The sequence below is a fragment of the Pteronotus mesoamericanus genome, unplaced genomic scaffold (genome assembly GCF_021234165.1).
Source record: "Pteronotus mesoamericanus isolate MK-2021 breed Mesoamerican mustached bat unplaced genomic scaffold, CSHL_Meso_final contig_41, whole genome shotgun sequence".
Taxonomy (NCBI): Eukaryota; Metazoa; Chordata; class Mammalia; order Chiroptera; family Mormoopidae; genus Pteronotus; species Pteronotus mesoamericanus.
Genome location: NW_026555152.1, coordinates 1,222,388 through 1,335,050, shown reverse-complemented (window position 1 = coordinate 1,335,050; position 112,663 = coordinate 1,222,388). Strand labels below are relative to the sequence as shown.

At 40.3% G+C, this 112,663-nt stretch overlaps 1 protein-coding gene across 1 annotated transcript; it reads left to right on the top strand.

Moving 5' to 3' along the window:
- Positions 1-21,385: 21,385 nt before the first annotated feature.
- B3GLCT (beta 3-glucosyltransferase) lies at positions 21,386-110,778 on the top strand. The gene is made up of 15 exons (XM_054577089.1): positions 21,386-21,413; positions 22,426-22,475; positions 30,271-30,310; positions 36,336-36,445; positions 54,874-54,950; positions 55,452-55,563; positions 68,457-68,593; positions 79,395-79,458; positions 80,526-80,645; positions 82,221-82,290; positions 88,484-88,597; positions 90,918-91,017; positions 94,558-94,677; positions 101,125-101,269; positions 109,772-110,778. The coding sequence occupies exons 1-15, from the start codon at positions 21,386-21,388 to the stop codon at positions 109,937-109,939; spliced, it is 1,455 nt and encodes a 484-aa protein (XP_054433064.1). The 3' UTR covers positions 109,940-110,778.
- The last annotated feature ends 1,885 nt before the right edge of the window (positions 110,779-112,663 follow it).

The following is a 112,663-nucleotide window of genomic DNA, read 5'->3' as shown; positions in this document are numbered from 1 at the left end:
ATGAGTGAATGGAGTCAACTTTTGGGCCAAAAGTGTAGCTACTATAAGATCACAAACCATATGTTTGGAACTTGTTTATTAGAATATTTACTATTTACGGTTTTATGCAGCTGTCTTTATGTTCTCCTTTAGTGTTTAGAAAACTTTTAAAAATGACCAGTGTTTTAATCATGTTGCAATAGGGCCCCTTAAAAAGAGGTGACTCCTTGCTCTACCCCAGTACAGGGTAAGGGCATCCTTTCCAGGGCCAGCATGCAGTGGGGGAACCCCAGCAAGAAAGAGCTATGGCCTGCTCTTTTTCTCATTTCATATGAATTTACGGGATTTTTTTTCCTAATGAAAGTTTTCCCCTGACCATTGGTGTTTCAGGTGGCAAGCAGGCACTTCCACACATCTGTTAGTGTCCTCACAAGCATATTTTATTCCAGGGAACTCTCAACTTGTGATGGGGAGAGAGAACTCCCAGCAAGTCCATTTGTCATAGGACTGGAGTAAGTGAAAGGTAATTCTTTTTACAATGTGAGTTATGGAGCTTTGTAATGTGCCATTTATCTATGTCTGTGTGGAAAGAATGCCAGGGCAAGTTTATTACTTAAACAGACTGTGCTCTCTATTGTGTTTAGGGCCCCATTCCCCGCACAGCACACAGTAATACCCTGACATGACAAATTTTGATGAGAACATTGATTAAGCACCCAGAATTGCTTGTTATCAAATGTGGAGTAGGTATTTGAAAACATAACTTGGCAAGCAAGCTGTTTAATTATTAGGCTTCTGTGTCTATTTAAACATCTTGCTTTAATGTTTAATATCTAATATATGTGAGGCATATTTTTTTGGAAGAAAGCTGAACAGCTTTGGAAATTGGACACTTTCTAGAACTCTCAACCAGGCCAGTAAGTTTTAGAAGAAGGATAAAAGGGATCAACAGTACATTTGAAAGCCCACAATAAAAACATGAAAGGAAGGATTCTTACATTTCTTTTCCCTCCCCCAAAAATGGTATTGATGTGTAGCCACAAACCCTGGCTGACTGGAACAAAGTGGCACTATGTGCATTTGCACAAAATGGGTAACGCACACAATACTTAGCTCCTCATTTTAAGAAGTCGATATAAACCAGAGAGAGAGAGAACCCATTGTCTCTGGACTTTCTCTTTTTAAAAAACTTACAGCAGCTATTGCACAGACAAATGAGAAGGCTGTCCTAATGTATTTGAGGTTATACCCTTTAATGGCATTCACATTTCTAGGGCTAAAGACAACGAAGGTCTATTCAGCATCTCCCCTCTAGTTCCCCACATTTCACATGTATTCTAGGGCCTGGCACTAGTCTTCCTTTGATGTTCAGCAACTGGGTGAGTGTTACATGTCCACGTGGAAGAGACTGGTATTTGCAGAGTTCTTTGCATAGTCCCAGGTTCATAGTAGGCATCCAAACCATATGACCAAGAATAAAGGGAAACATGGACAGGACCTTCAGGAGGTTGCAGTCTAAACTCAGGTAGGTGATGAGCACTTGGTCCCAACTACTTCCTAAGACATAAATGAGTCAAGGCTTGGGAGAGGCACAGAGGTACAGACTCATGAGAGGGGTTTTCAGCCCTTCCTTTGTAATTGCTATCCTCTTCAGCCACCACACCACCTAAGGGTGACAGCCACTGCTGTCACTCTTCCTAGCAGCTGGGGGAAAGGTTGGACAGTCACTGGTTTCCACAGTAACTTCTCTGTATTCCGATTTAATTAATTTTTTATCAGATATCTTGAATTACACCCTTCCTCTTCCATTATGGTGAATGCTTAAAATTACATTTATATGAAATTACATTTACACAAACTTCTGTAAAAAGCCAAATTTCAGGCTTAAGCTGTTGGCCAAATCCACTAACAATGGATATTAATTAGTTGAGCTGATTAAAAACACCTTCATCAAAGTAGAACACTGGTGCCAAGAGTATTAAGAGTTGAATTACTGACTTTGAAAGAGCAGATTGTACAATGATAGGGAGGAAAAGTGATTTCCTTTTCTTCACCTGCCTCCATCACTTTGGGGGTCGGTAGGAGTACTGCTCACCTATTGTTGGAGACCCAGGACAGACAGGTAACGGGATGAGGGCAGACGATGGACCTTGGTAAGGGAGAGGGAGGAAAAGAAGGAGAGGAGACCACTGTCGGAAAAGACGAGGTCAGACACCTGGAAGAAGGGCTCACAGCGGTCACCTCTCTGCTCACAGAGGGCCAGGCAAGCGCTGCGAGCGCGCACACGGGCGCTCCCGCTGCCGGCCGCCAGGGGGCGCAGGCGGAGACGGTGGAGGGAGGAGGGAGCCGCGAAAAAGGGTTAGCCGGCCTGCAGGGGCGGTGGCGGCGGCGACGGCGCAGCTCTGCTCCCCGCGCGTCTTCGTCCCCGCGCCTACGCAGGGCGCGGAGCCCTGCCGCCCAGATGCGGCCGCCCGCCCGCCGCCGCCGCGCGCTCCCGGCGCTGCTTTCGCTCTTCACCTGCTCGCTGGGTAAGTAGCAGCGGCCAGGCGAGCACGGGCGGGGCGCGGGCTTTCCGCGCGCGAAGGGCAGAGCCTGGCGATCAGCCCTGCTCCCGGGCGACCGCGGCCCGCTGTCGGGCGCCCTGTAGCAGCGCCCCCTCGCGGCGCCCAGTGAACCCAGCTCCACGGCCTCGGACAAACTGCACCGGTCCTTTTCGGCTGCCCGGTCCCCGCCACGGCCGGTCCTCCTCGCGTCTTCCGCCTCCTTCCGCTCGGAGCCAGCCGCCGGCCGAGCCGCTAGCGTTAGGCGTCACTCCCACAGGAAGCGCGAGTAGCTGTGCGACTGCAAGAAACTTTGGAAGGAGGGACGTGGGCCCGCCCCCCCCACTCCCCGTCTGCTGTCCCCGCGCCCCGCACTTCGCGTCTTGCCGCACCTCCTAGCATTTCTTCGCGCCTCTTCGCGTGTCCTGCACCTCTCTGCCCTTCCTGCCTGCACCGCCCGCGGGGCTGTGAGAAGGCGCCAATGTGTCCGCTGACCCCTCTGGGGCTCCCTATGTGGACTGACGGACTTGCTGTGGTCTTTGAGGTTACGATGCCAACTTGGCCCCAGTCCTTCCCATCCCATGATTCCTTGACGAGGGAGGACGGAGATCCCCGGCTCAGCGTGGGCGTCCGGCGCCAGGAAGGCCCTGCAAAGGGCCCCCTCCCGTCCCCTCTTCTGTCCCCTCTCCCCAAATATTGGGATTTTATGGGGGAAAAGTAGAGAACACTCCTGGAAACAATGCCTGCTGGGCCTGCTGCTGTTGTAAAGCCCCCTTTTTTTCTTCAGTGCTCTCCCCTTTATCATAAAATGATGCCGATAGTTTTTCTTTAAAAACTGATTGTAATTAACTTTCATGATGAGATTTGTTCCAGTTTGAAAGGGTAGGGGAAAATGATTCTCTTCTCAATGTTCTTTCAGGGTTATTGTCGTCTAACAGACTTGTGTGTGTCCAGCCTAAGAAGCAGTAATTTCAGATTTTTAGAAATGGCAGGATGGTGCAATTTAGGAAAGACGTCGTGTTGTCTGTTGCAAGCAAGTCGCTCTTTGGTAGCCCGCCAGAACCTTTGCTGCCGTGTTTTTGGATTTAAGCTCTTAAACACCCCTGGCATTTTTGTACGTGTTTAGTGTAGGACAATTGAGTGGGATTAATTAGTAGTTAATTGCCTAGACGCACGATTAAGTAAGCAACGATGTAATTAAAAATGTACGGACACTTTGGGCAGAGAAGGCTGTTAGGGACTGCGGGGAGCCACTGCGTTTGGTCAAGGTCTGCTTCAGGGGAAGGAAGTGCACTGTTGGGGCAGCTCTGGGAGAACGGAGGCTGGACGGGAGTGAAGAGGTGACTGCTAGCTGCATTATTTGGCCAGCTGCCTGGAAGTTTTGCATCTAACCAGAATGGGTGGGTGGTAGCTGAAATTGGAATTCTATTTATAGCCCTGCACTTTATAATGCTGTCCTGGGAATATAAGGTTTGTATGTAATATAGTCAACATATGGGCTGAAAGGCACATTTGTATTGCTATGTGTATCTATTTTTTATTGCCCTTGGGGGAATATCTGCACCTTCCAAAGTTGATACTAGGTTAAAGGACAGACAGAATGAACTAAAATGTCAACACATTTTTGGAGATCTATTAACATTGCAAATTTGTCAGAGAAGCACAATAAATAAGACATAGAATCTATGGAAAGTTCTCTGAGAACTGCCTTTGTGAATATCTTTCATAGGTTGGTACAGACAGGAGGCTATATTCTTGGAGGTCTGAAATAAATCGTGAATTCATTTTATTGAGCTCTGCTTTGATGTTGGGTGAGGGGGCACTCTATAATTTTGAAATATAGCCAAAACAGAGAATGATAGAAGTTCTGATGCATTTGGACATTCCTTACAGTTTAAAAATAACTTAAACATTTCCTTATAAATTTGGCCTGGCTGTATATGGTTTATTTTCTCCATAAACTAGCATATTCATTAGAGAAAAGTCCACATAGAATATTTATTTTAAACCTTTATGATTATACAGACAAAATTCACTGCAATTTCAGTTTTCAAGTCTGGTGCCAGTTCTAGAATCAGAGATTTATTCACACTTTTGGGTCAGCCACTGTGTGGTTTCCCGTGGTTTCTCTATAAAAAGAGAGCTATACACTAGATAAAACACTGGAACTTTGCCATCTTTTCAGTTTTAACATACTTTTATAACAGAGGCCACTATCTGCCTACTCAATAACCCTTAGTTCCTTCTTTTTCTGACTAAAAAAAATCTGTGAGATAATCAGGAGTGTTATGGACTGAGTTGAGTCCCTCAAAATCCCACTGTGACTGTATTTGGAGATAGGGCCGTAAGGTTAAATGAGGTCATAGAGGAAGGTTCTAATCCGTAGGACTGATGTCCTTATAAGAAGAGGAAGAGATACCAGGGATGCATGCAAATGGAGAAAAGGCCATGTGAGGATACAGCTAGAAGATGGTCATCTACAAGCCAAGGAAAGAGGTCTCAGCAGAGGCCAACCCTACTGACACTTGATCTTGGATTTCCAGCCTCCAGAAATGTGAAAAATAAATTTCTGTTGTTGAAGTCAACCAGTCTAAGTTTTCTGTTATGACAGCCCTAGCAGACCAATAATACAGCGGGTGACGGGAATGGTGGAGGAATGCTGGTGGTGGTAGTGCCAGTGTGTCCAGTGACAAAACCTTTCTCAGTGGCCTTTGCAAATAGGGGTAGACAAGGAGCTCTCTGTAGAGATTTTGGGGTGGGTCTTGGTAAATCTTATTAAAGATGGCTGACTTAGCTGGATACAGGTTATTTTTGTTGTTGTTTTTCTTTTTTTTTTTTTTCTTTTATTCTTTTTTTTTTGCCACTGTTTCATTCTTCTTCCCATCGCCTATTATGTAAATTTGATGACTGGAGCCAGGGTGGCCATCTTGTGACCATGAGGTGATTTTGATGGAAGCCAGTAATAAGGATGGTAGAGCAGAAAGGATAGCAACTACCTGCTTGCTGGACAGATGTGGAGTACCATGCTAGCCCTGTAACACCTATTATCAGACTTGTATTACCTGAGATTAAAAATAAACCTCTGTTTTATTTAAGCATCAATTGTTTGAATTTTCTACTGATGCAGCCACACCTAATCCTAACTGATACATCTATAAAGAAGCTTATTTGAACCAATGTTAAAATAATAGATAATTCAGTTTTATCTTTCTTTTCCTGATTCTATTCTGTATGGGTCAGATTGTATGTCTTAGCACCTGCCAAATTAGGGATGGTTTTCATTCTGAGCCAGGTTTTTTTCAGGATCTTTGTACTACAGTGAGTCAGACATGTCAAGACACCAAGACCTGAGTCCAGATTTTTTTTTTTGTTTTTTGATTTTTAAACCCTCTTTTTATTTCTTAGGCAGTAGACAGATATTACTGGCACAGATTTTAACCATCTGGATGGATTCTTTGTCGTCTGGGTAGCTCAGGACCCCCAAGTTGGCCTGGCCCCCTTGGTCATAAATTTGACCCAAAGGAGTTTATTTGTAGCCAGTCATCAAGCTTTTTGGACTTGGGGCGCAGTGGAATGGGAGATGAAACAGTCTCTATTTCTAATGGGCATGGGGTGGGGAGGAAATGTTGGGACTACTTTGTTAACTTCCTCTTGGGCAAACGTGTGGACCTATATTCCTTGAGCAAGTCCCAACAACTGACCTCATTCAGAACATGAAGGGCCAGGTTTATACCTCTAATTAGAAATATTATGAAGCAAGGATAACTAATAGGCACGAAAGGATTACATAGGGGGAATTTGCAAATGTTACATATTTTGCCTCCTTGTAGCATTACTGTAATTTGCCGTGCATAAAGCACACTCACATTTTGTGTGCATTATACAGGGGATTATTATACCCCATTATTATACCCATGGTATGTAATCATTATACCCATGTATAATGAGTATCCTTATTTTTCCCTCAAAACTTTGGGCAAAAAACTGTGCATTATACACGGCAAAATACAATATGTGTGATCTGCCTTTGGTGTGCAGATTCTTGCTTAGGATAACATACAGGAGTGTCAATTCCATCCCTCCCAATAGAAAGGAAAAATTACAATGAATGTCAGGGGTTCATCAGACCCATTATTGATCCAAAGGCTCCCTTAATACCCTGTTTCAAAGCTCTGTTCACTAAGCCATTCCCAAAGAAACCCAATTGCGTGTAGGTGCTGATTTGGATTACTAGAAAAGGTTAACAATTTAAAAATAGTATTAAAATAGTAGGAAAAACTGTACTCAAATTTTCTTCCATTTATTCAGAAAGGGTTGAGTATATACTATATGTTAACGATTGGGTATATTGCAGAAAGAAAGCAGATCTAGTTCCCCTCCAGCCTCATGGAACTTGGAGTCTTGAAGGGAAGTGAGGTTAAATACTAATTGCAGCTGAGCCCAGTGCTGTGGCAGGAGTTCGTTCAGGGAGATATGTGGTTTTAGGCTGTATTCTGGAGCAAGGTTCTCAACAGGGGGTGATCTTGCTGCCCCTTCCCCCCTAGAATGTGTGCCCTTGTCTGGAGGCTTCTTGGTTGGCAGAGAATGCTATTAACATGTGGAGTCAGAGGTGTTGCTCAACATACTGTGATACACAGGACACCCCTCCCCTAAAGAATCAGTGATCTGGTCCAAAGTGTCAGGAGTCCCATTGAGAAACCCTGGTGAAGGGGCTCATGAAAGGCTTCCTAGAGGGAGGAACATAAGAGCTCAGACCTGAGGGGAAGCAGAAGTCAGTGGAGGGAGGGTATAAGGGAGCAGGCAGGGCAGGGGGAGAGCACGTGCTGGAGGGATGGAGTGAGAAGGGTCTGGGCTGGAGAGAGGGCTGGGAAGACGAATAGGGCCCGGTTATGCAGGGCCTTGGAGACCAGGGCAAGGACTTTGGAGTTTTTCTGTAGAACAGAAGGTAACTATTGAAGGGCTGTCAAAGGAGAGTGACGTGATTTGACTTCTCTGGTAAGTCCCACTGGTTGTCCGATAGAACAGGATTGGAGGGGGCTAATGTGGATGTGGGGACCAGTGAGGAGCTGCTAGACTCAGCTAGGTGAGAGATGATTAAGAACAGCTAAGCTATGGTGATTGATAGGTGCAGTGGGTGCAGGGACAGCTACCTATAGAAAGAGTGGGGTCAGGGAGGAGTCATGTTCCTGTCCTGAGCTGAGGGCAATGGTGGTGCTGCCTACTATCTGGGCACCAATGGAGGACTGGATTTAAACAAAACAAAAAATTATTATAGTTATATATATAAATAAAATTTATCACTTTAATCACTTTTAAGTGTACAGCTCTGTGGCATTAAGTACTCAGACATTTTTCTACAATTTAGGGGGTGGTGAGGAGGATGAACTGAGCTTGGACAAGTTGAATGGGAAGTGTGTGAGATGCTGAGGTACGATGTCAGGTGGGCAATTGGATCTGTGGGTCTGGAGCTCAGAGAACAGGTCAGCTGGAGAGAGATTTGGGGGCAGTTTGAGTAGATTTTATTTTTATTTTTTTACAGTGGCCTTGTAGTATAGTTTGATGTCAGATATTGTGATCCCTCCTACTTTATTTTTCTTTCTCAAAATTGCTGCAGCTATTCGGGGTCATGTATGGTTCCATATAAATTATTGAAATGTTTGTTCTATGTCTGTGAAATACTCCGTTGGTATTTTAATAGGGATTGTGTTGAATCTATAAAATTGCTTTGGGTAGTATGGACAGTTGATGATGTTAATTCTTCCAATCCATGAACATGGTATAGGCTTCCATTTATTTGTGTCTTCCTTAATGTCTTTCTTCAGTGTTGTATAGTTTTCTGCATACAGGTCTTTTACCTCTTTGGTTAAGTTTATTCCTAGGTACTTTATTTTTCTTGTTGCTATAGCAAAGGGGACTTTTTTTCCTGACTTATGATTCTGATATTTCATTTTTGGTATACAAATATGCCTTTGATTTCTGAATGTTGACTTTGTATCCTGCTCTTTTGCCAAATTCACTTATTAGGTCGAGTAGTTTTTTGGAGGAGTCTCTGGGGTTTTCCATGTACACTATCATGTCATCTGCAAACAGTGATAGGTTTACTTCCTCCTTTCCAAGGCAGATGCCTTTTATTTCTTTTTCTTGTCTGATCACTGTAGCTGGGACTTCGAATACTATGTTGAATAGAAGTTGTGAAAGTGGACATCCTTGTCTCGTTCCTGATCTTGGTGGGAAGATTTTAGTTTTTGCCCATTGAGTATGATGTTGGCTGTAGCTATTTCATATAAGGCCTTTGTTAGGTTGAGGTATGCCCTCTTTTTTTCCACTTTGCTGATTGTTTTGATCATAAATGGGTGCTGTACCTTAGCAAATGTTTTTTCTGCATCTATTGATATGATCATGTGGTTTTTGTCTTTCCTTTTGATTGTGTGATGTATTACGTTTATTGATTTGCGAATATTGCACCATCCCTGCATCCCTAGGATGAATCCCACTTATCATTGTGGATGATCTTTTTAATGTATTGCTGGATGTGGTTTGCCAATATTCTGTTGAGGATTTTAGCATCTACATTCATGAGCGACATTGGCCTGTAGTTTTCTTTCTTTGTTGTATCTTTATCTGGTTTTGGAATTAGGATGATGCTGGCTTCATAAAAAGAGTTTGGGAGTCTTCCCTCTTTTTGGACTTTTTGGAATATTTTGAGAAGGAGAGTGGTTAGCTCTTCCTTAAATGTTTTATAAAATTCTCCTGTGAAACAGTCGGGTCCAGGGCTTTTATGTGCTGGAAGTGTTTTGATTACTGCTTCAATTTCAACAACTGTTATTGGTCTGTTCAGGCTTTCTGCTTCTTCTTCATTCAGTACTGGAAGGTTATATTTTTCTAGAAATGTGTCCATTCCATTGAGTTTTTCAAATTTCTTGGCATATAATTGTTCATAGTAGTTTCTGAAAATCCTTTGTATTTCTGTGGTATCAGTTGTTATTTCTCCCCTTTCATTTCTCATATTATTTATTTGGGTGCTCTCCCTTTTTTTCTTGATGAGTCTGGTTAAAGGCTTGTCGATTTTGTTTATCTTTTTAAAGAACCAACTCCTGGATTGGTTGATCCTTTGAATTGTTCTTTTGGTCTCTATGTCATTCATTTCTGCTCTGATCTTGATTATTTCCTTTCTTCTACTCATTCTGGGCTTTGTTTGTTGTTGTTTCTCCAGTTCTTGAAACTGGAGGGTTAGGTTGTTTATTTGAAATGTTTCTGTCTTCTTGAGGTAGACCTGTATTGCTATGAACTTCTCTCTCAGAACTGCCTTCACCGTGTCCCATAGGTTTTGGAGTGTTGTGTGTTCATTTTCATTTATTTCCAGAAGATTTTTTTCTTTTTTAAAGAAAGCCTTGATTGACAAAATCATTTCACTTAAGACTTTATTCAAAATGTATGTGTACCAAAGATTTGGTAGAAGTTGAGGGGGAAAATCTTTATCTGTTTACTGGTTTAGGAAAAAAAGTGCGTAAAGATATCATCAGATACGATTTGAATGTACTCAAGTGTAGTGGTGCTATTTTTTTTTTATAAGGCTGTTACTTATTTTTGCTTCTAAAAGAATGTTTTATGATCCAAAAAGGTGGTATGTTTTAGTTTACATCATTGCCCTCCGTGTGGAGCTCAAGGCCCTTTACACATTATGCTTCATTTATCTTCTCCAGATCCTTGAGAGTATTGATGTAGGAGCCTTGTTTTTTTGGTTATGCGATGAAGGGAGAAAGGCAAGGAAAGAAATGACCAACGCTTGTTGTGAAAATAGCCCTTGTCATTTCTCTTGAGGGCCTGTCCAGCTGTTCATCAGAGTGTGTGTCGATCTTTCGCACACACAAGAATCACCTCAGTGTCCTAAAGAGCCTCCTTCAGGGTCCCCTGTGAAAGTACAGATTCCTAGGTTCCAGATTTTTCTGATTCAAAAGATCAGAGATGAGGCCTATGGATCTGCATTTCTAACAAGGCCCCAGGTGAATTGTACATGCTGTCAGATGCAGGAACCAGGCCACCCTGGGCCCAGGTATAGAGACTGGATGATTGCTAGTGGCTTTGTCTTGAAAATGATATTAGTGGCTTTTCTGGAGAGAACGACATGTGGATTGAGGCCCACAAGTATTCAGCAGTCAGGCCTTTTGTCTACTGGGGAAAGGACCCAGAATTTCTGGGATTCAAACTAAGAAGTCTTTCTCTGGTTCCAGCATTATTTGGCAGATTTTCATATGCTTCTGGAGGGACTGTTGTGTGTGGGGCATAAGTCTCTAAAACTAGGACTGCTTCGGCAAAGGTGTTTGGACACCAGACGAATAAGTTCTATAGGCATTAGAATGTCACAGACTGTGGTCGCTGTGGCGTTGGTGGTCCTGACAGGGGTGGTTTTAAAATCCACGTTTTGTATGTCAAAAATAAGACACCCAAAAGTTAAGCATAAGTTGTGTTTTTATAAGTTAGCCTTATAGTTAATGGTTCATTAATACTCTTGCAATGTGAAGGAATTATTTGAAGTGCAGCTGTCCTTGTGTTTTGATGTTTGTTCTCTTGGAATTGTTCTGTGTGTTCTGTAGGAGGTTGTGTGACCAGGAACTCCTCTGCCCCTTACCCATGACTCAGCCTGTGCAACATGTTTACAAGGGTGCTATTTTGAATTTCTCTCCTAACACTCTGTTTGAGTTGGAATTTTCTTCTTTTCATATTCTGAGTGTCATATGGGTTCTCATAACATTTGTTTAAATGACATATGATTCAAAGAAGCAAATGACCTTTTTGTTTCTTATATGATTATTTTTTACTTATTTCTCCTCCATTTCTGTTCTTCCTGTAAATATGTTTGCCCTATGGCATATAGACTGTATTGATCCTGGCAAACTGTTTTTGCCAAGTGAGGGGAAGTCTCTATGCCAGACTCCATTTTCCCACTGACTTTGACAAAACAGGAGATGTGTTTCAAATGTATTTCAAGTTGAGGTAGGTGATGGGCTCTAAAGAGGAGATGTCCTGCCTCTTCGCCATCCTTGGGTGGGAGGCTGAATCACTATAGTGTGGTAGAACCTGTGGGACAGGCGAAGGGGTTCCCTGACCCTAACTGCTGACCAGCTCTCTTCTTGCCCTGGTAGCAAAATTGTGCTGGTGTTTTCCCAATGCAGCCTAGCCCTTTCCTAAGAGTTTGCTGTTGGCACCTGAGCAAATGGCTCTGGCTTTTCTCAAAGACCAGATCCTGTCCTGAACCTGAAGATGTAATGACTTATTTCATTCTTGTTTGATTTCCCCTTTTAGGGGAAGGGCAGCAGAGGCTTCGAGAGGCCAACTCACTAGTCCCACGTTGCTTAGCTACTAAGCAGCAGAGCCTGGATAGGATCCCAGGTGGTGAGACTCTAGACTCTGTGTCCCTAGCAGTGACCTCATGGTTCAGTGGCCCTGGAGCTAAGGTCTCCTGTACCTTGGTGCCTCCCCGTGTACTGTGAGCGTTAAGGAGAGAGCTCTTTAAGTGAACATCTTAGAAACTCCTTAAACAATGGCCTTCTCCCTTGCTGCTTCTCTCTGGCTGTTCCTTTTTGTTTTTGTAATTTTGTCCCTGAAATGTGGGGATTCCCTTTGTACTGTCTCCCATGCACTTTGGTGGCTTCAGCTCCACTATACTGTGGAGATACTAAGTTGGTGACTTTCCTCACACACTTCTGTGTTGAGCACCATACCTGGAGACCAGGCTGCTCCTGGATGTTGGCTCCTCAGAGTACTGGGAATCAAACTGAGTTTTCCCACACATCTGCCCACCCTCCTTTATTCTTTAGCTTGTGATGGCAGCCCAGTCTGCCCTGTCCCTTCCATCCAAAATCTGGATTCACCTACACTCAGCTTGCTCTCTCTCTCTCTCTCTCTCTCTCTCTCTCTCTTTTTCTCTCACTCACTCACTCACCAACTCTCTGGGCTCCTCCTTCCATGCTCACATCCACCCCTAGGATCTCATCCAAGCCTGCCCATGCTGCTTTAGTATCCCCAGTACTGCTCTTGCTCATGACCCTGCTGTGCTGAGGCCCTGACTCACCTTAAGTCAGTCCCTTAACTCTCATCACATGGCTCTATTAGCTTCCTAGATGGAGTGCTTGTGGTTTATTAATGTCCTCCCCATAGCCCATCCACATACTACCTCTAGAAAGTTGTCTAAGGCACACATTTCAACACAGCATTTGCCTTCTTCAAAAGATTTCATAGCGCTCAGAATAAAAGTAGACTTACCAACACTGAGCCCTTTCATGATATGGCCCCTGCTTTCTCCAGCCTCATCTTGCCCCAGTCATGCCCTCCCCTCAGGTGGCCATGCTTTGGAAACACTGGACTGTTTACAGGGCTCTGTGTGCAGAAGTCTATTTCCGGGCTTCATTGCTCTTGTCCTTGAAGTCTCTTCTGCCTGGAATTTACTTTCTCAAGCTCTGAGCTTCCCTGTCTGGGAGCCTCTTTACCGTCCACTGCCCTGCTTGGGTGAGGTACCCTCACTCCACCCCCAGGTCTCCCCTAGTGACTGCCATCAGGAGGCCTGCTGTCAGAGCCATGTGTCTTTGCTTGGCATTCATTGACTGAGGGATGTGTCTCCTGTTAAACCATGAGCTCCATGGGGAGCTGCTCATCTCTCCCTTTCCCCACTCCCAGCTGCATGTGTGGCTCAGAATGCCCACATGGCCACTTTTTGATTTTCTGTTGATCAGGTGAAATATAAATTAATAATGATAATGACCATAGTTGCTAGTACCCAGAGCACTTAGCAAGTTCCAGACCCTGTTCCAGGAACAGTAGATGTGCTAAACAATGTGATCCCTAGCCACTGCCTGCAGTAGTTCTGTCCCAGCCTGTGGAGAGTAACAGGGCTCTCATTCTGTGCTTGGGCAGTGTCCCCCTCAGAGGATGGTGGAGCTGCTGCTACTCAGCGTGTCCATGACCACAAGCTCAGGGACAGTAGATTTGTCTAAGGATGAGGGAAGGGCAGAATCCGCTCCCTTTTGCTGAGCCAGAGTTTGTTTCTGCTCCATCTGCTGCCATGGCTATCTTCAAGCAGGCAATTGGAACCATGTAAATTGGCTGCGGACTGTGCTTACTGGAGCTGAACGCCCCTCCGGAGGACCTGGAATGACACCTGGAGAGCTCCAGGGAGCAGAGCTATGGGGGTGGAGCTGTGTTGGGTGGGATGTTTTGAAAGTAGGTCTCAGGAAAGGAAGTGAAGCCTGGAAGGCTACCTCTCACAGTGTGTCAAGTGTATGACCCTGGGCCCTGCAGGGGCACCTGCTGCCAGCTCCCAGTGTGCGCTGTGAGCGGGGCCTGATGGACGAGTCAGGGCCACGTGCTTTTTTTCCTCCTCTTGGCTGGTGTGCAGGTCATACTCGCACCTAGACATTATGTGACCATATTCACTACCAGCAGCAAGGTCATAATCACTCTCTGGGTTTGTCATCAATGCCCAGCCCTGCCTTAACTCCTGTAATCCTGGTGGCACCCCTCAAGGTGGGGTTATTTAGGATCTTAGGGTTTTTTAAAAAAAAATTTCATTTGGTTTTGTGATAGAAGTTACTGGGACGATGGATAGGGGAATAGGAAAAAAAACAGAGTGAGGAGTTAGAGGTACACTCATCTTTTTTTGTGTGGGCAGGGGGTCTTATGCTCCCTCCCAGGATTGATTAGTGTTGGTTAAATGCAGTGCAATTAATTCCTCTCCAGTTTTCTTGTACTCCAGGGCTTAGTGGAGCCCATAAATCTTTGTCCCAGGATGATTGTAAAATCTTGATTTATTTCTCAGGATGGATGTGCTAACATATTTATTGGCTTAAATTATTTAAAGTTATCAGAAAAGGGTCTTATTGCTGTTGTCTGCCTTGATTTTTACTTTACATATAGTTCCCTGTAGCAATTCACAAGAATTCATGTTGAAAATAGAAAAGGGAAAATTACTTTTAAACAGCATTTTGACATACAAGATCATGAGTTACCTTGCAGTATTCCTCCTGCTGTACTGTGCTTCCAGCCAAGCTTTCCAGAATATATTTTCACCCCTGAATCTAGAAATTTGTGGGAGGCCAAACAGCGCGCGCGCGCGCGCACACACACGGAGCCCCGCGGGCCCCTCCCTTTCTTTGGGTGGGGCCACTTCCCTCTCCCTGCTCCTCCTAACCCAGGTAGAGGCTGGTAAACTGCCACTTTGAGCTCTTGTTAAAGTTTTCTGAGGTGCCATGTGATTTCTTAGCTCCCTTGCTACTTTTTTTCATTTTCCTCTTCTGTTTCTCCTTGTTTTTGTCCAGATGTAGATTTCATGATAGTAATTCCGTAAATGATTTGTTATCTTAAGACCAGTCGTAATAATGGTATAGTGTATTCTGTGTCTTCCAAATGCATTTGGCTCCTTGATGAGTTCTTTGTTTTATTTAAAGTATGGAAGCAAAGATAAGACCAACTAGTATTTTTTTTTCATGTTCATCTAATGGGGATGAACTTGCCATATGATTGCTCTGTGCCTAAAAGTAAGTCTGATGACTTATTTATGATATTGCTTTAAATATTATGTGATACCATCCAGACTGGTAGGAGAGGCACAGACACAGAATGGGCTGGTCCCTCACCCACGTGTGGTAGGTAAAAATTTGGGAGGGATATCTTGGAAGCAAGGAGACCCAGCCCCACACCAGGCCTCCCAGCCCAGGGTTCCAGTGCCAGGAAAATAAGTCCCCACAACTTCTGGCTACAAAAACCATTGGTGATTGAGTCAGTGAAAGAAACTTCTAGATCCCCAAGCAGTTCCTCTTAAAAAACACACACATGGACTAAGACTCACTACATCTGAGCTCCAGCACCAACATAGCAGCTTGAAAGGGACCAGTGGCATACATGGAGAAATTAAAGTGTCTGGCATCAAGGCAAACAGAGGACATTGTTCCTTTTCTAAATCCTCCTTGCACAGAGCCAGCAAGATTGTGTCATATCTGAGATTCCATCAACCTGGCTAACACTATTTGACCCACTTTGGAGATCCCCAGAGACTCCTCCCCACCCAACTCACAGACCCACCCAAGCTGCTTTTCCATAAGAATGGCTGGTCTTAGCTCATGTGTCACAATTTCCTAAATCCTCTCAAACAAGCAACAGCTGGCCTCAGTGAGACCGAGACCCAGACCCAGCACTAGCAGCAGCCAGCCTAGATTCACAGGTCGGCTTTGCCTGGGATCTCCAAGCCCAGCACAATAGCAGATATCTCAGACTGCTCTATACCTCATGTTGGGTGGCCCCAGGCAGAATGCAGGTGGGGGCTGAACTTGGCCTGCACCACTTGGGAAATCCCAGAGCCTGCGCACCCAGTGGACAACTACAGACCACATTGGAGCACCACTGCCCTTCCCCTGCACAGCTGATCCTCCATGGAGAGTAGAGGTTAGTGGTAAGTGGTCATAGCCAATCCTTGCAGCTGACTGGCCTGGGTAAATCCCTCCCCTTTATCTGTCAACAGAAATCAAGGCTCAGCTACAAGAGGAGCGTGTACTCAGTCCATACAAAGGGCACACTTTGAGTACCCAGATTGGGTGACAGGGGAGCCTGTGCCACTGGACTCTACAGGACACCACTACATTAGGCCACACTACCAAGCAGCTCTATCTAATACATAGAAATACACACAGGGAGGCTGCCAAAGTGAGGAGAAAAAGAGACATGGCCCAAATGAAAGAACAGATCAAAATTCCAAAAAAAGAGCTAAATGAAGTGGAGATAAATAATCAATCAGATGCAGAGTTCAAAACACTGATTATAAGGATGCTCACAGCACTTATTGAGGAATTCAACAGCTTAAAAAAGATCCAGTCAGAAACGAAGGATACACTAATTAAAATAAAGAACAATTTACAGGGAAACAACAGTAAAGTGGATGAAGCTGAGAATCAAATCAATGATTTGGAACACAAGCAAAAAACGCCCAAAAAACAAACAAAAAAAAAAAAAAGAGAAAAACCACTCAGAACAACAAGACGAAAAAATAATCCAAAAAAATGAGGATCGTATAAGCAGCCTCTGGGATAACTTCAGGCTTCCAACATTTGCATCATAGGGGTACCAGAAAGAGAAGATAAAGAAATTGGAGATCTATTTGAAAAAATAATGGAAGGAAACCTCCCTAATTTGGTGAAGGAAATAGACATTCAAGCCCAGGAAGCATAGAGAATCCCAAACAAGATAGATGCAAAGAGGCCCACTCCAAGACACATAATTAAAATGCCAAAGGTTAAAGAAAAAGAGAGAATCTTAAAAGCAGCAAGAGAGAAGTTAGTTACCTACAGAGAAGTTCCCATAAGACTTTCAGCTAGAAGAGATTGGCAAGAAATATTCAAGGTTATGAAAAGCAGGGACCTACAGCCAAGATTGCTCTACCCAGCAGAGCTATCATTTAGAATCGAAGGGCAGATAAAGAGCTTCCTAGACAGGAAGCAACTAAAGGAGTTATCACCACCAAACCATTGTTATATGAAATGTTAAAGAGACTTATTTAAGAAAAAGAAGAAGATCAAAACTATGAACAATAGGGCTTCTGGCCAAGATGGAGGCTTAGGTAGATATACTTTGCTTCTTCACACAACCTAAAGAAGAATAACAACCAATTTAAAAACAAAATATAACAAGAACTGCCAGAAAATCGAACTGTATCGCAGTCTGACAACCAAGTAGTTAAAGAAGAAACATTCATTCAGATTGATAGGAGGGATGGAGGGGGGCAGCTGGGGCAGAGAGGACACATGGCAAGGTGGCGGCTGGTGGACCTGGTGGTCCCACATTTGCATGCATATAAACTGGGAGGAACATATGGGGAGAAGACAAACTGCACAACCTAGAGTTACAGCATGGGAAAAGAAAGCCTCAAAAACCTCTGGCTGTAAAAATCTGTAGTGGTTGGGGTCGTGGGAAAAACTGCCAGTCTCACAAGAGAGTCCATTGGAGGGGCCTGGAGGGGTCCACAGGGTCTTCGAATGTACACTAGCCCACTCACGTGGGAATCAGCACCAGGGAAGCACCTCAAAGGGCACAACTTGCTTACGGGTAGCAAAGGAAGTGACTGAAAGAAGGACGAGAGCCCAGCCAGTGGCACTGTCCCATCTCTGACCCCTCCCCCACATACAGCACCACAACGCAGCGAAGTGGGTCACCCAGCCGTGTTGAATACCTAAGGCTCCACCCCTTACAACATAACAGGTGCGCTGAGACAAAGAAATATGACCCAAGTGAAAGAACAGATCAAAATTCCTAAGTGACAAGGAGATAGCCAATTTATCAGATGCATAGTTCAAACACTGGTAATCAGGATGGTCACAGAAATGACTGAGTATGGTTGCTAAATAAAGAAGTGAAGGCTATACAAAGAGGAATAAAGGAAAATATACAGGGATCAAAGTGAAAGGAAAAGGAAATTGGGATTCAAATCAGTGATTTGGAGGAGAAGGAAGAAATAAACATTTAACTGAAACAGAATGAAGAAACAAGAGTTCAAAAAAAGTGAGGAGAGGCTTAGGAACCTCTGGGACAACTTTGAATGTGCCAACATCTGAATCATAGGGATGCCAGAAGGAGAAGAGGAAGAACAAGAAATTGAAAACTTAATTTGAGAAAATAATGAAGGAAAGCTTCCCCAATCTGGCAAATGAATTGACCTGCAAGTCTGGGAAGCACAGAGAGTCCCAAGTAAGTTCGACCCTAGGAAGCATACACCAAGGCATGTCATAATTACATTACCCAAGATTAAAGATAATGAGAGTATCTTAAGAGCAGCAAGAGAAAAGAAGACAGTTACCTACAAAGGAGTTCCTATAAGACCATCAGCTGATTTCTCTAAAGAAACTTTATAGGCAAGAAGGGGCTGGCAAGAAGTATTCAAAGTCATGAAAGGCAAGGACCTACATCCAGGATTACTCTTTCCAGGAAAGCTATCATTTAGAATGGATAAAGTGCTTCCTAGATAAGGTAGAGCTAAAGGAGTTCATCATCACCAAGCCATTGTTATATGAAATGTTAAAGGACTTATCTAAGAAAAACAAGATCAAAACTACAAACAGTAAACTGACAAAAAACTCACAACTATCAACAACTGAACCTAAAAAACAAAAACAAAAACTAAGAAAACTGAGGAACAGAATCACAGAAATGGAGATCACATGGAGGGTTACCCGTGGGGAAGGAGAAGGGAAAATGGGGGAAAGGTGCAGGGAATAAGACGTGTAATTGGTAGGTACAAAATAGGCAGGAGGAGGTTAAGAATAGTATAGGAAATGGAGAAGCCAAAGAACTTATGTGATGACCCATGGACATGAACTAAGGGGGGGAGGGATGCTGGCAGGAGGGGGATAAAGGGGGAAAAAAACATGGGACAACTGTACTAGCATGATCAATAAAATATACTTTTAAAAACTATGAACAATAAAATGGCAAAAAAATACATATCAGTCAACAATTGAGTCTATAAAACAAACTCAGCAGATACAAAGAACAGAGAGAGAATCATGGATATGAAGGTAGTTTTGATGGCTGTCAGGTGGCAGAGAGGTCTAGGGGAATGGGTGAAGAGGTGAGAGGATTAAGAAGTACAAATAGGTAGTAACAGAATAGCCACAGGGATACAAAGTACAGTATAGGAAATGGAGTAGCCAAAGAACTTAAATGCATGACCCATGGACATAAACAATCGTGGGGGGACTGCCTGAAGTAGAGGGGGGTGCTGGGTGGAGGGGACAAAGGGGGAAAATCTGGACAACTGTCATAGCATTATCAATAAAATATAACTTTAAAAAATAAATAAACATTATGTAATGTATTTCTCTCAGGGGAAAAGGAGTTCTGAATTTCACAGCAGAGTGATGAGGAGAAAGGATGAGTTTTCAGCAGCCTGTGTATTTTTGCAGAGAATGAAAATGTTTGCCTTCTCCTAAGCTTTGCCTGAACAAAGGCATGAAGGATGGGGTCTTGAATATGACAGGCAAGATTTATGGAATTCTCTTGATTTATTGGGAACATCTTCTCTCTATGTAATTCCTACTTGAAACAGTAACATTGTCAAATAATGCTAGCTGCTTACTTATGAAAGGTGATGTATTAGTCATTTTCAGAACTAGTACCACCAAATAAAGACAGGTTTTCTTTGGTAGAGAGTCTGCATTCTAAGGGCCAGGGGCTCCGTGTTGACATAGCCATCTGATCTTGCAAAACTGACATAAGACTAAGTGCTGGTTATTAGGTGGCGAGTCACTGAACATGTTTGACTGAGGTTATTTTTCTTAATAGAAGAGTAAACTTTAATCCAGAGAGCTCTGACTGTCCATGTTTGGCATTAGGAATTGATGGGGTTGGCGGATATGTATTTTGTCATCGATATTAGATTGACCACAGTTTTTATAGCCTGCAAGTTGTTGGAATATCCTATTTTCTGAAATTCTGTGGTGCCTGGCCAGGTTAACATGTTGTGACCTCCTTGTATGTTTGTGAATAATTCTGTATTTGATAGAGGGTTGTAAATGTTAACAACCCTCTTACTAGGTTGGAGGTAAATAATCCCATATTAACCACTCCCCCCCCAAAATTAAGTACCTATAAGCAAAATTTAAATGGTTATAAGATGTTTTGTGTTAAATCTCTCCTATCTTCTTAGAACTCAATGAGTGATTTCAGTTTTGTATGTGTATATCTGTGTAAAAGTGAGAAAGTAGGTCAGATCCTAGTGAAAATAAACTAAGGTGGGGGCACTAAACTGGATCATTCTACTGGGTTGATGCTGCCTAGTATAAGGAACAGACAGTCCTTAAGTGATGTGACCCCAGTGCCATCATGGAGGCTTGCATTCATTCATTCATTCATTCATTCATTCATATTTATCACTCAATAAATATTTATTGATTTTCTTGTGTGTGTGATGGCTGTATTCTAGATTTGTTGGCAAACAGTAAATAAAACAACATTTTGGCCTTCATGGAACTTATGATGAACAAATATGTAATATAAGAAATAAACAAATAAATACATATTGTGTCAGTGGTAGTGCATGCTCTGTAGAAAAACGGGAGTGGGAAGAGGAGGGTGTGGAGTTGGGGATTTGCTATTTATAAGCAGTGGTCTCAGGGAGGCCTCCTGTAAAAGCTGCTGTTATCTAAATTCCACATGTAGGGGTTCATTTGGCTTACATTTCAATTTCATTCTGCCTTTTGAACTGTCATCTGGGAATGGAAATGATTAAACCACCTTAGTGATTGGCTTCTTAGTGCAACTATGTTTTAGATGATTTCCCTTGAGCAGATGTCAATGGAGAGTTGAAGTCTGTCTGGGAATGGGGCTGGGCAGTACCCTAGTGGGTAAGGTTCTCTCCCTCTCTGTCACCTGGAGCCCAGCATCTTCAGGCTTTGTGCTGAATTACTGCCCCATGTACTTGCCTGTCCTGCCTTGAAGTACGTCCTTGCTGGATGGCATTGTCCGTTTTTCCTGGGAATGCTAGTTGGAGAAAACAAACTGTGAAATACTTTTGAGAATGGCACTGTAAAATTAACATTGTTTTCTTTGTCCAGTTTACCTTCCTGTTTGGTTTATTATGTTGCTTTACATTTTCCAAGTGTTCCTGTCTCCTCCTCCTCCTTCGATCATCATCATCATCATCATCATCATCATCATCATCATCATCATTTACTTATTTTATGTAAATGCAGAGCCTAGATGTGTTTCTAGGGATATCTTTACTTATGGGCTCTGACTCAAAACATGAAATTGTCTAAATGGGGAATGATTTTTAACCCTTCCCACTCACTGCACACCATGGCTTCATTAAGGTCTTCTCAGTCTCCCGCATGCGGTGGAGATCTACGACCCCAACAGGTAAAGCCGGTGCCAGATTTAGTTATTGCAGCCAGGCTCAGGCAGTAATTGCCAGAGTGGGGATTTATATTTCTTCCCTCCAGATGCTCAGGAATTCCCCTTTGCTGAAGAAATGACCAAAAAAAAAAAAAAAAATGGCTATGGTGTCCTAATAATTTGACAGTGACAAGTGAGAGACAGACAGTGATGAGAGTTATTTAACTAATTAGATGCGGGCCAACTAACAACAGACTCCTCCCCTTCCTGAATGTCTGTTGGTGCTGTGATTCAACCTCCACGCTCTATGAGTGACCAGCAGACACCACTGCATCCTGCTTGTACATGAACTTTCAGGACTGTGCTCACCACCAATCAAAAATAGTAAATATTTCTTCCTTACAGACTGTACACCAATCCTAAAACTGTCCCCCTTCACCCTTTCCCACGCCCTATCGTAACCAATGTAAATTCTCTTCAGAACAACTTAGATCTTTCTTCCCCGAAACATAACATATAAAAACTCCCCTCAGCCCCAGGATAGCAGAATTGTCCCCTTCTCCACCCAGTCCTGCTGCTGGTGGCTTAGACTGCACATCCCAGGATCTGTTCCTTTTCTAGCTAGCCTGTGGTTCAATAAAACCTTTTTTTCATAAGAGCTTTTGGCCATGAAAGTTTTTTTGTTCACCATATGGTACCAAAATTGAGGTTTTTTAAGAAGCAGTGTTCTGTGTGCATCTATTTTATGGTTTATGTCTATAGACCCCAATGATGTACACAGCTTCTAAGTTCTCTGATGGAGTATTTCTTTAGCTTGGTAGCCTAAACATGTTGGCTTTACACTGATAAATGATTTTAGGTCCAGAGATTAATGTGGCCAGTGTTTCTAGTTTGTGGCAATGGAGCTGCTTTTAAAAATGAGCAAAATATGTCTTGTTAAAGTATTATTATTTTTTCTCATTTTGAACAAAACTGTTCAATGTGAGAATAAATTTTAATTTGCTTATTTTAATATAAAAATGTTTCCTTTTTCCAGCTTTTGTGTTGGCTTCTAAGGATGTGAAGAAAGTGGTCACACCATCTAAGGTACTGATTCTAATGATCCAATCTATTCTTCTCATCTGAGATTTGTTTGTGATTTCTTTAATGGGAGTTGTCATGATTTCTTCTTTCAATGGTTTTTAAGTTTATTTGTTTATTTTTACAAATTTATGAATGTTGATCAACATAGATTTTGAATCCCTAGCAACAACCAACAGATAGGCTGGCTTTTAAAAACATTCTTCAGTATAGTTAAAGCATGCCCACTAGGTTTCAAATTTTATTCTAAGCAAAAAGATGTTCTGATGTGGAGTTAGACATTTTAGAAGCCTTGCTTGGACACAAGCAAGTTTTATCCAGTTGTACTACATCTTAACCTTAGGTTTAACTTTCCCAGCCTGTGAAAGGATTATACTGTTTCCAGAATCACAAGAGCCTGAGTACCCCTCACCTTGAGGGTGGCCCCTTGAGAGGGCATCCTGGGGACTGGCCAAGAGACCCAGACTCTGTACAGTCAGAACTAGAAACTGGGACTTGGGGCCCCAATTGAGAGGGGACAGCACTTGCCCAGAACTCTGAGCTGCTGCTTTGTCATCATTGCATCATTAACGTCATTCCAGAAACTCATCAGAATTTTACCACGTGGGCTTTGTGCAAAATGAGTTTAGCATATGAGAAGGAGAAACGATATTTTAAAATATGAGTTATTTTTGTCATATTAAGGCTCAGTTGACTATTTTTTTACCCCACAATTAGTATAAAAGCATTTTTAAGTAGAATGTTTCTTTTATCTGTGCTAAGTATACTATGGGATTCCTACACAGGGAAAATAATAACAATAATTCCTTAAGGTTTTAAGATCCTTTATGGTTAATTAAACATTTTCAGACATTTAATTTAATCTTCTCAATGATTCTGTTACTGCTTAGCAAAGCAAATGTTCTTGTAAAAAGCTGAGAAAATTTATCCTCAGAGAAGCTAAGTGATTCCACTGAGGTCACATGACTATTCAAAGGTGAAGTCAGAATCCAAAATTTCTGAAATTTTTAGTTTTCCAAACTGTAATTTTCTATTACACAGCCATGTGCACTTTAAAATATGTGTGTGTGTGTTTGTGTGTGTGTGTGTGTTTGGCAATAATGAGGCTCATTTATAATAAATTTAAAGTGCTACCCAAGGTTTATTAATAGGGAACTAAAATTTTACATAATAAATTTAGAAATTATAGCACATACTTTCAAATACAGGTTTTTGCCTAATTTTTTCAAATGAAGAAATATATGTCTCCTTTGTCTTAAAAATATATATATACACACATACATACATATGTGTGTGTGTGTATATATGTGTGTGTGTGTATATATATGTGTGTATATATATGTATATGTGTGTGTGTGTGTGTGTGTGTGTGTGTGTATATATATATATATATATATATATATATATATAAATCTAAATATAGAGATAAGGGGAGTCCTATATCTTACTGTCATTTTTCAGGCAAAGATATTAAAGCCCTTGAAGAATATCATTAAACCCATCCGTGCCTGGGCTACAGAACCAAAACAGCCATTAATCCCATGAGAAGAGGCAGTGATGAAATGTCTCCTGTAGACCATACATGACACTGCGAGACAGAAAAGGAGTTACGGCTCTTAAAAATGACCATGTTAGTGTGGGGTTCTCCTTGGTTTATCTACCCTGTCATTGCTGCTTAGAGCAGCCGCCTGTGCTCCCCTCACCTCCCTGCTCACTTGGGTACATGCCAGAATATAGCCCAGCCGAACAGAGCTAGGGGCCTTCCCCAAACATGGTTCAGGGTTACTGGCTGGTGGCTTCTCCTCAAAATCCTGAGTGCTGCCAGTGCCCTGTGGTCCTGACTGGGCCCAGCCTCTTGTCTCAGGATTCTTTCCTGGGTCCCTGTCCTGGGGCTGTCCTGGGTTCTGACCCTCCCACTTTCAGGAAACCTGCCCTCCCAGGCTCATGCTTCAGGCCCCGCGTGCTGTCTCAGCCATGGCCCTGTACCTGGGCAACCTGCAGTTGGGCCTGGCCCTGTGTCCTGTGGTGGCTTGTGGCATTATGTCCTGTGTGACAAGGATAGAGCTGGACACTAGAACCACACTGCTGCAGGTCATGGCCCTTCTCTAACACTAATCTGCTGTGGAACTTACCAAACCTTTCTGTGTCTCAGCATCTTCAAGAAGATGGTATAATAGGGTTTATCTCAGAGAGCCATTTTGAAGATTGTGTGTGTGTGTGTGTGTGTGTGTGTGTGTGTGTCCACCATGTAGCACAGTGCCAGGCCCTGTTTCAATGTTCACCTGATATGACAGCAGGAAATGTCCCATGCAGACTTTTAAGAGGAACCTAAACAAATCAGAAGACAACTATAGGCCTTACAGCTTTTATCAGTTAAATTTCTTGTATGGTGATAGTTGATGTTATCTGAAGGAGGTGATGACGATGGAAAGAATGGCAGGTAACAGCTATTGAGCATTTGCTTTGGGCAGACACTTGTGCTCAGCATAATATGATCTAATTAAGCCCTATGCAGTGGGCCTTGTAGTTATGTTCCTCTTGTCCATACGAGGAGCCGAGGCCTGAGCCAGAGACTGGTGGATGCAGTAAATACGCAGGCCCACCTTACAGTGGGGTCTTTAATGACCGCATTTTGCTGACCTAATTTCACTCAGAATCTCAGGGGTGCTGGTGGCTGGTGGCAAGTGGCTAGAAGATGCCATTTTATCACTTCTTCCTTCTTGAAGGATTTCATATTACGTTCTTTTGAGGATTTTTTTTTAATGAAGAATGTACGTACAAACTAAGCCTCACCTAGATAGATAGCAAGTGCTCAAATCTATGGTGCCTCAAAAAATCGAACTGCACAAGGGTGACTTGGATTAGTCTTTTCTTGATGAGGGTAGGTGCTGTTTGTGGGTTAGAGGTATAAGGTATAGACCTTTTTAACTGAGTAGCACTTCAGATGACTTAGGAAACTTTAGCAGTAAGCACATTTTGACTGATATTGATAGTGGGAGAAACATACAGCAGCAGAGATAATAAAACAAACCATGTGTTTCATTTTTTTCTGGGGGAGAACTAAGCCTTTCCATGAAGGAAGCTGGAGACATAATTCTGAATGTTCTGTCAGTTCGTTTATTTAGTCTAATTTTCTTTCTCAAAGAAGATCATATTCAAGACTGTTTTGGTTCTATTTCAGTTCACCTAATCCAACCGTTTCTTGGATATTTTATTTTTACTGTTTACAAATTGAGCCATTGGCAATGGCTGATCATTTCCTAGCTGTTGTGTCAGCTTGTCAGCGCTGTGGTGATTGAAGACAAAGGGAAGGAGTTATAGTTCTGGTTGCTTTCCTTTGCTTTCACAAAGACCTCTGGTGGAGAGTCCAGTGGGGTGCCAGCTTACTCAGGCTGCTGAGTCTGCAGTCTCTGAGTTTGGGATATAGTTTATCTTTCAACTTGTTGATGAAGGTGACTGTTGTTGTAGGTGTTATTTCTAGCTTACTCTTTAAATTTTTCCACATCTAATGATGCATGTTTTCTGAAGAATACATCTGGAGGAAGGCTGGACATGCATTTTTCATGGGGGGAGGGTGTAAGAAAGGAACATTGGAAAGGAATCAAAAGACCTAGATTTTAATCCTAGTTCTGTGGCTAGAATGACTATTGGACAATGGGTGAATCCTTCATCTTTTCTGAACCTCTGTTATCTCATTTGTAAAGGGGAGTGTTGGATTGGATCATCTTTAATGTCAGTTTTTAAAAGTGTGGTAAAATACCCATGACATAAAATTTACCATCCTAATCATTTTTAAGTGTACAGTTCAGTACTATTATGCACATATATATTGCTGTGCAAGCAATCTCCAGAATTTTTTTCATCTTGCAGAACTGAAACTCTGTCCCCATTAAACAATAATGCCCCATTCCTCTCCCCCAGCCTCTAGTCTCTACTTATTTAACTATTCTAGGTGTCTCATATAAGTGAAATCTTACAGTGTTTGTCTTTTTGTGACTGGTTTATTAATGTTAATCTAAAAATAAAAGGCAAAGTAAGAGGTAAGAAACTTGAAACCCAAAAGAATAAGCTATTGGGGAAGCAATGATTTAGGCATAAACCCAAATAATGTTTCAACTACAAGACAAATTACAAGGGGTATTTGTGAGAAGGGGAAGGGGAACAATTACTTAATAGAAGGAAGGTGTTTCTGTTAGTGCAGGTAAGCTAACATAGTGATGTTAATTCCAAACAATGTTTTTAAGTTTCAGTCCAGTAGCCACCAGTCCTGTAGTTATAAGATCTGCTTTCTTGTTATCTCTGCAAACATTTTTTTTTTTTTGGAACATAATGTTGCTTTAGGCCAGTCCAAAAGTTATTTTGCCCTGTTTTGACATTCCAGGGTTTGAGGCATAAGATGTGCAAGGCAGTTCCTCTGGGATGGCAGCTCTGGCTCCATTTAAAGTGGCTCCATTTATATATTTAACATAATAGTGTTGTCAACTTAAGAATGTTGAAACCTATAAGAATTTTTATGAGCCAAACTGATGACAGTGACTGGGAAGCAAAATCTCAGTGGACTAAGAAAATTCTCCAGAGAATGGTAAAAATTAGTTTTACCACTTATTTTATACATCAGAATCAGGGCAAGATGTAAGGGGGTTACATTAAATCCATTGGTGATAAATTAGGGAGACATTAAGGGGACAAGAGAAGGCAAAGTGGGGGAATCTATGGAACTGGATAAAAAGTAAAATGATAGACACATACTTCTTTTACATTGGTGGGTATAGGGTAGTAAAAAGTCAACAATTAACACGATAACAATAACAGTGAAGGGATCCCTGATCTTATGCTCTGGTGGGAGATTGTGCCCTGAGGGGTCAGGAAAAAGGGTATTACTCTGATATTCCAAAGACATGTTATTGTAGATGGGGAAAGACAATAGACACGCTCAGTTAAGGTAAAGATTGACCTTTGTCAAGGAAGATATTGGCCTAGGATGTGACTACCCATCACAGCCCACTTTTAATTAGGAATTTTAACGTCCATACCATCCTATATGGTTACGTTCAGTCTCTGAGCATGTACGGCCACCACGCATGCCTCCCCTGAGCTTGTCAGGTTTAGTTTGTGGCCCCTTCTTTGTCCACAGTGTCCTCCAGGTTCATCCATATTGTAGCATGTGTCAGAATTTTTTTTTTTTAAGGATAAACAGTATTCTCTTATATGTATATACCACATTTTCTTTACCCATTCCAATACTTCCGTTAGGTCTAAAATTTCTAACTTTCTATGAGCTTTATCTGGCAGCCAAAGCTGTGGCTTCCCAAGGAGAGGGCATCTTGACCCAGGGGTGGCAAGTTAGGGCTGGAGGCAAAGAGACCCCTCTGAATCCAAGGCCAGTGCTTTTTCTCTGAGGGCAAGCTGTTCTCCTGGCCACAAGTGGCATTTAGAGTAGGGAAGACACAACGAGTCCACACATTCTAACTTATGATGGTACCTGGCTTTGGTTCACACATTTACAGAAGTGGGTTGAGCATTCTAGCGTCTCTCTCTTTCCTTTGGCTCTTCCAAAAACTATGTGTTTTATCAGGAGTAAGTAGAATGTCACTTGATTCTGAGGTGTAACAAATAAATACATAACTGTAGGATCTTCTCATTTTGAAACTGGGAAAGTCGGCATTAGTGCTGCCTGTCACTACCAGAATCAATAAATAGAGACAAGGATTAAATCTATATGGGCGTTTTATTCAGATGCCAGTGATTTGAGAAGACAGTGATTTATGTACCCTCAAAAAATGTCTTAACATCTCATCTCAAGCTGATCTTTTTATAAGGAGAAGGAATGGGTAGGTAAGGGGTTTGGAAAAAGGTTAATCAGATAAGAATTGCAGTCCCACAGTGATTTTTTCCTAGTACTTCTTTATCTACTGATCAGCAATTCTTTATCTGTGTTTCAGAGTTCTCTCTCTGGGACATGATGGCTCAGATACCATCTCCATTGCTTGCAGACCCCTTGGGGCACAAAAGTTGAATTGCTTGTTGACCTGCTGGAGTTCATGTAGGTCGTGCATTCCAGTTCCTGGAATAACAGCTTTCCACATGCATTAAAAACTTAAGCCTATCAACTATAACTGAAGCTAAAATCTTTAACTCTTGAATTCCCCTATCAGTCTCTGTTATTTCTATTCTTGACACAAAGATAATTTAGGAAAATACTACTAAAGATAGACATTCCCCCATGTTTTGCTCTCTCCTCCCTGTCTGTTGTCATGGTCCCTTTGGCATTCTAAGAGAATTCATCTCTGTGTATCTTACCTTTTAAGCTGCTCCCAGTTTTGTAGGTAATTTCTTGTTGCTGTCAGTGAAGAAAATGGAATGATATTTGCCATTGTCTGATTGTCATAATTATAGCATGTGGTGGTTGAAAGCAGAAAAGGACTATTAGAGAGAAAATTCCTTTGTCTGCTGGAGAGGACAATAAAATGGCAGATTTAGCCACTGCCACTTGGCACTTTGTCAGAGAAATCTTTTCAGAGCTCCTTCCCTGATCTTTTCAAGATTAGGGTCAGGTGTTTCTCTGCCCACATCCAGATTTCTGTCAGGAGCTCTGCAACTGTCAGATACCCCTTCTGTGCCCATGAATTCTCGTGAAATGCAAGCCAACAACCTGCAGGGTCCCAGCATAGCTTCTCAGGTAGGAGAGAACATTGTGGTAACGTTCTTGACAGCACATCCAAGCCAAATGATGATAAATACACTCATTAGCAGGGTTCATCTTCATGGGGAACACATTGCCAGAACTGATACTATTTGTGATGTTTGTAGTGCTTAGAGTTTACATGTGTAAAAAAAAAATCCCAAAACAAACATAGCTACTTTAAAATGGAGCTGGAGCTGCCTTTCCAGAGGAACTGCCTTGTACGTCTTATGTCTCAAACCTTGGAATCTAAAAACAGGGCAGAGTTACCTTTGGACTGGGCCTAAGGCAGTATTGTATTCCAAACAACTGTTTGCAGAGATAACAAGAGAACAATTATGACTACTGAACTGAAAATTCAAAACCTTGTTTAGAATAAACATCACTATGTTAGGTTATCTGCACCAAAAGCAATGCCTTCCTTCTATTAATGTAATTGTTCCCCTTCCCTTTTTCATAAATACCCATTGGCCTTATCTTGTAATCAGAACACTATTTGGGCTTCTGCCTGAATTAGTCAGTGCTTCCCGAATAGCCATTCTTATTGATCTCAAATAAATGCTGTTGCCTCTCACTTTGAAAGCCTTTTTATTTTTAGGTTATTATAAGGTTTTTAAATTAACCCTTCAGAAAACTGAACTAGTTACGTTTTAGCTCCATGTTAAACAGGAGGAAAGAGCCTCAGCTCAATGAAGTGACTGCCCAAGATCACATATAAGACACAAGGCTGTGGGTTTGATCCCCAGTCAGGGCACATACAAGATTCAACCAATGAATGCATAAATAAGTAGAACAACAAATTGATGTTTTCCTGAATTAGTTTCTCTCCCTCTTTCTCTCTGCCCTACCTATCTCTCTCTCAAAATCAGTTTGAAAAAAAACCACATGTGAAAGGGAGAGCCCATGGGAGGCTACTGCCTTGACATAGAAGGACATCATTTTTACTTTTCCCTCTACATATTGGTCAGTGTTTGTAAGGAAACATTTCCAAACTCTCATCTTCATTTCCTTTCCCCCCAGATTTTTAGTGTGTATCATATGTATTCATTCAGCACATTATTAACTTTGTTGTGTGATGAGATTTATCTTTTGCTCTCTCTTTTTTTTTTTTCAATACAGAATTTGGAGAAAAATGGTATGTCAAGGAAAAAAGACATAGGTATGTAATTTTGTTTAAAGTTAAGAATATGTACCCAGGTATATTTCTTGTAAATTATGAGTCAGTGAAATGCATTTTTTCCTGAATTTATTTATGGGGTAAATATTGTTGAGTTTTCAATAAGGGCAGTTGCTGTGCCAGATGATGACAGAAGTGAGTCAGATATCATCTCTGTGACTAGGGGTCCACACTTAGTGGGAGAAACAGGCACACTGTGGCCTTTGCTTGTGCTTTCCTCTGCCTTCAGCCAGGTCCCCCACTGTGGACCCACAGACACAAATTGCCCTTCAGGTTAGCTCACGGACACATCTCCTGTCAGACTCCTCCTGATCACTGGTGTGGAAGGGATGGCTTGCTCCTTTGCAAACACACTGCACTTCTGTTACAGCCCACATACACCTTCTCCCTCAGCATATTGTGTCTTCAGGGCTGTGGCTATGAGTGAGGATATTTTTTTGTGTGTTCTGTGGAAAACACGCCCCAGGGTGTTAACTGGAAGGTAACCATCATCCAGGGTGGGCCTTGGAGACCTGGAAGTCGGGCTGGGACAGGAAGGAAAAGGTATGTCTTCCTTTCTAGGCCTTCTTTCCTGGGCCTGGATTCTAAGGAGTTGGTAAGACAGGAGAGAGCACCTGGGTAGCAGGTGGGGTGGGGTGGGGAGGATGGCCTGTGCTGGGGAGGCGCATCTAAGGCCCTGCACACAGGGGAACATCGGGGCATGGGTGAGGGTCTGCTGGCTCTGAGAACAGCCTTATTTAAGGAGCCACATTGCTTTATTGGGAGCTGATGGGTCTCGTAGTAAATGGTTATTAAATGAACTAATGAACATCGTTGGGAACATGGCTTTGAAAGGACCAAGGGGAAGTTACCGGGAACTGAAATCTACATTCTTGCAAGTATGGATGGCCAGTCTGATGATATTTATCTTGGTATCTGGTCATCCTAAAAGGACCCTGGGGATTTATTGGCTGCAATCTTAGTGAGTCCACAGGACCAGGGGCTCCTAAGGCAGCTGCCCAGAGGAGCCAGGGTGCTTAGATCATGGTCTCAACGATACTCAGGGATGGGTGGCAATCTCCAAAGCGGGCAGTCTCTTTTTCTCTTCTGGCTTATTACCTAATCTGTAGATTCATTAGTGACATTGTTCTTACCAAGTGACACATAACTGGAGAGTGGCTCTTCATGTGTGAGTGCATGTGTGCATACTTATCCCTGAGCCTTAAATCATGAGCCTCCTTGTTGTACTATCTGAAGAAGCCACATTGATTTCTCATCAGGAAAACACCAGCCTTGTGAAATTTGTATGTCTAGATAATTTTTGACCAGGAAGGATCAGTGCTTAGTAGAGTGTTTGGCACATGACAGGTGATCAGCACCTGCAGAAATAGAAGACCTTTGATTTCTTCTGCCTTCACAGAAGAGTTATTTCTCCTGCAGGGACCTTTTCTAACCACCTCTGGTTCTGTTGCCTGTACTTAGTACTCCCTGCAGCTCTCCACTGGCTTCAACTCTTTATCTTCTTGTCACACTCATTATTTTCAGGCACTTAGTGTACTGCCCATTTGTTACACATTCCTGGAGGAGAAACAATGACAATCTGTCTTGAGTGGTGACAGTGTTGGCTGAAAACAAATTGCACTGAGTTTAGAGATGTGCAGCCAAAGTGAGAGGAAGTGGTGGAGTTGTCTTGTTAGCTCCAGGGACTGGTCAGTGGGAGCCTGAGAATCACAAGGTCAGAAGGTGTCAGCAGAGAAGACTCTGTTGGGCGATTTAGACACCACCAGGATTTGGCTCATTGGGGGAGGCTTGAGAACACGTGTCAGAAAATATTTCATGGTGCTGATATAAAGAGCAGCAGGAATTAAAGCACATAAGTTGTTTTTGGCACTAAACTGTACTCACCTGGTTGTCTTCTGGAAGGGGCTAGGGCTGAATAGGAGGAGATGAGTTTCTGTCTCTATTACCAGGTTTTAAGAAGTGGGAGCACCCTTCCTTTTTTGCCTCATTGCCTATAACTCCCCCATGAGCATCCTATTCCTTAGCCATACCTGCCGTGTCCTAAATTCCCAGAGGAAGAAATGAGGACACTGTGTCCTATGGACCCCCAGAAAAGAGAGTGGAGGACAGTGGGAGCAGTGAAGATTTGGACCCCATTGTCTGGGGTCCCAGGTGGCTCCTGAGCTCATCCCCAGTTTGAAAGCTATTAATTTGGAGTCCCAGCCTCTGAGTGAGGCCTGTAAATCCTTGCTGACTGATTTGGCTGAGCCAGTCTCCCACTCTAACTTTATCACTGACTGTTCCCTGCATCTTGTTTTCAGAAATGCCTGATACACTCCCTGTTCACCCTCTCAGGGATGCTGCAGAGATAAGGCCACTGTGGTCTCAGTGATAATCCTACTTGTCTCTGCTGCTGCTGCTTGGCAACCCTCCGAGCCTGAGCCTGAAGGAATGGTTGCTTCTTAAAGGAAACTCAGGAAACAGCTCCTCCCAGACACTCTTCTTGCACTGGCTCCCTCTCCTATGTGTCCTCACAGTTTCCCCTTGTGAGCTCTGGCTTTGTATTTTTGCCTTTGTGGTAGGATGGCCTACCTTCTTTCTAACAAAAATTATTTTATTTTTATTTTTTTAAGTATAGATAGCATACAATATTATATTATATTACTTTCAGGTATACAATACAGCATCAACATTTAGATACCTTACAATGTGAACCCCACACAAATTCTGGCAATCATCTGTCACAGTGCAAACTATCAAAATATTTTTGACTACATTCCCTTCACCTTTTTTGCCCATCCCCTACCCATGCCCTTTGCCAACCATTCTTTTGGTCTCTGTTTCTACAAGCCTGTTTTTGTTTTGTGTTGTTTTGTTCTTTAGATTTCATATAAAAGCAAAAGCATATGGTATTTGTCTTTCTCTGACTGATTTATTTCACTTAGCTTAATACTCTCCTAGTCCACCCATGCTGTCACAAATAATAAGATTTTATTCTTTTTATGGCCGAGTAGTATTCCATTGTGTGCATATGTGAGTGTGTGTGTGCGTGTGTGTGTGCGCGCGCATGCATATGAGTGACATATCTTCTTTATCCACTCATCTACTGGTGGACACCTAGGTTGCATCCATCTCTTTGCTATTGTAGATAACACTGTAATGAACATAGGGATGCATAAATCTCTTCAAATTAGTTTTGGGTTTCTTCAGGTAAATACCCAGAGTGGAATTGCTGGGTGCTATGGTAGTTCTATTTTTAGTTTTTTTGAGGAAACTTCATACTGTTTTCTGTGGTGGCTGTACCAGCTTGCAGTCCTGCCAACGGTACACTAGAATCAGGTGCTGATGTGCGTGGACTGCTCAGTCACCTTTGTGTCCCAGATCCTGGCACTTGGTAGAGACTCAGCAATGCTTGCTGAGTAAGTGCACACAGCATGCATGGTCAAAGCATGTGGAACAGGAAGGGAGTGATTCCTTAATAGCAGGAGAAACACATACAGCTAACAGCACATGACCCGAATATATGAAAAGGGGGAGAGTTTGCTTTATTTCTTCTTACAAAGTCTCTCCCCTGCGTTGGATGATCTGCAGACGGTGGGAGTTCTGCTGACAGGAGTGGCGGGAGCTGGTTACTGTGGCGAGAGCAGGATTAGCCTTTGACGCATGGATCTGCTCTTTTAAAAATTTCATTACGAATTATTTTGAACATACAAAAAGCCACAAAGAGATAATGTAATGACATCCTACATGTTCGTTACATGCTATTACACAGCTGAAGCCTTTGAACCATTATCCAGATTTGCTGTTTATCATTCTCAAATAATCTTACACTCATATCAGATACATGGACAATGTCTGCTTACATACATAGCACATATCCACTTTATGCTTATGTTTTTGTAAACTACTGATTTATATAATTATTCCTTGGCAGCTTACTTTTTTCAGCATTCCACCTGTACAGTTCATCTCCAGCATCCATTGAGGTTGATACACGTAGGACTAGTTAATTTTTATTATTGAGTAGTATTTTGATTTGTGCCTCTTGTTAGTGAGTATTTGAGTTGCTTCCAGTTTTTCCTTTTGCATATGCTGTGGGGAGTGTACTTGTCATAGACCCTTTTATACACACAGGAACATTTCTCAGTGACTGTTAATAGCAGTAGAATTTCTGGGTCATTGGGAATGTGCAACCTCAACTTTATTAAATTTGGAAAAATTATTCTCTGAAGTTTTACTTCATTTTTCACAAAAGTAAGTCCTTATAACTCCTCTTTTCATATGTTGGTTTGTATTAATGTTTCAGATGTAGTAGATGGAAGGTTATGTTTTAGTTGAAATAGAAGACACAATGTAAGTCCTTCTGGGTGTCTGATTTATAGAGCCAGGAGCTGATTTAGAGTAGAGATAAATATGTAGAATCTGCACATGTATATATTCTCTAATGGAAAGCAAAGAGGTCATATTCAGTAGGTTGTTCAGCATTTCCTTTTATGGTACATTTTTAATTGCATTTTAACGAAAAAGCATTTGGGATTATTTTAGGATCTAGGTGGCTCACTGTGGAGCTATTTGTTGTATGAATGGTTGAGTGAGTGAATAAATGAATGGCACTATAGAACTGAACATCAGAACAATAAAATATAATTGAATAAAATTAAAACCAAATTAGTGTCCCTGAGTCAAGGTATTGCAGGGAAAGGCTCATGGTGGGGGGATAGTCCCCTCATCCATTTGCTCTAAACCTTGCCGGAGGCTATAGTTTTTTGACAACTGCCTTCTCCCAACACCCCATCTGGTGGCAGGGTGCTGATGTGATGGAGGTTTCAATCTGCTTCCTTATTACAGGTTCAGAAAGGGGGGAGGCTAATGTGCTTCTCCACATGGGGCCTGAGCAACCATCTCTGCTCAGGGCTGCCTCTGATAGTCCTCCTGGTCAGGTGGGCGTGTTACAGCAGGATTCCACCCAGTCGGTCATTGTAGAAAAGCCACCAGCCTTTCAGTGAGTCTTCAGGGGGCCGGCAAGTTCTGCCCGTGTGGCCTGTGTTGTCATAGATGAGCTGTTAAGCAACAGTTCTTGCTGAACCCTGCTTCTGTGGGATTGTGGCTGTTTTCCTGAAGAGAATGCTCATTTCTGGCTGGATGCTATGAGGTAGGGCATGGGTAATTGAGTTATTTATTTGTAGACTCATGGGACATACGCAGTCACTGTTAAATGTCACTTTGAAGGGCCATCCAGAAGAGTCTTGAGGTAGTGTGTTAGTTTGCTGGGGCTGCAGCAATGAAGTGCCACAAATTGTGTGGCACAAATAACAGAACTTTTTTTCAATGTTCTGGAGCCTGGAAGTGTAAAATCAAGGCATTTGCAAGGTTGGTGTCTTCTAAGGTCTCTTTCCTTGGCTTGTAGACAGCATATTTCTTACCATGTCTTCACATCATCTTCTCTCTGTGTGTCTGTATCCACATTTCCTCCTTCTCTAAAGACACCGAATATATTGGATTAGGGCCCACAGTAGTGATCTTACTTTAACTTGATGACAAGACCAAGTTTAAACTAAGGTTACATTCTGAGATCCTGGGGATTAGGACTTCAATCTGAATTTGGGGGACATAATTCAACTTATAGCAAGTAACAGCACAATTTAGGATTATGTATGAATTGTTAAAAGCCTACTTGCAAACAAGATTTTCTGCTTCTAGGGGGGGTTAGTGTTCTAGACATTTTCATACTTTATTTACAGTCATTCTTTTTGACAGGCAAGAGAAAATACATAATTTGTTACTATAAACTTGGTCTCGTACATTGAGTTTATTTATTTGCTAGTCTCTAGGAAAGAAATTTTGCGGATCAATTTCAAAAGACAGATTTTATCACTAGAATTACATGTAAATTGTTTTTTTTCCCTAAGAGTTTATTTCCTGAAGGCTTATCTTGTAGCGTGTTTTCTTTTTAAAACTTGTTTTCAAGTTTATTTCAGTTGTTGTGAAAAAGCAAATACCTGAAAACTTTTTTCTTTTTTGGTTCTAGATTTAAAAGGAATTGTATTTGTCATCCAGAGTCAAAGTAATTCTTTTCATGCAAAGAGAGCAGAAGACTTAAGGAAAAGCATCTTAAAGCAAGCTGCAGATCTCACGCAGGTATGTAGCAATGGCTTGGGATGCCTGCTAAATATCCATGTATTGATACATGTGTATTTTGCAGAGCTCTTGGTCTGTAGAGAATCAATTTTATGTAGATGACAATAGCTCTTCTGACTTGTTTTGCTTTTTAGTATTGACTATTTGTGATTTAAAATGTGCTAGTTAATTGCTACTGCTCAAAGCATCATAGTCTAAATTACTACATATATTGAGTTTTTAATTTAAGAGACTCATATAATAGTGTAGGACTACGGTGATTTTGTTATAAAATATGATATAAAGAAGAAATTTTTTTAAAGTAGGGCTTAAAATAGCAGAGATAATTAATGTTTACAATTTGGTAACAAGTTCTAAGGCAGTTTTCATGTTGAAATAACATTTTCATTAACCTCAGTGTGATATTTCCTCTGTGAGTTCCTTAATCTGTGATTTAATTGGACATTAGTAATTGAACTTTTGATTTGATTTATAATGTATTTCCAAGAAGGATCATGGAGAAAAAGATCGATACATACAGACGCATTTTGATACAGTTTAAAATAGGCATGAGCTGAATTTAGTGTTGGAGCTTTGGGACAGAAGAAGGTCTACTTTCTTGCGCTGCCACATCAGTACTTTCTTCTTTGGCCAAGCAGAAACAAGTTCCTCCGCGCTTGCTGCTCCACACTGCTGTGGCTTTCAAGACACAGTGCTTGTCTGTAGGTAAATGCCATCCCGTGGTCATCTCTGAGAGAACTCTGACAGGAGATGTGTATGTGTGATGGATTGTTGTCCCTCTCTTGGTGGAGACTGGGAAACAGAGGGTTGGAAAATTAGCCACCTTAGTAAAAGTGAAGGCTAAGGTAACCACTGAGATTAAGGTTTATTGTGCTTTATCTTGAAATTATTCACATATAAAATTTACACAAGCCTCCTCGTGTCCTTGCAAGGACAGGTTCTTGGCTCCCCTGCTTAGAGCATCACACCTTCTAAGGAGGAGGAAACAATTACCTGCATTTATTTATTTATTTGTTTGTTTGTTTATTTATTTATTTGTGATTGGTGCTAGGAACAACTTGATGAGTTTGAAATTCTTTCTCTGGACACCCAGCTTTTAGAGTTTTTCTTCTATAAAGTCGTTCTGAATTCATCAGAGAGGCAGACATGCCACCCCCTTGACTGCCTGGGCTCCTTCCTCTTGGTCTGTGGAGGCCCTATTGGAGTGGACAGGGGAGGCTTCTGTGGGGAGGAGGGTAGCCAGTAGCCCCCGTAACCCCTCCTTTGGATCCTGGCAAGCATTAAAGAGTGTAGCTCTATTGGGCTGTGACAATTACTCCAAACTAAGCAATCAGATGAGTTTGTGCTAGGAAGATATGATCGTATGATTAAGTGAATCTTGAGAAACAATATGGAAAAGATGAGAAAAGTCATTCATCTGCTTTCACACAGACACTGTTAACAATGACTTAAGGAAGATGGAGATTTACATTCTCTCCCAAACAGTGCAGTTGCGGGCAGCCAGCAACAGGCAGCTCTGTACCAGGGTCCTCTGCCCTGCTACTTTACTGTGGGCTAAGGAGCCCTCATCTTCATGGTGGAAGCTGGCCACCACTCTTGCATTTGCATTCCAGTGTGTGGAGGGCAAGCAGCCTCCTGCTAAGGATGTACCTGCTAAGGATGTGACCTTAAAGTGGTACTCAGCATTTCCCCCAACATATGGTTATCCAGAACATAACCATATGGGCACAACTCAGCTGCGAAAGGTCATGTCTAGTTGGGTGGCCTTGGATCCAGCCAAACCTAAGGGGTTCTACTCACCGAAAGAAAGAAAATAGTGAAGACTCAGACAAATTGACATCTCTGCTAAAGTCAGGATTTTGTGTACATGTCAGGGACTCGTCTAGTCCATGAAAGAATTTATGTGTGAACCTCTTATTCACTCATTCAGTGTTGACAGAGTTACTGGGGGCAAAGTACTGGATGTTCAAGGATCAGCAAGCCATGGTCATTGCACTGGCAGAACCTACAGTCTCAGAGAGGAGATGGGCCTGTAAATGGGCACTTCTAAAGCACAGAGGAAGTGCAGACACAGGCAAGCATTGTGTGGTTCTGCTTGTAGGCAGCATTTGAAATAGTCAACTTCACAGAGTCAAAGACTAAGGGTTTTACCAGGGGCTATGGGGAGAGGGGCAGTAAGGAGTTATCAATAGTCATAAACTCTAGAGATATGAATTACAAAATTGTCCTTAGAGCCAAAAATCCTCTGTTGTACACCTAAATTTTTTTAAGAGGACAGAACTCATGTTAAGTGTTCTTACCACAATACAAGAAACAATATTAAATAAAAAATTCGGTACTAGGTAGGTTGGGAAGGGGTAGGAGTGGGAGAGGGCTTTCCAGGTGGACAGCCAGGTAAAGGCAGCCAGGTGAGAAGCAGGAGTACAGTGTGTGCGGGCCCTGCCTGCCCTCCTGAGGTGGGTATAGAGTGGGAGGCAGGCAGAGTAGGTGGCTGGCCCAGACAGTTGTTGGGGACCTGACCGCAGGCAAGCTGTGTGTTCCGATGAGGACTCAGACTGTTCGCAGGGGCATTACTGGCACTTGGAGAGAGATTTCCTTTATGTCCAAGACACTTAGTGTCCCTGCCCCCTGGAAGGAGGTACAGGAGCAACCCCTCCTCCCTGTACTAACAGTGTTCCCTGTTGAGAATTACTGCTAGGGAGAGTGGTTAGAGCATTGACCTGCTCAGATTTTCATTTTAAGAACCTCGCTCTGGTGGCAGCATTACGACTGTCAAGAGTGCAGCAGGGATCCTAATTCTAAGGCCCTTGGATTCGTCCAGGGCAATGCTGCCCAAAGTAGATGGAGACCCCACTTTGTTGCAGACAGTTTCAGAATCATTGGACTGAGGTGAGAGGTGCAGCTGGCCAGGCTCCTGGTGGCTGGGGTGACACTGGGCCAGAATTGGGGAAGGTTGGGCCCACATGAGGTAGGGTGGGGTGGGGCCACCATCTGATGCTGATGAATTTGCAGGTTTGTGGGGTGTGGATAGATGACTGAGGTTTCTGTAAATGAAGTCTGAGGTGGAGTTATCAGTGGCTAGGGGCTGAAAACATGAAGCTCAGGAGAAAGGCTTGGGCAGCAGATGGAGGGTTTGGGAGTTCGCAGCCTTCATAGGTAGTGCCTGTATGCTGGAAGGTGCTGCTTCCAGTGGGGCAGTGGGACCCTCGGGGGACGTTGGGGAACCCCACATGCTGGGGCTGGACAGAGTATGAGCAGCCCTCTCTGGACAAAGAGAGAAGGTGCCTCATGGGCCATCAGGGAACCTGAGACTTGTACGCAGTTATCAGCTCTATTCTGTTCCCCAGAGAGGACTCATGAGAGGGCCTCAGCCTGTCCATGTGACCAGACTGCTGTGGACCCCTGCCTGTGCAGTTGCCTCAGGAGGTGGCCCACACAGGGTTTCCTTGTTGCTGGTGCCACTGCCACTGTCACTGTTATTATTTTTAATTGTGATAAAGAACATAACAACGTAAAATTTGCCATCATATTCATTTTTAAGTGTAGTTTTATAGTGAAGTACCTTTATATTGTATAACCCATTTCTAGAGCTTTTTCGTATTCTGAATGGAAACTCTGTCCCCATCCTTCAACCCAGGCCCTCCCTCCCCCATACTTTCTGTCTCTATGGACCTGACTTCTCTAGGGACCTCTGATAAGTGGAGTCATATAATATTTGTCTTTTGTGACTGACTTCTTTCACTCAGCATAAAGACCTCCAGGTTCATCCATCCCGTGGCTGCATGTTGTTATTGCTGTTATTTTGAAGAACTTTCCTTCATGCCCTTCTGGTAACCTCAATGCTTGTTTGGTGCCCTGTGTGGGCACCCTGCCTGTCGTTGGTCCTCTATGGTATCTGTCCCACCCTCAGAGTCAGAGGGAAGCCAAACCCCTCTGCCCCTCCCCACATCCCGCAGAATACCAGGAATAATGCCAAGCACAAAGTTAGCAACTGTAATGTCATTGATGCATTTTCTCGTCTTCTAAAGTGTAGAGAACAGCTCTATTGATCTAAAGTAGTTAACTTTTCTTGCACTTTATTCTGTGCTTATTTAGTCTGTGTGCATACACTTAATTTTTATTATCCTGGACATTTATGATTGGCACTTTGTACAACCTGTTTTGTAGGTGACTCAGATGACCACTAGGTGGCAATACGGGTTTTACATTTAAAGACACATAATTAAACAATCTCATTAAACAAACCCCTGTCCTCCAGCATTTGATTTCTGTGATAATAAATGGAATATGGACTAAAATAGTAAGGAAGCCTCCCTTTAATGATAAAATAGCATAGTTTTCTTATTCTGAAATTCTTTCCTAGCACAAAGCCAGCCATAAATACCCAAATACAGTCAGTCTTCATTGAACATTCTTGATAGGTTCTTGGGAACTGCAACTTTAAGAGAAACGATGCATAATGAAACCACTTTCGCTCTAGGCTAATTGGTAGAAACAAGCATTATGTTCCTAGGGCATATTCCTGATCACAAAAACATCATCGAACTTTTAAATAAAGACCCCTGACAATTCTAATAATAAACATTGAAATCAATGTGAGCTATACACCCATTTAAGAAAGATGAATAAAAACAAGTGAGATAGTGATTTTCTAACCTGCTTATTCTAGTCCTGGGTCACAGGTGTCTGGAGCCTGTCTTAGCAGCTTACTTCACCAGGAGGGTGCCCTTCCATTGCAGGGCTGTGCACACCCACCCACACTCACTTGGACTGAGACAGTGCAGACACATCAGCTAATCTAACATTCACATCTTTGGGATGTGGCAGGAAACCACAGGACAAGGAGAAAACCCATGCAGACATGGGGAGAATATGCCAACTCCGCACAGACAGTAGCCCCACTGGGAATCAGTTTTTTTAATCATCATTGTTATAACAAAATAATATTGAATGAACAATGTTATTTGAGGACGTGCTGTAGCTATGACAAAACTTTAATCCTTGGACTTAATTCACTCACAAGATTCAGAGTGTGTTGTTATGACTTAGATAATTCTGTTTGGATTAACAAGTCCTTTTGGTAGTTGAAGTGGCCAGAAAGATTTTACAGTGGGCAAATATACTTGATACTGGTTCCTTTTTTTCTCTTTATAGAGTTTTTTAATTCTACATATGTGATTAGAAGTTGAATTTATCCCATGAATAGCATTTTAGAGATTCAGAGATTGTTGATGGTTTGGACAACACTTTGGACAATGGTGAGATACCCAGACTTAGAACTGTCTGAAAATGGAGCTGATGAACTAACTACAGAGAACTAAACGCTGAGATGCACAAACATAGAGAGGCAAAGTCCCTCTGTGAGGCAGTTGTGTCTCCAATTAAAATTTCACTGGAACTTGTTTTAAGAAATTTACATATTTTTGAAAAAGAATGGACAGGTCATTCACCAGCCACCAAAACAGATTCTGGGGCTGAAGAAGTTAGGATATCCCCAGCATGGGGGTGGGGAGCGTCCTGGCCCCTTCAAGGAGGGGCCGTCCTGTGGGCTGGCAGGTGTGTGCTGGACCTTTGACAGAACAGGCTGTCCGGGGCCCACCTGTCCCTGTGACCTGAACTACAATGCTTCAGGTGGCAGTTTGGGTCTCCGCATTGATTAGCCCACCATGAGCAGCCAGAAAAGTGGCTTAGTGAGGGAGGGACCTGCATTAAGTTTTTCATTTGAATATTTATCTGATAGTCCCAAATATTTATTCCTTCCACAGGACCAGATGTCTAGAATTGTTGTTTATTTATTCATTACTTTTGTCGGGTTACCCTTGCCTACAGTACCTGCCAGAACAATTAAGGAGCAGAAATGGAATGGTCTTTATGATTATGCATCTGCTTCTAGTAGCTCTTTTGCTTTGGCAACTTGTTACCTGTGCCTGTTTGCCTCAGGGTGCTAATATGTGGACTTATTAAAAACACGAACATTTTTCATCCTTGTAATGAGTGAATATACAAATTTCAGTGTGAAATTTAATACTGCACTTAGAGTTGTGACTAGAGTGATGTAACTGTTTCCTTTGCTTTCTAAATAATAGGGGTCATCCCCATTTCCAGTTTTAAAGATTATAATGAAGTTTATAATGCCTTTGATGTTTACAATTATGTATTTCTTCTAATCAATAAGCCAGCAGACTTTGCCAAGTGCTGTTCTGTGTTGGAGTACCATTCTAGAGTGCTGTGGAGCAAAGTATTAGAAAGGAATTAGAAAAGATATTCTATTGTAGTTCTTTGAACTACTGATGAGGTAGATGGTAACTATTCCATAATAGAAATGACTGTATAATTAAGTAAAAATCAGAAATCCAAAATACGTAGTATATTAAAATATTTTATTCAACAAATATGAATTGGATACCTGTAGTTATACTAGCTACTTTCGAATATGAAAGGACATCTCTGGACAGCACATGGGGACCTAGAGAAAGATGATGCTCATTGAAAGCTGTTGAGGAAGTAGAGTGTAAAAATTATAAAGAGCATGAGTTAATAATGTGTTCATTGTGCATGTGAAACCTGGGAATAAGAAGGAAGACTTTTTTAAACTCAGATAGGAAAGATGAGACATTAGCTATGAGATGTAGCTATAGAACTTGGAACAGGGACTGGAAGACGATGACGGCATCTGTCTGGAGTTCCCCTTTGGGGTGCCAGGTGGGAACTGGTGTTTGTGGAAGCACAGTGTTGGGTGAGGAAAACATGGGTGAGCTGTGGAATGGTGATCTGTTTAGATTGGGTCAGAGGGTAAGCAAAGTTGGTGAGATGGGGGGTATGGTGGATGCATGTGGCTCCTAAGGGCAAATCTGCAGATATAAGGATACAGATTTTGAAGAAGTGCTATTTTTTCCCTGAGTTTTTTCCACTTACATGACAGACATTTTTAAGATTAACTATTTAAAGAGGTGTGTAAACAAAAACTCAAGTGGAGGTGGGCTCATAGAAGCCCACAGGAGTGTTTGAGCCACAACCTCTTAATTAGGTGCTTCAGTGCATTTCCTTTTAAATGCCTATTATGTGCATAGCATCTGTGTATTGATTATGATTTGACTTCTGTTTTTTGAACTTAAAAATTCCTTTTTCAGTGGATGTTTGAAGAATTGTGCAATTTTTTTTTTGTTACATGAAATGGGAGCAAACAGCTTAGAGTCCTCTGGAGTGTCCTGTGTTGATGTAGTGATGGACAGGTGGTCAGAGCGGTCTTTCTTCCCTTTAGATCTTGGGGTCCAGTAATCAGGGAGATCCTAGAATGAGAGAATTTATACCGTAGCTTCAGAAGTGCATTAACACTTGCCTAACATTATGGAAACTGTGTTTTCCAAAGGAATTTCAAAACATGATAAAATTGGAAACAGTGAAGGAAAAAAGATAAAGCATCATTGTGTGTAGGTTCCAATAAAACAAGCGTTCACACACCATTTTGAAGACTATAAAATATGACCTTTAACCTTAGGACAAGGCAAAAGTCATGCTAGGTTAGGTAACACTTTGCACAGGGGACAGGAAGTAAGTCACCAAAGGAGAGAGTGCCAGGAGAGACTAAGATGGAGTTTGGAATGAAGGCAAGACCTGAGAAGGGGCAGAACTGCAGATAAATTATGGTTCTATTTTTAAAGCATCCTGCAAATACAGAAAAACAAACTCAGAAATGGGATAGGCTTATAAGGTTTTATTTTGGGGGTTTGGTGCAGCTGTAAATTACATTTTATGGTAGATGTTGGATTACGTTTTTTGCTTCAGGCCAAATTGAGACAGTTGAACTGCTCAGAAATCTTCCTACTCTCACCACCCCCAAGAAAATAGCTTTTACAGGGAACAGACACTTCTAATTTTATTGCCTCTTTTGTGGTATGAACTTTATTTAAAACCTGGCAGACTCCGAACTTCACAAATAAATGATTATTTTTTGCTTGTTCAAAGAAAGTTTTGGAAATCATTTTCATGGGAAGAGTTAGTCAGGCCTTGGCTCATTAGTTTGAAAAAACCTCATTTCTATAAAATAAGCCAGGAAAGCCAGGGCAAAGCCTTTCATAGGTTATAGTGTGAAGAAGCTTTAGAAAGATGGCCTTGTGTTTTCTACTTTTTAGACATTTTTTAGTTGGCAAGGAGACAGCAGGAAGCACGTCATTAAAAGGTTAGCTTTGAGAGTTGTGTCTCTATCACTTGACTTTCCTTTTTAGGTGAGAGCAGTTGGATGCTTAATTATTAAATGTTTGGGTTTTTTGTAGTAACTGATATGTGTTAATGTAATAAGCAATCACATTAAGTTATTTGTTAAACTGGAGACTTGATTACAATGTTGTTGAATAAGAATTTATTCATCCAAGATATCTGGTCAAGATGGCAGCTGAGGTAAAGATGGTATTTGCCTCCTCCCACAACCACATCAAAATTACAACTAAACTATGGAATAACCATTGTTTAGAACCACCTGAAATCTGGCTGAATGGAGTCCTACTATTAGGGAATTAAAGAAGCCACATTGGGACTGGTAGGAGGGCTGGAGACGCCGAACAGGCTGGAGGCGCCGAACAGGCTAGTCCCACACCCATGCGTGGCAGATAAAAATTGGGAGGGACACCTTGGTTGCAGAGGTCCCTCCTAAAAAGTGAGGGGTCCAGGCCTACACCGTGACCCCCAGCCCAAGGTTCCAATGCCAGGAAGAGAAGTCCCCATAACTTCTTGCTTAAAAACCAGTGGGGACTGTAGCTGAGTGTGACAGAGGGCTTCTGGAATCCCGGGTAGTTCCTTTTAAAGGGCACACACAGGGACTTAGTCAAGCTCACTTGCTCTGAGCTGTAGCACTGAGGCAGCAGCTTGAAAGGCATCAGGAACATACAGGGAGGAACTGAATTGTCTGGCTTCAGTGTGAGAGCTGCGGCGTTAGCTTTTTCCCATAGAGAAGTGCGGGCAGAGTCCATTGTTCCTTTGATCAGCCCGCCCTCCACAGAGCCAGAAGGCAGGTGCCACTTCTGCGATTCCATCAACCTAGATCATACTGTTCATCCTACAGTGGTGATTCCCTGTCCTACCCAACCTTTGGGCCAATCCAAGCTATATCCAGTGGTTTTTCCATATGAATGGCCTGCCTTGGCTCATGCTCCAGATTTTCCTAAAATTTCTCAATCAAGCAGCATCTGGCCTCAGTGTGCCCTGTACCTCTTGCCCTGGGACTGGTACTATCAGTAGCTGGCCTTAGTTCACAGCTTGGCCTCACCTGGATACCTCCAAGCCCAGCACAAGAGCAGCCGTTTGAAAATCACTTTGCAGTTCATTCCGGGTAGCTCTAGGCAGAACATGGGCAGTGGCTGACCTTGGCCTGTACCTCCCAGGAGGCTCCAGAGCCAGCTTTCCCAGTAGGACCATGTTAAAGTAGCACCACCCAATCACCTCCACAAGTGACACACTCAAGGGGTGGAATCAGTGGGCTCCAGAGCCCTGCTGAAGTAAGTCGTGCTCTGTGGAGTAGACCTCTGCACAGCTGATCCTCCACAATTGTTGTAGGTCAGTGGTCAGTGGTTGCAGCCAGTCCTTGCAGCTAATATGCTTGGCGGTAAATTGCTCCCATAGTTGTGCCAATAGCAATCAAGGCTCAATGATAAGAGGAGGGTATATACAGCCCACATGGAGGGGCTCTTGCAGCTTGGGTGACCGGGGAAGCTGTTCCACTGGACCCTACAGGACACCTGCTACTTTAGGCCACACCACCAAGACAGGGAGCTGTAGCAGAATGCCAAAATGAGGAGATAAAGAAACACGTCCCAAGTGAAAGGATAGAACAAAACTCCACAAAAAGAACTAAACAAAATAGAGACAAGTAGTCCACTAGATGCAGAGTTCAAAACACAGATTTTAAGGATGCCCAATGAACTTAGTGAGAGTCTCAACAGCATAGAAAAGGATGAGTCATAAATGAAGGATACACTAGCTGAAATGAAGAATAATTTACCGAGAATGAACAGGAGAGTGGATGAAGCTGAGAATCGAATCAGCATTGTGGAATATAAGGAAGCAAAAAACACCCAATCAGAACAGCAAAAGGAAAAAAGAATCCCCCCAAAATGAGGATAGTATAAGGAGCCACTGGGGCAACTTCAAGTGTACCAACATTCACATCATTGGGGTGCTAGAAGGGGAAGAGAGAGAGCAAGAAATTGAAAACCTATTTGAAATAATGACAGAAGACTTGCCTAACTTGGTGAAGGAAAGAGACACACAAGTTCAGGGAGTGCAGAGTGTCCCATACAAGATGACCCCAGAGAGACCAACACCAAGACACATGATAATTAAAATGAAAAAGGTGAAAGGTGAGAGAATCTTAAAAGCAGCAAGAGAAAGGCATTTAGTTACCTTGCATGGGAGCTCCCATAAGACTGTCACTGATTTCTGAACAGAAACTTTGCAGGCTAGAAGGGATTGGCAGAGAATATTCAAAGTGATGAAAAGCAAGGACCTACAACCAAGATTACTCTATCAAGCAATGTTATCATTTAGAATCAAAGGATAGTTAAAGAGCTTCCCAGACAAGAAAAAACTAAAGGAGTTTATCATCACCAAGCCTTTGTTATATGAAATGTTAAAGGGACTTCTTTAAGAATAAGAGTAAAAAATATTAAAATTGTGAACAGTGAAATGGCAATAAATACATATCTATTTAAGAACTGAATCTAAAACACAAAATAAACAAGCAGTACAGAAACAGACTCATAGATACAGAGAACATTTTGACAATTGCCAGATGGGAGGGATTTTGAAGATTTGGGGTGAAAAAGGTGAAGGAATTAAGAAGTACAAACTGGTAGTTACAGAATAGTTACGGGAATGCAAAGCATTGGATAGGGAATATAGTCTGTAATATTCTATTAACTATATTTGCTGTCAAAAGGGTGCATTTATTGGGACAATCACTTAGTAAGTTATGTAATGTCTAATCACTGGGGTGTACACCTGAAACTAATATAATAATGCATGTCAACTGTGATTGAGAAAAGGTAGAATAAATTACTCTTTTTAAAAAAAAAGAAAGAAAAATACTGCCATAGATGGAGATGGATGTGGGCAGAATAATAGGATGAGATGGGCAAGCTGAGGAATTATTTGGAAGTGAGAAGAGATGGTTTATGTAGCATGCATGTGGGTTTTGAAATTTGAAGATCCAATTTCATAACCTGGTACTGCTTCCTTGCTATGTAGCCTTTGGCAAATCTGAGCTTGTTTTTTAGAAAATGAGCAACAATTTACTCTGTCATTTTCTTATGACCTGTTTCCTCATTGTGTATCATAGGATAAACCACGCCAAGAAATGGAGGCATGGTTTTTTGCCTTTTCAAAGTGAATCCCCCACCCAGCTATGGCATCTTCTAGTTCAGATCCACTAGGATTGATTTGACATTTAATCGAATCCTGGTTAAATATAGTGAGAGCATGTAGCATTTTCTATAATTCTATTATGGTTTCTCCTTCTCATCTCACCTTTTATAGGACAGAGGGACAGGGCTGGAGTCAAACACTTGTAATTTTGTCTCCTGCTGTTTGTTCTGAGTAAAATATTATAACCTTATTTCCGAATACCCTTTGATTGACAGTTAAACCTTCTCACTTGATAAGTTAATATACATAATCAGTAGACGCAGTGCATTTTCCACTGTGGCACTTCCTAAAAAAAATTAAAAAAGCACTTGTGATTCCTTCTCAAGGTAGTACATTAATGTCTTTTATCTTGCATATTTTTACATATTACATGTTTATTGAGTACTAACAATGTGCCAAACCCTGTAGATATTATAAAATTACTTACTTCAGTTTTATTTTTTACAGAAACCAAGGATTTGCTTCCATTTAATTTCAGCTCAGGATACTACGTATGGACTATAATTTGTATTTTTTTTCTATACTCCTATTTTAATTTCAACTCAATAATAATAAAAATTGCCACAATTTGTTTCTAACCCCTCCCCACAACGTTGGGAGTAAGTTTAATTGCCTCTGCTTTAACAGATGAGAAATCTGACTTTCAAACATGGCAAAATAAATTTAATTGTCCATTATAGAGCTGCTAAATAAAACTGTGATTAATGCTATCCTATAAAAAACTTGTTCATCCATTTATGTAATAAATCTTTATTGGTATTTAGTTTATGCAAGGGTCTGGGCAAGATGTCCCAATGAGACCAAGTCCACTTCCAGGGGGAGGGGGTGTTGCTCAGCAATAATTAATCCCTCATACCGCATGGAAGGCCATGTCATGAACATTTGTCTCTTTTTGGCTGCCTAGCATTTGAACCCTGTGTCCGTACTGCAGAACTCTATGCCATGTGATTGTGGTGTGAGCTGGGCCATGGCCCATTAAGAACAGAGGCAGACGCGGGTCTCCCTGAGCTCCCTGAGGGAGGGTACCTGTGATTGTGTGTGGCCACTTGCATGTGGCCATGCAAGATTCTGAGTCTGGAGCCAGGGACCCAAAGAAGCCAGTTGCTTTAGAACCCACTCCTGCAGTGGTGACATCAGTGTTCAGTGTCTAGTGTTCCATGTAGATGGTGCCCATGGTGGGTGGGTGGGCTCAGGATGATCTGCTCCCAGTGGGCCACTGTGGATGAGGGGAGCCCTGCCTGCCCTGTGTGCTGCTGCATGAAGTTGTGTCAGCACAGCAGACTGAGAGCACAGACAAGGACGTGGCCAACGCTGCCTGCCAGTGTCAGCGAAGGCTTCATTAGGACATCTGGAGAGCTTTCTCACTCCTGCGTGGGGCAACTGTGAGGACTCGCATGGATGGAGGTGGTCAGTTACAGATCCCCCTAGATGTTAGTGAATGGGTGAATGAAAGGAAGGTGATAGACTGTGAACTAACATGATGAACTCACTTTTGGAAAGGTGGGATTGGAGGGGCTAGTGAGATGTCAAGTAGATGGGGCCAGGGCCTGGAGTGAAGACGGACTTGGAATGACAGTAGTCATCCTAGCTGACTCTTGTGGAGTATGTGTCACTGTTACCATTTCCTTTGGTGCTCCTATCAATACACTGTACTGTGCTCTTTTTGTTTCAGCTTGTTTAAGCCTGTGAAGTGGTTACAGTCACTTTCCCCATTTTGCAGTGAGGAAACAGACTTGGAGAGGTTGAGTGACTTGCCCTTAGTCATATCACTAATAAGTAGTGTATCCAGGCCTATATCTCGGTTCACCTGGCTCCAAAACCTGTTCTTCTGCCTCCTGGCACACAGGTGGGGCTTAAGTCACCTGGCAGATTGGTGCAGCTGATGTGTGCAGACTTCCACGCCAGTTAGTCAACAGTGTCTTGTTCATGCCATCCCTTTAGCTAGCTTTGTTTTTTTAATACCATTTATTCCTGACATTGTCTTCTAGGTTTATGTGCTTACTGCCTGTCTCCTTCATTAGAATGTGAGCTGCCAGGGGGCAGGGACTCAGCCCTGTGTCTTTATAGCTGTTTACTGTGTTCTTAGAACTGTGTCTGGCACATACAGTTACTCAAATATTGTCAAATCAATAATAAAAATAAGAGGAGGCATGTAGTAACTCACTTGATCTCCAAGACTATGGTTATCCCTGTATTAGGTAGAAGACAACAGGGGCACAGACAGTTCAAGGAACTTGCTCAAGACTACACAGCCCAGATAGAAGGTTCAAGGATTCCCATGCAAGTACTTTGGCTCCAGAAATCAGGTCGTTAGATGCTAAGCTTTACTGCCTCTCATGAGTGAATGAATGATTAGTTAAAACAGATTTATATGAGCTATAAAAGTATACTTAATAATCTATTTCAAAGTAAATGGTTAATAAAAATAAATTTCATAAATAATGAGGTAATATTTTTCTCTTCCTAAGAAAGGACAGTTAATGATTAAGACAGGTATCTGGAAAAATCTTAAAAAAAAAACAGGCTCAGATTCCTGGAAGATACATTATTATAGCATCATATATCAACTACTGGTCCATAAATAATATTGGGTTTTTAAAAGCTAGTAAATCTGTCTGATACGTGTTTCAAACAGCATGTTACACAGCTCTGTTATTATCCTCACAAGATATGCCTACGTCTTATAGAAGACATTATAATAGTAAACAGATGTTTATTTTCATCACAATTTATTTGTTGGTCTAAAAGCTCAGTTCAGTGTCTAAGAACGATAAAATAGTTGGAATTTGGAAATATAGTTGAACTGGAATCAGTCTTTAACCAGGTTCAGCCTTTTAGAACATTTGCCTAATACTGAACAAATGTCTGGGCTTTTTCTTTCTAATTTAGTACTTGGTCTGAATAGTGAGACTGAATTAGACCATCAACTTGTTATTGCTAGGCTTATATTTTAAATCAAGGGATGGACAGGCTGCAAATATTGGGAAGCAGTCTGTGGACAGGGGAAAAGGCCAGCAGCATGGAGTTAAATGAGCTGAATTCTTTCCAGAGTCAGGAAAATTAAAGTGGTTTGAAACCAAATTTACCTAATAATGAAAGTAATTTGTGTATTTTAAATATTAATCTGTTTCATTCCTGTTCAAATGTTGGCTTTTTTTATTCATACTGTTAATATTTCTAGCTATAAATTTTTCACAGTTCCCTCTCCATAACCAGAATAATGGGCTTTCTCCACTTTCAGAGCATTTGTAGACTGCTTGGCCCTCTCTGCAGTCACATGCAATTCCTAGTGAAGATGACGAATGTTTGTGACAGCTACACAGGTGATGAGTTAGATGTTGATTTTGAACTTGTTTGTTTTCAATAATAGCACCTTTAAATGTGAATATTTATGCCTCGATAAGAAATATGTTCAAAGGAAGTACTGACTGGAAGTCCACTGGACTTTCTGAGATTGAAGTGCTTATTAGGACATCGGTAGATGCTGAGGATGGAAATAAAGGTTGACTTTGGTTCAATGAGACAGGTAGACAGAGGTGACATAAAAAGTTTAAGTTATTGTGATCAAGTTTTTTATTTTCTTTCCCTTTCCTATCATTTCCCCACATTTGATCATTTGTATTTTAAAATTTTTTATTGTATTTTTTTAATCCTTGCCCAAGGACATGTTTCTGTTGATTTTCAAGAGAGAGGAAGGTGGGTGGGGGGAGATAAAGAGAAACATTGATTTAAGAGAGAAACATCTATTAGTAGCCTCCCATACATACCACAACAGGGGAGCAAACCCACAGCCTAGGCATGTGCCCTTACCCAAAATTGAACCAGCAACCTTTCAGTGCACTGGATGATGCTCCAACCAACTGAGCCATGTGGCCAGGGCTGTCATTTGTATTTTATGCTTGCCTTTGCTGTGGTATCACCTCCTTTGTGACAGGACTGTGCCTTGCCTTTAGATTTGAAATAGCATGGCTTGGTGAATAGGCACGGTTTACATTGATGGTAGGCAGGGCTGCATGCACAAGTGTTTCTACTTTAGCTTTTATCCCAGATGTCTCTTCTGATGTAACATTTTCTTACTTTCCCCTTGACTTTTCATTTGAAAACTCTTTCTCAGTTATTCATCCAATTACATATTTAAAAACATGCTTTGCATCTCAGGTGCCTTAGGATGGTGACATGGCTCCTTAAGGAGTTGTAAGCCCCAGGGAGGTGTTAGACAGATAGAAAGAACAGAAATTATAATAATTCCAAGTGGTAAGACCTGAGGTAAAACCATTTGATAGAAAATTTTAATCTTTTAAACTATTTTATCTTAGAAATGCTAATACACATGAGGACGTGTGTATCTATTTGGGTCTTATATGTTCACACACAGAATATACACATACATGCACACATATACATATATAAAGAGTAAAAACTCTTGGGGCTGTTTGGATATTAGTAGATGAAAATTTATTTATAATGTGATCTTTGCTTAATGAAGAATTTATGAAGATCAGGTTTCTGAGTGTCAAGGTAGAGCTTTATATTTTTGAGTCAGAGGTACTCACATGCCTGTGGAGACAGTTATTGACACAGCATACCAGTTTTTGGAGTGTTTTTTTTTTTGAAGATATAGGGGTATAGAAAGCTTCCTTGCCATTTTTGTGTTCACCAGCTGAAGCAAATATGAAATCCAAGCATATGATTTAGTGCACAAAGAAATAATGGAGATAGAATTGATTATCATCCACCAGTAAGCCGTAGAGTTTATTTTAGTCTAAAATTTAGTTGCCCCTTTGTGCTGACTAAGCGTTTCTTTGCATACTGCACTTTTATTGTGACAGAAGTTGGTCATAAGTCTAACTTGGCATCTTGGCTAGGAAAGTGAGAGACTACCTTTCTTCTGACATTCCCTGACTAGGTGCAATACCTGGTGACGTCACTTACATACAAGGTGAGGCCAAAGTAGGATTACAGTTGTCTGTATGGAAAATAATACAATAATACAATAATTAATAAATAATAATACAAGAATAAACTCTGGGTGTCACATACAAGTTTAAACCTACCTTTGCCCACCCTGTATTTCCTATAACTTGTTTGGGAGGAAAATTTTGAGGTTCATTCATTTTTCCTCGAGACATTTTAAAACTAAGACATGTTCTAACTATGTTAAAGGGTTTTTAAAGCATGCAAGTAATAACTTTTGTCATCCTGGCATGAATATTTTCATTTTTCTGGTTCCTTTGTAGTCTCTCTTCATATATGAATTTGTTATACATCGTTGGAGTCATGTGTTTTCCCACTTAACATAAAGATCCTTCCATTATTATAAAGTCTTCATTATGATAATTTCAGTTGCTACATAATAGCTCATTTGCTACTTATTTTCTTACAAAACTTTTTTTAGTATTTGCTGTTTCTTTTCTATCTAGTTCATATTAGCATGTTCCCATAATTATTTGAAAAATTTATGCAAATGTTAATTTTTTGTTTTCTTCACAGAGTATTTGTTCTTAAACAGTCCCTCATGAATATATATAACATTTATAGCAATATTTTAAGCGACAGTGAAAACTACTGCATAATTTAGACCTAACAGTATGAAGGCCCTGGAGTATCTTGGGTCACTGTTAATTCAGCCATTAGGGTTTTTTTTTCCCCCTCTAACATGCTGTGTTGTTAGTCTGATTTAACCTTTGATTACTGGTTTTGCATTTCGTATTTGTACATGGAAGTTAAAATAAATGCTACATAACATAAAGAAATGAGGCTTATTTGATATCTAACTCCAAAGATTTATATTAAAACCATTTTTCTCTTCTTAAATAATAAACTTCTATGAACTTTATGTCTAATATGGAATATTACTGCACTGCATTAGAGTAGTGATATTTTAAATATTTAGACATTTATTTTATCTGTAATAGTTACCAGGAAATAGGATAAAACACAGAATATACTAAAGTTTGTTGGGGGAGGTGTTCAAGCATATTAGGTATCTGACTTTTGGCTTGTAATAACTTGAAATATAATGAATAGTGCTTTACTTCAAAGCTAACATTCATAGCCTTAAAAGTGTTAATGTTTTTCTGTGTATATGTGTGCATGTTTATTTAACCATAGTTGTGTCTCATTTCTGAGTTTTAGTTCCTCCTATGTTTATACATTTTGAAATCCCATTATTATGCTATAACTATTGTTGCTTGAATACATAAGGATTATATTTCTAGTATTTATATTCCAAACTCTTTGTTATCATGGTGTTTTGGGGTTTTTAGGGAACTTTAAAAAATGTTATTTTCATGTGAGGCAAACAGGATATTATATCTTCTTTTTTAGCCAAAGTGTTTTATTTTCCACATGCTACTTGTGGTATATATACAACAAAAACTATTTTTAAAAAAGTGGATTTGGGGCTCATTTATCTCTCTAGGTTACCTTTAATTTATTATTTAAAATGATTGCATTTATTCATTTTTAGAGAGAGGGGAAGGGAGAGAGAGAAATGTCAATAGGTTGCCTCTTGCACACCCACAGCTGGGGACCTGGCCTGTAACACAGGCATAAGCCCAGATCTAGAATCTAACTGGAATCCAGCTGGAATCAAACCAGTGACTCTGGTTTGTGGGACCACACTCAAACCACTGAGCCACACCAGCCAGGGCACAACAATAACTATTTTGATGCCTCTGAGTGCTCTCTGACTACTTCCCCTGGGCTGTTCCCTTCTAGTTACCTTTGCAAATAGGGAAATGTCAGGTCAGCTCCAGGTGTCACCAAAGACCCTTCATGGAGGTGTTCAGTGCTGTTCAGTGTCTGATGTCTGGGAGGTAGAGATGGTGTGTTGGATTCAGCCCAAATTCTTCATTTCTATTAGCTCCAGAAGAGAAGAAAAATGAGAATAATGCAAAGAGTAAAATGTCAGGTCTCTAAACATTCTTTCATTTTAAGATTGAGTCTTTTTAAAAAAAGAATTGGAATAATCATATATTTACTTATTTCTCTTCTCTGATATATTTCTTTAGGAACTTCCCAGAGTCCTTCTGCTTCACGAGCTGTCTGAGCAGGAAGGTGCATGGACAATACTCCCACTGTTACCTCAGTACGTTTCCCTAGAAATGTATACATTTCTGACATTTCTTTCTGGACACCCATAAACTCCCTAGTTTTTGAATCAAGAAGGTGTATATTTTTTCTCAAGCCAGTAAGTGAAATAAGATTGAACGCCTCTTTTTATGACTACTACAGTAACCATATTTCTTGCTGATTGATTCCTAACCATGAATGGCTTGTATTTTTAAATGTGCTTCTTTCTTAAAAGGCAAAATATTTATGTATTTGATATTTATATTTGAAAATTATCTGTCTTATAAATTGGTGTCGTTATGGAGAGAGTTAACTTTAGAAGCCTACCTGTTGTATAAACCAGTAGTATCTAGCTTTCCTATAAGCTGAAACGCTACGTTAAAGAAAAATATAAGGAAAAAAATTATATTTCTTGCCATTTTATATGTCCTTCATCCATTTCCTGCTTTTTGATTTTAAACCTTGTTAAAAACTCCCTTTATAGAAGTGATTACTATAGCCTATTTCCTTTTGTCAGCTTTTCTGTAACATTTAGCAGAAATTCATCATGGATTTTCTTCTGTGAAGAAGAGACAAGAATACAAGTTCCAGAACTCTTAGAAATGCTCAGAAGATATGACCCCTCAAAGGTGAATTCAGTTTCAATACCAGTATATATCTTTTGGGGAAAATATTTGAAAGAAAATTTTGACTAAGAGGTTTTTAAACCTAATAAAACACTTACTTTAAAATGAAAAAGAGTGGAATGGTAGTTGAATATCTGGAAGCAGTGTTAAATAATTCTCTTTAAGTTTTTTAGCTTTCAGAGGGATGGAACTAACAGTAAGCTGCTTTTAAAGGAAAAGAAAAATCTACTTACATGTGCTAGCAATTTCAGAGTTAACAACTATAACCTAGGGTTAAGGAATGTTTAAATTGGTTATATCTCTTTATGAACATGGAGCACATATTGTTTTAGATAAGGAATATTTTTGAGTACTGCTGTGACAGCAGGGCAGACAGACAAGTTCCTGACCACGTGCATGGTGCAGGCCCGCAGGGAGACAGGAGACCATGACAGAAGCAGGCACAGGTACACGTGAGACCCCTTTTAGTAAAGGGAAATGTGGGCTGCTGTTGAAGCACAAAGCTGGGCATCAGGTTTAATCTGGGAGGGCCATGAGTGGAAGTGACATTTTATCTGAGTTGTGTAGGATAAGTAGGAGTTAATAGAGAAAGAGTGTGTTCTAAGCAGTCATACTTACAAAGGTCTGGAGGTGAGAAGGGATGCATCTTAACATTAGAAATTCACTGTTACTTCATGTTTCTAATTTCATTTTGTGCAGCCAGGTTGTAGCCATTGGATCTTGTTTACCTCTAATCTAGCATGAGCAGCGTGTTGAACACTCAGTATGGTCAATACACACTTGTGAAATACTGGATAATCCTATGATGTCAGCTTTCCTGCTGGGCTGTGTTCAGTGCCTCTGAAGGTTTAGAGGGCTAACTCAGAGACATGTCAAGAAAAAACCAGGCTGCTCATTCTCTTGGAGAAGCCCTGTCATGTTACAGAATTCTTTAAACTTGGAATTAACAGAATGGGCCCTTTCTGATATCTCTGGATGCTGGCCCCACCCATGTTCTGATGTGCACTCAGAACTGGGTCAGGTTTCTTGAGGACAACAGGAAGGAAAAGGGGCTTCTGACTTTTGGTTTGTTGATGTAGACACCAAAAGTTGGGTGACAGTGAACATTAGACTTCTCAGGCGCTGGAATGTTTGTTACTGTCATAAAACCACCATTTTCTATGTTTTTTAAATGCTCGAAAGATCCATTGTAATTTCCCTTCATGCTTTTGCTTTATGGGCAGATACAGATACAATTGAATAAGAAAGTTTTTTGGTTAAAAACGTAATTCCTTCAAAGGAGAGAAGAATTATGACCATGTCTCAAATGAGGCTAACCAGCATCAATGTACCTTTTGTCATGCTCTATGTAAAACATGTGTTAGGCTTTTATGTTTCCTTTTGACTAGGAAAAACCTCCCATATCTTTTTCAGGATGTAGGAGTTTCAGTCTCCTCCTAGTGTTCATTTCACCTGGAGATTATTTTCCCATTATCCATAGCTTTAATTCTGTTCAGGAAATGGTGACTCACTGTGCTTTTTAATGAAAATTGGAACAAATTCAAAAGTTCAAAGCAAGTTCATGAAAAGCAAGAACAGAGGCAAAATAAGATGTTCCCCTCTTTTCTGAACTCTACTGTAGGGGGGAAATCTAGGGTGCTTTATTTCTTTTGAAACTAGCATTTGGAATAAAAATTACACAATGTTGAGGTTAGCTCAAACCAGTGGGTTTTGCCCTACCATTTGAAATTTTAGGGAAAAAAGTACAAAGCAATCCTGGCTTGCATATTGATACAAATAAACTACACAAAAATAATATGATGGAATATGTTAGAGTATAAGTTATTTTGTTTGCTTTTGACTTTTTTCCCTTTAATATCTTCCTGTCATTCTTACTAATGCAAATTTATGCCGTCATACAATATTTTAAATGGAAAAATTTAATCTTTATTAAAATAATTAATCCATGTTAAATTGCCTTTCTAGGTGATTTTATATAAATTTCCATATCTTGATGAAGTCTTTTTTTCTCACTGCATGCTTTTAATGTGTGTGCTTTTGCTGACGTTTCTTGACTTTATTTTTTCATAATTTTTAATGGCTGTTTATAATTTCATTTTATAAATGTGCCACAGTTTCCACAAGCAATTCCTATTATTGAATGTTTAAGTTGGCATTTATATATTTAGTTCTGCTTTTTTATTTTAATGGAGGTGATACAGGGGGCCAGCAAGGAGTAATTCTAAGTTACTAACGGAACAATGTCCCAGTTATTTTTTTACAGTTTATCTGGATTATAATGGCCTTTATTAGGAAGCCATTAAGAAAACCATTAAGAAAGTTGGGGGGGGTGCCTCTTTTCACATATTCTATATTAGTCTTTCTAAGTAGTTTACAGTATAGTCCACTATAAAATATTTACTGACAATCTTATATACTAGGTAATAGCTGAACACTACCTGTAGGAGATACAACCTAAAAACATATTCTACATAAAATTCTGTTTGGAACAGGAGATTATAACAGTGAAAGATTAGTGAGGAAGAAGCTAAAATATACTGAAATGGTTATCTTTTAAAAAATAACCTATACAGACATGGTATGCTAAATGTGATGATTTTCATATTCATAATTGTTTAGTAATTTGATAAAGTGCTATATTATAGATTTTTTAAATGTTGAATTTTCTATCTCAAGCTGAGGCCATTTGTCCTGTAATTATTCCACTTGCCCAGTGATGACTTAATGTGTTTATAAACTATCAAGAAGAAAACCATCAGGTGGAGGAACTGTGATCCTAAATATACAAGCCATGTTGATGGCTTTCACACAGTTTATCTGTGACCTGTTGTTGAACGGACCGCAACTAAGATTCTGGGCGGTATCTGGAACACAACCACTGGCAGAAGGGGGCTCTTGAGAAATAGTACTGTATCTCTCCTGCTTTTATTTTCTGATAAAGAATAGGGAATGAGGTGGTAATGGTTGGAAAAGAGAGAGCATGTATAAAACTTTTAGAACTTAGGATACTTGATTTAAATGATATGCTTTGGTTTCTTTCATAGGGGGAGATACCTTTAAAAGCTGTCCTGGGCTTGCTCCATTCATTTAACCAGAAACTAGTGAGCACCTAGTACATGTTAGGTGTTCTGGGATATAGCAATGAGCAGAGTGGACAGCAGCCCTACCCACAAGCAGGGGATATTCTTGTTGCAGGGGAAATGAGCAATAAATAAAAATGCAAATAAGGTATCAGATGATCATTAGTGCTATGGAGAAAATAAAGCAGAGCAAGAGGGATAGGGATATACTGGGTTGGGGGGCGCGTGCGGTTACTATTCTATGTAGGGTCTTCAGGGAGCCCTTCACTGATCAGTCCACATTTGAGCAGAGCATGAAGAAATCAAAGTATTGAGCCATGTGCTTCCTACTCATATATCAAACTGCCTGCTTAATACCTCCACTTATCCATCTAATAGGAACCTCAAATTCAGCATGTTCAAAACTGAATTCCTGACCATTTAAACCTCTTCCATCTTCAGCCTCCTTCATCCTAGAAGTGGCATCACCATCTATCCAGTTGCTTATACAAAAACCTAGGGCCATGACTGATTCCTTTTTTTTCCCTCAACCCCATGTTGGCATGTCCAGTCGACTCTGCCTCCAAAATACACCTTTCATTCATCTTCTCTATCTGTTAAATACCACCAGTCAGGTCAAGGCAATCATCATGACTTGCCATGGCTGTTATTAGAGCCTCCCAGCTCATCTCCTGGTTTTTACTCTTGCCGTCCTAATAATCTAGCCCCTCTGTAATTCAGATGATAATCATTTGCCTGCTTGAAAACTTTCAGTGGTTTCCCATTGCCCCTGTGATAGTTTCACTAGCTAGAGCATTTTCAGTTTGTCGAAGTTGTCTTCTATCACTGTAAAGATGCTGTTCTCCTGTCTTTCATATTCTTTCTTTTTCTGTTGAAAAGTCTGCTATATGTCTTGTTTTGCTCCTTTGAAAGAAATGTGTATTCAATCCCCTCACCAACTACCTTTAAGATGTTCGCTGTATGTTTTTTCGGCCAACATATACCTATACCGATGTGTAGTTTTCTTTATATTTACCTTGATAGGAGTTTATATTTACCAAGAAGGAGTTTACCTTCTTGAATCTATGGCTTGACGACTTTTGTCAGTTTTAGAAGGTTCTAAGGCTCTATTTCAACAAAAATTGATTGTTTCATTCTCTTTCTCCTATTCTGGGTTTCCAATTTCATTTATTTTAGATGTTTTCACTGTGTTCTATATTGCTCTTATGTTCTTTTGTGTGTTTATTTTTTTTTCTTATGGTTTCTTTTTTGTGTATTAATCTGGATTTTTTTAAATTTATTTTTTTATTTTTGTCTCCATTTTCCTGCCACCACTTTCCCCTGCCCCACCCACCCCCACCTCCCATCCTCAATCCTAGCCCCCTTTGGCTTTGTCCATGGGTCTTTATACATGTTCCTTTACTTGACCCTTCCCCTTCTTTCCCCTGTTGCTCCCTTTCTCCTCCCCTCTGGATACAGCCAGTTTATTTTATTCTTTCAATGTTGCTGGTTATATTTTTCTTGCTTGTTTGTTCTGTTGGTTAAATTCCACTTATAGGTGAGATCATATGGTATTTCTCTTTTGCCACCAGGCTTATTTCACTTAGCATAATGCTCTCCAGTTCCATCCATTATGTTGCGAAGGGTAGGAGCTTCTTCTTTCTTTCTGCGGTGTAGTATTCCATTGTGCAAATGTACCATCGCTTTTTTGTTCAGTGAGTCACTAAATATATGTATGTATGTATGTATTTATTTTCAACTACGGTTGTCTCCATTTTCCAGCCACCACTCTCCCCTTCCCCATCCACCCCAAACTTCCACCCTCAATCTGTATCATAGTTTTTTGACCCACTTATTTACTGATGGGCACTTAGGTTGCTTCTAATACCTGGCTATTGTAAATTGTGCTGCTATGACCATTTGAGTAAATAGGTTCTTTTGAATTGGTGTTTTGGGAATCATAGCGTATAATCCCAGCAGTGGAATTGCTGGGTCTAAAGGGAATTCCATTTTTAGCTTTTTGAGGAAATTCCAAACTGTTTTACACAGTGGCTGTACCAGTCTGCATTCCCACCAACAGTGCACTAGGGTTCCCTTTTCTCCACAATCTTGCCAGCACTTGTTTGATGATTTCTTTATGATGGCCATTCTGACCAGTGTGAAGTGGTATATCATTTTGGTTTTAATTTGCATTTCTCTGATGGCTAGTGATGCTGATCATCCTTTTATATGTCTCTGGGCCCTGTGTATGTCCTCCTTGGAGAAGTGTCTGTTCAGGTCCTTTGCCCATTTTTTTAATTCCATTGTTTGTCTTCCTGGAGTGGAGTTGGGTGAGTTCTTTATATATTGTGGAGATCAAACCCGTGTCTGAGGTATCATTGGCAAATATATTTTCCCATACAGTAGGTTCCCTTTTCATTTTGCTGATGTTTTCTTTAGCCATGCAGAAGCTGCTTATTTTGATGAAGTCCCATTTGTTTATTCTTTCCTTTATGTCCCTTGCTCTAGGGGACATACTGATGAAAATGCTGCATGGATATCTGAGAGTTTCCTGCCTATGTTCTCCTCTAGGATTTTTATGGTGTTGCAACTTATATTTGTCTTTTATCCATCTTGAGTTTATTTTTGTGTATGGTGTAAGTTGGTGGTAGAATATCTTTTTTTTTTTTTTTTTTTGCATGTACCTGTCCAGCTCTCCCAGCACCATTTGTTGAAGAGGCTATTTTTACTCCATTTTATGCTTCTGCCCCCTTTGTCGAATATTAACTGACCATAGAGACATGGATTTATTTCTGGGCTCTCTATTCTGTTCCATTGATCTATGTGTCAGTTCTTATGTCAGTACCAGACTGTTCTGATTACAGTGGCCTCGTAATATAGTTTGGTGTCAGGCTGTGATCCCTCCTACTTTGTTCTTATTTATGAAAATTGCTGTAGCTATTCGGGGTTGTTTATGGTTCCATATAAAATTTTTGAAATGTTTGTTCTGTATCTGTGAAGTATGTCATTGGTATTTTAACAGGGATTGGGTTGAATCTATAATTGATTAACATCATTTTGATGATGTTAATTCTTCCAATCCATAAACACAGTATATGCTGCCATTTATTTGCGTCTTCCTTAATTTCTTTCTTCAGTGTTGTGTAGTTTACTGAGTACAGGTCTTTTATCTCCTTGGTTAAGCTTATTCCTAAGTACTTTATTTTTCTTGTTGCTATAGCAAATGAGATTTTTTCCTGATTTCTGGTTCTGATATTTCATTGTTGGTGTACAAAAATACCTTTGATTTCTGAATATTGACTTTGTATCCTGCTGTTTTGCCAAAATCACATACTAGGCCAAGCAGTTTTTTGGTGGAGTCTATAGGGTTTTCTATGTATACTATCATGTTATCTGCAAACAGTGACAGTTTTACTTCATTCTTTCCAATGTGGATGCCTTTTATTTTTTATTTTTTCCTTATCTGATCACTGTGGCTAGGACTTCCAATACTATGTTGAATAGAAGTGGTGAAAGTGGAAATCCTTGTCTTGTTCCTGATGGTAGTGGGAGAGTTTTTAGTGTTTGCCCATTTAGTATGATGTTGGCTGTAGCTATTTTGTATATGGCCTTTATTATGTTGAGGTATGCCCCCTTTATTCCCACTTTGCTGAGTGTTTTGTCATAAATGGGTGCTGTACCTTATCGAATGCTTTTTCTGCATCTATTAAGATGATCATGTGGCTTTTGTCTTTCCTTTTGATTACGTGATGTATTACGTTTATTGATATGCGAATATTGCACCATTCTTGCATCCCTGGGATCAATTCCACTTGATCATGGTGGATGATCTTTTAAAGGTATTACTGGATATGGTTTGCCAATATTTTGTTGAGGATTTTTAGCATCTATGTTCATCAGCGATATTGGCCTGTAGTTTTCTTTCTTAGTTGTGTCTTTATCTAGTTTTGGGATTAGGATGATAGTGGCCTCATAAAAAAGAGTTTGGGTGTCTTTTCTCTTCTTGGATTTTTTGGAATTGTCGATAAGGACAGTAGTTAGCTCTTTCTTAAATATTTTGTAAAATTCTACTGTGAAACCATCCAGTGCAGGGCTTTTGTTTGCCTGGGAGTTTTTTGATTACTGCTTCAGTTCCACCAGCTGTTATTGGTCTGTTCAGGCTTTCTGCTGCTTCTTCATTCAGTGTTGGAAGATTATCTTTTTCTAGAAATGTGTCCATTTCATCGAGGTTCTCCAATTTCTTGGAATATAATTGTTCATAGTAATTTCTTAAAATCCTTTGTATTTTTGTGGTATCAGTTGTTATTTCTCCTCGTCCATTTCTGATTTTATTTATTTGGGTCCTCTCCCATTTTTCTTGATGAGTCTGGTTAGAGACTTGTTGAGTTTGTTTATCTTTTGAAAGAACCAGCTCTTGGATTTATTGATAGCTTGTTCTTTTACTCTCTATGACATTCAATTCTGCTCTGATCTTGATTATTTCCTTCCTTCTACTCACTCTGGGCTTTGTTTGTTGTTGTTTCTCCAGTTCTTGAAGCTGGAGGGTTAGATTATTTATTTGAAATGTTTCTATATTTTTTAGGTAGGCCTGTGCTGCTTTGAACTTCCCTCTCAGGACTGCCTTCACTGTGTCCCATAGGTTTTGAACTGTTGTGTGTTCATTTTCATTTGTGTCCAGAAACTTGATTTCTTCTTTGATCTCATTATTGACCCATTTATTGTATAATAACTTGGTCTCCATGAGTTTGAATATTTTTGAGTTTTTTCCATGAGGTTGGTTTCTAGTTTCAAGGCCTTGTGGTCCAAGAAAATGCTTGTTATGATTTTAATTTTCTTGAATTCATTGAGGCTTGTTTTGTATCCTATCATGTGGTCTATCCTTAATAAAGTTCCATGTGGATTTGAAAACAATGTGTATTTTGCTTCTTTGGGATGAAAGGTCCTATATATTCCAGTTAAGTCCATTTGATCTAATGCATCATTCAGTTCCACAGTATCCTTGTTGATATTTTATTTGGAAGATTTATCCATTTTTGACAGTGGGGTGTTAAAATCCCCTACTATCAGTGTGTTGCTGTCTATATCTTTTTTGAAGTCCTCCAATATTTTCCTTATATATTTGGGTGCTCCTATGTTGGGTGCATATAGGTTTAAAATGTTTATGTCATCTTAATGGATTCTTCCGTTGGGTATTATGAAGTGTCCTTCTGTGTCTCTTTTTATGGCTTTTGTTTTGAAATGTATTTCATCTGATATCAGTATTGCTACCCCAGCTTTTTTCCCCCTATTTCCTTGGAATATTCTTTTCCATCCCTTTACTTTCAGTCTGTGTAGGTCCTTTGTTCTGAGGCGGGTCTCTTGTAGACAGCATGTGTGTAGGTCATGTTTTCTCATCCATTCTGGTACCCTATGTCTTTTGATTGGACCATTTAATCCATTTACAGTTAAAATTATTATTGATAGGTACTTATTCATTTTTCCCCTTTGTACCTGTGTTCCTCTCTCTCTCTCTCTCTCTTTCTTTTCTTTCATCTTCTTAAAGCAGTCCCTTTAGCATATCTTATACTGCTGGTTTTGTGGAGATGTATTCTTTAAGTCTTTTGTCTGGGAAGCTCCTATTTCACCTTCCATTTTAATTGAGAGCCTTGCTGGGTAGAGTAGTCTTGGTTGCAGGTCATTGCTTTTCATTACTTGGAATATTTCTTGCCGTTCCCTTCTGTCTTGTAGTGTTTCTGTTGAGAAGTCAGCTGCTAGCCTCATCAGGACTTCTTTTTGTGTTGCTACCTGTTTGTTCCTTGCTTCCTTTAGGATTCTCTGTTTGTCTTTGATATTTGCCATTTCATTATGATGTATCTTGGAGTGGGCCTCATTGGGTTCCTCTTGAATGGGGCTATCTGTGCTTCCTGGACTTGAGACTTTTTCTTTCCTCCAATTAGGGAAGTTTTCCATCATTACGTTTTCAAACAGTTCATCTATCCCTTCTTCCTCTTCTCCTTCTGATATCCCTATTATATGGATATTATTATGTTTCATGTTGTCCTGCATTTCCCTGAACACCTCTTCATTATTCCTGAGTCTTTTTTCTTTTTCTTGCTCTTTCTGGGAGCTTTTTATACCTTGTCCCCCAGCTTGCTGTTTTGATCCTCTGCTTCATATGCCTGCTTATGATTCCTACTACTATGTTCTTCAATTCAGAAATTGTATTCTTCATTTCCTCTTGCCTCTGATTGATAGTTTCTATGTCCTTTTTAATGCTGATATATTTTGCAGGTAGTTCCTCATAGTTCCCTTCACTTTTTTGTAATTCTCTCCTATCTCACTGAGCTCATTGAGCTTCCTTATAACTATTGTTTTGAACTCTATATCTGGGAGTTTACTTGCCTCTATTTCATTTAGTTCTTTTTCTGGGGATTCCTCCTCTTTCTATTGGAGGTTGTTTCCTTGCCTTCCCGTTATTTCTGAGATTCTTTTTTTGCTTCTGCTTCTTAAATGGATCTGACTTGACTTCCTAAATTTTGGTATAAACGTCTATGGTAGGAGACCTGTGAGATTCAGTGGTGCAGTTTCCTTGATTTCCTGAACTTGGTGCCTTTGGATGACTTTTATGCCATTTATGTTGACTTTCTGGAAGTAATTGGGTTTTGATTGTTGTTTGGTCATTCCTTGGTGGATCCTACACTCTTAGCTGGTTGACTGAGGGTCACTCTGCCTACCACATCTTGCGTGTTTTTGTGCAGGTGCTTCCAGAACAAAACCACATCTGCAAAAATAAGTCCCTGCTCCAATCCCAGTATCAACAGCAAATGAACCAGTATTAATAAGGCTGTAAAGAGATTAAGATTATTATAAGATAAGAGAGAAATAAACTATTACTATGAAATCTAATGACTTAATGTGTACAAACTTGATGGACCCTAAATGAACATTAAAGAGCATGTAGTAAAGAAAATATCACAAGTCATGAAGAAGACCAGAGTAGATTTCATCTCGGTAGCCTGTAGTTTTTACCGCTGGTTTTTCTTTCAGGATCTGCCTCTGGTGTTGTCTGATGTTGACCCTGTCGGACCTTAGGCAGTCTGTTTGAGAATTCCAGGAATCTACGGCCTGTGGCTGTCTCCTTCAGCTGTTAATCTAGTCGCTCTGTATTCAGCAGTCAGGTTTAAGCACCATAGGGCAGGGCAAAATCCCTCCTGAGGCGGGGCTGTTGTTTCCCCTCAGGCTGCTTGGATAGGAGTGGTCTGCCAGAGCCTGATGGCTGCTGCATTATGGGGCATGACTCAGCACCATGTCCTGGTAGCTACTCTCTCAGTTCTCCCTTCAAAGCTTCCTTCCCCGGTCTCTCCTCAAGTGTGTATAGTCCACTCTGCACCCCCTTCAGCCAAGGATATACTATATGTGACTGCCACTCTGTACTCAGCAGTCAGGCTTAAACACCAAAGGGCCAGGGCAGAGTCCCTCTGTGGAGGGGCTACTGTTTCCTCTTATGCTGCTGCCACTCAGGGGAGTGGTCTGCCTGAGCAAGATGGCAGCTGCTGCATGGGGGATGAATCAGAACTGGGATCCTGCCAGCTAGTCCCTCAGTTCTCTCCCCAAAACCTCCTTTCCCAGTCTCTCCTCAGGTGTCTCTAGTCCACTCTGCCCCTCCCCTTTTGCTGGACTCCAGGGTAAGTGGCTGCAAATGAAAATTTATGCATTGGCCCTTTAAACAGCTCTTTGCATCTCCAGTTGCTTATCTCTGGCAGAGAGCAACCCTGCCACTTTTCACAGCTGACTGTTATCTGTGTACTTTTTGGGCTCTGGTGCTGTAGGCTGGGGATCCCTGCTTATGGTTTAGACCCCATTGTTCTCAGAGTGGGGATCAAGGGGATCCAACTGACCACTTAAATATCCCTCTGTTGCTGCTGCCTGTGGGCGCCCAGCCAGCCTTCTTGAGCCTCCACCACACTCCTTATAAGTTAGGTTGTGCTAAAGCTAATTCTTCTATCTGAAGTTACAAGGCTTCTCTCTCGCTATTGTTCAGTTTGTTCTGAGTGATTTCTACACAATTTAGTTGTAATTCCAGATTGCTCCTGGAAGGAGGTCAGTGTAACTTCCATTCACTACCCTGCCATCTTGCCTCTTAATCTGGATATTTTTTACTGACTTGCCTTCCAGGCCACTAATTCTCTCTTCTCTTGTGTCTGATATCCTCTTGAGTTCCTAATTATTCAGTCTTGGAATTTACATTTGACTCTTGTTCGTATAATCTAGTTCTTTGGTAAATTTTTTCTTATTTTTATCTACTTTATTAAGCATATATGAATCATAGTTATGGTTTTGATAACTGAAAAATCTGATTTTTCCATGTGTGTCTATTTTTCATTATTCTCTTTGTTTTTAGTATGCTCTTGTTTCTTCTCATGCCTGGTAATTTTTCACTAAATGCCAGATGCTTTATGTGAAAAATTGAAGAGGTTGTGTATGATATCCCTTTCTACAGGAGGATTTAATGTTCTCCTGGGCTGTAGGCCCTGTTTGGACAGATCTGTGTCCTTGCTCCTAAACCCTTTCTCCTCTGGCAGACCCTAGACTTCAGCCTTGAGCTCCCCTGCACCACTGCTGGAGTCTGTGCCCAGCTCTTTAGTCTTTCCACTGCTGCTTTCCACTTGCTTCTTGGTTTTTCCTTTGGCTTTGTAATTGAAGGACAATTATATGTTGAAATTTGGTCTCACCTCCTGTGATCCTCTTAAGTCTCTACCTTTTGGGCAGTTTTCAGCTCCAATGTCTGTCTTAGTCCAGTGAGGTTGCAGGGTCCTCAGCTGCTGCTGCTTTCTGTGGTGTGCTCTCTGCTTTGGGAACGAGCAAATTCCTGAGGGGAAAAGCAGGTGAATATGGGGTTTCCATGGATGGGTGTCCCTTTTCTCTGGGATATTAGCTCTCACATCCTATCTTTGTTGTTTTCTGATGCCCTTAACCATTTTCTTTAAGTAATTTCTCTTGATTTTATACTAGTCCTCAGTGAGGGAGTAGGTCTGAAGCAAGCTATTCTGTTGTGGCCTGAAGTGGGAGTCTTCCATTGCATTTAGAATAAAGAGCATGTTGCATTCCACTAGCATGTCAAACTCACTCTTGTGTGTCTTCTGCATCTCTCACTTATACCTAGTTTCCTTACACCCAGGATATTCTAGCCACACTTTGTATTAACTGCTTTGACTTGTTCCCAGATTTGTGCATCGCTGGCTCCTTGATATTACAGTACTTACTGTTGTTCAGTTCAATGTCACATGTTCCCAGGGTAGTGCGCCAATCAGTCTGTTATAATTTCATCATAGCACATTGTAGTCACTATTTGAACTTACTTTATTTACTTGCTTACTTTCTGTCTCCCCACTATTGTGTAAGTCATGTTCCTGTCTGGTGTGGTGTTAAATGCTAATTGATAACAATTAGTAATAAATGTTAATGGAATGAATGAATAAATGAATAAAATAGGCACTGATTCTAAAGGAATTGTCCAAATTCTTTGCAAACCTCAGTGGGGCATGAAATGAACTGTTTTCTTTGCCTTTATAATATTTTGATATGGAATATTTTATAAAATACCAAATTTTTATAGTTATATAATGACTACATTTTGTTTATCCTGATGCCATGATATTAAATTATTATCTTGGACAAAGATTATGTTCTGTTCATTATCATGAGTATTAATGATATTTTTGATAAAAAATTAAAAAAAATTAATAATCTGTGCTAATTTCTATCACCTAGAATATTTAAATAAAACTAATGATATGACTTTGTTTTTGGTGTTACATGATTTTTTTTTAATTGACATTTTATATCTTTATTTTACAGGAGTGGTTTTTAGGAAAAGCATTGCATGATGAAGAATCTACAATAATTCACCATTACGCCTTTTCAGAAAATCCTACAGTTTTTAAATATCCAGACTTTGCTGCTGGCTGGGCCCTTAGTATTCCACTTGTGAACAAGTAAGAATTTACTAGATTTTTAAAAATTTCACTGGTATTATAACTGATGGATCTCTCAAATGGGTTTCAGCCAGAGGCAGTGTGTGGCAGAATGGGAAGTCCTTGGGGGTCTTTTCTTCTGCCCCATCACTTACCTGCTGGTCTCCTCAGACTCATCACTCAACCTCTCTGTGCATCCTCTTACTCACCTACAAAATAAGGTAAGTAATAAATCGTGATTGTGAACACACAATACAATATACACATAGATAGAATTGTATACCTGAAACCTATATGCTTTTATTAACCAATGTCACCCCAGTAAATTCAATAAAGTTAAAACAAACAAACAAAAAGAAATCATGATCCTGAGGGAGAGTATATACATGCTCCGAGGGCTCTAACCTGAGGCATGTTATTACTGTTGTTATGGGCCTAGTTAGCAATAGCTCTGACTTTGATTGTCAGTAAGAAAATGAATCAGTAACATGCCTGGGATTAGCAGTTGATTACTTGCCATGTGCATGGGTATGCATGTTTAAACAAGGGCCACATGGAGGGACAGGAGGCAGTATAGATATTCATACCTAGCTATTTGTGTGTATAATTGCAATAATGTTTTCTTAGATGTAGAAAATGAAAATAATTAAGTTGTAATTCAGGAGAAATGTGGTTGACAGACCCTCTTTTAATCTGAGTACTTCAGATTAATTATTATGTGGTTTTGTTTTTTAAGGAGTGTAAAGTTGATAGAGTAATTGTGGACTTCATGCCTTCCAACTATGAAATGGTTTTTGTTATTTCTTACACGAAGTGTGCTGCTACTAGGGTTTGGAGTTTTGAGAAGCTTTGTAGCCCATTGTAAATACACCGGTAGAAGATACCTTGTCAAGAGTGGCTGACTGAAACTACTTGACAACTCCCTTGACACTTGAAATTTCCTTACAGTGTGATACCCTCCATGACAAAATAGTGTCAAGCTTAATAGTATTTTCTGTTGAGAATCCAAAAATGACATCAACAGCACCCTTACTGTTAGGGAACAGCCACATGAGGCAGGCTGCATCATGTAGATGTAGCACGGAGAATTCTTTTTGGGGAGTTACATGGGGAAGGAGACTGTGCATGGGGGTCCACTTCACTTGAGAGGTCAGGACAAAAGAGAGGTAATTTGGGGGCTTGCAGCTGAGATGGTGGCTTCCTGATGTAGGAGCAGCCTGATGGAGGAAGAGGCCCCAGCTCCTTCAGCACCCATTTCTGTGGTATGAATCTGAGGATTGTTTTGGCAGTCTCAGCCCAGAGTCTCATCTACTGACTTTCCAGTGATCCTGTAAGCTAGGTCTGTATCCCTTTATAAGTGCATGTTGTGCTTAAACTGGCCTCAGTGGATTCTGTTATCTTCAACTAAAAACCATGACCGTTATGTTTCATCCTGAGATAGCTGAGCAAGGGAACGCTGCTCCCAGCCTGTACCAGGCATGTCTAGGAGGAACTATATCATTTCCCTACTCCATTTTTAGAAGGGCTGAGGCAGAGTAGAGGGGAACTTAGAGGAGAGAGTTGTCTTTTTCTTGAGAGAGGAACAAGTACAGCTGTAAACTGTCCTGTGATGCTCACTGAGAGCAGGCAGGGCCTCCTTCCCCTAGGGTCAAAGAGGAAACCAGCAGACCCAGGAAGACCCTATATAGTAAGCCTGGGGTTATCACCATTTCTCTGAAGCCAGCATAACCTATTTCTCTATCCTGTAGGCACCTCATCCTGATTGCAAATCCTACTAGTCTAGGGAGTTTCACTTTTCTTCTTCCATCCCAGTTTCCCCATCTAGCAAGGACCTTCTTGGAGACCTTTTTTGGTTTGAATGCAATTCACCTTTTATTGAGTTAAGTGTAAGAAATACCTACCTTTCCTTTTTAAACTAGATGGATGGTAGTGATGTGTCCTGAGTATGCCTTTGACTTCTACTACCCTTACACAGGACAGCTTCGTCCAGTCTTATTGCTTATCATCCTGGCATTAAAGCATCACCTGGTCTACTGAACCTCTGGGTCTATGACTCTGCTCTCCTGCCGCATTACTCATGTGTGTAGTGGCCACCAAGCACTGTCAGGTTCCATGGCTCATCTAACTAACCCACGTCCCCATGTGAGGAGTTGCCAGGGGATTTGTGAACTGGGACCTCATCTCACTGCAGTAGGATGTGTAGGGACCTACAGCTAAGGGAGCTGGGGCCAAATATTTTGCATGAATTCAGAAAATTTCTAGTACTTGCCCCATAGCTGCAGCATGATAAAGGAAGGAGGCTTCCGTACCATGTCATCTGCTTTCACAACACTGAACAATTAACAACAAACCATGGACTGTTTGTAGTTAATTCATGTGCATGGTCTTATCCCCACCTGTTCTCCCTTTCCACTGCCAGCAAAAATAAAACAAAATAAAAATGCAGACTCTACCATAGGACCAGATACCAAATTCTGCTTATCAAGGGTATCTAACATTTTGGTATCTCTGGGCCACACTGGAAGAAAAAGAGTTGTCTTGGGCCACACATTAAATACATTGCAACACGTAATCACAAAAAAATCTCATAATATTTTAAGTAAATTTTCAACTTTTGTGTTGGGCCACATTCATAGCCATCCTGGGCTGCATGTGGCCCACAGGCTGCAGGTTGGACACTCCTGTTTCTTTTTCTTGTGATACAAGCACTAATCAAACAGATAAAATAATATAATCCATATAGCCTAGAAGCTATCTGTGGCCAAGATACAGCTAGTAGGAGATTCTAATTTATTTTTCAAGAAATTGGTATTATACTTAGAATTAAAGGAGGCATAAGTACCACTTAGCTCCATCAGCTTCAAAACTGGATCTTTCCAGTTGGTTTCTCCCATTCAGAAGCTAATGTGCTGACTTTATTTCCTTCTGTTACTGGGAGCTACATCTGTTTGCAGGCTGGATGGAGGACACGTTACTACTGTACTTGGAAAGTGGGGTTGGTGGTTGGTTGATGCAGGAGATCAACAGTGTTACTGAGGACCCTGCTTCTCTCTTTGTCTCTTGTTGAGTACACAGCATCAGTTAATCCTGAGTCTGGTTTCCCTTTGTGGTTTCAAGGCAGCAAGGCCTACATGTGTTTTATTTATGTCCAGGAATAGAGAACTTCTCCAACCACAGAAGGCAAGTGTTTGTCCTCAGTCTTTAGTTGGACCTTGTCCAAGTGAAGTTGGTTGGATCACTTCAGGCGTGTACCAATTCCTGGACCAGTAACAATTGCCAGGGAATTTAAGTACTTTGGTTGGGATCAAACTAATTTTGACCCTGGAATCCATTTATTTGGGTCAAGAATTAATCACAGGAGAATCAAGATGGCAGAGGAATGAGTGGAATTCACACTGACCTCCTCCCAGGACCAACCAGGAATTACAACTAAATTGTGGAGAAATCACCTGGAACAAACAACTTAACAATCATGAGAGATGAGCCTTGTAACCTTGGAGACAGAAGAATCAGCTTTAGTGAAATCTAACTGTTAAGGAGTTCGATAGAGACTGGAGAAGGCGGGCGGGGCGCCCACAGGTGGCAGCACTAGAAGGATATTGAAATGGCCAGTTGGATCCCCTCAAGAAGAGTGGGGTCGAAACCAAAAGCGGGGATCTCTGGCCCAAAGCACTAGAGCCCAAAAGGTACACAGAAAAAAGCCAGCTGCGAAAAGCGGCAGGGTTGCTCTCTGCCAGAGACAGGCGGCTGGAGACGCAAAGAACCATTTGAAGGGCCAACACAAAATTTTTATTTGCAGCCACTTACCCTGGTCTCCGGCAAAGGTGGGTACAGAGTGGGCTAGTGACGCCTGACGAGAGACTGGGGAAGGAAGCTTTGGGGAGAGAGCTGAGAGAGTAGCCAGTGGGATCTCAATGCTGACTCATCCTCCATGCGGCAGCAGCCATCTTGCTCAGGTAGGGACCATGCCCCCTGAGCTGGACCTGCATCAAAGAACCCACTAGCCCCACCCCCAGGTGGGATTCCACCCCACCCCATGCTGTCTAAGCTGCCTGCTGTGTGCAGAGTGGCAGCCACAGACAGTAAACACCTGGCAAAAAGGGGCACAGAGAGGTCTGGCGACACTTGAGGAGAGACTGGGGACAGAGGCTTTGGGGAGAGAACAGAGAGAGTAGCCAGCGGGATCCCAGTGCGGACTCCACCCCCATACAGCAGCAGTGTGAGAGGACCCAATAAGCCTGCCCGCAGGAGGGACTCCCCCCCGCCCCCGCCCTGAGCTGTCTAAGGCGGCCTGCTGAGTACAGAGAGAATAGATTAACAGCAGAAGGAGACAGCCACAAACAGTAGATTACTGGAAGTCTTGAACAGACTGCCTAAAGTTGGACAGGGTTAACATCTGACACTATCAGAGGCAGGTCCAGAAAGTAAAAACAGCAGTGTCCAACCAGAGAAGTTCATACCGCAAAGTCAGGAAATCAAGACAGATCAATTTAAGAAGCAGAAGCAAAAGAGGAGTCTCACAAATAATGGGAAGACAAAGAAATACCCCCCACTCAAAGGGCAAGGAGGAATACCCAGAAAGGGAACTAAATGAAATAGAGGCAAGTAAACTGTCAGATATTGAGTTCCAAACAACAGTTCTAAGGAAGCTCAGTGAGTTGAGTGAGGTCAGAGAGAATTACCAAAAATTACAAGGAAACTACAAGGAACTTATTGCAAACTATACCAGCATGAAAAGGGACATAGATACTATCAATAGGAGACAAGAGGAAATGAAGAATACAATTTCAGAATGGAAGAACACAGTAGAAGGAATCCAAAGCAGGCTCAGTGAAGCTGAGGACTCAATCAGTGAGCTGGAGGATGAGGTAGAAAAAGCTCCCAGAAGGAGCAAGAAAATGAAAAAAAACTCAAAAAGAATGAAGAGGCATTGAGGGAAATGCAGGACAACCTGAAACATAATAATATCTGTATAATAGGGATACCAGAAGGAGAAGAGGATGAGGAAGGGATAGAGAACTTGTTTGAGAAAGTAATGATGGAAAACTTCCCGAATTGGAGGAGAGAAAAAGTCACACAAGTCCAGAAAACACAGAGGGTCCCATTCAAGAGGAACCTAATGAGGCCCACTCCAAGACACACCATCATTAAAATGTCAAATACCATAGACATACAGAGAATCCTAAAGGAATCAAGGGAGGAAGAGGTAATAACATATAAGGGAGCCCCAATACGGGTAGCAGCTGACTTCTCAACAGAAACCCTGCAAGCCAGAAGGGAATGGCAAGAAATAATTCCAAGTCATGAAAAGCGAAGACCTGCAACCGAGACTGCTCTACCCAGCAAGGCTCTCAATTAAAATGGAAGGCAAAATAAGGAGTTTCCCAGACAAAAGAGGGCTGAAAGAATACACTTCCACCAAACCAGCACTGCAAAATACGCTAAAAGAACTGCTTTAAGATGAAGAAAAAATTTCTATGAATACCCAGTTCCTTTCAGAGTTGCCAATACTTGATATTACCAATATTTTTAATACTCATTAATCTGATTGTGACAATGATGTTATTTTAATTGTTCCTTTACTATTTGTTGAAACTAACCCTGTTTTAGTATATTTCTTGCCTATTTCTATTATTTTTTAAAAAGAGCTTTAAATGACTTTTAGGTATTCTTTGTCCATTTATTGATTAAAGGTTTGTTGAATTTTTTCCCTAAAAAAAACAAAAAACAAAAAACTATTAACCCTTTTTTAGAAGTGTTGCAAATACATTCCTATTCTATTACTTGTCCTTTAACTTTTTTTATATGTATATTACTATATAGTTAAATGTTTAATATAGTCATATTTTCAATATTTACTTTATAGCTTCTGGGTTTGAATATTTTATTTCAGATCATGAAAAATATTAGTTCTGTTTTCTTATAAAACTCCTTAGATTCTACATATTGATTTTTAACTCATCTGAATATTTCTTGTATAATGTGTGAAATGGGGCTCTATATTTGTTTCATTTCAAGTAATAGTGGTCCATGCACCTTATTTGTTGAATAAGTCTTATTTTACCCATTGGCTTGAAATATCAACTGAATCATATATTGTTAGATATATATGTTTGTCTCTAGAATGTTCATTATATTTCATTGATCTACTTGATTATATCTGTGCTGGTGTCATGTTGGTTTAATTGCTGAGACTTTATAAGGGTTTTAATTTTTTTAAATATAATTAACTTTGATATTGAAAAAAATAAATAAAATCAATCTGTATTTAAGAAAGAAAGAAAGAAAGAAAGAGAGATGGGACTGCTACCTTTTGTGACAACATGGATGGAACTGGAAAATATTAAGCTAAGTTAAATAAGCCAGTTGATGAAAGACAAATACCATATGATCTCACCTGTTAAGTGTATTCTATTCAACAAAATAAACTAATGGACAAAATAAACCACAGGCATGGAAACATGGACCAGGCTGAAAGTGACCGGAGTGGAGGGGGAAAGAGAACAATCATGGAAAGGAGGGGAAGGGAGTAGACAAAAAACATGTTTGAATGACCCATGGACATGGACAACAGAGTGGGAATTGACTATGGGAGTGGGAGGTGGGGGTGAGGGTGGGATGGGTTGAGGGGCGTAAAGGGGTAAAAATTGAGACAACTCTAATAGAATAAACATGATTTATAAATCAAATAAATAAATATTTCCCTATCAACAACCCTCCCGCCCCCCAAAAAAAGAATTAATCACAGCCTGAACGTCTTGGGAAGAAGGAAGGGAAAGCTGTATTGTGTAGGTGATTGACAGCACCTTTTATAGGAACACCGATTCCCTGTTTCCTTTCCTTGACTTTCTAGCCCACTCAGTAGGTAGGACAACAATGTACAGTTACAGTTAGGAAAGTATTTCTCCAGCAGAAATCACTAGATAAATTGTTATCTAAAGAGCGTTCATGACACACTTTCTTAGACTGTTTACCAGCAAAAATCTTAATTGTTCTAGTAGTCTCACATCAGTGAGGTTTGAATTAACAGTGCTCAACATTTCCTGGTGATCCATCTATGGAATCTTCCAACCATAGTATCAGTAAAAACATGCTTGCATTTTCAGAGAAGCTCATTAATTTCCAATAAGGTGATTTCTTCAGCTAGTGTTATTACAGAACACTGTTACTCTTCTTTGTTGTTTCCACGCCTCCCCCCCTCCGCCCCCTGCAAACCTTACTTAGATTTCCTTCATTAGCTCACTCTTTTGACTGGCTCACAAGTGGGACTAGAAAAGTGCCATAGGAAGATTTCCTGGAATGGAGTTGAAAGGGTCCTCTGTCTGTTGTAGTTTCCAGTGTTGCTGATTGTGTCATTAGGACTGTTACAGTGGCATGACTTAGTGCCTTTTAAAAATAGGGAAGCTGAATATCAAATGCTGTATTTGACAGAAACTGAGTATTTAATGAGGAAATATTTTATCTAAGCAATGGAAACTTGTGGCCTTAATTGTTTTGTGGCCTTAATTGTTTTTTGGCCTTGTTGGTTACTGAAATTAGCATTTAAAAACTCTTGTGCTGTCTTGTTTGGTGTATAGAAAAATGAAAACTAGTTCCCACCACTAGGACTAGCCTTTTAAGTTAGGGGAACACTCTGCGCGCTTTTAGAATTTGAACACATTTGCAAGATGACTGACTGACTTGGCCTCAGGGTGTCACATGGTCACATGAGGTGACCCATCAACATAAACTTGGTAATGTTGGGTGATGTTGAGGTAATCATCACTCTGTAGGCTGTTAGACACAGACACTCAAAAATGTCAGTGCACATATTTTCTTGTGCATCTTACAGATGCTCAATCCATGGTCCTCACTTCCCCCTCTAAAGTTCCCTCCAAAGAGAAAGTTTCAACAATCGAAAGAGAAATAAACTTAAAGAGCTGATAGCATGTAAGCTAACAATTTGAGGTATTTACTGTCAAGAAGGGGCATCTGAAGTGTGACCATTTCACAATGGATGTCAACATCCATTGGGTTCTGATCAAAGCTATGTATCCCTTGCCTGTGGCAGTTAGTCCCAGTTTACTTTTTTTCCTGTTTTTAGAGTCTGGATGTGGTCTGATCAGATTTTGGAGGTACTTGGCGTGATTCCAAATTCCAAAGTTAACTTGACATAGTTTATTTATAAAAATGAGTGCCAAACAAGAATTGAAACTGGATAAGTTTGCGTGCCAGGGCAGATTTTTTTCCCCCTTAATGTATATTGGAACATATCTGAGAACGTAGTGTCTTCATGTCACTTTACCCACTCCAGCTCACAAATCTGTGGGCAGATACCGAGCAGGACTGTGACAGAGATTGCGTGGGGCTTTTTTTGGAGCTGCCTGCCACCAGGCTACATTAATATCAAGCATGAGACAAATGCTTTATAACTAAACCTAAATTATCATTCTTTATCTTTCCTTGCGTAAAAAAAGTACATTTTTTGAAGAAATCTTTGTGCCTCAGCCAGGCTAAAAACTCAGTAAAGATTTTTGAAACTTAATTACTATTGGTTGGCCGAAAAGTTTGTTTGTTTTCTCCATAAGCTGGCTCTAGTAGTGCTTAGTTGCCTTTAACCTCATTTGAAATAATTTTGTTAGATCATATTGTGACTTCTGTCATATGAGCATGCATTAAAACAAAACTTATTAAAATTGGTGAATTTCTGTGTAGCTATCTTAATACAGAAGATGGAAAAAATGAGCAACATTTTTGGGATATTATGCTTTATTATTTCAAGAAAGATAAAAACACACCTGAAATGCAAAGAAAGATTTGTGCAATTTATGGAGAAGGTGCTGTGACTGAGCAAATGTGTCAAAGGTGGTTCGTGAAGTTTCATGCTGGAGATTTCTCCCTGGACAATACTCCACAGTCTTTAGACCAGTTGAAGTTGATAGCAATCAAATCGAGACATTAACTGAAAATAATATAGCTTACTTACTCAAAATAGCCAAAATCAAGTGTTGAAAATTCATTTATACCAGTTTGGTTATGTTAATTGCTCTGATGTTTGAGTTCCACGTAAGTTAAGCAAAAAAACCCCTTCTTGACTATATTTTTGCATGTGATTCTCTACTTAAACATAATAAAAATGTTCTGTTTTTAAAATATTGTGATGGGCGATGAAAAGTGGATACTTTACAATAATGTGGAAAGGAAGAGATCATGGGGCAAATGAAATGAACCACCACCAACCACACCAAAGACCAGTCTTCAAGAATGTTGTGTATATGGTGGGATTGGAAGGGAGTCCTTTATTATGAGCTCTTTCCAGAAAACCAAATGATTAATTCCAGTAAGTACTGCTCCCGATTAGACCAACTGAAAGCACCACTCAATGAAAAAATGTCCAGAGTTAGTTAACAGAAAACTCCTAATCTTCATCAGGATAACACAAGACCACATGCTTCTTTGATGACCAGGCAAAAACTGTTAACAGCTTGTCTGGGAAGTTCTGATTCACCCACCTTATTCACCAGACATTGCACCTTCGAATTTTCATTTCTTTCAGTCTTTAATGGAAAAAAGTTCAATTTCCTGGAAGATTGCAAAAGACACCTGGAGCAGTTCTTTGCTCAAAAAGATAAAAAGTTTTGGGAAGATGGAATTATGAAGTTGCCTGAAAGATGGAAAGATGGCAGAAGGTAGTGGAACAAAATGGTAAATAGGTTGTTCAATAAAGTTATTGGTTAAAGTGAAAAATGTGTCTTTTATTTTTACTTAAAAGCCAAACAGATTTTTTGGCTCACCAAATACTTTTTTAAAAAATCACTATTGTTTCTTAATAGTTAAAATATGTGTTAGGAGGTTTGTAATTGGAGCTGATGATCTCGTCTGTAGCCCTGTAATGAATATAGAACTGTGTGGAATTCCATTGGTCTTGGTAAGTATGTAATTCTACCTCACTTGGCTTAGAATCAAGGAATAGACTGCTCTTGTCTATTGAGGCTGCTCCCTGAGTGCTCACTGCGGCCAGGCATGGTGGGCAGTGCTGGCAGGACACAGTAGGTGTAGGCAAAGAAGGACATGTGCACAACTGATTATAAGCCTGTGACAAAGCTAATGGGGCTATGCCTCCTCCTCTGGGAGCGAAGGAAGTTTTCATTTATTCTGATGGGTAAGTCTAGAAAGGTTTCACAGAGAAGGTTGCCTTGATTTGGTCTTGAAGCAAGTTTGCTGAGTCAGAATGGGCACTGGAGCAGCCATGCAAGAGAGGAGAGCAGGCAGGAGTGTGCCCTGTGTAGGGCATATGGTGCTGTGGACTGGGCATGGCCTAGGGGTGTGGAGGGGCTCTTGTGCCTGCGCTGGAGGTGTGGGGCTTGATTCTGCATCGCAAGGAACCACGGAGGATTTTCTAAGCAAGAAAATGACATTCTTCCTCAACACCACATCCTCTCTTCCACTAAAATCTCTACAAATTATAATTCACTTGGGTTATTAAAAGTTGGAGGGTGAAAGCAAGCCTTTTCTTTCTCTGTCATTATTTAGTGTAAGTATTAGCAGGAGTCAACAAACTTCAGGATTTTTTAAAAAGGCATTTAATGTGTGTTGTTTTGTATTGCATTGTTTTATATTGTGCTTGATGTTATTTTCCAGGTGCTAGAATAATTAATGCTGCATGTGCAACCAGCCTTGCCTTTTCACAGTCCTTGGCGTCAAGGAAATTAAACTCCTATTTTCGTCGTAAAATTTATACTTTTGCTTATTTTCAAACATGGGAAAGTCTCAAGAATGATTTATTTTTGTTTGATGCTTTTTCTGGTTTAAGAAAAACTTTCAAACTGTCTCTATTTCTTAGGCTTACCAAGAGGTTAAAGAGTGAGTCCCTGAGGTCCGACTTTACCATAGATTTGAAACATGAGGTATGTCATGGTGTGTTTGGTTGAGTCTCAGTAATCAGGAATTCGTGTCTTCTGATATGAATGGTGTTCTGTATTCCCCAACAGTGTTCCCTCCCCACCCCCCATGTATCATCTCCCTGCAAAGGTCATGTGGTTCCCTGAATCCAGATGAAGTCATGTCTGCTGGCACTTGCTCAGCAGCTCACTTGTTTGTGCTGCTGTGGTTTTTCTCCGAGTGTTCCTGCTCCTCTGGAACCTTATCTCACCATCCTCCGAGTCCTCCACTGAAGTCCTCAGCAAGGACTTGCACTTGCTTTTGCTGCCAGAGAGTTGTACTGATGTAGGGCCACTTTAAATCCCTTTGAGGTATTTGGACCCTGTCAGTGGTACAATTAGGGAAGCCTAGCTTTTGGTTACAAAACCCAGAGGAGATTTGGAGATAGTTTCTGCTCCATCTAGCTCCAGAGACCCCGTTCAGTGTGGGGTTTGTGTTAGACACCCCACCTGAGTGGGTCATAGGCTATGTGCTCATGAGTCCCATCAGAAGTTCAGCATCTGCAGGGCTCTGCTGATACCTGCTGAGGAGGGCTGTCCTGGGTCCCCTCTTCCCAGATTCTCACTCTTGCATTTTGTCCTCACAAGCTCCACTCTGTAGTGCAAATTTAGCAATTCATTAGCAATGATTTTAAAGATATTTTGTCCACATTTTTAGGTATTTTCAGCAAGTCAAATATGTCATTACCATACTATAGGAAATGAGTCATGATGATATTTTCTGACCTCTTTCTCTGCAATATTTGTGAATCCTCAAAAGTTTCCCTACAATTGCTTAGGGCAACTTTTGAATTTTTTGCAAGTCAAAATATTGATTCTCAGTTAATTTTTGTTAATAAAAGATAAATTAATCCATATGGAATTACTATTTTTGTAAGTAAAAAAGCTGTTGAATATTGACAAATTGACATGCTTCAATCTAGCACTATCTGTAGAAGGTGAAGTTGCTCTTCCTTGAGCTCTTTCACAGCTTCTCATATTTGTGGGGTTGGTTGAGTTCTTTCACTCACTGCTGGTCTCCGGTCATTGGACAGATTGCTCTCTACATCTGGGACAAAGGTGACGGACCTCCCCTTACTCCAGTGCCTGAGTTGTGTACAGACAGCGTGGACACCCACTGTGCTACCACATTCCACTCTTTCCTACCCCTTTGTGTAAGTAATAGAGAAAAACTTCCTTGCACATCAAAGGAAAATATACCTGCTGTGCATATGTTGTCCCACACTTTACATACTGAAAAAAATCAGCATTTGCTATGTGCCAGGTAAGAAGTGTTCATCGTGTTTCTATTAATAATAGGTCTCTAAGGTAAGCACTGTCCTCATCCCGTTTTACAAAGGAGAAGAGAGAGGCGCTGAGGAGTGGTTGCTCACAGTTACACAGTGAGTGGGCAGGAAGGGAGGATGTGACTAGCACCGTCTCCCTCTTGAGCTTTTGTACAGCATTGTCTGCCATACTCTTTGGAGCCATTTCTTTTGTTGATGATCCAGCATGTGTTTACCAGAATACCTATTTCACTTCCTAGAAAGGCAATTTCAAACATTTCCCACAATACCCAAGCCTCTCCTCAAGCCCATCTCATTATTTTCTTAGCTCGTGACCTTGCTGCAATTTCACCTGAGACTGTCCAGAACCACCAGAGTGAGCTCTTTCATTTTGGCAGACCCTCAGTCCAATCGCCAGGACAAACCTGAAGACCACTGACACTGACTTGTTACCAGTTCTTCCTCATAAGGAAACATTTACTCACCACCTTCATACGTTATCTGCTATCCTCAAGTCAGTCACACGGAAGTCTGTGTGTTGCATTTTGAAAGATGAATATATGTTCACACACATGACAACAATGGGGAGAATCTGTAATGTTTGGTCAATTGTAGATATGCTTGCTATAGGGAATATGGGGAGGGGAGACCCACCTCCTAGTGCCTGAGTAACATGACAAAGCTGTGGTTAGATGTTACTGTAAATGAGCTCAAGTGATGTAGGAGGCATGACTGAATTTTACTGAAGCCCTAAGACAGGTGATGAAGTGGTCAGAACACCCATAATGCAGTCCCTGGCCTTGGGAGTGGGTCGTCCACAGAGCTGTGTGCCCCTTTCATCTGAGTGATCAGATCGCCTGGAGCCAGCTCAGGGCTCCGGCTGCCCCCTCCTTCCACACCAGGTGTGTGAAGTAACCCTGCTTTTGGCAGAGGACAAAATATCACTGTAGCCTAGACTTGGGTAGACAAGAAAGGGGCCATAGAAATACTTTAAACATCAAAGTAAGGCCAGGCCCACCAGAGGGGGTCATTCCTTATTTTACACAAAGACATCCCCTTAGTTCTCACTTTTTGTCAAAATCTTCACCAGCTGGAAAAAGGAAAGGGAAGGTAGCTGACATTTATTGGACACCTGTGATACGCTTAATAAAAGCTGCTTTATTGGTGGTTATTTCTCCCACTTTTTAAGTGGCAGACTGAAGTTCAGACGGCTGAGGGGACTTGTCCAGATGACACAGCATGTGAGTAGCAGAGCTGGTATTCCAGTCCCAGTCTGGGTGACATCAAAGGCTTTGTTGTTAGTTGAACTGCAGTCTCTTTTCCCCCTAAAGCTTCGTCCTGAAAACAGGTTTGATGTCCCTGATACTGGTGCATTTGACCTCCAGAGCATGTGAGACCTGTTGTGGGTATGAAGTTAAGATCATATGGGCTCATATATGCATATATTTTTCCTTGTTTTTTTAGGGGACTCCAGTGAAGAAGGAGGATATTTTTGTTGCAGTAAAAACATGCAAGAAATTTCACAGTGAAAGAAGTATGTTTTGAGTTATTCATTTTCATTGAACTTTTAGAATCCAAATTGCCTTCTTAAAAAAATGCAAACCAGATATAAACTCAAGAAAGGAATGATGACACATACATTGTTGAAGTTAAAGCATTTATTAATCATTACTCCTCATCATACCACTTCAGTCACAGAAATCAATTAGAAAGGACAATTTTGTATTAAAATCCGGATGGTCCTAACCCTTTTAAATACTGTTTAAAGCAGGGTTTTAAATTGGAAATGGATAAGGTCAACTGTTGCAATCTTGGAGACAGTATGTGAATAACAATGCATTTTGCAAAACAAGGTCCTATTATGCCCACCCACAGTGTCTGAACCAAATGAGAATATTAGAGAGGATTTCAAGGTGAAAGCATGTCAAGAAGGAATGTTTTTTTGAAGACTACCTTCTTTTTACTTTTATTTCAAATGCACACTTTGGAACTTTTAAGATAGATATGTGTTTTTGGAAAAAGTTGCATTGTAAGCAGTAGCAGTGGTCCCTTCTTAAGGAAATGCTGGTGCATGTTTTTATTCAAGTTTTCCATGTCATTACAGAATTCTAAGACATTGATATCAATTAAAATAATGGTTATAATCAACAATACCTTAAAAGTATGTTAACTGTAAACCTTTATGTTTACCTAAAATAGCCATCTTAAGTTCCAAGTCTTACTAAATCAGTCTAAATAAATATAGCATTCATTATATAAGCAGTCCCAAAATACTCTTAAAAATTTTTGTAGCACTTAAAATTTTCACTTATGACAAATTTAACCTAGATTTAATATACTTTTGCTGTTTTCATAATCTAGAAGGGCTTCGTGGGACAATTCTTGATAAATATCTTTCACAAAAATTATAAAGGGAAATTAACTAGGTTGCTTTTTTTTTTTTAAGAGCAAGCAGAAGTGTTTGAACTCATTTATTTTACTTGGATCTTGAAGTAGAGTAATGATTGCTTTCACTACATTATGTTAAGAATGGTGCAGGTGCTGGTGGTGCTGGTGGTGGTGTTTTCTCTTTTGAAACACATTTTTCAAGTGACAGTAGGCAGTAAAGTTAGGGATTACCCCTGTCATGTTTTTTCATATTCTATAGAAATGAAAAGGTTGCTAATTTCATTTTAGTAATTTTGAATAGTTTATTGCTCTCTTATTTGCATAAGGCTGAGTGATCTTTTAGGATATCCATCAAATGCTTTTATATTTTAATTTTGAGTCAAAGTCTTTAAAAATTAAAGAATCTTAAAAGTTTGCTAGGAACTTTAAAACCAAACACTCCAAAGCCAGGTGCAGTGATGCCCTGCGATTAATTTGGATGTGAGAGGGTCAATGAAGCCTAAAAGTTATTACAGGACTTTCACAAATGGGTTTTGGTGGCAGGCCGTCTTTAAACTTGGACTTATTTGCTTGGGAAGATAACCTAAGGCAGCAGGATTTTAGGGACTCGGATGTCCATTTGGCTGAATGGGATGAAGCCGAACAGGTCCTGGCCTCTGCCTTCCTTCTGGGAGTCTAGTCTAGCCACCAATTTGTACAAAGAATTATCCAGTAATTATGTTAATTACAGTGACAGTGCCACAGTTAACTGCGTCTGACTGCTGTCTTTTTTCATTTTCTGGTGTGTTTCTCACATACACTGTGTCATCTAATTTCATGTTGACCACTCCTTATGATGTGGTAACTAATGTTCTTCACTTGATATTGTAGAGAAAGCTGAGTATAGTCACGAACAGCTGGCCCAAGTTCCTGTGGTCTTTTGCATAGGGCAGCTGGAGCTCAGGTTTTCTGGCTCCAAATTCCCGATTCTGCCTGCCACAGCACTGCTATACTGTGATCTCCTTGGATGTATTTCAAACCTAACACTTGGTAAATAGTATTTGATATTTGTGTTGATGCTAAAGGTCAGGTTTGGCCTGCCCAGATGCTGAGAAAGTGGCCTTTATTTTCAGTTAGCAATGGGGATATCCAGGAATTGAAATCCACAGATGATCTCAAATATATATCAAACAGGGAATTTATACTGCTACCCCATCAAGCATATTACTGCTGTAGTGAAACTGAGTACATGGAAAGAGTGTCTTTTCTTTTTTTCTTTTTTATTTCCCTATATACCTGTGGTAGAAATATTTGAAGTTACAAAGTCCAAATTACAATGAAGGAAAATAAAACTTAAGACTGTATCTGTCTGACAAAGTGAGAGTGGGCTGCACTGTTAGTGAGTTTTCTGGTGGCAGGTTGTCACTTGTAGGTGCGCTGCCCCTGGGGACTGACCATAAGTGGACACTGGTGATGGCCCCCACTCCTAGTTTCTTACAATGCTGGCCAGCCCCAGGGAAGAGGGTGAGGGATGGGACTTTGTGTCCTAGGCTCTAGTTAAGGCAAGGGAGAGTATACATTGAATTCATTGTTTTATACTCTCATGGAAAAACTGAGAATACAGCCAAGTTCCAAAGTTATTTTACCACTTGTTTTTTGTTTTTTGGGGGGGATGGGGGCTAACAGTTAAACTAATAGTTATGTAACTGTTTGTGTCTGGATTCTGATTTAAATGAAAAAAATAATTCTAAGGACACGGTCAACAAAGGCATATTTTGTCTTTTGCCTTAAGTGAGAAATACATGTCAACACCATTGAAGCAGCCACGCGCTCTGAGATGCAAGCATTCAGTAGGGTTTTATGAAACTATAAGAATTGTATAAAGCAAGGAAATTGTGCATAGCATATCAGATTATATTTAATCAAGGAGATATCTGGAATTTAATATCAGCTTGATCACTTCCTCTTGGGCTACTTTTTCTCAGGATGGGATGTGAGCTGTCTGAAAATGTGAAGAATTTCCTTTGCATCCCTTGGCCTTTGTGTGTGCCTCAGGCATCTCACTGTCCTGTCTGTCGGATGATGGTGGTGAGATGCTCCGCTGCTATCTCCCTCTAATTAAAGAGGTTATTTTGTCATTTGCTCAGCCTTCAGTTCCTTTTCACAGCTTCACGAGAGCCTAAAAATAAACTTTATTATTTTTAGATTAAAAACACCCATTTGATATCTTTAGTGCAGTAGTCTTGTCTAGAAGAGGCAGATCAAAACAAACTTATTAAAAGGAGTGTGCAGTAGTTGTGTTCTGTGATTGGAGAGGCTGACAGGTGCTGCCCTACAATCTGCTTGTTTAAAATGTGAAGCTTGAATTAAAAGGCAGCCAGGGGCAAGGCTGCCTGCTGTGTTAAATGGAGTGATTAGATTAACCGTTAAAGAGAGGACAGGAGTCAGGTGTTGCCTCGTTCAGTTCTCCTCCAGCTATGGGACAGAAGAAAATGTGCCAGATTGCCCTAAAATGTTTCAGGTCAGCCATGGTAGTTGCCTTTTAGTCTTCTGTCCACCCGTCTCTACCATCAGGAATTAAAGCACGGTCTAGGCAGGTGTCTGTAACCCTCTTCTGAGATGAGCAGCCAGGGTGTTATTTTGTGGTCATTGACTTGCATACTGAGACAACGGGTCCATTTGTCAAAACCAGCAGATTCCATAAAATCAAGTCATTCACAGTTGATTGGTAGTTTTCATATTGTGTTCAAGTGTCAAGTTCATTTTCATTTGGAATCAGAGTTTCACAGGTCTATTCATTGGGAGTAAAAATGTGTGCTCTGTGCCTAATAGACATAGCTCCCCCCATGTCAAGACTTAAGGGCATGTGGAAGACTTATGACATCTGTGCAGCAGGCTTTTTATTATAGTCCAATTTTTACTTTGCTCCAATTTCAAGTTATCTCACAGCAAACCTTCTTGAAAGAGGCACTCACTGTTTTATTATGTGGTAGAAAGTATGCTACTCTATCAAAAATGAGATATTAGACCATGTAACTATTTTGACCTTTTTTTCAGTGTTTAATATGTTTAGGAATACACTGCCTTGATACCGTATAAAATATTTCATATATAGTAGAATGAATTCAGTTTAGAATTCAAACAATGCTAACAGAATTGCCCAATATTTTAAAAGTGTTAAGTAATTTGGAATTAAACTTGGTTGAAAATAAAGCCCTAACCTGTTATTATACAAAACTTAACCTTAGCTTGAAAGTCTTTGCCCCTGCCATATAGGACAAATCCACAGGAGTTATAGTGACGGATGATACAAACCGTTGAATGCTTTTGGTAGTATAGAATCGTAACACCTCATTATATTAAAATGATTTGTCTTTTTTTAAAATAATTCGTAATAGTGGTACTGTCCTGGGCCAAAGAATGAAAGATGCTCTTGTGAATAAAACTTTCCTTTAAACTAGTTCCAAAAATACCCCTAGGTCTCTTGGAATGCCTACAAAATTCAGTCCTCATTTAACTATTTATTGAGCACCTACCACACCCCAGGCACTGTGTAAGATGTTGGGGAACCAGTCATACAGTAATTCTTACCTTTAGTGAAATTTCTGTTTCCACTGAAAACTGAAAACTGGTAGTTAGGTATAGGAAATAGCTAACTTACATTCGTTTTTTATTCTAATCTCAAGTTAGCTAATTGAGAAGGAATACCTATGCCGTTTAATAAAGCTCTTAGAGCCACAAGAACTGATGGCTAAGGGCTAAGGAAATGGAAGCAAAAATCTCATGGCTTGCAAGACCCAGTGCTAGGGACTGGGGAAAGTTCTTGACCTTTCCAGGCTTATGCAGAAGGGACATTTTACCCAAGAGCAGGGACATTTAGAGGCTGCAAGCGGCAGAGAGCCTTTTTTGGGGGTCATTATGTGCAAAGCAAACTGCCAGTGCCATGTCAAGATGAAGATTTTTGTTGTGCTGGAACTTGGAAGTAGAACAGTGTGGAATTTTTTCCCCCATAGCAACCTTATCATTATTCACTGTATCTTGGTTTTGCCATGGAGAAATCTTTGTGTCTGCCTTTTTATGATTGCAGAAAAATTATATTTTAATGTATAAAAATATTTAGTGGGTTAGAATAAGAATTCATAGGTCTTCTTTCTTAAAGCTTGTGAATAATGAACTATAAAATGATGCACTTTTGCATTTTATATACAAAGGCTATCTGAGTTTGACTTTGAATTTGTTGGCTTACATAACTAAACACTTAAATTTGGCATTACATTGGCAGTTATTGCATATAATTTATTTTTTACTTGGGCTAGGAAAAAGGAAAAGGTCTGATAATATCTCAAAGAATTAGCCTGAAGATTAGGTTCATCAGAATTGAGATTCTTAAATTAATGAGGTATAAAATCTAGATAGGGTGACCTTTTCTATTAAAACTACAATGGAATCCCCTTCTTTTCCTTAAAATTTAGAGATGCACACACTTAAAAAATCACAGAAGGGAATAATTACTCAGATAGTTGGTCAAGTGAATTAATATCAAATAGTGATCAGGCAGAATTCTATGTCAGGTGTGGACACAGAGCTGCTTTTTAACATCTTACCCTCAAATACAGAAAACCAGAACTTTTTTTGTTGTTCATGTTTATTGTGTTGAAACAATTTATCTGATAATGATGGAGTTTTAAAATCTGCAATGGTTCTCAAGATCTTATTTCTCCCACATTTTTCAAAAGTGCAACAATAATATCAGACATTATATTCACATGTAGCGATTTCCAGTGGTAGGGTTGTACTCTTTATAGAATTGAGTGGTCCAGTTGGAATTGTTGTTGGGTGCAGACTGTGTAGTCTGAAACGATACCCTCCCCCAACATTGTAAGAGAGAAAAATTGCATCTCAGTCAAAATCACTTCAAATATTCTAATCCTTGAAAGTAATTTTATTCCCCACGTCCCTAAAAAGCTTTTTAAAAATCCAGTTGTGAATTTTAAATGAACCTTATTGGGAAAAGAGAAAAATTAGTTAACATTAATTTAAATGGAATGGTATAATCAGATTGTTGATTATATACTGATTAAACACAGTCAGTATAATCAGAAAATTTATTATATGGAAGCAAGTGTATTTATAACCAGGAATGAAAAGTGTTTGGCTCCAGAGTCTATTGAAAATGGCTCAGGAACAGGTTTTATTCATGTGCATTTGGCATTTCTCAGGGTAGAAAAGTGAGCTCTAAGGCTTGGAACCCCTGAACAAGAACAATTAACTCTTTCTTTTCAGGGGATTGTACTGCCCCTTCAAGATTCCAGGCTTCTCCGTATAACTGCCACTGATTGTTGCTTCTGTCATCTTTTCAGTCCCCATTGTGAAGCAGACGTGGGCCAGTCAGGCCAGTCTCATTGAATACTACAGTGACCATGCAGAAAGTTCCATTCCTACAGTGGATCTGGGAATTCCTAATACAGACAGAGGTGAGTCCTTCATTCTTACCACTCCATTTACTCAGAATGTCCATTCTGCAAATATAGTAAATTCAACTAGTAATAAAATGAGCTATCTTATAAATACTGTAATTTTTGCCTTATGGAAATTTTTTTCTTCCTTCTGTCTCAACATTTTTACCTGTGCATATGAGGTGATTTTTTTTCAGATTAAGCACTACATTGTTAAGTACTAAGACAGGTTATATGTTTTTAGTAAGCCATACTGATATGACTGAGCACATGACAATTATGATTGTTTAACAATACATTTTTTACCTTCAGAATTCATTGTGGCCTAAGTGGGGTATGCAAAGTGAATTTATCATCTTCCCACCAAAGCCACACCTCACTTAATTTTAACACTTTAACCAGCCAGGATGTTATCCAACTGCTGTATTCCAGCTATTGTTAGATGTCAGGGGAAGCAGGAATGAAGCTGACAATTTCTATCCTTAGGAAGCTTATGGTCTGAGCTTGTCATGTGTGTATCTCTGAGTAGCACTTAACCACGTTCTACACTGGTCGAATGTGGTATAAACTATATATACATATGGACATATTTGTGAATATTTTGATTACTAAATTGTTGGAAATACACTAGAGTCTCTTCAGATGGCAGGCTTTCTAATTAAAAACATTTTTTATTTAAAAAAATTAGAAGTAGATATTTGGCTACCTCACCTTCAGATCGTCTTTGTTCATCTTAATTTTTATCCAGTGTTCCTGCCACATTTTTTCTATAGTTTCCTGATTTCCCAGACACATTTATGAATAAAAACATTAAAGTAGTATGTTAATTGTCTAGACCTAGAGAGTTATCGATCTTAATTGCCTTGACCGGTAAGTACATTGTGGAATCAGATACGCTGCTCCTGTGGTTTACCAGTTCTTCTGACAAGGTTCAGTGTATTACTGAGTTTGTCGTTGTCTGTTTTGAAAATGATTTTAGATGAATTTTCTCTTTTTTCTTTTTAGGTTACTCTTGATTTTTAGCCTTCTATTTAGGTTGACTTTAAAATTATTTATTTATTTATGCATTCCTTATTGAATTTATTATTTCATTTTTAGCCCAACATTATTATTATTCATATTTATATTCTACTTTATTCTAAAAGGAATTTGAGGTGCCTTTCAAAAATACATACCATAATGTTTAAAAATATAGAAAGAGATCAAGAATAAAAATAAAGGTCAAATTGAGTGGTTTAATATTAATTAATATTAGCTTGTTCTCTATCATGTCACCGAATACTTTGTTGAAATGAGGGACATCTTTTTACTTATCAGCTTGGGCTCTCTTCCCAAGCATTTTATTCTTATTGTGGCCCCAGCATTTTGCAATAAGGCATTGATATTTATTTGGTGGCCCCAAAGCCTGTGACTGTCTTAATCCGACTGTGTCTTTAGTGCATAGCCTAGAACCTGCCACAGTGTCCTGCATGTTAAAACCTAACAACAAGTATTTACAAAATGAATGAAGGTATAGAATTCTGCTTTTGCACCACTGTTTCTCTATGGTTGTGATACTTGGGGTACTAACAGTTGCTTTAGAATAAGTACATCAAGGAACTGGAGAGCATTATGCTAAGCAAAATAAGCCAGGGAGCGAAAGACAAATACCATATGATCTCACCTATAAGTGGAACCTAACCAACAATACAAAGATGCAAGGAAAATAAGACCAGCAACACTGAAAGGAAAAGAAACCAACAGAGACAAGAGGGAAGGAGGGAGGGGGGCAGGGAAAAGGAAGGGAAGGGGAAAGTCAAGGACCATATATCAAGGACTCATGGAGAAAACCAAAGGGGAAGAGCTGAGGGAGGGAAGGAGGGAGGGGGCAAGGGAAAGTGGTGGGCGGGAAGCAGAGACAAATGTATTCGGGGGAATAAATAAATAAATAAATAAATAAATAAATAAAAAGAATAAGTACATCTAAGGACAGATGCCAGGCTATTATAATATCTTTGAGGCTTACAACTTTCTTGTTTGTTTGAGTGAGGGTACAAGTCCTATCTTTGCCTCAAGTTAGCCACGTGACCTTGTATAATCCCCTCATCTCTTCAGTCTTCATTTCCTCATGTGTGAAATGAATGGCTTAGACTTCATGATTTCTAAAGTTCCTCCTGGTTCACTATGTCTGAGAAAATTAGAAGAGGCTGATTTCTTAAATTTCAAATTATTAAAGTACATGCCAACATTTAAAATTTTTCTTTTAAAACCCTAAAACTAAAACCATAATGTTTTAAAATGAATTATATATATTTTAAAGAAAATAGTACATTGTAGGTTTTCCTCTTGCCTTTTCTAGGTCATTGTGGAAAGACATTTGCCATTTTGGAACGGTTTTTGAATCACAGCCATGACAAAATAGCATGGTTAGTCATTGTGGATGATGATACATTAATAAGGTAAGGAGTCATTCTCGTCCCAGGATGGCTTCGTATTCTACATATATTCATATTTAGAAACTGTGATAGGATTTCTGTGTCTGGCCAAGATGTGAAAGCAGAGACTGAATTTACTCTCTCACAAATGAAACAACCACCAAAAAGGACAAGATACTTGAAATGGGGGTTTTTAAGACACTGGACATTAGGCAACAAAGGAGAATGATAGATGAGACCCAGTAAGAAATTGAGTCTTATGACTGCCCCAGCTAGCTGCCCTTTGAAAGTGTCCAAGTCACTGCTCCACGACAGGAACCCAGGTGGAACGTGGCCAACTCCTTGAAGAGCTGAAGCTGAGAGTCTGGGCGACCAAGGCCCCTGGAGTTTGCAGGACAGAGCACTGGAAAGGACAAAGCCGCACAGAAAGAGCCCGCAGGAGGTCTGTGAAGGCACCACTGAAGTGTTAATCAGCATTGCATGTGAGGAAACTTCTGCAGGCTGGGGAAAGAACCAGCCAAAATGACTGAAAGGAGTGGCGCCTGACCTCACACAGGCTGAGAATATGTACCTCTGTCTGGAATTCCCTAGCTTCACAGGGTAGTAAGTAGAGCACTTAGAGGATCTTGCTCTGATAGTGGGAAATAACACTGCTCCAGTCTTGCATGACACCTTAAAAGCAAGATCTCAAAAGGCCAAATTCTTTTCAAGTAACAAGCTCATACCCAAGAACAAAACTAAAGAGGATTTATAGAAACACCAAAATATCTAGCACCCAAAAAGATTTACAATGCTTGTCATCCAAACAAATTTCCTCCAGCATGAAATGCAGCAGGAAAATTCAACCATAAGGAAGAGAAAACTAAATTAATTGAAATTGTCCCAGAAAAGATAAAGTGTTAGAATCAGCAGTTATTAAGCTGTCTTTAATAAATAGTTATTAGAACTCTATTCCTTATGTTCAAAAAGAGATATGGGAGATATACATAAGACTGAAATCAAACTTCTAGAGATGAAAACTACATTGCCTGGGGTGAAAAACCCATTGGATGGGATTAACAGAAAATATTGCAGAAGAAAGTATCTCTGACCTTGGGGATACAGCAACAGTAACTATCCAAATGAAACTCAAAGATAAAAGATAATTTTCAACAGGTAAGCAGAACATCCCTGAGCTGTGGGACAATTCCAGGTGACCTTGTATGTATGTAGTTGGAGTCCCCTGAAGAGAAGGGGCACGTGAAAAATATTTACAGAAATATTTTCCAAATTTGATGAAAATGATAAACCCACAGATCCAAGAAGCCCAGTAAACCCCAAGCAACGCTGCCAGCATCAGCCGCGCACAGCCACCCCCGCACTGTCCTCATCAACAGTGTCTCATGCAGCTTGTGTTGCACCTGTAACTGCAGCATTCATGCCGTCATCTGCAGGACAGTTAGTCCACTTGAAAGTTTTGCCAGATCTTTGTTCAGTGTTTCTTTTTCTTTTTTCATATTTACCAGGAATAATATCTAACTGCTCGATGATGTCTTAAATTCTTTGAATTTGAACCTTGTCACCTTTTCCTTTCAAGACTTTAATATCCTTGATCACCATGAATTCCAACTTTTCTGAAGTCATGAAGCTGAACAATTGTAAGATTTGGGGTCAGTCCAGTTGGACAGAATTGGAGATTGGTCAGCATTTGCCGCATGTCCAGTTTGTAGTCAGTATGAAGGATGTGATTGTTTTCAGACTTGGTTTATGATACTTCATCTTTCAAATGATGTTTTGACTATGGAAATGGTTAATGTCATTAGGAAAACAAACCCAGAGGAGATGCTAAATGTGTTATTTTAACCTCACAAATTGAAGGATGAGGATTTGAAGTGATAGTTTTATAGTACGTAGGAGGAAGAGACATACCTTCATTTCTCCTCTAGTTATGAAGGAGACATAAATTTTCCCCAGAGAGCTTTGAGTTTTACTGGGCCTGTTACCAAGCAAAGCCTATGATTTCCTTGGGGACCTTTACGGTTCATTCTCTATAACTGAGACGTGTTTTATAGGTACCCACACACTTACTGACCTTCCCCTGCAGAATTATTTATTGAATGACTTTCTCAAGACTAATTCCAAATTAGCTGCTTAGAATGTTTAACTTGTGTGTCAAAAACAGGATTGTTTACAAAGATAACATTTTTTGGCCATTCAAAACTGTCAACATTATCAGAGGACTTGATCTTCAGATCTTCAGACAGATATAAACTTTATGAACAGACTTATAGACTCTTTTAGCACCACATTCATAAGAGATTTTTTCCATACATTAATTTGTTTTCTTCGCTGTCAGCCTCAGCTCTGTGAGTTGGGATATTTTTGTAAGCGGCGTGAGTGTGGAAGGAAAAGATGACCTCTTCTTCATCTCTACTTTGTTTTCTTATGATCCCACCTTCCCCCTCACAAAAGGAAAAAAAGGAGACATTAGAACTCTAGTGTTTTAAATGTTAATTCTGTCCTGTGGGAACAGAATCCATCATGAGCAATTTAGAGAAACACCTACTATCATATCTACCTCTTGGAGATGAATCACAGGCTTGAGAAACATTAACATTTATTTAGCCAGTTAAGAAAATGCAATACTAAGTTGCTGACCATTGAAAAACTTTTTTCAAGGAACATGATTAATATCATCAGGGAACCTAGGGTTCGGTGGTGTGAAAGCTCCAATTTAGAAGAAACAATGGAAGGACTTTATGAGGCATTTGTCAGTGGTCTAAGTTCTTACCACATGGGAAAACCTAGCTTTTCTTAGCATTAACTTTGTGTTGCCTTTAAAAAGTAACTTTTAGGTTTTATTTTCCTGTGAAATCTTTTTTTTATCTTTACAGCAGCAATAGTTGCAGGCATTTTTCTGACCAGCCCTAAATCTTCTCTTGCCCTATGTAAGTTATCATTGTTGACACATGACAGAGAAGTATCGGGGCCAGAGAGATGAACAAATGTAAAAAGACCACAGACGAGGATGCAGTACTCCAGGGAAACCTAAGTATCACTGTGCATCATAACTGGAGCGTTTCCTGGAAAGCCTGCCCGCCTGCCTTCCCTTCCTCACCTGCCAGCCACTCTAATGTGGATCTCATTTGTTCCTCAAAAATTCCTTTTGGCTGTCAAGAATTAAAACAAACGAACAAACCAACCACCAAGTACATATGAAGAGATGAGACGATTAGTTCACACTCCCTGGGGAATAGGATGGGTAGTGAGTCGTATAGTGCACTGGCTATACCACCTTCTTCATTAACCTGCCACCCAAACTGGGCAGCCACATGCTGCCGGGGGGTCACTAAAACTGGGGAGGAAGGCCCATGTTTCTCAATTTCTCTCCCATTTTCAGTAACATACAGTGTTCATCAATTCTTTTTTTCCTTTAAAAATATTCCATTCTCCTGTAAATCATTTGAATTTCATCTCTGAAGGATTTCAGTATTGTATTCTATAATGTCACCAGTGGGATGTAAGAACCCTAAAAATATTTACTGAATTAAATAGTCATTGCTTATGTTTCCTTGGGAATCCTAGCATCTCCAGGCTCCAGCATTTGTTGAGCTGCTACGAGTCTGATGAACCGGTGTTCCTCGGAGAGCGCTACGGCTATGGCCTAGGCACTGGAGGCTACAGCTACATCACAGGCGGAGGAGGGTAAGTAGAAGCATGGCTTTCTGCAAATTCTCTGCATGTCGCACTTCCGTTTCTGGATGCAGAGTTGGGCCTGTGGCTGTGGGATTTCTACTGATCCATGTAAGTGCTCTGTAAATGGTGGCTGTTCCTATAACAGGGAAGTAAACATTCCACTTGTTAAATATGGAAAGAACAACAGTAAAGAATATATCCCTTGAAGAGACAATATATGTTAAGGTTCTTGGTAGAAATGTCCCTATAGTAATGCTTGCTTCTGGGTAGCCAATTAGTTTTGATTACCTGTTTAAATGAAAAAAAAATTGGATATAGACTTGATTTCCAGCAAATACATCATTAGACTTTTAAATGATCTAGTGCTTTCAAATCACATTTGGGAAAAGAGAGTGTAAAATTTAGACTCAAGCAATTAAGTGATATTTGTGTAGGATTTACAGGTTTCAAATAACAGTTAAAATAAAATGTTTTTAAATGAAGCATCTGCCAAATCTTTTATGGGGAAAGATTTTAATTTGATTTATGTGGGTAAAACAATTAAGCAATTAGTTTTTTCTGTTATTTTTATAGTCTTTGCTATTGGGGCATTTAGGAAGACTTTTCTTGTATTTTCATGACGGTATTTTTAGTTGTATATTTTCCATTATCATTTATCCTCCCTCCTCCCAGAAAGACTCTTAACTTAATTATGAACTATAGTCATTTAGACTCATCCTACAGAAGTTTGTTGAATGGCCACCGTATACTGGGCAACATTTTAGGCACTGGACTATAAACTTCTGAAGGGCTAGGACTTTGTTTTTACTTTGCAGTCCCCAAGATGAGAACAGTTCCTACTGCAGGGTCTCAGGAACCAGGTGTGCCTGCTTGGTCTAGCTGGTTCAGTTGTGTATGCAGTGTGGTCAAGGGGGTGGCCCTAGCACAGTGATAACCCAGCCTGGGCAGGAGGATGGATCTATGTTCAGCAGTTAGATGCATCTACCTGAGGTCATGAGCAGTAGGAGATGGGGCTCCATGCAGGCCTTTGAAAAGACACTAAAAGGTAAGGCCAAAGAATACTGACCTCTTCATTTAAAAAAAAAAAAAAGCTGTTTGCTGCCTTGTGGTAATGTGCTTAGTTTTCTGGGTGAAGTGTTGGAGCCATTTAAGGATCAAGGCATGGTACCCATTAAGCCAGAACCTTCCACTTTTGAAAGGTGCTGGTATTTGTATATGGGTTTATATATTTTGTAGCACAAAGGTGTTAATGCACTTTTAAACTAGAAGTGACTTTTTGTGTGCTTTCTGCAAGCAAACTCTTTTGTTGTCTTCCTTGCCAATTGGATTTGGCTGTGACTTCTGAGACTGGCACTAGAGGCCTTCTAAAGTTGGGTTTCACCTTAATCACCTGCATTGCCTTCAGCTGCTCCAGTTGGTCATTCATTCAGTCAGAAAGCCAGTATGTGCAAGGTACTAGGAGGGCACTAGTGGAGCAAATGAGAGCCACAGCGCCAGCTGTTGCTGGATTGTCCTGGGTCAGGAACTGCTGAGCCACCAACATGGCACCTTTAGCCTCTTACATGTTGAATTTTTATCTTCTACTGTCTTTTCTGAGACCTCTAGTTTCCCCATCTTAAAACTTCTTCCTGCCACCACACCTCCTCCCTTCTCGCCTTGGAAACATCATAAGAATTCACTATTCTCACTACCCCACTTCCTCAGTCCCACTGCCATCTGATCTGACCTGCATCTGGCCTGGGGCTGGTGTCCATGGCCTTCTACTTAAACTACCTTATCAGTATGATCCATGCAGCCAATCAAATGGATCCACTCTACTCTTTTTCTTATTTAACCTATGAGCAGCCTTTGATGAGGTTGACTGTTACTCCTTAAAACGCTGCCTTCTCTTACTCTCTAGAACACCCTGCTATTGTTTATTTCTGCCTTTGTGCTTGTACCTTCCCAGTTCCTTTTATCTATCCCTAAATGTCTGTGTTTTCCAGTCATCTTTTCTAGTCTCTCTTCTCACTCTCTTGCTGGTCTCACCCATGCCCATGGCTACATGCCGAGTGCACCCCAATTTCTACCCCCAGCCTGGAGATAGATTCTCTCTCTTGACATGATTCAAATGTCCACTTACCAGAGGACACCTCCACTGGGATGGTTCAAGGGCCCATTAAATTCAACACCCCCTATACTGACCTCCTCGTTTCTGACTTGAGCTCCAGTTCTCATGTTCAGTCAGTGGCCCTTCCCTTCCAGGGAAGCCATCAGCGTATGTTAGTCCTGCCACAGAAGTCAGTGAGTCAGCTCCTTCCTTCCTCTCCTTCATTCCCCACTCCCCCGTGGTCTGCTCAGTCACTAGGCCATGTCGATTTTATCTCCTAAATATCTCTTCTGTCAGTACTTCTCTCTTTCTGCACCTCGACAATTGTAGTCTAGGTTACCATCATCTCCTGTGTGGTGGGTTCCTGCTGCAGGCTCCTGGTCTCCCTACTTCTCCATACCATTGTGCCCACTGTAGTCAGACCTTCCTCAGAGTATATCTGATCTTCACCTTCTTCTTCACAGAGGCCTTCATTGACTTCCCTTTGCTTTATTTTTTTCCCCAAGAGTGTGAAACCTTTTTTACCTTGGGCTGCTGAGGCTAGGAGATAATCATTTAGACATCAACAATGTAAGTCCTCATTTTAATCACCTTGAGTTTGCCTAATCTACAGCCTCCTTGGTCTCCTAAGGCCACTGCGTTGGGCCAGGGGTCTTTTCTCCCACCTTCCAGCCCCCAGGCCCATTGCCCTGAAAGCTGCTGCAGCTTGCTCCCTACCTTGGAAGTATGCCTCTCTCTAGGAATTAGTTCATCTAGACTTCATATCATCCATCTCTTCAGAAATTCCATAGGTTAATGTGATTTTATTTCTTTGCATTACCACAGGAGTGAAAGTCTTCTGCATCCTTTTATAACCTCCCATTGCCTCGCCTTCCACATCAGGTCTACCAGGCCTCTCATGGTCTTGGCAGATGCCTCATTCACCTGTGCTCTCTTGCTTAAAGAACTCAGGTGGAATTTATCTCAGTTCCCCAGAGGCACTGGCTTTCTCCTTTCACCCTAAGACACGCATCTGCTGGTCTCTATAGCATTGTTCTGCCAGCCCAACTTTCTACCTCTGTCACCTGACTAATACTTTTCATTCTTTTGGACTCAATACAGTCATTTATTTATTCCTGGAGCTTTCAGCCTGGTCTACCCTCTCAAATCTGGGTTGATGCCTTTCTAATGTATTTCATGGCATATTATGCAAACCATTATCATTTAATTGCCTATTTACTTTTTCATTTTCCACCTAAATTATGAATTATTTGAAGGCAGTGCCTGTGTCTTGCTTCTCATTACATCCTCACTTCCTAGCATAGGACTAATTTTTTTTTTTTTTACAAGATGTAGTGAATAAACCGAATACACAAATGCAGACCACAGATCACTGGGCATTGATCTTTACATAGATAATGTCGGCCAGTGTACTATTCTGTTGTTAATAACACTTTAACAAAGACACAGGAACATTCTTTGTGAAATCGTTTCATGTCACCTTTGGATAAAAGTGGCACACTCAATATTGATAGTTTTTCTAGTATTAGACTTTTCTGATGGTGTAGTTGAAAAATCAACATGTTTGTTTAAACAGCAGGTCAGGATCAGTTAATGGCTTATAAAACCAAGGATCTTAACTTTCACTTTAAAATAATGAACTATAGAAGGGAATAGAATGAACTAGGGATATTATAGTGTGTCACATGTAGTTAAGGGCAAGTATTGTTTTGTGACATTTTTGTTTCCATTTTGTACACACACACAAAGTGTTGCAATATCAAATGTGTTTGTTTTCTCACTGTGGTTTACAGTCCAGTAAGTTTTTGAAAACATTGCCTTAAGCTATCCTGTTAAGCCCCACTGGCCAGAGCCAAGTTGGGAGGTGGACTTCATTGACTTTTGTGCAGGTTTTCTGTATTGTTTGGGAAACGAGACCTGGGCACTATTTGAATCCCAGTGTCTGTTTTCCACTTTGTGCTTACCCCTTGAAAGTTTGGGTATTTGAGGACAGTTGGTTTAGTAACTGTTCTTTTTTGAAAATACTTATTTATACATGTTTGGGTAGGAAGCTGTGATCAGGATGTCATGTCTCCCTCTGGCAGTGTTACCCAGAGAGGCCATGACCGTGACCTTGCAGTGGCTGGAAGACCAGCACAAGGTGGGGGGCGGGGGGGTTACCTTTCTGAGGCACTTGTCTCCTGTGTGTGTTCCCAACTTGCTGGTACACTCTGGGGTAAGTCTCTGCCTCCTGTTTCAATTTTTCTTATTTTTAAAATTAGCATATTATGTATTAGTCTTATTGCCTTTCAGCATCTTTTTAATAGTTAAAAGTTATTAGACATACCATGGTAAACAGGTAATTTTCCATTTTGGCGGTAACTTTGGGAAAAAACCCATCAGCGCACTAACAAACGGGTGTTATTAAAGGCCCTTGTATACTTAGTTTATGTGAATAATGAATGTAGGACTGCTCTGTGTGAGTAGGCCCAAATAAAAATACTGATAAATATTTCATGCTTACATTTTGTCTTCCTGTAAAGTTAACTGTCTAGAGTTGGCCCAAATAAAAGGCCTTTCTCTTCTTTCTCATTCTACTAGATGATGGCGAAAGGGAAAAAGAAAGTATTTTTATTTAAATTGGGTTGACAGTGAACAACATTATAGCTTTGATTGGAATACAAGCATACATATGAAAATTTTGTCAATGTGACATCACATAGGTGACATTTAAGGGGACTGTTTGTGTATAGTCCATGCATATCCCCTCACATGGCCACAGTGAGATGGGTAGAGTCTGATGCAGTTGTGCAGGTGTGGGGCCCAGGGTCATGGGTAGACGCTAGACTTTATAAAAGAAAGTTTATGGTGAGTTTTAAACCTGCAGTTTCCCTTTTCTGTATAGCTCTTCTTGTACAGTCACATTTCTTGTATGCTCTTAAATAAATAGCTTCTTTTTTCTCCTGACTGGTCATTTTTCTCTGTGTCTTCTGATACCCTTGCAAGGGCAGGGAGAGCATCTCAGCATTATTGCATCACTTGTGTTAAACTGCTCTGAACTGAGCCCAGGCATGAAATTAACATTTTTGCATTGGGGATTGTGTCCAAGCTCTTTGCCCCTTTTCCTTTCCTACTAGACTGATCTGTAGAACTCTTCCTCTCTCAGGAGGATCTTTGCAAAAGGAGCTTCATTCTTGTTTGTTTGGTGCAGCAAACTTTTATTGAGTGCATATTGTATGTGAGGCCCTATATTTGGACATGGGGATATATGGATAAATTTTGAACAGTTTTGCCTTCAAGAGTGTTGTCACTTATTGGGAATGAAGTTGCAAACCATATGCACCCTTTAGCCCTATCGCTTTTGGGTTATTCAGGATTTGAGATGATACATTACCACCCTAGGACCAGAGTAAAAGCCAGGAACCAATCTGTGTGTTAAAAAGGGGAAAATTTATTTCAGGAAGTTGGTACAAAGTCCTGGAAAAAGGCCGCAGGAAGAAAGGGATCTGTGGCCTTGCATCTAGGTTAGTAACCATAGAAAGCCTTATTGCTCCTAAGGCTGGAGGAGCAAAGCAGGTGCCATCTTCTGGAGCCCATCTTTGTGGGCTGCTGTTGCTGCTGTGAGTCATAGTGCTGCATGTAGTCAAACCAGGACTGGCCCCTTGCTACTGCTGTGGGTCACCACTAATGTTCTGCTGGAGCCTGTGGCTTCCACCGTGCCCTGTCTCTGCCCCAGGGTTGTATCCTTGTTGTAAGAATGAAGCCAGGACTGGCTGGTGAGGGAGTCTGAAAAGGCAGGAACAGACGTGAGTTCCACTAGAAAGTACCCAATACATCGTGTCAAATACTGTCAGAGCACTGTTTGAGACAAATCAATCTCTCTTTCTCCCTTTCTTTTTCTTTAGTCTCTTTCTCAAAGTCACCATATGGAAGCTTCTATAGACTGGAGTCACTTAGATAATGCATGGCTTTTCAGTTAGATTTTATCTCATTGTCTTCTCCTGTGTGAGTGAGGTACCTTGTTTTTGTGGGTCATCTACCTGCTGGGAGTGCTGGGAGATTTTGTTATTGATCTCATTGAGATTTTTTGGAACTAAAGAATGATCCCAATCTCCAATGGCATATAGAAAAAGAACACGGCATAATATTAGCAAGAAATATGTAAAGAAATAAAACTACTTATTAGATAGGTAAACATCTTTTAAGTGATTTTTCCTTTTATAGAAAGCACAAAAACATTTTCCTCAGAATTTATATTAAATATACAAGATTCCTGATGTCAACATCTTTTCTATCAAAAACCTGGCCTCGGAATGCTATTTCTTTATTCAGATTCATGGTTCCAAAGAGCAACTCTAACCCCTTTGTTTGCTCTGACTTCCCACTAGGATGGTCTTCAGCAGAGAAGCCATCAGGAGACTTCTCACCAGTAAGTGTCGTTGCTACAGCAACAACGCTCCCGATGACATGGTCCTGGGCATGTGCTTCAGTGGTCTGGGAGTCCCTGTGACACACAGCCCTCTCTTCCATCAGGTGAGGAATGGATTTTATTTCTACCTCAGAGTGAAAAAGGAGAATTTCTTCTCATAGAAGGATTCTCCTCCTTGCATTTCACACATTCTTCTGGAAACAGTGTTAAGAACCACCACAGACAGTGTCCAGAGGGTTGCTCTTGTGTCATGAGCAGCATGAAGATGGAAGACAGAAACATCTAGGAAATTAAATGGAGCTTGACCAGTACCCTTGCCTGTAGGACCAGGAAAAAGCTGTCCTTTTTTTAATTTTGAGATAAAAATTGATGGCATTTAAGAATTATTAAATGCTATCTAGAAATATGCAGGACTGTCCTAATATTGTCCTGTGGGCCACTAAATGTATGTAATTCTACACTGTCCTCCATTTTCTCACTGTCCATTTATTGGTCCCCCTACTTATTGGTCCCCACTCCCCTTTGGTTGCTATTAAACTGGGTGGCTAAACTTTATAAATCTCAATAAGCATATATATTCTAGGGCATCATAGAAAAGAAGAGACAAGATGATGTTTACCAGGGTGGTTGGTGCTAATAGGTCCACAATACTGCAGTTTGGGGTTGGAGAATGGAATCCTTCTGCATTAGTTTTAGTAGTTTTTAAAGAATCAGGTCAGTGGATGTTCTGATATTATAAGAGTAATAGCAGATATACTGGCTCTAAAAATATGCATAGCCCACACCCATTTGGTACTCTTCTTCAAGAAATGCAAAGCTTTTTGAAATTTGAAATGTAGAAATGCATGTATTTCTTAAGTGCCCTCCCTTATATTGAATATTTAATTTTTATGCTTTATTTAGTAACCAGCAGCAAACGCTTTCATAGCAATATAGAAAATTGAGCATGAAAGAAATAGCACTGTATAGAAAATAATGTGAACAAAGGAAAGAAGGCATTTGCATTATCGAGAAGGCAGAATCCATTTCTCCATTTTTGCAACCACAAGGGAGGATAAAAATAGACCTTTAATAATAATAAGTGTATGAGAAAACTCCTTCCTGGTACCAGTCAGGTACTTATCCGTCTTTTAAAAGCTTGAGCGGTCTTACCCATTTTAGGTCTATGTGTTGTGTTATGATCTCTTAGATTTTCTCTCACTCTCTCTCTTGCTCTGCCTCATGTTTCCCTCATAGAAAAGAAAGGGTGATTAAAACTGTTGGTGTATAAGGGAAATAATTTATCATTGTTAATATGATGCCTTAGATTTTTATGACAGCCTGTTTTAGGGAAAGAGTACATGAATAAATAAAATTATAAGGAGGAAAGAAAGAAGGAAAATTATCCTTAAGTGAAAGTTCTTTGAGGATAATTTTTTACAAAATTTGTTGTTTCCTACATTTTAAAACTCTTGATTTTTGTAGTTCACATAATAAATTTTAAACCTTTCCAAAACAGTAAATTTTACTTAAACTCTATCCTTCCAACAGGTACTGTGATGCCTTTCTATTCTTTAGCCCCTTTTAGAGAGTTTCCTGTGATTTGGTTATTAGGTATTTTGCACTTGTAAGAAGTGAATGCTGATCCAAACGGAGATCTGTTTGTTCATACTGAGAAAGAGGTATGGGGCAAAGAGAGACAACCTGGGATTCCTGATGAATTAGAGATAGAGTGGGTTTTGGAAGCAGCCCCACATGCTGAGTAGCCTGGGCCACTTTCCTTCTCTTTCTCATCAGGGAAGGTTTAGAAGGTTTAGAAGGGGGTTTCAAGTATCCTAGTATATCCTTTTGTTAAAAACAAAGTATCTAGAGCATGTGCTTTTCTGTTCTTCCAAAATTATATGCCACTGATGGGTATGGCAGCATGTAATGCAGTGAACCCTGTGCACAAAATTGTCAAAATAACCATTTCCAGACTGTGGAAATCAACCAAAAGCACTGAGAAGCATTTACTGCTGAAAAACTGCTACAGCTTTGGGTGAGAACAACAGCCTCTGAGGCCTCCTGAGCCCTTTCTGCCAGAAGTCCCCCCCAGTTTTGCCAGTATGGGCCCAGATGAAGAGAACACCAGCTTTACTGTCAGAACAGGTGGACTTGAGTTGAGGAATGAGAAATGACACTGAAATTGTCAACTAAAATTTATAGGAAACAAAAGAAAAACCTGCACCTTTATTGGTCTGAAGTTGCCATCTCAGATATAGTGAAGGGTATATTAGCCAATATCCTTGGAAGTAAGAGAGCAAGAGTATGACTAGGAAAGCTCTCCACCATTCTCTGGCCTGCTCAGAAACTGTGTGCATGTGCATAGGACCACGGATGAGCTTAGCAGAAAGTAAAAACCAAAACGTATTTGTAAGCCCACTGATGCTTTGAATCACATTGGCCACACATTGGTAGAAGCCTTATTGGCTTGAGGTGTTTGAGCATAACCTCTGTCTATATCATAAGTTGACCACCAAGCTATTCAAGCATGGGGATGAATTCTAGCAAGGCACACTGAAAAATAAAAGAAAGAACTAAACTTGGGTGGAGATACCAGCAGCCATGCCCTGAAGGAAGACAGATTCCATAATGTAAGTCCAGGAAAGTTATTTACAAAAACATAGTAAAAGTAAACAGATTTTTGAGTTGCTCTAATATATTATCAAAATAATCAATTTCCAACCAATTATTGAGAGACAAGCAAAGAGACATACTCATGGGAAAAGATAGTCAGTAGAAACTGACTTTGAGGGGGACCACATGCTGGAATTGATAGACTCAAAGGAGTTAATAAAACTATAGGCACAGAATTAAAGAAAACAGTGTTCATAGAATTAAAAGAAATATGAAGACCATGACTGAACAAATAGCAAATCTTAATAGAAAAATAGAAACTATGATAAGGAACCAAATGAAAATCCAATAGTTATAACACCTAATAACTGAAATGAGACATTATCTAGATGGACTTAACAATAGATTTAAGATGGCAGAAAAAACAATTAGTGAATTTGAGGCAAACCAACAGAAGTCATCCAACTCATAGAAAAGAGAGGGAAAAAAAGACTGAAGACAAATGGACTGAACCTCCTCAGGAACATGGGTAAACCATTAAGTTTATCAACATACATTTAATTAGACTACTAAAAAGAGAAGGGAGAGAGAATTGGACAAAAAAAAAAAAAAAGGTTATTTAAAGAAATAAGTGAAACACCCCAAATGTGATGAAAACATTAATCTATAGACCCAAGGAGCTCAACAAAGTTCAAGTAGGATAACCATAAAAAGAATCACACATGGACATGTTATAATAAAACTGTTGAAAGACAATTAAGAAGTGAAAATTATAAAAGCATTAAAAAAACCTAATGAAAAGGGAAACAAAAATAAGATTACTGGCTGATTTTTTCATTAGAAATAATAAAAAAACCTAAAGGCAGAAAAAAAGAACTATTCAACCAATAATTCTATATGCAGTAGAACTTGCCTTCCAAAACGGAAGCAGAATAAAGATATTCCCAGATAAACAAAACACGAGAGAATCCTTTGCTAGTAGACATTCCCTTTGGACTGAAAGGAAATGACACCACACGGTAACTGGAATATATCAAAAGGAATGTTGTATACTGGAAAGGATTAATATGAGGGAAAATAAAAGAATGTACATTTGTTTGTATGTATGTATGAGAAGAAAAAATGTGTATGTATAAACATATTTATGGATTGAAAGACTCAATATGCTATGATGGAAATTTTCACTGTTGATTCTTTAAATTCATTTTAAATTAATTATCAATTAATTTATTTTAAATTGACTTTATTATATTCTAAATGTCCATATGAAATGTTCTAGATAGAGACAGATTTTTAAATTAAATTCCTCACATTAAATAATAAGCACATCTTGACCCCTCGCCTCCCCTGCCTTTTTGACCTGGTTTTTTCCTCTAGGGCAATATGATGAGAGCCACATCAGTTGTCCTGTACAAGTAGCCAGATACCCAAAGGCAAAGGACAAGGAAAATTATTTTCTCTGCATATAAAAGTGAAGGAGGCTGCTGTCCCTTTCCTGTCCTTACTCCAGCCCTTTGGGATGCAAATAAACTCTCTTTAGGGACCTCATTTCTCCTTGAAATGTAAATGTATCCCTAGTGTGATAGTGTTCAGGTCTTCCTGGCACCTAGGGACTAGCTCAGGGGTGTAACGATTGGCCTTCTCCAAGAGATAAGGCAAGTTTTACTTGTCATTTTGGGTCAGAGCAATTAACTAGACAAATAACTATGAATCTTATTCTCATGAGATATGAGATGTATTTGACTAGTGGGCTAAGCCTTTTTTTTTTTTTTTTTACACAAAAACAGAAATTCAGGGAAATTTTCTTTCCTCACACTCCCCAAATTGATCTAAAGATTCAGTACAATCCATATCAAAATTATAGCAGTCTTCTTTATAAAAATTGGCAATCTGATTCTATAATGTATATGGAAATACAAAGCAGTTTTTCAAAAGGATATCCAAATGGGAGGATTTATACTTACAGGTTTTCAAAACTTACTATAATGATACAATATTCAAGACAATATGAAATTAGTAAAAGGGTAAACAATGGAACAGGATAGAGATTCTAGAAATAAACCCTCCCAATTATGGTAAACAGGCCAAGGCAACCAGTGAGGAATAGAACAAATGGTGCCAGACAATTAGGTATATCCACATAGAACCTTACCTCACAACCATACACAAAAATGAACTCAGAATCGATCATAGTACAAAATATTAACACTAAAGCTATATACTTCTGGGAGAAAACATAGGGATAATTCTTTGAGACTTTTGTTTAGGTGAAAATGTCTTATAGCATCAAAAGCACTATCCATAACAAGAAAAAAAATCACAGATTGAACTTCATAAAAATATTAAAAACTTTGATCTTCAAAAGATATTAAGAAAATAAGAAAAAATTCAAGGCATAGACTGGAAGTAATACTTGTAAGTCATACATCCGATAAAGGACCCATGTCTGGAATATGTAACAATCTTTCACAGCCCAATAAGAAAACAAACTGTGCAGTTTAAAATGGGCAAAAGATTTGAATAGACAGTTCACTAAAGAAGATATATGAATGGCAAACAAGCACATGAAAAGATGCTCAACATTATCAGTCTTTAGGGAAGTTCAGACAAAAGTCCATATGAGGCACTACCATGCGTCTACTAGAATGGCTAAGCAGAAAGATAGATTGTACAAAGAGTTGACAAGGATGTGGAAAACTACATCTCTCATCTATTGCTATGGGAGTATAGAAGACAGTCACTTCGGAGGCATTCTGGCAGTTCCTTAAAAGTTAAACATACATAGGGAGAGCAGTTTATGATATGGCTCTCAATGGTCCTCTCCTGCTGGTGTTCATGCCCTTGTATAGTCCCCTCCTCTTTAGTGTGGGTCAGTAGAGTATGATGAAGGTGATGGGACATCTCTTCTGTAGTTAGGTTACAAAGGGTTGTGACTTCCATTTTCCTTGCAGACTTTCCCTATGGCCTTCTGGGCTTGCAAGGTTTGGTGAAACAAGCTGCCTGGGGGCAAAGCGGTAAAGCCCACCTCAGTCCACTAGTCCACAAGGAACTGAATACAGCCATGACTACCAAGTGAGCCTGGAAGGGGCTATTTTCTCAGTTGACCCTCAGGTGAGCCCACAGAGCTTAGCTGGCATCTCTGTGAGACTGTGAAGTGGAGCTCCCAGCTAAGTTGTGCCCAGATTCCTGACCTGTGAGAGCTGTGTGATCAGAAATGTGTGTTGTTTGTGTGGTATTTCCATACAATACAATATTGCTTAGCAGTTTAGAGGACTGAACCACTGACATATACAGCTATACTAAGCGAAGGAAGACAGACACAAAGTATTCATACTATATGATTCCACTAATAAGAAAGTTTTAGAAAAGGCAACACTGTAGAGAAAAGGCAAATCAGAAGTTTCCTGGGTTTGCCACTGGTGGTGTGGATTGACTGCAAATGCCTGCCAGAAAATTAGAGCATTCTAGAACTGGATTTGTGGTTGCCTAACTGGATATTTACCAGAAATTTTCAAACTGTGTGAATTGTGGGTATATAAATCATACCTCAGTACAGCTGTAAAATGTATGTATGTCTAAAGAAATACAGTTTTAATTTCCATTTGTTGTATACAGTTCAGTGTGCCCTAATCTTTACAAATAAAAAGGTTTTAATTTTGTCCAATTTATGTCCTCATGTAGTTTGAGCCATGTCTCTCTTTTCTTACACATCTGTTCCTAGGGTCTTCCTATGCATGACCCTGCCTGTTTGGCATTTCCTTTAGGCGTTTTGAGCACAGAGATGTGATTATTAGAGGCTGTATAGACTTCCCAATGTTAAACATGCCTCTTTGGATGCAGTTCACTTTTCTAGTTTTGTCTTATTCTTTTCTGTGGCCTCACTTATCAGACATAATTAGTACCTTCTAATGCTTGCTAGGCCAGCTCTTCCCTTGCATACATGGCTCCTGAGATGCAGCTATCACTTCTGGAATCCACATCGACAGAGGGAAAGAGAGTGGGGTGGCTTCAGATTTTAGGTGTTTGTGGATCAATAAAATTATATTTCCTTTTATTAACTTGGAGAAATAAAACAGCTGTGAGCTTTTTCATTTTGCAATAAATACATAAATAAATGGAAAGATGTTATGGATTTATTTCCTTCCTGTTAGACATGTTTGTATCTTCAACTTCAATATTTTAAAAAAAATTTATTTATTTATTTATTTTTAGAGAGAGGGGAAAGGAGGGGGAAAGAGAGGGAGAAAACCATCAGTCAGTTGCTTCTCATACATACCCATCTGGGGACTGAACCCGCAACCCAGTCATGTGCCCTGACCAGGGATTGAACCAGCAGACTTTTGCTTTGTGGGATGATGCGCAACCAACTGAGCCATACCAGTCAGGGCCAACCTTTCATTTTTAAATGTGAAAAACAAGCAGTGATTTGTTTCCACTCTCTTTCTTTCTTTGGGGCCATTGTGGGTTTATCTGAGAACAGAATTGGGAGTATGATCTCCTCAGGTTTCTTCCACACCAGCAAACTCTCAGAGGCATTACTAATAAATATCACATAGTATATAAGCTCCTTTAGCTGATAATCAAAAAGTCCCCAACTCAATTAGACTTTACTCCACTATATTTTTGTTCTCTGTCTCACTGTCTTCTTTGTAAATTTCCTTTTAAAGCTTTGAATTATGATTGCTTAGAATTTTTAAAGGGCAGTACCAGGGTGAAGGTTCTCCCCTTGCATTACTTCAGAGTCTTCCTCACAGCTGTTACTCTTGGAACACTCATCGGAGCAGGCTGTGTGCCGCCACTGCACACTGCCTCCCTGGGAGGCCAGCAACCAGAGTACACGGGGTACGCGAGGCCTATGTGCTGAGGACCAGCTCAGGTGTCCTGCTAGGACACTGGACTAGCAAATGGCACCAGCCTTCACCCCCATGCCAACATTTGCTGGTCATGACACCCCAGGGAAGTCACAACTTCTGTGAGCTCTGGTTTCATCTATTAATTAGGGATGAGTCACGATAATCTGATCACCTTGCAAGGTTGTTTCAAGGAATAGATGAAATAAAATTTTAATGAAGGTATTCTGTGAACTCTTCACAAGAGTTTAAATACTCATAAAAAATTTAAGCAGGATGTAATAAAATATTAGCCTAGAGAAGACTTGTCCTTAAAATATATCATTTCTAGTTTGACTAAAGTCAACACTCTTAGTATTGATAACCCATGAGTTACTATGTAACAGAGATAGGCTGTATAAATTTATAAGTAAGATGGGCCTTGGGAGAAGGTGGATGCTTTGTTTAGAGCAAACAAAATAGGATCTCATGTCAGTTTCCTTTCAAACCCTGTAGGCTGCTTATTCAGTCTTGTTGATCTAGGCTATATCTGATTCTGCTTAAATTTCATTACTTAAGTTTAGAGAATTTTGAAATGATAATGTAAGAACTTCTTACAATAAGCTCTTGTAAACCATTTTGGGTTACATAAAATGTCTGTTCACACTTCTGGAGCTGGAAGAGATATTCTGGTAGGAGGAGAATGAGTCACTTAGCCCCACATTTACGCCTCTGAAAGATGCACGCATTCCTGATGATACAGGCAGAGGAAGCCTGAGAATGCCCTGCCCATCCCACACAGCCTGGTGTGGCTAGAGTTCCTTTAGACAGACCTTGGAAATAGAAATAACTTTTTTGCCTTTTTGCAGAAGTCATAATAGTAACTGAAATGATTTACCTCAGAAAGCCGTCTATACTTATCACCTGTGGTTGAGGAATCTATGTGGAACATAGAATCAAAAAGTGATGCATTTGGGATATTAAAGTAACTGGAGAGGCAAAGGCTAAAAGCCTACAGTGGCAGGTGGGGTTTTGTTTTAATGCAACAGATTTTCCTTGCTTGAGATTCCAATAACCAATAACAAATATCAAAGGGACAATCGTTTCATACATTCACACGGTATTCTGGGGCAAAATTGTTCCGAATGAATGAGCAAGCATAATTCTCTTTCCTTCCTGCAGGCCCGGCCTGTGGATTATCCTGAGGACTACCTTTCTCATCAGGTTCCCATATCCTTCCACAAACACTGGAATATCGACCCAGTGAAGGTTTATGTCACATGGTTGGCACCCAGTGAGGAAGACAAATCCTGGCAAGAGACACAAAAAGGCTTGAAAGAGGAGTTATAAAGCCTGGGGACCTGGGGGCATGGTTTGGGCAGGAAACAGAAGGCAAGACCATGGCCTTGGTCCTGTGTGTTGTAATGATGCTACTTGCATGTGCAATGTAGCTTTGGAAGCTTCCTGACTTTTGGTGAAAATCCTGTATATGGTATTTTTTGAGGGGGAAGGAAAGGGGAAACAGGGGAAACAGATTTTTTTTTTTTCTGGGAAAAATACTTTTGTATTCTGCATTATTATGCCACACAACAATTCCTGTGTGTTTTTCAAGCTGTGACACAGAAGCTTTATTCCTGTCACAGAGAAATAAAAGGCACCAGAAGTCTTCTTGCTGTTCCTTCTCTTCATTATAATGAAGGTTTCAGTTGGGTGTGAGACCAGAGACGTGATTATCATTCTATGTATATACAGAGAGAGAAAGGGAGAGGGAGACACAAGGAATGTCATTGACATGGATATTACAGTGGTGTGAACTTTTTAACTGTATAGTTGATGATGAAAATTATTTTATGGTCACCTGGTAGGAATAATGCCATACTAGGGATGATTCATAAAACATCCTAAGAGTCTAGCTATGAAATCCCCTGTATGGGGATTGTTATGTTTTATCTCTTTTTGTGTTTGTGGCTCATAAAAAGAGAAGTCTTCTGTGGGAGCTTTTCACATCATTGGTGATTCTTCTGTGTTCTGTTTTCTCCCTGAAGCCCTTCTTTTTTTACCTCATCGTAACAGGAAAGTGTGCTGGATTCTGCCAGAAAACTGTGTACTCAGTATTTAAAAGCAAAGTTATCATGTTTTATTCAAGTCATTGAGCTCTATGTAAGTCTCAGGAATTGAATTAAATTAATTTGTACCTGATATTTTGCTCTTATTTTTCTTTGAATGTTATTTAATGACCCTCTCTTGACTACAGAACAGGTTCCCCTACTAGGGTACCATGAAACCCTAGCAGGGGTGTCCAGCTGTTTGGCATCTCTGGGCCACACTAGAAGAAGAGTTTTCTTGGGTCACATATTAAATACACAAACACTAATGAAAACAGATGAACAAAAAAAAGGTTTTAATTTACAATTTTGTGTTGGGTCGCATTCATAGCCATCCTGGGCCGCATGTGGCCCATGGGTCACGGCTTGGAGCCCCCTTCTAATAGGGTCTATTGGATGGACAGCAGCATGATTTGGCAATTTTCCTGGATTCTTTTTTTTTTATTTTTCGAAATTTTATTTATTTATTTTCAGAGAGAGAGGTAGGGAAGGAGAAAGAGAGAGAGAGAGAAACATGAAAGTGTGATTGCCTCTCACATGCCCCCTACTGGGGACCTGGCCTGCAACCCAGGCATGTGCTCTGACTGGGAATTGAACCAGTGACCCTTTGGTTTGCAGGCTGATACTCAGTCAACTGAGGCACACCAGCCAGGGCAATTTTCCTGGGTTCTTAATGAAATTTGAAATTAATATTTTGAAATGGCTTTCATTTTCAAAGCATATAGTAATTTAACACATTCATTATTTATAAAAAGTACTCTGTCATTTAATGTTTTAATTATGTAATTCAGCTTTCTAAAAGTCTTTGCAGAGAATTCGATTTTGATATGAGTTAAACTAATTTCGTATAGCAAAATACTTTTTTTTCATTAAAAATTGTTACTAATTAATTTTGCTTGTAATGCTTTATAGCCAAGCACAGGTTTTACAGCAATACTATCAAAAGTGTGTGTGCTTTGCAACAGTATATTTTTCTTTTCAGAATATGAAACAGTATATTTTAAGTAGTTTAGATTTCACTTATATCCAAAATGATGTGACAGCATTTACCATTTTTCCAAATCAGCAAATACCAGCACTGTTGTGTTTGCAGTGTTGCCTGAATGTACCCAAAACGTAGCTTCGGCTGCCTACCGCAACAAAAGCCAGACTCATGAGACAGCTGCTGGTGCAGAAGGAAAGAGGTTTCTTCAGGTCTTCAGACTTTGGAGAATGGGGACTCCCGTCTCAAAGACCAACCCCCTTCCTGATCAAGCCCGTGGATCTTAGAGGGATAGGGAAGGGAGGCCTTTTTATCCTGTCCAATTATCTTTCTAGCTTTCTGCATGCTCAGGTTATGTCCATTCATCTTTCTAGCTTTTTGGCAGGGCCCTGTCCATTCATCTTTCTAGCTCTTGGTGTGCTCGGTGTAAGAATCTCTCCACCCCCTTGCCCGGTGTCATTTTGGCAAGTGGGGAAACTCCCTGGAGCCCTGACTGACTGTGTACAGTTACATGAATGCATTACATTTCTTTTTTTTCTGAGTGGATTTTGTGTTCTGTCCAAGGAATAGATCAGGAAAAGATGATCTGGTGGGTAGAGGTACCCTAGGGATTTATACATCCTGTCAAGCTGTTGCTGATGACTTCAGCATTTTTGTCATTGCTGCCATCATTGTTATTTTCATGTCATTTGTAATAATACTCCTGGAGGACCTGGCTGCTTAGCCCAGTGGAGAAGAGCCTTCAGTGCTTCCTATGCTTGCCTACCAATCATCACACTCAGAAGGCAGCATATTCATTTGATAGGATTGAACCAGCCCCTCTACATGAAGAGATATGTTGTGCTTCCTCAGTTATGATCTGTGCCTTCTGATACCGGAGAACCTCCTCTGGTACTTTCAGGGGTTTTGTGAATTTTGTTTACTTTTTGGAACCATGTAAATCTAACCACAAATAAAAGATCTTTGCCTGAGGTTCTGATTTCATAA

What these genes read in the sequence shown, in the direction of transcription:
- B3GLCT (XM_054577089.1), top strand. Translation starts at nt 21,386, where the DNA reads ATGCGGTGGAGATCTACGACCCCAACAG. An exon ending in GATGATGATACATTAATAAG is followed by an intron (nt 91,018 to 94,557) that starts GTAAGGAGTCAT and finishes TGGGAATCCTAG; the next exon opens with CATCTCCAGGCTCCAGCATT. An exon ending in TACATCACAGGCGGAGGAGG is followed by an intron (nt 94,678 to 101,124) that starts GTAAGTAGAAGC and finishes ACTTCCCACTAG; the next exon opens with GATGGTCTTCAGCAGAGAAG.